Here is a 144179-nt window from a genome sequence, read left to right on the forward strand (position 1 = left end):
TAATGTGACCGACCAAGTTCGAACCTGGACGATGTTCTGAATCCTTTACCATCAACATTTTCCCCCTCTCAATGCAATCAGAGAGAGAGAGAAAGCCCAACTCTAAGAATAACTACTTTGCTAACACTCTTCCTTGTGTCTCTTTCTAAGACTTTTCAAAAATATTTGGGCATTACTTAAACCCTAAGCCACGTAAAAATATCCAATTTTACCGAAAACAAAACCTTGACCTCACGACCACGTAAATAACTACTTCCAGTCAAATTTCACAGTCGATGACGGCAACCTCCCGGCCATAGATCAATATGATGAAAGTTTAGGAACCCTCTTAATTACGCAGATTTGAGTCTTTATCCTCTTGCTAACTTTAGAAATTGAGAAAAGCGCAGGTCTTGATGGCACGTCTAACGTCTTTCTCAAGTGGCGTAAAAAGTAATAGAAACTTGTAAGCGGTGTGAAACAAATCACTATCAGCTGGCACCTTGCCCAACGAATGGATAAGAGCTAAAGAAATACCCGTACACAGATCAGGCAGTAAAACTGAGGCTTGCAATATCCGGCCCTGCTCGCTAACCGGCGCTGACTGCAAACTTCTCGAACATATAACCCTTAAGCACATAACGAGGTACCTTGAAAGGAAGCAAATTCTGTCACATTTCTAGTCTGAATTTCGAAAAAGACTTTCAACAGCCACTAAGTTACTTGAACTTAAACGCAGCAAATCCATCAGCACAGATAACCGGAAACAAATCAACCTCATATTCTTGACTTTGCGAAAGCCTTCGACAGGGTATCACACAACACTTATGCATGAGCTAAGGTTCACAGTAGGAAATAATGTCATAGTCGACTAGACAAAAGTCTTTTTGAGGAATCGATCGCAGTTTGCAGCCATTAACGTCGAGTTTTCGGCGCCAGTCCCAGTCACATCTGACGTTCCCTGGGTTGTGTTTTGGATCCTGCATTAGTTCCCATCTTCATTAATGGTTTGCTTTGGTTTATGGGGTTTAACGTCCCAAAGCGACTAAGGCTATGAGAGACGCCGTAGTGGAGGGCTCCGGAAATTTCGACAACCTGGGGTTCTTTAACGTGCACTGACATCGCACAGTACACGGACCTCTAGAATTTCTCCTCCAAAGAAATTCAACCGCCGCGGCCGGGATCGAACCCGCGTCTTTCGGTTCAGCAGCCGAGCACCACAACCACTGAGCCACCGCGGCGGCTTATCTTCATTAATGGTCTAGCCAGTACCATTGGCAATACATATGGCTTTTTTGCCGATTAATGTATATAATACCGTCAAATTAATACTTATGAACACCATTTAACAGTAACTCCTTGCAGACCGTATTACGATGGTGCACAGAATAGAAAATGTTACTCAACATTAAAAGTGAGCTATGTTAACAATAGCCGGAAAAAGACAACATTCAGATTTCCGATAAAGTATCGGTAATGTATTACTCACTGCTGTCCATGAAAATAAACACCTCGGCGCGATACTATTAAAAGACTTCATATGGAACTCCCATATTAACCGCATCACATCAAACGCTTTAAAACTTGTGATATTCATAAAAGACGCCTTTGACTAGCCACGGCTAATACAAACCACCAGCCTACAATACGGTCATCAGGTCTCTCCTAGAATACGCAAGCATCACGTGGTTTCTGTTTAGTAAAGAACACATATGCAAACTAGAGCGAGTGCGAAAGACTGCAGAGAGATTCATCTTTAATAAGTACAAATTAGCACACTCTACCGGTGAACTACTGAAGAACGCTAATATTCCGACTCTCGAAAGCAGAGTCTATGTAGCGCGCTGAAGGTTTATATACCAGCTAATTCAACATTCGGAACACATAGATTCTTGGAGATACGTTAGTTATGGTACAACATGGGGCAAAAAGCACAAGCACTCACAAACGCCAAACTAGTAAGCGTTTCACACTGATTGCTTCAAATTTCATGAGCCATAAGAAAGTGACCAGACTGGATTCCTCAATTCTTAGCAGCCCGTTTATTCATAACTTTTTTCATTGCTTATGAAGCACAGGAAACATCATCATAAAATGTCAGTGCAGCTGCTTGTGTTTCTTTCCCTTTAGTAGTTATTTCTGTGATCTAGTTTTTTATGAAATGTAGAACGAATATGAGCATTTATATTTGCAATCACATTGTTCCTTTTCGCTCGGCATTGTTCTGTTACTAAATCCTCTACAACCGGCTAAAGGCCGACCCACATGGAGCGAACAGACGCTGCGAATTTCATGCGGCGCGGCGGGACGCCGACGCGCGTTCGCCGTGCTGCACCACATCTATGACCACATACGGCGAAAAACAGGCGACCGCCGCCAGACAGCAGCCGTCTTGATACTGTAAACAAACCGACTCTCCTCGTAAGCCTAGAAGTGGGAAAACTCTCACTCTAAATAAAAAAATAAACCAAATTTATCGCTTATACGTTCTCTTACAGGCAAGCTGAGACGAAGCGAAAGACCGGTGCTCTATTTACGGCCAGTAAACGCACTGAAAAAGGCAGCAACAACGAGAATTCAGTCCGAAGCGAGGGGTCCGGCTTCGAAGGGCGCCGCCTTGTTTGTCGCCGCGCGGCGGAAATCGGGCGGAGCTAGATGCGGGAGCAGAGCGCCCTCATTGGTCCGCGCTGAGCTCGCATTCGCCGCTTCCGGTGAGCGGCTGACCGCCGGGCGAACGTATCTAGCACTGCTTGGTCGGCGGCGAACGGCCGCCGGCGGCCAAGCGGCCGCCGCCGGGCGGCCGTTCGCAGGTTTTTCGCGAGAAAATCGCTCCATGTGGGTCGGGCTTAATAACACTTAAATGTTGCCAAACCTGGCCTATTTTAGTGTGTTATATGTACGTGTGAAACAGACGTCCCTTTCTGCAATAATCCCAGATAGGATCAGAAGTATCTGCACATAAATAAATAGCGCATTCGTGCGGCCACAATGAATGTTCTTACGTCTGCGCACAGCCGCGTTTTCTGTAAAGTTGGTGTTTTCAATAAAGTTTCTGTAAAATGTAATTTGATACCTGGGTTAACGCTGACGTAAATGCTTGAAAGTAGCCCCAGCGTGTCGTCTTATCGCTATCTTCCTATCATGGTCGCTTCCTCAAAACAGTTAAGCACCGACCACTCGCATTTTGATAAAATCAAGGAATTTGCACAGGTGCCATTACTTTCAAGCTGTATGAAAAGAGTTATACCAGCCGTAAGCCTTCCTGAAATATGCGAATATGCCGACTGCACTTTACAATGTCAAGTGATAAACTGGGGCTTAATAAGTTCACTGCGTAGATTGAGCTCGCAAAGTGGCTGCAACGGTCGTTTCACAAAACGACGCTCCAAGATTTCGCCGCGCATATGACACTTGTTGAAAGAATGGAGTGTTGTACTGAAGCATGAGGGGAGAAAGGCTTTGTTCAAGTGGACCCTCCATAGCTTGGAGATTTTGGCTTGTCCAGGATTTTCTCTTTGAAAAGGCATTGCCTCGAAGGTTTCAAGCGTGAAACCCTATCGACGATTTCTAATTTATTTGCTTTATCTGTTTAATATACCTTGATGGTCTGCAGTCCTTAGAGAGGGGCACGGAGGGAAACAAACGCCAGAAAATAAAGATCACAAAATAAAACAAGAGCAGAAATTTAAAGCTAATTTTATTCCTAATTTACATCACTAGCCGAAGCTGAAATTCGATGGCAGCGGTTCGCGCACGATATTGACTGCGACGAAGAATTGAAGCGCAACGCATTTATTCCTTCCAACTGACGTTTATTCCTTATAATGAATGTCACTTGGAAGTCGGCGCTCGTGTGTCAATGTGTCTGTGCGTATTGTTGTTTCCCTGTTGAGCTGCAGTTCTTCGTCACGGATCACCAACTAACACTGCACCTTAACTCCAGTAATGTTGATTACACGTTGATACCCTCATCAAAAATGACTGACTCAGTAGCACATTTTGGGGCAAAAATGTCTTCTCATGACCAGCCAACCAATTCTTCCCGAATTCTCACTGATCAACAATCATTCAATCAAGATTAGACAAAATAGACGCGTATCTTTAGTAAGTTAACTGGCTCCGAAACGGTTATTCAAAATGAAATCAAGAACGCATGATGATATCATTTAACGCTTCCGCCACACTGTCATTGTATTTACACCACCGTACTTCCAGCTGGTCTTGGGCTCCTGAAGCGCACCCTTTTAGCTTTCACCATTAACACGCGACCGCCGACTCTTCGCATGATCAGCGCCCTGTGACGGAATGAATAGACAAACTCGGCGAGAGGTAGTAGCCACTCATCAGAATCCACCTGAACGCAGCAATACGGCTACAAAAAAAATCTGCAGAGCTACCTTAGTACTAAACGTTGAACTAAGCCTGGCTAGACTTGCCCAGTGCGCAAGAAGCACAGGCGAGGGCGACCGCCCTATACAGTGCTGTTCCCGGAGTAGGGAGCAGCCGCCGATTCTGTCCGTCGCTTGTCACACTGGTCGGCATATCCGCTGCCGACAACCGAGAGGGAGAGGAGGTGAAGCCGCCAGACAGCAGCAGGCGCTGCATTCTATGATCAATTCTCCTAATGTGCGCCTATAGCTTCACAGTGCAGTAGAACTACTACCCGCATTCTCGCAAAAGCCCGATGCCTGCGTTGTGGCAGGCTGCCCATCTGCCCGCCGTGTTGTGGGCAACCTGCCAGATGCGCATATACTCGTACCTATAATCACTCAAGCGTCAGCATAGACCTGAACTTTGCAGGTAATGTCCAAACAAATATCATTTTGTAAAGAGGCAAAACAAACAATTAATGTGGACGGCCAGTCTTTGTTGGAACGGCACTGCTGAGTAGACCAGCGTTCGTGAGCGCCAACCCGAGCTTCGCCAGCTTCATCTTTATCAGCTTCCTCGGCGCTGGCCGCTGGGGCAGCAAACCCCAACTCTCTGTCTTATAATACCCCTTTCATTATGCCTATAGTGGCAAACATCTCGAATAAAAAAAGAGGCGCCATCCTGGCGGCCCAAGGGCACGAGATGATAGTGGGGTCGTAGTAGAGCTTCAGCCGGTGCAAGTGGACAATTTCACGGCCGCGGTACTATGATCAGGCGGAGGCGTGAGGGGCTCGACGAGATATTTAGCTGGGGACGTTTGCTGAACCACGCGATAGGGGTCCTGGTATTTACTAAGCAGTTTCGTAGACTGGCCCGGCTGGAAGAGGGCACCCAAACCAAACCAAGGGTTCGGGGTGACAAGACGGCGGCAGACAGGTAGAAGCGGAGTGAGTGCTTTTCTGGCGTCGTTGGTCGTGAGATGTAAGGGAACGGGTGAGTTCACGGCATTGTTCGGCATGCGCAGCGGCTTGGAAGACAGTTGTAAATTCGGAGTAAACTGTGCGGTAAGGAAGCATGGTGTCCGTGATGGAGGAAGGCTCCAGGCCGTAGAGAAGAAAGCATCTTGGAAAACCAGTAGTTGCTTACATTGCAGAGTTGTAAGCGTAGGTAACGAACCCCAGCCCCTATCAAACCCAACATCCCCAACAAGGTGGAGAGTGGGACATCACACTCCAACTGTCTTTCTTACAATTGATATGAATCAGGAAAACAGTTGGGTTCCAGAAAGGGATTGTGGTACACTGGAGGACACACTGCCATAGTCTGAGTGACAAGCATTCATCAAAACACGCTGCATGCGGCCTTCAGGATGCGAATGAAGCCGTCAAGAACAGTGGGAAGAAGGCCACAACAGGGTAACATTCGCAGTATCCGTGTGCGAGGTTCAGTTTCAAGGTCGAGAAATATATGGTCTATTCATAAGCACGGTCAAATGAAGAATGCAGGTCGCCACTGGAAAGGGAGGGAAAGAGGGAAAGGGAAGTGCGTTTGCCCCGTCAGCCTCGTCGCTTGGAGCCACCGCATGGACGCCCGAAGCATGCCTAGTAGAGGCTTCGGACTGACATCTAGTGACTTGATTGCTGTGCTATGGATCGAATTTTTTAGCCGTTAAGATTCGTTTTCATTGATCTTTCGAGCGCTTTGTGGCTGTGTAGTTATCCAGCTAAGCACGCAGTTCATTTGAGATCCGAAGCATCCGAAGGCGCTTGACTCGAAGTGAGCTCAGCGCAGTGTCTAGTGCCTACTAGGCCAGAAGTGCGTTTTCCTTGTCAGCATGAATACGACCGTCACCTAAGGGCAGGACAGGTTCTCACACCCTAATTCATGTCCTTCTTCGCATAATCTGTAACCTCAGCGCAAGGACATGGCGACGCCGGCACTCAGCAAATAATTTTTCGTAGAAAAGTGACGATTCGGGCAAGTTTTTTGAGGCATGAACCATGGCCCATGCACGAATATGGGGCGCGAACGTGGAATAGCAGGCGGCACAGTTGAATCGTTTCTGTTCTTGATGTTTCTGCTCTTGACAATGCAAGAACGGAAGCTTCTGCAAGCGCTAAGAATTTTTTGAAATAATATTTGCTTAGAAAAGTGTGCCGGTTGAACGCATTTTTTTTTTGTTTTTCTGCTCATTTATTGTTATGTACAGTAAATCCGCAAAAGCTAGAGTAATTTACAGTGAGCATCCATAGCAGTAAATATCTGTAACGGCTTCACAGCTACCATAGTCTTCCATGAAGTCATTATAAAATTCCAATAAGGAAGTTTGTCAGGAAGGGCGACACGATCTCACTAATGCTATTTACTGCCTGTTTACAAGAGGTATTCAGAGGCCTAGGTTGGGAACAGTTGTGGATAGCAGTTAACGGAGAACAACTTTAGTAATCGGCGATTCACTGATGACATTGGCTTGCTGTGTCGCTCGGGGATCGGGAGGTGAGCTCCAAAGCATGATCAGTGAGCTAGACAGGCAGAGCAGAACGATAGGTCTTAAAATTAACAATACCAAGGTAATGTTCAACAGTCTCGCAAGAGAACAGCAGTTCATAATTGGTAGCGAGGCTTTGGAAGTGGTAAAGGAATACGTCTATGAATAGGGCACGTAGTGACCGCAGCTGATCCGGATCATGAGGGGGAAGTACTTCGAAGAATGAGAATGGGGTGGAGCGCATGTGACGTGTTTTCTCAGATCATGATTGCTACCAATACCACTCCAAAGAACAGTACGTAACAGCTTTATATTACCAGTACTCACCTGCGAGGCAGAAACGTGGAGGCTAACGAAAAGAGTTCAGCTTAAACTCAGGACAACACATCGAGATAGGGAACGGAACAGGATAGGTGTAACATTAAGGGACAGGGAGAGAGCAGAGTGTTCCAGGGAACAAACGCTGGTTAATGACTTTCTGGTCGAAATTTAGAGAAAAAATGGGCTTGCGCGGGGCATGTAATGCGAAGGCAAGATAACTGCGGGTCCTTAAGGGTAACGGAGTGGATTACAAGAGAAGGCAAGCGTAGCGAGGGGCAGCAGAATGTTTGGTAGGTGAACGAGATTAAGAAGTTTGCGGGGATACACTGGTTGCAGTTAGCAAAGGACAGGGTTAACTGGGGAGACATAGGCTGGACGCTTGCCCTGCAGCGGGCGCAGTCAGGCTGATTGTGGTGATGATGACAGTAAGCATATTTTATTCACTTCACTTTATTACCTTAAAGGCCCCCAGGATTGGGGGTATTACATAAGGAGTGGGTTACATTGAAAAATCAGATTGAATAAACAAAGAAAAAACGTAAGATACAAATATTATTCGCTGTTAAAGGTAGTAGCTAAACAGTGCGCAAATGTTGATGGGCAGGTGATTGCGGCGATGTTTTTGGAAGGCTGTTCCAGTCCTTGGCTGAGCGTGGAAAGAATGACGATGCAAATGTAGTTGTACGCCTACATGGCCGGGCTACTTGAAGGGGTTGACCAATGCGGAGGGAAATGCGTGACGGCGGATTTATGTAGGGTGGACGACGAAGTGAGCTGAAATAAAATTTGTGAAACAAGCACATACTAGTAATACGACGCCTACAAGCCAGGGATGTTAAGCCTGCCTCTGCTTTTAGTGATGATATACTGACATGATATGAATAGCACGAATGTATGAATCTTGTCGCTCGATTTTGTACTGATTCTAGGGAAATTATTAGATAATTTTGGTTACGGCTCCAAATAGCAGAGGCAAATTCTAATTTAGAACGGACAAGTGATTTGTAGGCAAGTAATTTTAGGTTTTGTGGCGCATGACGTAGATGTCGTTTTAAGAATCCAAGGCTTCTGTTAGCGGATGATATGATTTTAGTGACATGCGCGTTCCAGGTTAGATCATTGGACAATGTTACTCCTAGGTATTTGTAAGTCTGTGCTAATTCTACCGTGACGTGCGAGATTTTATAGAAGAGGACAGGATTACGTTTTCGGTGAAATGACACGAGTTTGCATTTATTAGGGTTTAGTTCCATGAGGCACTTGTTACGCCAGTCCTGTACGTTGATTAAGTCATTCTGAAGGGCGAACTGATCAGAGGCGTTGTTGATAGTGCGATAGATGACACAGTCATCGGCAAAAATACGGACGTTACAAGAGACATGCGTTAGAAGGTCATTAATGTATATTAAAAATAATAGCGGACCAAGGACCAATCCTTGCGGGACACCTGATGTTACCGGAACAGAACTAGAGGCTTGATTATTAACGTAAACAAACTGGGGGCGGTCAGCCAGGAATTCGCTTATCCACTGTAATATGTTAGGATGAAGGTTTAACCAGGAAAGTTTTAGTAGTAAGCGTTTGTGGGATGCTTTGTCAAATGCTTTCGCGAAGTCCAGGAATATTGCGTCAGTTGCAGGTTACAGTCAGGGTTCACATGCAGGGAATGAAAAATAACATTTCGTTGCAATATCTCTGGGGGCGGAAATTTGCATTTGTGCAGTGTGGATATTGTTTAGGGCTAATAATAGCCAAGCCAAGTCCCGCAGTTTCCCCAACATTGATGGAAATAAACAAGTTATTATTATTACTATTATTATACTTTACTTTTCGCTCGCCGATTTTGCCGGGCCTAGTCCTGCAAGCCTCCCTTGGCTTTGACAGGCCCGAGTTTGTATGTACCACCATGTGTTGTGGCAATAAAATTATTATTATTATTATTATTATTATTATTATTATTATTATTATTATTATTATTAAGTAAGATACCTCCGTCTTTCCCGCATTCGCACGGTCAAGTGCCCTTTTAAGTGACTGGCATAGACGGTGGCGCCAGCTTTCCCCCTAGGAAATATTTGGAAATTCTATGGTAACTGTGAATTATACTATTTATTTATTTATTTCGTTACTATCAGGGCCGTTGAGGCGTTACAGGTAGGAGTGGTAAGTATACTTATACAAATAAAATACAATAAGGAGAGTAGTTAACATAGGCGATGAAGAAGAGCAGATCTAAAAACTTCTGGTTCAGAGATGGAGACGATGCTGGCGGGCAGCTGGTTCCAGTCTGAGCTGGTCTTGGGCAGGAAAGAATAAAAATACTGGTTAGTTCTGCAACTTGGAACACTCACTTTGAGTCGGTGATCAATGCGAGATGATACATAACTTGGAACAGCGAAAAGACTTTGTTTTAGCGATTGATTTGTGTAATATATTTTTTTGGAAAGTGAAAAGTCTAGAAAGATGACGCCGGAGTGAAAGATCTGGAAGGTCTAGAGTTCTCTTCATGAGTGTGACGCTAGAAAAACGCGAGTAGTTAGACAAAATAAAACGGGCTGAACGATTCTGAATTGATTCTAAAGTGTTAATCAGTGACTTAATGTTAGGGTCCCATAGAGAAGACGCATATTCTATTTTAGATCGGACGACCGTTTTGTACAGTAGTAGTTTTAAACTAACCGGAGCAAGTGAAAAGTTACGGCGAAGAAACCAAGCATGCGATTAGCATTGTTAGTTATGTGTTCGATATGCGTTTTCCATAAGAGGTCATTGGTAATGTATACGCCAAGATACTTATATGCAGAAACAAAAGCTAAGGGGGAGTCATTTAGAATATATGGATGCGGGTTAGCTTTGTAAGGCATTCGTGTTACTTTCATTGCTTTACATTTAGATACATTAAGCTTCATCAGCCAAGTGTCGCACCAAGCAGAAATGTTATTAATGTCAGACTGAAGAACCAAGGTATCGGATGGGCTGGAAATTTCTCTGTATATTACACAGTCGTCAGCGAACAACCTGATAGATGATGTTATGAGATCAGGAAGGTCATTAATATAGATTAGGAAAAGCAGAGGTCCTAGAACAGATCCTTGAGGAACGCCCGATGTTACTGAAGAAAGATTAGAATCATGGTCATTAACTGTTACATACTGAGTACGAGCGGCCAAAAAACATTCAATCCATTTCAATACATCACAATCTATGTTTAGTTTACTGAGTTTGAGAAGTAGAAGAGGGTGAGACACGGTATCGAAGGCTTTAGCAAAGTCAATGAATATGCAATCAACAATCGAAGAACGATCCAAAGCTGCAAAAAGGTCGTTAGTAAATGCGATTAACTGTGTTTCACATGAATGATTTCTTCGAAAACCATGTTGATGGGGTGTGAAAAAAGAATTGGACTCAAGGTGACTCATGAGGGCAGAATAAATTACATGTTCAAGTAATTTGCATGGAATAGAAGTTAATGATATTGGTCTGTAGTTAAAAGGGCTGTGAACATCACCAGACTTGTGTACTGGAACCACCTTGCCCACCTTCCAGTCGTCAGGGAGCATGCCGGCCTGCAATGACTGAGTAAAAATTTCGGACAGCATGAGTGAAGAATAAGTAATAGTGCTTTTCAACATCTTGTTGCTGATACCATCAGCACCTGCAGAGGATGACATTTTAGCACTATCAATAAGTTTATGAATTCCCTCCCAGTCAATAGTGATGGAATCCATCAACTGGGAGTCAAAGGTAGGCATGTCGGGAAGAGTAACTGGCGTGGTTGTTACGAAAGACAGAGAAAAAGTACGATTTAATAATGTGCAACATTCGTTTAGTGGGATCAGGGCACCTTGGTTATCTTTCAGTATCATATCTTTTTTTGGTTTCACGTTAAGGATATTCCAGAACTTGCGTGGGTTAGTAATCAGTAGACTAGGCAAGGTATTTTGAAAAAAGTTGCGTTTCGCGTTGAAAACAGCCGTTTTGTATTGTGGTGCCACAGTACGATAAGCATTCCATCGCTCTGTACAGTTAGATGCTGTGCAGCGCCGAAAGATGCGTTTTTGTTTTGTTTAGCAGTCGCCTCAAGGAAACACTGAACCATGGTGAACGTTTAGTGCACGTTATTCTACGAAGTGGGATGTACTTATCAGTGAGGGCTTCCAGTTTGTCTTTGAAAAGAGACCAGTTATCGTGCAGTGAACGTTCCCAAAATCTGGGGGAAAAAATGTCAGCAAATTTTTCTAGTTCGGTGTTAATCACAGAATAATTTCCATTTTTGTAATCCCGAATTGCTTTATAATGTTTGACTGGGTGGGGTGCACGTGACGGTAGAGTGAAGTTGATAACTAAATGGTCGGTTAGTCCAGGCAGAAGTGTAAGAGATGAAACGGAGTCAGGGCAGGTTGCTAGAACAAGGTCCAGAGTGTTGGCAGTGGATGCTGTAATGCGAGTTGGCTCTTTCACAAGTTGACAGAGGTTAAATGTTGAACATAAGTCAAGGAAGGTTAGCGATTCTGAAGAAGAACAAAGAACAGGGTCTTCTTCCGTCCATGATATAGCAGGGAAATTAAAATCGCCTAAGAGAAAAATTGGTGCTTTTGGAAACCTAAGTACAGTTTTGTTAAGACAGTCATGGAGGTTATCACAAAAACTGCTCTCTGATTGGGGGGGTCGGTAACAGGCACAAAATATGGTTTCCTTACGGTTTATCTTAATACATGTGCAAAGAAATTCAAGCTCCGAGGATATAAGAACATCCTAAGAAAGCAAGTCATCCGCAACAGCGATCAAAATCCCGCCACCCGAACGCCCAGAGCGATCTTGTCTATAAACAGTGTAATGTCGTTCACAATCTGTTGTGTCCCCGTATTGCTTTTGTGTGTGTGCGCCCCTAACGACCACTCGCATCCTCCTCCTAACGACCACGACAGTTGCCCCTCGCCTAACGACCACGACAGTTGCCCCTCGTCGCACGCTGTCGCCGGATGCCCCCCCACGGTGCGCCCCCGCACCCTCCTCCTGTTCTGGGAAGCCACTCCCTCCCGTGGACGCTTCGGCGGCCAGTTCGGCTCCTGCCTCGGTCGACGCTGGTCGCACCCTCATCGGCTTTAAATAAACGAAGTCTTAAAGTACCGTGTGCGTCTTTCGCTGCATTCAACACAGCGACCGGACACGACAGTGGCGACGAGAAAGTGGATTCGACCCGCGCTACGCAACGCTATTGACAAGCCATGGCTACGCGAGGGTTTCCCAATCAGATACCAGAATTCAACGGCTCATCGTGGTCATCGTGGGTTGGACGCCTTCAGTTCTACTTTGAAGCTAACAACATCACAGACCCAGCCTTGAAGAGGGCCAACCTGCTGACGCTGTGCGGGGAGCAGACCTACGATACTGTCTGCGCCCTTATTCAGCCAAGCACACCAGCGGCAGTGTCTTACGACGACATCGTAAAAGCGCTGCAAAAGCACTACGACCCAAGGCCATCCGAGGTCTACAGCCGGGCTCGCTTCCAACGACGAGATCAACTGGGAGGAGAAACTGTGAGCGCCTACGTAGCCGCGCTCAAGAAGCTCGCTGCCGACTGCAATTTTGGAACGCTGTCGACAACAGCTACCGGGCAGGAGGGAGACGCAGCTTCTTCTGCTAACACCACCATGCTTCCCTTGGACGTGATGTTACGCGACAGATTTGTGTGCGGACTGAGTGACGAGTCACTGCAGCAGCGCCTGTTCGCTGAGAAGGACCTCACATTCAGCAAAGCTTACGTCATCGCCGTTCGAGCGGAGAGCGCCGGTCACCAGCAGAGAGGGATTCGCCGGAACACCGAGCCGGTACACCAGACAAGCAACCAGGTGCGCAAGCCTTCTGTTGTTGTAAAATCGGTCAAAAAGGCACAACGCTGCTGGCGGTGTGACGACCAACACAACCCCCAGGGATGTCGATTCCAGTCAGCCACGTGTAATTTTTGCCACAAGCGAGGGCATATCGAAAGAGCATGCATTACGAAACGGAGACTTGCCAAGATAAAGTCACCTTCCCAGCCTAATCACAGCGTCAACGCCTCAGAGAATACGCCGCTATCTGATCTCCATGGAACAACATCAGCAACACCATCTGTGTTGTACGACCTGAACACCATGAATCTCGGCACGCGACCGAAGATTTTTACAGAAGTAAGCGTACATCACCAGCTGATTAAGTTCGAGGTGGACTCCGGCGCAGCCTGTACTCTGATCAGTGAGGACACGTTCCGAACTTCATGGCCATCTGACGCACCCGCCCTGCAACAAGACGACACGCACCTGCGAACGTGGTCAGGACAGAATCTGCCACTATTGGGCTCTGCCAACGTGCAGGTTAACTACAACGGCCAGACCCATACGCTACCTCTGCTTGTTGTGAAGGGCACAGGATCAAGCCTTCTAGGGAGAAACTGGTTTTCTCCACTAGGCGTGATGATATGCGGCATACACCAGACGCCGAGCCAGAACATGGTTGAGCAACTGCAAGAGAAATACGAGAGAGTATTCTCGGAAGAGATTCCAGGAAACGAAGGGCCCCCGGTCACACTGGAGTTGTTGGACAACGCGCAACCCAAATTTCTGAAGGCCAGGCCGGTGCCGTTTGCTCTCCGAGACTCAGTTGAAAAAGAGTTGGACAAACTGGAGCAGCAAGGTGTCATCGAGCCGACGCAGCATTCCATCAAACTCTCAGCGTACGACTACGCTCTGGTCTACCGCAATGGGAGTAAACATCAAAATGCCGATGCGCTAAGCCGTCTGCCACTAGACGCAACTGTTGACGAACCATTTCCACCAGGAGACGTTCTGATGTTCGAAGCACTGCCAGAACCTCCGCTTACAGCAGGCACAGTTGCAGCATCTACGCAGAAGTGCGCAGCTCTCCGGCTAGTTTACACAGCTGTTCAACAAGGCAACGTGCATAAACTCAAAGGGGACAACTTCGACGCTTACCGCAGGCGAGCTACAGAGTTGAGCACCCATCGCGGCTGCATCATATTTGGGTCCCGAGTTGTGATGCCGAGAGAACTACGCGCACAAGCTATGTCTCTCATCCACGCCGGACATCGGGGCATCGTTGCAATGAAAAAGTGTGCCAGAAGCTACATGTGGTGGCCTGGCATTGACAACGACATCGAAACAGTGGTGCGAGAATGCAAGCCTTGCCAGAGCAGCCGGAGCGCCCCGCCGAAAGCTCCTGTCCCAGAATGGGAAAAGCCAGACACACCATGGCACACACTGCACATTGATTTTGCAGGACCAATTGAGGGCTGCACTTTCCTTGTGGTCGTAGATGCCTACACAAAGTGGCTTGAGATAAGGCAAATGGGACAGACGACTTCGGCAGCAGTCATTGACAACCTCCGATCACTATTTGCAACGTTCGGCCTGCCGCGCAAGGTAGTGTCGGACAACGGAACACCGTTTGTGTCTGCGGAGATCCTCAAGTTTTATCGCGACAACGGGATCTCATCAGTTACATCGGCCCCCTACCACCCAGCGACAAACGGACAAGCCGAGCGCTACGTAGCCGAGCTAAAACGCGCCCTTGAAAGAGATCAGACAGGCTCGCTGCAGCGCCGCCTTGCGCGCTTTCTCTTCAAGCAGCACACGACGGTTCAGAGCACAACAGGCGAGACCCCCTCGAAAATGATGTTCGAGCGTGAAATGCGAACCCAGCTCACAGCCATCCTCCCCGAGCCAAAGGCAGAGACGTTCCGGGAAGAAAAAGCAATTCCGCGCTGCGGCACGCTTAATGAGGGGCAGCGCGTCCTCGCCCGACAGTTTCTGAAAAAGCCACGCTGGGAGGAAGCTACAATTGTCAGACGCATAGGCCTGCGCTCTTGGCTCGTCAACATACATGGCACAGTAGCACGCCGACATCTCAACCAGCTGCGTAGATTTACGACGCCGTCTGAGAGCTGTCCGCCCGCGGAGAGAACACGTGCACCATTTTCCCACATAGCCTGGCACCTCTTCCCGGAAGAAGAGACTTCGCCCAGGACAGACCTAGGAGGCACAGCGAACAACAGCCAGCCTACAAGTGTTTCTCCCCCGAGCGCACAAAGCCAGCGCGCCTCCACGCGTGAGCGCCCACCCCCTGCACGATACCAGGCAACTTTCTAAGGGGGAAGGAAGTGTTGTGTCCCCGTATTGCTTTTGTGTGTGTGCGCCCCTAACGACCACTCGCATCCTCCTCCTAACGACCACGACAGTTGCCCCTCGCCTAACGACCACGACAGTTGCCCCTCGTCGCACGCTGTCGCCGGATGCCCCCCCACGGTGCGCCCCCGCACCCTCCTCCTGTTCTGGGAAGCCACTCCCTCCCGTGGACGCTTCGGCGGCCAGTTCGGCTCCTGCCTCGGTCGACGCTGGTCGCACCCTCATCGGCTTTAAATAAACGAAGTCTTAAAGTACCGTGTGCGTCTTTCGCTGCATTCAACACAGCGACCGGACACGACACAATCAAACAGCTCAGAATTATCAATTTTGCCAGACAACCATGTTTCAGTGATAATAATCACATCGGCACCGCACGTGTCTATCAGGGAGGATAGGGCGTCGCGTTTATTCATGAGGCTTCGAATATTTGTGAAAAGGAATCTGACATCACGAATACATTCTGCGTCAACGGTTGCTGATCCCTAATCACCGAGAACGGACGAGTTTGAAGAGCCTCCTGCTTCAGTGACAGGTGCAGATGTCAGGGCAGGCTCAATTTCGCACACACGATCAGTTTGTGGACAATAAACGTAGCATTTCTTGTTCACATGTAGCTTGTTGTAGCGCAGATTATAGAACGCTCCAGTGCTTTTACCGAACTCAACCAGCTTTTTCCGCGATTGTCTGGTCGCCTTACAGAAACCTTCTTGAACACTAACATGGGTCTTTTTTAACTTATCCTTTTGCGATAAGATGCAGTCTTTGGTCTTCGGAGAAAGGAATTTAACAATTATCGGCCGAGTTTTAGCTTGAACGAAAGGCCCCAATCTATGCGCGCGAGAGATGGCCTCATCACTTAGTTGCAGCGAGAGGGAGTCTGTTAAAAGGGTTCGTACTTTTTGCTCGGTTTGGGCCCAGGTCTCATTCGCTTCATCTTCAAGTCCATAGAAAATTAAGTTGTCTCGGCGTGATCTATCCTCATACTCATTGAGGCGAGCCTGGATCATGGAAGTCTCGTCTTTAACAGCATCTGTGATGACGCGACTAAGTTCAGCAGCATCATGGATTCCTTCAAGAGTATCTACTCTGGTCTCAACCGCTGCCAGTCTCACGGTTACATCAGACACACGTTCCTCGAGGATCTTTTGGCTAGCTTTCACCTCATTAAGGGTTGACATTACTTCTGCATGACGCGATTCCATTGTACTTGCGAGTGCTTTGATTGCCGCAAACATTTCGATGCTGGTGCCGTCAACATTTTCCCCAGGGCCGGGGTTGACCTCAACGTCACCCGACATGAATAGTAGCATCATAACATCTACGCAGTCAGAAGCCAATAATGACAGAACATGTGGGCATGGGATGAGCAGCAAGCACCGGTTGCTTGTGCGTTTAGAATAAAGGGAATAAGACTGACTAACCTGGGTAGCAAAAAAAAAAAAAACGGATGAAGCAGCGTCTGCATCGTTGCCGCTCTCCCATGCCCACTGGCGCGCGCACTTGAAAACAGGCAATTTATAGGTGACGGCACTGCTGGCGCTGGCAATGTTGTTGTCTTGTAGTGACAGAGCACCGGTGGCGTTCCAATGATGGGAGGTAGCGAAACCAGAACCGGCAAACCGCAAGTTGCTGCAGGAAGCTCACGGTATTCGTCGGCGAATACAGGCGTCGAAAGTTCCAAGGGCACTCTAGGGAGGACAGCATACCAGGGGTAGGCGAGAACCAGCAAATGGGTAGCAAAAAAAAAACGGATGAAGCAGCGTCTGCATCGTTGCCGCTCTCCCATGCCCACTGGCGCGCGCACTTGAGAACAGGCAATTTATAGGTGACGGCACTGCTGGCGCTGGCAATGTTGTTGTCTTGTAGTGACAGAGCACCGGTGGCGTTCCAATGATGGGAGGTAGCGAAACCAGAACCGGCAACCCGCAAGTTGCTGCAGGAAGCTCACGGTCTTCGTCGGCGAATACAGGCGTCGAAAGTTCCAAGGGCACTCTAGGGAGGACAGCATACCAGGGGTAGGCGAGGACCAGCAAATGGGTAGCAAAAAAAAACGGATGAAGCAGCGTCTGCATCGTTGCCGCTCTCCCATGCCCACTGGCTCGCGCACTTGAAAACAGGCAATTTATAGGTGACGGCACTGCTGGCGCTGGCAATGTTGTTGTCTTGTAGTGACAGAGCACCGGTGGCGTTCCAATGATGGGAGGTAGCGAAACCAGAACCGGCAAACCGCAAGTTGCTGCAGGAAGCTCACGGTCTTCGTCGGCGAATACAGGCGTCGAAAGTTCCAAGGGCACTCTAGGGAGGACAGCATACCAGGGGTAGGCGAGGACCAGCAAATGGGTAGCAAAAAAAAAAAACGGATGAAGCAGCGTCTGCATCGTTGCCGCTCTCCAATGCCCACTGGCGCGCGCACTTGAAAACAGCCAATTTATAGGTGACGGCACTGCTGGCGCTGGCAATGTTGTTGTCTTGTAGTGACAGAGCACCGGTGGCGTTCCAATGATGGGAGGTAGCGAAACCAGAACCGGCAAACCGCAAGTTGCTGCAGGAAGCTCACGGTCTTCGTCGGCGAATACAGGCGTCGAAAGTTCCAAGGGCACTCTAGGGAGGACAGCATACCAGGGGTAGGCGAGGACCAGCAAATGGGTAGCAAAAAAAACGGATGAAGCAGCGTCTGCATCGTTGCCGCTCTCCCATGCCCACTGGCTCGCGCACTTGAAAACAGGCAATTTATAGGTGACGGCACTGCTGGCGCTGGCAATGTTGTTGTCTTGTAGTGACAGAGCACCGGTGGCGTTCCAATGATAGGAGGTAGCGAAACCAGAACCGGCAAACCGCAAGTTGCTGCAGGAAGCTCACGGTCTTCGTCGGCGAATACAGGCGTCGAAAGTTCCAAGGGCACTCTAGGGAGGACAGCATACCAGGGGTAGGCGAGGACCAGCAAATGGGTAGCAAAAAAAAACGGATGAAGCAGCGTCTGCATCGTTGCCGCTCTCCAATGCCCACTGGCGCGCGCACTTGAAAACAGCCAATTTATAGGTGACGGCACTGCTGGCGCTGGCAATGTTGTTGTCTTGTAGTGACAGAGCACCGGTGGCGTTCCAATGATGGGAGGTAGCGAAACCAGAACCGGCAAACCGCAAGTTGCTGCAGGAAGCTCACGGTCTTCGTCGGCGAATACAGGCGTCGAAAGTTCCAAGGGCACTCTAGGGAGGACAGAATACCAGGGGTAGGCGAGGACCAGCAAATGGGTAGCAAAAAAAAAACGGATGAAGCATCGTTGCCGCTCTCCCATGCCCACTGGCGCGCGCACTTGAAAACAGGCAATTTATAGGTGACGGCACTGCTGGCGCTGGCAATGTTGTTGTCTTGTAGTGACAGAGCACCGGTGGCGTTCCAATGATAGGAGGTAGCGAAACCAGAACCGGCAAACCGCAAGTTGCTGCAGGAAGCTCACGGTCTTCGTCGGCGAATACAGGCGTCGAAAGTTCCAAGGGCACTCTAGGGAGGACAGCATACCAGGGGTAGGCGAGGACCAGCAAATGGGTAGCAAAAAAAAACGGATGAAGCAGCGTCTGCATCGTTGCCGCTCTCCAATGCCCACTGGCGCGCGCACTTGAAAACAGCCAATTTATAGGTGACGGCACTGCTGGCGCTGGCAATGTTGTTGTCTTGTAGTGACAGAGCACCGGTGGCGTTCCAATGATGGGAGGTAGCGAAACCAGAACCGGCAAACCGCAAGTTGCTGCAGGAAGCTCACGGTCTTCGTCGGCGAATACAGGCGTCGAAAGTTCCAAGGGCACTCTAGGGAGGACAGCATACCAGGGGTAGGCGAGGACCAGCAAATGGGTAGCAAAAAAAAAACGGATGAAGCAGCGTCTGCATCGTTGCCGCTCTCCCATGCCCACTGGCGCGCGCACTTGAGAACAGGCAATTTATAGGTGACGGCACTGCTGGCGCTGGCAATGTTGTTGTCTTGTAGTGAAAGACCACCGGTGGCGTTCCAATGATGGGAGGTAGCGAAACCAGAACCGGCAAACCGCAAGTTGCTGCAGGAAGCTCACGGTCTTCGTCGGCGAATACAGGCGTCGAAAGTTCCAAGGGCACTCTAGGGAGGACAGCATACCAGGGGTAGGCGAGGACCAGCAAATGGGTAGCAAAAAAAACGGATGAAGCAGCGTCTGCATCGTTGCCTCTCTCCCATGCCCACTGGCGCGCGCACTTGAGAACAGGCAATTTATAGGTGACGGCACTGCTGGCGCTGGCAATGTTGTTGTCTTGTAGTGACAGAGCACCGGTGGCGTTCCAATGATGGGAGGTAGCGAAACCAGAACCGGCAAACCGCAAGTTGCTGCAGGAAGCTCACGGTCTTCATCGGCGAATACAGGCGTGGAAAGTTCCAAGGGCACTCTAGGGAGGACAGCATACCAGGGGCAGGCGAGGACCAGCAAATGGGTAGCAAAAAAAAAACGGATGAAGCAGCGTCTGCATCGTTGCCGCTCTCCAATGCCCACTGGCGCGCGCACTTGAAAACAGGCAATTTATAGGTGACGGCACTGCTGGCGCTGGCAATGTTGTCTTGTAGTGACAGAGCACCTGTGGCGTTCCAATGATGGGAGGTAGCGAAACCAGAACCGGCAAACCGCAAGTTGCTGCGGGAAGCTCACGGTCTTCGTCGGCGAATACAGGCGTCGAAAGTTCCAAGGGCACTCTAGGGAGGACAGCATACCAGGGGTAGGCGAGGACCAGCAAATGGGTAGCAAAAAAAAAACGGATGAAGCAGCGTCTGCATCGTTGCCGCTCTCCAATGCCCACTGGCGCGCGCACTTGAAAACAGGCAATTTATAGGTGACGGCACTGCTGGCGCTGGCAATGTTGTTGTCTTGTGGTGACAGAGCACCGGTGGCGTTCCAATGATGGGAGGTAGCGAAACCAGAACCGGCAAACCGCAAGTTGCTGCAGGAAGCTCACGGTCTTCGTCGGCGAATGCAGGCGTCGAAAGTTCCAAGGGCACTCTAGGGAGGACAGCATACCAGGGGTAGGCGAGGACCAGCAAATGGGTAGCAAAAAACAACGGATGAACCAGCGTCTGCATCGTTGCCGCTCTCCAATGCCCACTGGCGCGCGCACTTGAAAACAGGCAATTTATAGGTGACGGCACTGCTGGCGCTGGCAATGTTGTTGTCTTGTGGTGACAGAGCACCGGTGGCGTTCCAATGATGGGAGGTAGCGAAACCAGAACCGGCAAACCGCAAGTTGCTGCAGGAAGCTCACGGTCTTCGTCGGCGAATACAGGCGTCGAAAGTTCCAAGGGCACTCTAGGGAGGACAGCATACCAGGGGTAGGCGAGGACCAGCAAATGGGTAGCAAAAAAAAACGGATGAAGCAGCGTCTGCATCGTTGCCGCTCTCCCATGCCCACTGGCGCGCGCACTTGAGAACAGGCAATTTATAGGTGACGGCACTGCTGGCGCTGGCAATGTTGTTGTCTTGTAGTGACAGACCACCGGTGGCGTTCCAATGATGGGAGGTAGCGAAACCAGAACCGGCAAACCGCAAGTTGCTGCAGGAAGCTCACGGTCTTCGTCGGCGAATACAGGCGTCGAAAGTTCCAAGGGCACTCTAGGGAGGACAGCATACCAGGGGTAGGCGAGGACCAGCAAATGGGTAGCAAAAAAAACGGATGAAGCAGCGTCTGCATCGTTGCCGCTCTCCCATGCCCACTGGCGCGCGCACTTGAGAACAGGCAATTTATAGGTGACGGCACTGCTGGCGCTGGCAATGTTGTTGTCTTGTAGTGACAGAGCACCGGTGGCGTTCCAATGATGGGAGGTAGCGAAACCAGAACCGGCAAACCGCAAGTTGCTGCAGGAAGCTCACGGTCTTCGTCGGCGAATACAGGCGTCGAAAGTTCCAAGGGCACTCTAGGGAGGACAGCATACCAGGGGTAGGCGAGGACCAGCAAATGGGTAGCAAAAAAAAACGGATGAAGCAGCGTCTGCATCGTTGCCGCTCTCCCATGCCCACTGGCGCGCGCACTTGAGAACAGGCAATTTATAGGTGACGGCACTGCTGGCGCTGGCAATGTTGTTGTCTTGTGGTGACAGAGCACCGGTGGCGTTCCAATGATGGGAGGTAGCGAAACCAGAACCGGCAAACCGCAAGTTGCTGCAGGAAGCTCACGGTCTTCGTCGGCGAATACAGGCGTCGAAAGTTCCAAGGGCACTCTAGGGAGGACAGCATACCAGGGGTAGGCGAGGACCAGCAAATGGGTAGCAAAAAACAACGGATGAACCAGCGTCTGCATCGTTGCCGCTCTCCAATGCCCACTGGCGCGCGCACTTGAAAACAGGCAATTTATAGGTGACGGCACTGCTGGCGCTGGCAATGTTGTTGTCTTGTGGTGACAGAGCACCGGTGGCGTTCCAATGATGGGAGGTAGCGAAACCAGAACCGGCAAACCGCAAGTTGCTGCAGGAAGCTCACGGTCTTCGTCGGCGAATACAGGCGTCGAAAGTTCCAAGGGCACTCTAGGGAGGACAGCATACCAGGGGTAGGCGAGGACCAGCAAATGGGTAGCAAAAAAAAAAAAAACGGATGAAGCAGCGTCTGCATCGTTGCCGCTCTCCCATGCCCACTGGCGCGCGCACTTGAGAACAGGCAATTTATAGGTGACGGCACTGCTGGCGCTGGCAATGTTGTTGTCTTGTAGTGACAGACCACCGGTGGCGTTCCAATGATGGGAGGTAGGGAAACCAGAACCGGCAAACCGCAAGTTGCTGCAGGAAGCTCACGGTCTTCGTCGGCGAATACAGGCGTGGAAAGTTCCAAGGGCACTCTAGGGAGGACAGCATACCAGGGGTAGGCGAGGACCAGCAAATGGGTAGCAAAAAACAACGGATGAACCAGCGTCTGCATCGTTGCCGCTCTCCAATGCCCACTGGCGCGCGCACTTGAGAACAGGCAATTTATAGGTGACGGCACTGCTGGCGCTGGCAATGTTGTTGTCTTGTAGTGACAGAGCACCGGTGGCGTTCCAATGATGGGAGGTAGCGTAACCAGAACCGGCAAACCGCAAGTTGCTGCAGGAAGCTCACGGTCTTCGTCGGCGAATACAGGCGTGGAAAGTTCCAAGGGCACTCTAGGGAGGACAGCATACCAGGGGTAGGCGAGGACCAGCAAATGGGTAGCAAAAAAAAAACGGATGAAGCAGCGTCTGCATCGTTGCCGCTCTCCAATGCCCACTGGCGCGCGCACTTGAAAACAGGCAATTTATAGGTGACGGCACTGCTGGCGCTGGCAATGTTGTTGTCTTGTAGTGACAGAGCACCGGTTGCGTTCCAATGATGGGAGGTAGCGAAACCAGAACCGGCAAACCGCAAGTTGCTGCAGGAAGCTCACGGTCTTCGTCGGCGAATACAGGCGTGGAAAGTTCCAAGGGCACTCTAGGGAGGACAGCATACCAGGGGTAGGCGAGGACCAGCAAATGGGTAGCAAAAAAAAAACGGATGAAACAGCGTCTGCATCGTTGCCGCTCTCCAATGCCCACTGGCGCGCGCACTTGAAAACAGGCAATTTATAGGTGACGGCACTGCTGGCGCTGGCAATGTTGTTGTCTTGTAGTGACAGAGCACCGGTGGCGTTCCAATGATGGGAGGTAGCGAAACCAGAACCGGCAAACCGCAAGTTGCTGCAGGAAGCTCACGGTCTTCGTCGGCGAATACAGGCGTCGAAAGTTCCAAGGGCACTCTAGGGAGGACAGCATACCAGGGGTAGGCGAGGACCAGCAAATGGGTAGCAAAAAAAAAACGGATGAAGCAGCGTCTGCATCGTTGCCGCTCTCCCATGCCCACTGGCGCGCGCACTTGAAAACAGGCAATTTATAGGTGACGGCACTGCTGGCGCTGGCAATGTTGTTGTCTTGTAGTGACAGAGCACCGGTGGCGTTCCAATGATGGGAGGTAGCGAAACCAGAACCGGTAAACCGCAAGCTGCTGCAGGAAGCTGCTGCTATGTTGTGCTATGTTGTGTGTGCAAGAACCATGCATGTTGTGTTGTGTGTGTTGTGTGTTGTTGTGTGTGTGTGTTGTGTGTGTGCAAGAGCCATGCAAGAACATTAGGGTCTGTATTAAGATTGCTTAATTTAAGAAAAAGAAGCTCATGCGAAACAGTGTCAAACGCTTTCGAGTAGTAAAAAATATGCAGTCTGCCTGGGAGCCGTGGTCAAGGATGCAATGAAGGTCATGTGTGAAACATATCAGCTTAGTTTCGCATGAAAAAGACTTACGAAAGTCATGCTGGGCAATGCTGAAAAACTAATATCGAATCGTCAACTTTTTAACTATTTCCGGTAGGCTCCTTAATCATTGAGATAAGTGTAGTCCACCGTAAGTAATATCCATATCAGTCTTTAAAATTTTGAAAACGCTGTTCGCCTCGGCGCTGTAGCCCAACACGTTTTGGCTATTTCGACGAGCTGCGTGCACTGGAGAGATCGATTTGCCTACGAGCTTCTCGGATGCGCACGGATCTTGGCGCGATGTTGGCAGATGTTGGGACACAACGGCGAGAGTAACCGCGCTTTCGAAATTCTGAAAACTGATGTGGATATTACTTACGGGAGGTTACACGGCTCTCAATCATTAGGAAGCCTAACAGTGATAGTTAAAAATTTAACTATTCATCATTGGTTAACCAGCCTGCTGTTAGCCCGTCTTGGCTGTACTCTCATGTACTACATCGCTGACAATGCTGTGCATAAAAATGCGCTCTTGTAACTTCTTACTGTCTTATTTGCGTTATTTGCAGAGCAAGAAATTGAGTAGCCTTTAATCGTCGCAGCGCGCGTTTGTGCCGTCAGCAGCGTCAGTAGTGCGGCGAGGCGTAGCGAAGTGGCGCTGTAAGCGCGGCGACCGCGCCTCCGTTGTAGCCGCTGAAAAGCTCGGGCGCTGTCGTGATGTTGCGTTAGTGGGAGCGCTGTATTTTGCGGGAGCCGTGGGACGGATGAATTTGTTTTCTTGCACATTTTAGTGTTTTGTTAGCCCGTAATAAATGGTGCTGTCTGTTGCTTCTGATGTATTACTCGACGGCCGATACCTTGGCTCTCGAACCCCCCAAGGAGTGGGGGTTCGCTCAATGTTGAAACATTTTGCAACACACATTTGTCAAATTAAGTGGTAGGTAATCAACGACAGAACATCTTGAACTGTTTTTTTTTATGAACTGAGGACTACATTAGCATTTATTCATTCATTAGGCAGTGGCTGCATTGAGATTATGTAAGCAGCCACGTGACAACAACGATGACGTTCCGAGAAGGTTACGTTCGATCTTATGACCCATGTTAAAAAAAAGTTGAAGCACAAAAAAAAAAACGGTCGAAGAAAAGATCTAATGAGGAGCTCCTACTTTCCGTGTTTACGATGTGTGCCGCAAGTCTGTTATTTCGTGCTTTATCGTTGGCGTCTTTTTCTGTTGCTGATATCAGTTGAATTCCTTCAGGACGTTGGTAAGTTTGCCAGGGAGCCCGCGCTCTTGAAACAACAGTCAACAATATTTCTCTTTTTTTCTTTCGTTGTGCAAGCTCCCGTAATGAATTCTGTGGCGTTCGTGACATGGATTTATATGACGCCCCTTTTATGTAAATATAATTTCCCTCAAGGACCACCACAATTATGCCATTTATCGGCTTTGGCGGAGCTCCGTCAAACAAAGCGAGGGGATGAAAGGCAGCCTACGGCGTTTACTAGAATAAAAAAAAATGCCATATTTTCCTCGTCGCCACTACGACGCGTGCTCGTGTTACGAGGTATAAAAGACCGCGCTACTCAGGCGGTGCTGGAGACAGGTACGCCTCATTATTGCGGTTGAACATGAAAGCATAGCTTGCATCAATCTAAATCTGGTGTTTGCCGAAGTTAAGTGCAGTGCGGGAAACAAGGACTTTCGAGGTAACGTGCGGATTTCTCTAATTTCTAAGTGAGTGCTAAAATCTGCAATTTATTTCTGTTCTTTTGCAATGTTTGCGGTACTAATATTCTTTTTTAAATTCGATTTTCTGCGCGATGAGAGCTTGCATATTATGCAGCCACGCATATTTTGACTGTTGAAAGTCCTGTCTCACACAAAGGCGAAACACCTGAAGTAATGAGACTTGCCTACTCCGCGGTATTGTTCGTCACGTTTACACGTCCCTGATATTTGATTTTCTTCATAGCGCAACAAGAACGGGTTTCTGCCACTTGTCAGCGCTTGTTTGTGTGACTCTTTCGTCTCCTGTCCCGTTCTTGGTGCGCTGTGAACAAAATCATGAATACTTACCAACTCGAACAAATTTCTACCTTCTTGATATTTGAAGCACGGGTTCAGTGAGCTGAAAAAGTCTTTTCGCACGCATGAATGCGGTAAACTAAAGCAGGTGTGAATGCATGCAACAACTTTGACATGAGCGGGTTCGGAGCACGAATCACGACAGTGCCACACGAAGGGATCAAGGCTACGCAGAAACTGAACGTCGCTGTCTTTCCACGCAGCTGCCGGATTCCGCGCTCAGGACTTCTTTACAAGCACAGGAAATTCGCACAAGATTGCAGTGACTCTGGTTTTCACAGCTGCTATTGCACGCGGCGTGCATGCACACTCAAAATTACAGCGGGAATTTGGGACGTTCGGCATACGCCTCATTTTCGTACGGAGATTGTCGGTTTGAGAGCAAGAAGCATTTTATAGATGAGATTTCGCAGCGAGGAGAACGTGTCAGCCACGATAACCGCGACGTTAGCGCAAAATTCCGCGGGACTGACTAGTTTTCTCGAAATTAAGCATTAAATTAACGCCACTGTGTTACGCGGTGCTGGCTACTGTCGGCCAACACGTGACGCTAGTTGGTGTTCACCAAGAAAGGTGGGTATTTTATTTATCTTCCATTCTCTGGCAGCATGCCCACCATGTGATGTAGAAACCGCAATGACGTCGCATTGATGGCTGCACAGCACTGTCGTAGAAAGGAGAGGACGAAGGCACACAGGGTGCACTCTGCACAATGACACGTTAAGTTGTGCCTGCATGGAGCATTACTTGAAAATGAATCACACAAGTGTTGGGTTTGTATATTTAAGGGGTTTAACATCCCAAAGGGACGCAGTAGTCGAGGGCGCCGGATAATTTCGATCACTTGGGGTCCATTAATGTGCACTGACATCGAACAGTACACAGGCTTTTGATATTTCGCCTCTATCGAAATGCGACCGCCTCGGTCGAGCTCGAACCCGCGTCTTTCGTCGACAGCTGAGCGCTATGAGCATACTCAGCCACCGCGATGGCTCACGCAAGGTACAGAGGGCAAAACACATACCTAGAACAACCAAACTCTGTGTTCCGGAGCTCCCAAAGCCGCTGCGACCAAGAAGGCAAAAAATGACGATAAAATTCTATGAGTTTAAAAGCACATGTTTACATCCAGACCCTTTTTAACCAAATCTTATCGCTAGTTATCGCGTGTTACGCCCGAAACCCACTCAGAGCGTGTTCTAGACATGCGTTTTGCCCTCTGTACTTGCACATTTTCGCTAGCATGGCGCGCAACGTAGAAATTACGGAAAAAATTCTCATGACTGACAACTACGTCATTGGCTGTGCCAGCTTGGTCTGTGGAAAATGTGTGCGTAAGAAAGAAAAACTACTCACAACGCAGCTTGAATTGCGCTTGTATATTTACAGGGCAAACTGTTGCGCTATGTGATTCTCGTAGAGATCCGAGCACCGTTATGTCAATTTTCTTAGATTAGCAACTAAACCAGTTTATGCGCGGTTGACCCTACTCGAGCGAGCACATGGAGGCCAAACATACCGTCACTGTACTTGCCCGCGCATAACCTAAGTCGCGAAAGCACCGTTCCGGCTTAGAAGCTGCGTTATATTGCCAGCCCACAATACCCTCACATTCTCCGAATCCCAATACACGTCGGCTACCTACCACGCAGTCAGGGACAAAGATAAGAACTGGAAGAACAGCTTCCTCCGGACCTTCACTTATAGGGCTCAAGTTCCACCATTGGAGCGAAAGGCGTCCAAGGTAGGAACACGTGACTAGCCTTTACGTCTGCAGCAGCGGATGCTCGGCAATTTCCGAATTTTAATTCAATATCAAAGTGGAAATATTCTTCATTTTTAAACCTACAATGCACTGCGTAAACAAATATTTGGACCGATAGTCGTGTGGCTACTAAGCAGTCCGGTGCATAATAATATACACCAGACAGCCGTAATGAGCAAAAAAACAAAGAAACAAGCAATAGCTGATAGATTTTGCATTATTCTGTTTATTTTCTCTTGATAGCGAGTGCCGGCGTCGCTCATTTTGATCGTTTGTCGTAGCGGTGAGGGCTCCAGGTTATTTATGTTTCTTCCGGTGCCTAAACGTCAAACGTGGTTGACGGAATATGCGAAATATCGGAAGCTGCAACAAGTACAGTCAGAATGGCCATGGAAGGGAGAGCACAGTGTCGTGCATGGAGAGGGCAGGACACAGACAATATATCGTTTATGGAGTTGCCGCTACATTGCTCGGCAAGTGGAGGCGGCATCGAAGGGGCTGGCTGAAACGCACCTCTGCAGAGTTCGAGCATTGAAGGATTGCAACGCGTAGTGCCCACCGTCCACTGCTCGCCTGTTCTAAAATAGCCTCGAATAAATGGACCAACCGAAGGGCGCAGCATCCGCCGAGAACAACCGAACCGACTTAGCCGCAATTGATTTATGAGAAAATGTAACAGATAAGTCCCGATCAAGTATTAATTATAGCTTACAAAGATTAGCATCACTAATGCCAGGAGTACCTAAAAAATACCCAAAAATTGCTGCAGAACAAAATTCCTCAATTACAATTTAAGCATCCAGTCAAGGAAGGAAGGGAAAACTTTATTTCTACTAATGCTTTTTCCTGCAGTTTGGAGGCATCTTCAGAGACGTCTTGGTTCTACCCCCAGGAGCCTTCTCTGTCGAAGTCGTCCGCCTCTAATCAGTGGTCGGTTGCCCTCAGTCCAGGGCTCCGCTGGCCACTGCCGCCCGTTGAGCTCGCTGTACCAGACCTTGTTGGTCTTCGCAGCGGTCGCTGGACAGCAGAGCCTCCCATTGCTACGCTCCCGGGTTTTGTATTTTGGGGACCACGTCTATGTTTTTGGCGGGCCCATGTGATGTGATATAGAGTAGGTTTTTCGTCGCACCAGGGAACAGCAGTAACGCGTAAACATGATCAATACGTATCGGCAAGAACAAGAATACTTAGATATTTGGCAATGGAACTGCAGAGGCTACCGCAAAAAGCAGGCCCTCTTAAAACAATATATAAACACACAACTCACACCTCCTGATGTATATGCGCTCCAAGAGACTGAAATCAAGCCGACCTTACAAGGGTACGAGGTTTACGAGAGTCAAAACGAAGGTAAAGCGGCCGTCCTAGTCAGCAAAACTATCACCGCCATCAGGCACGATACCATCGCCGACACCGACATAGAACACGCGCTTGTAGAAATTATTCCAGTCAATGCAATATATCTGTCAGAGTTTAGGGCTTAGAACGTACTGCCTGAGCTGAAACTCTGATGAAAGTCTGGCGCAATGTGTATCTCATCAATGTTCGTTTTTGGGAACAATGTACGTTTGACTGTACAAATAGTGAGACGTGTAATAAGTCTTGTTTTTCTGGTATATTTCACCGTTGCTCTCTTGTCTACCCTCCTGAAAATTAGACACTGTAAATATGCACTGATTTACGCAGCTGTCTTTATCTTCATGTATGTATTGTGTTTGAATGATCAGAGCCCATATATTCGAGATCGCGTTTTCAGCGAGTTCTGTCCTGGTGGCGAAGACATGTCAGGCTCTTTTTGGACCGTTGTCATGACTCTAGAGACAATTAAGCAATTGTCTCAAAGAAATAGAGAAAGGAAGGAAAGAAAGGAAAAGAGAAACACAGGAAGAAAGAAAGAAAGAAAGAAAAGAAGAAAGAAAGAAAGAAAGAAAGAAGGAAAGAAAGAAAGATAGAAAGAAAGAAAGGAAGAAAGAAAGAAAGAAAGGAGGAAAGAAAGGAATAAAGAAAGAAAGAAAGGAGGAAAGAAAGAAATAAAGAAAAAATGTAAGAAAGGAAGAAGGAAAGGAGAAAGAAAGAAAGCAAGAAAGGAAGAAAGAAAGTAAGGACGAGAGAAAGGAAGAAATAAAGAAAGAAATAAAGAGAGAAAGGAAGAAGGAAAAGAAGAAAGAAATTAAGGACGACAGAAAGAAGGAAACAAACAAAGAAGGAAAGAAAGAAGACAGAAATAAACAAAGAGAAAACGAAGGCAGAGAGGAAAAAGGAAGGAAAGAAAGATAAAGATGTTGATTCCATCGATGCGTGTTAGCGTTCTGCATAGCACGGCGCCTTCCAAGTAGAAATATCTTTTCGTCGGGATACAGTGCTCTCTAACCTATGGGTGGTGGCCTGGGAAAGGCAGTGTTTATCGCTGTGCTCTTCCACCCCTCCCCACGAGGTGAAAAGGACTCTGGGGACGGCACGCAGTTATTGTGCGTACGTACACAGTGTAGTTGTGATATCGGCCGGTGGTGATTTCGCTTCTTGTTTTCAAGTTTATAAAAGCTCAGTTTTCGCAGAGAGCCGTCTCTCTGGGATCAGGACGCAGTATCCTGTCGATACAGGTCGACTTCAATTTTTCCTCAAAATTCCTTTTAATCATGTTCCCTGGAGTAATTATAGCTTTTTTTACTCTTTTTTTAAGAGCCGAAAGATGCATCGCGGCGCGATCGGATATGTGCCGGTGTGGGCTGCACTCGGCACAAGGCGGGCCCTTCAACTTTTTCGCCCGCGGGCTGCGATGGCAGGGCATTTAAACGACCAACGATTGAAGGTTGTTGGACGTACCTACCTCAACCTCGGCCCTTTAATACGACACGCACGTGGAACCGATACAGTGTGTAGCCCGTAGTGGCAGGAATACACGCGCTGATAGAAGGCTGAGGAATGCTGGTCGCTGCACCGCTATAGCGCCGGCCTATACTGCCACAGCTTCCTCCCTCGATGAGATGCGTCGTTGCATAAGTCGATGTAATGCCTTAGAAGGAGCGTAAACAAGACCACAGAGCCAAAATATGAAAACTAAACGTTAGATAGGACATAGTAAAAGCGATATACAAGGGGGACGAAGGGAAAGAAGACAACTTCATCCCTGTCGTTTACGCTAGTGCTATATTGTCTCTATCTAAACGTCAACTAAGCCAGCAACACTTTTACATGCATCTTGCATCAGCAGAGCGACTAATGGTAATCTGGTTCGAGCTTCATGGCAGTTCCACCGAGAGATGGCACCACGGAAAAGACTATTTGACGACCCTCGGTGTAACCGAATTTTAAACACAGCTTTTAAGCGCCTGTTCGTGGGTTGAGCGGCGCCAATTCCATAACCGCAAGCACAGCGCTGCAAGAGCGCTAGTTGTCTCCGGTTTCTGCTGTGAAATGTGCTGCAGGAGACAGACAGCACGCCCCTGACACGTCGCTCTCAGCGTTCGCTTCCTAATATAAACCAGCCACCTGTATAATCATAACACAAAATAGACACGGTAGTTCTTTCGCAACAGTGAACAATGAGGGCTTCATCTCCCGCTGCTGCTCAGCACAGGCTCAGCGTTGCCGACACCAGAATCCAGAGGTGCGCACCGTCCAAGCAGAAACTCATCCCTGCCTTCGTGAAGACACTCTTGTTCGCGCTGCCGAAGCTTGACAAGCTCACAGCTCATGTCTCAGTATATTACATCAAAACACCTAAAGAGCAGCGCTGAAATTACGCATTAATAAATGCATCGTAATTGATTACGTATTTCTCTTCTTTTTTTGGCGGGCGTAGGAGGGTGGTTTCAGGGGGGAGGGGCGGCTGTGGGAAGAGAGCTGGCAATTTTCGTGACTCTATTCACTCCCCTTCTAACAGCAGGTGCTGCAGTTGCCTCGCACAACCAAGTGTCCAATATGGCAGGAACCTTCAACCTAATTTTAAAAATGTCCACATAGAGGTTATATAACCAACAGCAGCTTTGTAAAAGCTCTTGCCCGCCTTGCGAACATGGCTCCTTCGTCGGCAACACCACCAGCGTATTGTGCACTCGAACTTCCGCATAGCTGCTGTTTTGGTGTTCCTTGTCGCTGCCTGTCTATATAGCTTAAACACTGCAAATCAAACGTGGCGTCGCTTCAGCAAGCAGCGGCTGCAGCTCACTCTGCGGCAATGTCAGTTTCAGAGTACCGACCGAAGTCCTCCATGGAGTCCCAGCTGGGCTGCCAGCAGCGGGAGCATGGCGCACCGAGAGCTGTGTTGACCGAAGGAAACGATGACTCCCAGGTCGCTCGGTTTTATCAGGATCGAGTGGTATTCATCACAGGAGGAACGGGCTTCATTGGAAAGGTACGTGGGCATGTCTACTGCTCCCGTTTGAGCACCTCTGCTACTTGTGCGCGTAGTGCTATCAACAGCACGTGTCGCTTATATGGGAGAGTTCAGCTTTCGGCGCCTTTGCAGGCACTGGATTCATAATAACGGGGTTTCTTAATATGTACAGCCTTTGTCAAAAGTTTAGAGCCCAGGGGGTTTGCTTCAAAGCACTATTGTGGTGCTCCTGTAGCAGTCATGGAAGTCCTACGCATCGGAGGGAACAGGGCGAAAAATCTTCTTACCTTCAGGAGATTTGGGACACAAACGCGCCCGCATAAGTACCGTAAATTGATAAATTCTAACATGCCGCACAAAGCCCGCTTGGAAGCCAAGACCACGATGTACTTGCATATGTAGAATTTTCGAAACTTTTAGGTGGAATTCTTCTACAGGCCACCGATTAAACCGTACCTAAAAGAGCGGCCTCGTCCAAGTGTGGGTAAAGCTTGGCCAGTTAATTATGTTTGGCGCGCGAAAGTGTCGGCAGGGATTGACTTTTGATAGCGTACTTGGTGTTTTCACCATATTGTATTTTGAGTTGGCAGCCCCCGTAGTCCCAGTGTCAAAGAATGGCGACATTAGGCTGTGCGTAGACATCGCTTTGGGAGTACACCGCTCGTTTGAAGTCCGCTTACTCACTCACAAGCACCGCACAGTGTCGGTAAACCGTCAAGGGAAGCTCGCAGACAAAGGGGAGAGTGGCATCCAGCGCGCGCGCTCCGCTTTAATATTCCGCTTCTCAGCTCTACATGTTCTGACCCTCACCCACCTTTGTTCCTCACCCTCCACCTTCTAAGTTAGTGATCCGCCGGGTTGTTCCCATGGTAACCACCCTCAAGTTGCCCATTCGGCTGCCTGCATCAGAAACGCCTCCGTCTGCGGTGGCCACCCTCCGGGATCTTCCCGTGGCACCCCTCTTACGACCTCGCCCTCCATTCCCTTGAAGTGGAGAGGAGATTTCCCTCTATACAGTTTGCAGCCTGCCAACCGTGGCAGGTGGGGGCAGCAGACAACGCCCCCGATGGACATTGTTTTTTTACGAACTGAAGCCTCTAATGCTCACGCGTTATCGATGAAGCTAACTTTCAGAGTGTGAATGGAATACTGTGGGTTAAGGAACGGGCTTACTGACACCCAAGCTGAATCCAGGAAAGAGTTGGACATGGACATGGCATGTGAGGATAACTGATAATCGATGGTTCCTTGGGGTAAACTGGTTTTTGGTTTTCGAGGAAAGGATATGACGCAGTATCTGTCTCCCATATATCTCGGTGGAGACGTGAACCGCGCCGTAAGGGAAGGGAGGGAGGTAGGAGTGAAAGAAGAAAGAGAGAAAGAGGTGCCGTAGTGGCGGTCTCCGGAATAATTTCGACCACTGGGGGACCTTTAACGTCCACTGATATCGCACAGCACATGGGCGCCTTTTTCGTTCCGCCTCCATTGAAACCCGGCCGCCGCGGTCGGGTTCGAACACGGCTACACTGGCACGGTATACGAGCGCCTTAGCCACTGAGCCACCGCGGCGGGTGAAAGGAGCGGATCCCAAAGAAGGCAAGAGTATCAAGGGGGCGGCAGAGTGCCAGGTGGGCGATGAAATAATGAAGTTAGCAGGGATATGGCAGCCACAGTCTGCAGAGTTATTAGGAGATCAGTGTTAACGCCTTTGTTCTTGAGGCAACTGAACTGGTCTGGTGTTGATAACGATGATTTTAATGTCAGAAACCAGCTGGTATGTCTCTCTTAGTAGCGGAGGGTGCAGTCATTAAAATACAACGATTTCCGAACTGTCCGAGCAACATGGATCGTCAACGAACGTAGACGCCTTCCGCACGTCTCACTCGAGACGACGCTACCGTCTGGCTACGCCGCATTATCATAAAATGCATGTACTACGAAGCCCCCTCTTCGAAACGGCAGTGTCGATACCTAGAGAAGCCAGACTGAGTGGCAACAAATTACGGTCTGCAGAGAAACTCATACTTCATCGAGGTCAACCTTCATACGTATTGCCGGATACTAAATTTGAGCCATTAAACAGCGCGGACACACTCAGCGTAAAATGAAGGTGAAAAAAATCACAAGCGACCAATAAACTCATGCGGTGGTGTATGCATTACAATTAGTCCGCCTGGCGTTAGTGTCTCCTGTACTAAGCTTCAGCTGCTATAGGCGACGCTGCCTGTCGTCTTCACTCTCCGCTTGTCGCTTTGCCCGAGATACCTGTTGCGCTGAATGGCGTGATCCCCGCCAGGAGGCGTTCGGTCCCTTCTAAGCCGCTGAAGCTTCATCATCATCATCATCAGCTTGAATACACTCACTGCAGGGCAAAGGCCTCTCCCATGTCTCTCCAATTAACCTTGTCCTTTTTCAGTTGCCGCCACTGTATCCCCGCAAACTTCTTAATCTCATCCGCCCACCTAACTTTCTGCCGTCCCCTGCTACGTTTGCTTTCTCTTGGAATCCACTCCGTTACCCTTAAGGACCAGCGGTTATCTTGCCTTCGCATTACATGCCCTGCCCAAGCCCATTTCTTCCTCTGGATTTCAACTAAGATGTCATTATCCCGCGTTTGTTCCCTCACCCACTCCGCCCTCTCCCGATCTCTTAACGTTACACCTATCATTTTCCTTCCCATATCTCGCTGCGTTGTTCTTAACTTAAGCTGAACCCTCTTTGTTAGCCTCCACGTTTCTGCCCCATAGGTGAGTACCGGTAGGATGCAGCTGTTGTGTACTTTTCTCTTCAGGGATATCGGTAAGCTACCATTCATGATCTGAGAGAACCTGCCATATGCGCTCCACCCCATTCTTATTCTTCTAGTTATTTCCCTCTCATGATCCGGATCTGCGGTCACTACCTGCCCTAAGTAGACATATTCTCTTACTACTTCCAGCACCTCGCTACCAATTGCGAAATGCTGTTCCCTTGCTAGGCTGTTGAACATTACTTTGGTTTTCTGCATGCTAATTCTTAGCCCCACCGTTCTGCTCTGCCTGTCTAACTGATTGATCATGCTTTGCAGTTCTTGTCCTGAGTGGCTTAGCGAGGCAATGTCATCAGCGAATCGCAACTTATTCAGGTATTCTCCATTAACTAGTCCCCGGAATACCTCCTGTAAGCAGGCAGTGAAGAGCATTGGCGAGATCGTGTCTCCCTGCCTGACACCTTTCCGTATTGGAATTTTATTGCTGACTTTATGGAGAACTATAGTAGCAGTGCAATTGTTATAGATATCTTCCAATAGTTTCACATAACACTCTTCTACACCCTGATTCCGCGATGCCTGCATGACAGCTGAGGTTTCCACTGAGTCAAATGCTTTCTCGTAATCAATGAAGGCTATATATGCAATCAAACAAACCTTGAAACCTTGTACGGGGGCGCAGGCGCGCAATCAAGCTCCAGTGAGAGCTTTTTGTCTGCGCCCCTAACATCTGGATGATGTAAATAAAGATTTGATTGATTGATTGATTGATTGATTGATTGATTGATTGATTGATTGATTGATTGATTGATTGATTGATTGATTGATTGATTGATTGATTGATTGATTGATTGATTGATATAAAGGGGTTGGTTATATTCTGCGCATTTCTCTATCACCTGATTGATATTGTGAATGTGGTCTATTGTCGAGTATCCTTTACGAAAGCCTGCCTGATCATTTGGTTGACTAAAGTCCAAGGTTGTCCTGACTCTATTAGCGATTACCTTAGTAAATACCTTGTAGGCTGAAGCTTAGCACACTGTTTTCGACGGGCTTGTGCATCGTTGACCGAAGGGGCGAAATTCATCGCCGGTTCCCTTCCTGTCAGGGCCAGCTTAAATTGGCATCGTTCACCGAATGCAAGTACAATGGCTTTAGAGAGTGAAGAAAAACTCTCAGTATAGATCTGACCGCTTCAAAGTGAGACTAAACATCATCCCTGATGTTTAAATAAAGGTATTTGTATTTGTAAAATTAAGGGAGCGCCACACCTCCTCCTCTCCCTGTCACTCCACCCGTAGATTATAATTATCCAGTCACCGCCCCCCTGCTCTCAGCATTCCACTCTACGGCCTCGGCCTGACATTGCGGGACAGATTTTGCTAAGATGGCAGTGCAAATCGGTTTATTGGCCTTAAGGAACCAGGCACGTGAATGGCGTTCATCTGCCCGTCGGCGGTCGTTTAAGAGAGAGCCAGCAGCGTGCGCTCATGATAGCACTGCCGTCAGCGCGCTGGCACATCCTTGTCGTTATAATTGCCCCCCGGGGGAAAAGGAGCCAACCTGGCGACCGAAGCCGTAGTGCACATCACAAGGTCACGACAAGGCTTCAGGCGACTAAGGTAAACCATTTCAAGGCCATGAGGAGGAGGTGAGAGGAGGGTGTCAATGTTTCGAGGACAGCTCGCAGGGTAAGCTTGAGGCAAACATGTGAAGGTCCGTGATATGCGGCGAGGAATTCCAACGACAGGCCAGTATTGCTAGAAGCGTTCGAGAGCCAAAGAAGTAAGCCGGTAGGTAGAATTACAATGATTTGACCAGAATGACGCTCTTTCTGTCAATTCTTATCATCGGACGTGAGAGTACGGGCTGACTGGCGGCATTCCACGGCATACTTGGCAATTTCAGAACAAGGCGCGCAGTCTGATGCATCAGGATGGTAGGGGAGAATTGTATCGAGCATACTTGTAGTTTCGTGCCCGCAAAGAAGAAAGGAGGATGAATATCCGGTGCTTGACTGGAAAGCAGTATTGTGGTGTAGTTGAGCGGAATTTCGAGGGCTCTTAGAATGGTCAGGAGTTATGCACATGGACAGCACATTACTGAGCGTCCGGTTACACCGTTTGTGTGGCCGTTGGTCTGAGTATGGTGCGCCGTGCACGTTCTGTGAACAATGCATCATTCGACTAGGAGCGCCTGAACAACCTCTCATAAAAACACGTGCCGCGCCAGCTCAAAAGCTTACGAGGGGCGCCGTGGCGGGGAATGAAGAAAGCCATATCTCTGGTTGTAGCCGATGGAAGAGCCGCCGTTTCGGCATAGCGCATGGGGTGGTCAATGACGACGATAATCCAGCGGCTACCAAAAGGAGAAGACGCCAGGGGCCCGTAAAGGTCGATGCCCACGCGATCACAAGGACGGGCAGGACAAGGTAATGGCTGTGAAGGGCCAGAAGCCCGTTGCGGGGTGAGGTATTTGCAGCGTTGGCAGTCAAAGCATGTGTGAATGTACTTGCGTGAAAAGCTGTACAGTATACGCCAGTAGCATTGGTTCCGAATTCGAGTGCAGGTTTTCCAGACACCGGCATGAGCAGTCAGGGCGTCAGCAGGGAAGGACGCGCTGACTTCGGCTCTTAGGTGGCTAGAAATGACTAGGAGTCATTTTCGACCGTCGGGCATTTAATTACGACAATAAGGAGGCCGTCGCTCAGAGTGCAGTGGTGGGCTTGATGCCGATATGATCGAGAGGTTGCTGCGTAGGGCGGCCGGACAGACGTACGGTGCACGAGAGAAGTAATCCATGCGTCCTTACGCAGTTTCGCAATAACTGGATGCAATGAGGCCAGCACGGGGTCAATGCTGGAGATGGTCGCAGTGTTTGAAGGCAGCGTAAACCGGGAGAGGGAGTCAGCATCGGAGTGCTTGCGTCCGGAGTAGTAGACGACTCGAATGTCGTATCCCGAAGGCGCAAGGTCCAAGGGCCAAGGCGAACCGATGAATCCTACAAGGACGACAGTCAGCATAAAGCATGAGTATCGGTGGCTGCCTCGAATAGGTGACCGTAGAGGTATGGGCGAAATTTGGTTATTGCCCACAGAATGCCCAATCATTCTTTTTCTGTGACGGGGTAATTGACCTCGGACAGGGACAGCGTGCAAGCCGCACGCTGTCCCTGTACAAAGATGAAATTACGGTTGCAAAATTTCGTTTGAAGTGCCGAAAATAGAAACAAAGGTCAATTAAACTGCGCCGTTCTTTTTGAGCGTAGACGGCTTCGAAAAGTTGGCGACCATGCGGAGTTCTGCCGGAACCGCAAGAACGCCGGCTTTGAATAAGATGTCGCCGTGTATGGTCACTTGGCGAGCTCTAAAGTCGTACTTATTCAAATTTAATTCCAGTCATGCGATGTAGAGCAGATCAACATTTGACCCAGGTGAGTCAAATGTGTGAAGGACTCAGCTGAGAAGACCACGATGTCATCTAGGTACCAAGGATACGTGTTCCAGCGCACGCCACGCAAGACATTATCCATGATGCGTTCGAATGCGGCGGGGGCATTCGAAAGCCGAAACGTCATGACGTTCAATTCGCATGACGTTAAATTCGTATAATCCGTCAGGCATGGCGGCAGCTGTTTTCTTGACGGTCCCATTCCACCACGGGTATTTACCAATATACAGAACGCAGATCAAGTGACGATAAGAACTCCGCACCTTCTAGGCAATCGGGGGCGTCATCTATGCGTCGCAAGTGATAGACGTCTTTCCGGGTTATTGTGTGCAGGCTGCAATAATCCACGCATAATCTTATGGAACCACCTTTCATTCGAACCAGCGCGATTGGGGGTGACCGAGGGCTGTTCGACGGCTGTATAATCCCGCGTTCTAACATGTCATCCACTTGTTCGGCGATGACGCGACACTCCGTTGCTGACACTTGATATCGGCGCTGTCGCAGTTGTAGATGGGAGCCAGAGCCGATGCTATGCCTGACATCTGAAGAACGACCGACGGGAGGCTGGCACACGTCAAACGACGAAAGAAATTGGTACAAAAGGTCGAACAGCTGGTCAAGGAACTTTGAATTGAGACCTTGGTCGGTTGCGTGATGCAGGATGTCAGACGGAGGCCGAGATGACAGGAGCACAGGGGTAAGCTGGTCTAGCGGTAGAGGAAGAAAAGTTTAGTGTTCGTCGACTACTTGCAGAAGTTCAGCCGGTTCAGCGGTTGCCTATGAATCTAACTCATTCCCAGGAATGGGGTTCACCGGAGATGGCAGGGGTTGCTCACGAGCATGGCTGCGTTCCGCAGGTCATGGTGAGGACAGCGAAGGGAAACGGCAGGTTTTTGCGGCGAACAAATAACTCCGAGGGGGTGCACAGTGCAGGTGTGAACGGTCGGTAGCGTGGCGAGGCGCACGAGAGGGATACAAGCACGGAGGATCTTTCAGGGAGTTCGGCATCGTGAGAAAGATGTACTTGGTCCTGGTACTCAGGAGATGGTTCTGCCGAGGAGGCATTGGGCAGGGCAGATGGGGTAACTTCGGCTCAGATGCAATCGATGACGACGGAGTGCTCAGCCACGGCCGCTAGATAAAAAGCGCAAAGCGAGGTGCGGCCCGCCACGTCGCACAGAAACGGCGTCTTGGGCCTAGTTCTCCGTGCGCCCGCCGCGGCGCCACTGCTCGGGGACAACAGCTCGCAGGGAAACGCCGCGAGAGTTGCGCGGTACGCCCGTTGCTCACTGTTTGAGGGCGTAAACAGTGCGCTTCCTAGTGCCTCATTAAAGACTGCATTTTTCAGTCCCCATTGAAAGCGCCGATTATGCCACAAATCACCCCAGCAGGTGGGAATCCCCCTTCTAGTGTATGCCTGAACGCTGCCCATAACGGCCGCCTATACTATGCACGACCGGGCCAGCGGCTCTACCTCAGGATGTAGCGTTAATGCGCCTGAAGCTTTCATTCTATTTTTAAGGCGAAAAGCCTTTTATGGCTCATTACTCGCTAGCGTGTCCGTCCGTCCGATAATGATCGTTAATGGTGTAGTAGTAGATGTTCGAACAGTAATGATGATTAGTTAATGATACCTACTAAACGCGCACACTGCGCATGCGCAGTGCCCAATGCGCAATCCTCAGGTGGGTTAACAACGGCCCATGTGCACTGACGTCAAAAGTTTGCACAATGGTCCCAGAGCTCTCTCATGTGCTCTCTGAACGTTGACCGAGGAAGGATGCAGCCCGCGCGCGCTCCAATGTCGCCCGCTACGAAACGCGCTCGCGATGCCATACGGAAGCGTTCAAGAGTCGCCAAACGATCTTCAACAGTAGCCAAGCAGAGGGCAGCGACAAAGGCGGTTAAAGGCTTTCGCCTCTTTTCACTTTAGAAGTGCTCTCTGATTTTTATTCACTTCTCGCTACCCCATGTAGACGGTGAATGAGACGGGCACGAACAGCTGGTCACACGCTGTAAATTTTCGCTTCGTGTCACGTCGAATTTTGGCTCTTATATACACAAGCTATTGCAATTTATAAAAAAGAAGAAAAAACGATCATTATAGCTGAAGTTGTGGAACTGCATAAGCCCACCAGCAGCCGAGAAAACTACAGAGTACTTGACACTTTTATTGCCTGATCATACAAGAGGAAGGAGCCATTCACAGACGAAGAACCTTCCTTGACCTTACTTTTTGTAGTCATTCCCTGTAAAATGCAAAGAACATACCAGAGACCTGTCGCTTGGCACCCACTTGCTTCCTTTCCCTGACAGTCCTTGGCGAGCGATATTTTCAGCCACGCTTCTCGACGCTGTAGTTCGGAGAGAAACTCGTGATTTCTCACAGTTGGCTGTTTTCTGGAGTTTGTGACGGACAGTGGCACACAGCAGATGCGCGGCATCGCGCCCCATACACGTCACTGACCTCCACACACGCATGCACGAAAAGCCCAAAGCGTGCACGGCAGACACGAGGCAAACATTCATTCACGCGCACACGAAAAGTCCAAATCCACACCGCAGACGCGAGGAAAACGTGCTCACTCACGCGCACAGCAGAAAATCCAAAGAAAGCACTGCAGACATGAGGAACATGAGTAGTAGTAGTAGTGGTTTTTATTTTTGCATTGTTAATGGAAGGCAAACGCGGTTTTACACGACGAAGCAAGGAGCGCTTCGGGAGTCCACTCCCGGGAAACCGGGCGACCTGGATGGATGGATGGATGGATGGATGGATGGATGGATAGGAGCGCCCCCTTTGAAACGGGGTGGAGGCAATTGCCACCATGCTCAGCTTTTCTTTATTTATTATTTTTTTTTTGTTTACTGTGTTGGCAATTCTCATTAAGATTCTCCATCAACTTTGCCTACGGTTTCCTACTATTCTAACCTTATGCCACATCTCTGCTTTTCAGCCACCAATCCTCCAATCGCTTTTTGCTGACTTCCACTGCAGATTTATTTACATGACCATTGTTATCTTTAAACCCTAGGGCCTCAGAAAGAGTGACTGTGCCTGCATCGACATCCGGACGGATACCATCACATTTGATTATGAGGTGTTCAATTGTTTCCACAGATCTACCACACACTGCACATGTGTCATCTTCGTTAAATTTCTTTTTGTAGCTGCGCGTTCTAAGACACCCTGATCTAGCTTCAAAAAGTAGGGCACTGCCTCTTGAGTTATCATAGAAAAATTCTTTCCTTATCTGCCTTTTCCAGAATCGATATAGTTCTACACTATGTTTCTTTTCCATTGAATTCATCCAATTTTTAACTTCCGCGTTTTTAACCTGTCGTTTAATGCTCTTTCTTTCTCCGTCCTCATGACCGGCATACTTACTGGTTAGTTTTCTAGTTCTTTTCCGCCACTGTGAGTCAACGTTCTTTCTGTATAAATATTTAAATACCTTAGCTGCCCATCTGTTATCGTCCAATTTCCTCAGGCGTTCTTCATATAGTATTTTACTCTTAGCTTCCCGTGCCTCGAACGATGCCCAGCCCATATCCCCTTGTACTGCCTCGTTTGTGGTTTTGCCGTGGGCACCTAGTGCTAATCTTCCAACAGCTCTCTGATTTACGTCTAATCTCGACTGAACTTCTGCCCTTAAGCACAGAACCGCATTGCCGAAAGTAAGTCCCGGCACCATTATTCCTTTCCAAATACCTCTTAGTACTTCATATTTGTTGTACCCCCATAATGCCCTATGTTTCATTATGCCGGCGTCTCTTCGTCCTTTTGCCCTAAGAGCCTGTTCATGCTTTTCCGTGTATATCTGCCCTTCGTTTAGCCATATCCCGAGGTATTTGTATTCGGCCACTTTGGGTATTTCGTGGCCTTGTATTGTAAGCACCTGATCAGTTGTATCGTTAAAAATCATCACACCTGATTTAGTTGCGCTAAAACTGAATCCTAGAGCGTCTCCTTCGTCTCCACAGCAATTAACCAAAGTTTGTAAATCTTCCTGGCTATCTGCTAACAGTACAATATCGTCCGCATACATTAAACCCGGGAGTCGCTGCTCAACTACATTTCCGCCTAATCTGTACGATAGATTATAACCCAGATTACTTTCTTCTAGCCTTCTTTCCATATTTATCACGTAAAGCATGAACAGCAGCGGTGATAGAGGGCAACCTTGCCTTAATCCTTTGTGCACCTGTCCCCGAACAGTGGCGCCCCCATCGAAAACAGCGGCCGCGACTGTAAACTCCGCCAGGACATGCTCACCCATTGTCGGCGGCGCGACGCGGCTGGCCGCACCTCGCTTTGCGCTTTGCATCAAGCGGCCGTGGCTCAGCCAGGAAGTCCCTTCCTAGAATGATGATAGGATCAGGAAAGGATAGGATCAGAGGGTAGGATCAGGAAATGGATTGTATACAGCACGTCTTGTAGAACGAGTCACGTTGTGCTTGCTAAGAACGGCTCGACTTATTAGGCATTAGCAGTGCGAACAGCAACTCCAGAAAATGGCGTCATAACTTCCTTGAACCGTCGGCGGAACTTCGCGTCCATATCTGACACAGCAGCCCAGGTGTCCACGAGAGCACACGTTGCAATGCCTTCACAAAAGCATCAATTACGTTTGTTGGTGATATCCGAGGCCTTGTACTAGATTTCGCAAAGGGCGCAGCTCTTGCCTCGGGTACTGCGCTCACTAGTTTTCTGTGTCGGAAGGGCCGGCGTGACGGCTCATAGGTGTGATGGAATCGTACCTCGGAGAAGGGGAGCGGCGAGAGGTCGGTTGAGAAGGCAGGAAGCAGTGGGTCAGCTTATATGCGGCGTTGCTCTGCGTAGGATCCGTGCGCAGATAGCGGGAAGGCGTCAGCAGACGAAGAAGACCGACTGCGACAGTGGCGGTCTACATATCCGGCGAAGCCACAGAAAAAGCGAATTGGCCTGTTGTCCCATGTGCGCCCCGGACGACCGTAATGAGGGGCCGCCGGCGCGAAGCGAGGAGACGGTTGTGCCACGGGAGCCCGATACCAAAAAACAGGCCCTCGCGCCGAATGCGGAGGAGCTTGAACGCATATTGGAAAGAACCCAAGGGATGGAACGGTGGTCTCGCCAGAACGGCGGCCTACGTAAGAGGTGCAGCCACAGGGGTGGTAGGGCCTCCGGGATCTGAGCTTGCATCTTCTGCTGAAGGGTCGAAGACAGGGGTGGTGGTGAACCCTAACTCCATGGACGACGGCCAGTTGACTTGCGACCTCGTCTTGAATGAATTGCTTCATATATTGCATCAGTTGCTGCAATCTTGCAACCACAGCGTCAGCGGACAGGTTGTGGGCCTGCCGTACGGTGCGGTGAGTGAGGATGCGTTGCTAGCGGAGCTCCTCAATAGCTCTGTCACAAGATGACGACGGAGGCCGATGTTTGGGGCTGCTCGACCGAAAGCATTTGGAAGGCATCCCCATTGATCCCTTTCATGCTTCAGGACAGGATCAGAACTCAGATGCAGTCTCCATCACTTGCAAAGAGGTTTATTGGGCGTAAAAAAACCAGGCATTGAACGCTGTTTGTCGGTCCCTCGGAAGTCGTTTAAGGGACAACCAGCTGCGCGCGTTCAGCGAGAGTACTGCCGCTACCGCATCGACACATATTCGTTACTGCACTAGTAATGCTAACGCATTAAAATTGACAGACCATTCACTGCCACAGCTTGCTTCGACAGGCAAAATTCAACGACGTCAGTTGCCTTTTTTAGCTGCTGATTTATGAGGCTGTTTTACGTCCTCACGCGCTAAACTCAGCAAGAACTGTCGCCGTGCACCCGGGGTACACAAGCACTTCGTGTCAACCTGGGTCCCCACAAGGACCGCAGTGGGCACGTGGTTGCCTGCCGGGCTGGCACTGGTCTTGTGATGGCAAGTTCCCGGATGATGGTGGTGTACAATGTTTGTGATCTACACTTTAAATCTGCCGGTGAGAGCTCCTCGAAACTGCTTTCGCTGTAAAAGTACCTCGCAGTGCAAATCCATCTGCCGCATCGGTAGCCATGCAACTCCAATAGGGCACGCGTAGGGTGCCTCAGTGGTAGCGTCCCTCACTGTGGTCGACGACACATTTCGCCTTCTGCTGAGAGATGTTGTGAGTCTTAAAAATAAGGCTACAACGAGTATTTGATTACACGGCAGCAGTCAAAGCAACGCGAGAAATTTGGAGGCGAAGCGATCAGAATCATAACCAGTCTGACGAAGCACGCGCCCCTTAAAGAGTGTACGTGTAGCGAATGAGCCTGAATTTAAAAAAAAATTGGCAGAGGCTCAGCTTGGTTAAGCCCGGAAATTACGAAAGCAACTTCATCCGTTTCTTCAGCCCGCATCCGCCGTGTCTTCCGCCGCTCTGCGCCGACGGCTGTTGTTGTTGTTGTGACTGGGAGAAGGGTGAAAAGGATATTGCATGGGCCTGCCTTTCTGGCCCGAGCCGAGCCACCACCGCTGCCACGTGCAGATAGAGGAGAATCAAGAGGTCAGAAGAAAGAGAAAAAGGAAAGAAAAGACGCGCGTCACAGCAACAACCGCGTCCGCCGAAGCGGACGCTGCTGAAAAAACAGATAAGCGGCCGAAGCCGCGATCGCTGCACCTGTACGAGCGGGAGCACTGTTTATACAACTCGTATGACGACACTCCGACCGCAGCTCCTCTAGTGGGAGAAGGGAGAGGCTCACCACCCGCCGTGTCTACCGCCGCTCTACACTGAAGAGCCGAGCTGGGGCCCTGGTTTTTCGCAGCTAGAATGACGTCACGTCTAAGGTCACGCTAAAGGTCAAACGTGTCCACCGCAGCGCTGCGCTGAAGGGCTCGAACTGTAAGCAGTATTGCTTTCGCAATAAAATGAATTGGAAATCACAAAGGTATCCATGGCAGGGCAGGGTTGGGTCCTTTGTTCAGGACTCCACTGGCTCGCAACATTCTGGACCGCTTCGGTAAGCTTAAGACGTTCGTTGAGATGAGAACTGGCTAGCAGCAGCTTGCACTACTCTTGAGAAGTGCATGTGCGCTTTCTTAGACCCGCCCTGCCCTCACACTCCTGCGTTAAGTGCTCACTGTTCGATGTCATCCAAGACGTGCAGAGTAAGTGCTTTTTAAAATTGTGCGTCCGCTTATTAAGCTCCGGCAACAGGCTCATATATTTCGCATGCCTCGCTACGAGTAATGTGCTGGGCATATATGCACTATACATGTCCAAGAAAGTAATATAAGTGGGACGACAGATTTACACATTTATCTTTTTCGTTTCATGCACCCCTTTTGCAGGTCCTCCTGGAGAAGCTGCTGCGCTCCTGTCCCGGCTTAAAGCGGGTCTACCTTCTCATACGCACCAAACGCGGGGAGGAGCCGCAGGCAAGGCTAGCAACGATTCTTGGCTCGCAGGTGATATTCGCTCACCTCACTCTTCTGGACTCTCTCTAAACGCAGAGGTAATACTGTCGCGAGTGAGAGCACCAACTCCAGAAATTATTCCAGCCGAAGCATCTCTTGACGATGCAGTTGAAGTCTCCAATGGTGATGACTATATTTGGAGTATAGTCCGTGCTACGCCTAGACTGCACAAATGCATGCGTACAGCGCCGTGTTGTGTCCGGGAATCGTCAGAAAAAAATTGGAGGGGCGCTAGAGCGCCGCCTTAAGGGTACGGCGCGATAGCGTTGATATGTTAAGGCCCACGTATACGCTGAATTGGTCATTCTCTTTATTACGTTTATAGATTCCCGGGAATCTTCATGCCAATGCTGGCGCAGTGGTGCTTCGGTTAGGCAATGTGCCAGTGCCTTACAATGGCCGCTGCTGGTTGCTTTTCCGAAGCAATCTCTCGCGATGAATCGGTAATTTAACTGGTGGGCAATTTGCTCTCAATCCGGTGGCAGGTGACCCACCGGCCGTCTAGGCATCTTCTGTGGTAATTTTTCGTGGATATTTCGCTCATGGCCAACGATATCGACGCCGGCTTTTATGCCACACGCAACGCAATCACCTTTACGCACGTTTAACAGACCAGTTTTAATGCGTATGTCTTTTGTGTCATCGCCCAGGACGGCGACGAAGTGAACGCCAAACACAACCACCACTTCGCGCACTGATAAACCTTCCACCATCGCCGAGTTTGCCTGGCCGTGGTGTAGTTCTGGCTGCACTGCATGATGGAGGAGCCAATATCTAAGACGTTCTTCACTTCTCCTTCGGCCGCTGCTTGGGAAATCGAGAATGCTTTCGGTTCGCCGTGTTTGTGTCTGAGCTACATTTGTCGTTTCTGAGCACTGCTTTTCGGCCATGAAGGCATTGTTGCATAATCCAGGAGTTCATGGTGCTCCGGCTCTCCCCGCACCCTCGAAGCAGCCTACATTATTTGGCGACGCGTGTGCGGCATTCCTCTTCGACTCAGCCGCCGTCGTCGCGATATTGGCTTATTTGGCGACAATGGCGACAGCCTACAGGTACTGCAGGCGCATGCACTTTCGTATTCTTATTTCGGGCTGCAACATATTACTGTCTGCGCGGCGCACAGTGTGTCTCACATTTCACTTTTCACTCTGTCATGCGACCCAAATGCAAACAACGTAGAGACACGCGCAAGAAATGCACGAACGCTTGCTAAAAACTCGGTTACACAGCGTTCGGGTTTTTCCTCTATTTTGTTCGCGTTATTTAAGCCGCGGCGGTCGAATTTCAGTGGAGGCGAAATTCTAGAGGCCCGTGTACTGTGCGTTGTCAGTGCATGGTACAGAGCCACAGGTGGTCGAAATTTCCGGAGCCCTTCACTGCGGCGTCCCTTGTAGCCTGAGTCGCTTTAGGACGTCAAAACTCAATAAACCAACCATAAACCAGTTCGCATTATTTATTTGATGGCGCCGCAGTAAACATATCAGGAAAAAGAACAGCCGAAAAATGCGAACTAGTAATAATAATAACAAATTGGTTTTTGAGGGAAGGAAATAGCGCAGTATCTGTCTCACATATCTCGGCGGACACATGAAGCACGCCGTAAGGGAAGGGAGGATGGTGGGAGTGAAAGAAGAAAATGAGAAACAGGTGCCGTAGTGGAGGGCACTACGGCACCTGTTCTCTCTTTCTTCGTTCCAGAAAGCCTGACGCTCACTTGTACTCAGTGCAAAGAAGCGCAGCATATGGTGAAACAAGAGGCATGCCGTTAAACACGGGTCATGCAATGAATACGAATTTTCCTGATCTTTCTTTCTTCGCGTCTACCGCTTTCTTTTTTTCAGCTATTCTTGCGTTTATTTTCGTAAGCAGCACAAGCTTTGTTCAACATTGCTTTGCTCAAAAGCTGTAGTCGCAAGGTGGCTGTCCGCGGGCATCTAAGCTGCGAGCCAGAAGGACGAACTGTATAGGCGACAGAGGGAGTTTGCGGCGTGCGGCTACGCGGGAAAGAGATAATATCGGCGCAGTCTCGCAGCGAATCTCATGAAATACACGGATGCATAAGGAGACGGCCCCTCGAGGGTGTCGATTAGACGTGAATGACCCGTGAAGCATCGCTACAAACCGTTCCTGAGCGCATGCGTCCCGTAAGCTTCCTCTGGCAAGCGTACATGTACCCGCACGTACGGTTGCAAAGTGTACAATTTCTTCGAACGTTCATTTCGAATGCATGCAGAGACAGAGAATCATGCAGACCTGCAATTCGTTCTTGGTTTTGCAGCCGATGCCTGCTATCAGGCAAGGCCCGCCGAGAACATCCAGACAGGATACATTTCATCCTTCAGTTCTAGAAGGCTCGGAGCATGGTTTAGGTTACTACAGCCTAGTCATCAGAGCCGCGTCCCTTCTACTCTTTTTGTCGCAGGTTTTCGAACGGCTCAAGCGAGAGCAGCCCAGCGCACTTGAGAAGGTGAGAGCAGTGCCTGGGGACCTCACACTTCCGAGCCTGGGACTCAGTGAGTCTGACACGGCCGCCTTAGTCCAGGAGGTATCCGTCGTCTTCCACTCGGCTGCTACGGTCAGGTTCGACGAGTCTCTCAAGTGAGTGTACCCGCAGAAACTTCTCGTCTCGCTCTATTTGTGTGAAAGACGCAGTGATAGAAACGAGGCTCACAGCGGTATACGAAGTTCAGGATGGAGATAAAATGACGGTACAGTTCTGCGAAAGCAGTTGGATTTGCCCTGTAATATTTGTTTACTGTTTGTAATGCGAAAACATTTCTTGCCTCATGAGTGGCGTGGACAGGATGTCACCACGAGCTTTGGACGGAGCGTGTCTTCATGAACTGTGGATCATCCAGCAAGAGTGTAATTATGATTTGTAATGGTTAATAATGACTGAATGGAAAGTTTAAATTCCTGAATAAAATTTTTATGTAAGTAATGAAGCTATTAGTTTCGCTAATTACTCTGAGTAATTCGCGAAATTGGTGAGTTACTAGTAATTTCTCCAGAATTGAAAGAACATTAATAACGGGAATGAAATTATTTGATTAATATTGAATAAAACTAATTAATTAATAACTGATTCATTATTAAGAGTACGTAATTAATTAGTAATAAATTGTCAATTAAATAATTCGTAATTACTTAGCTGGGCCCTTTCATTGATCAAATAATTAACCGATTACATAATTATTGCCAATGAATAATTACATTGCTAAGCAACAGAGAAGGCAACGGAACTCTAAATGCTGTCGGATGTCCGCACGTAAGGAGACTTACGTGCACCTTTATTGTTTTACTCTGCACTCGACAGAATTTTCCCGAGGAGTGAAGGCGGCTGGAGGCTGGTGGGTGGCGCCTCTGCAGGGAGGTCAAAGGTGGCTGTGGGTGGTTGGGCTGCTCCATAGCTAGGGAATCTGGGTGGGGCAGTGGCCAGTGGGCGGTGGTTCCGGAGGTCAGCTGGCTCTCCCGCTGTGTCTTTAAATTCGATTTACCCATTGCTTTTCGTTCGCTTGCAGTTAGAGGGTGGAGGTAAGTGGACTGGAGTGTACGAGGTCTGTTAGAAAAGTATCCGACCTTTGGCCGAAGAAAAAAAAAAGGCATAACTGGAGCGTTGGAAACCTAATTACCTTCAAAGTAGTCTCCTTGGGACTCCACGCACTTCTCCCAGATGTGCTGCCACTGTTGGAAGTATTCCGCCAAGGCCTTTTTCGGAATGCAGTTTAGCTCAGCTGTCGTTGCAGCCATAATGTCCTCTCTTGTCTGAAATCGCGCTCCTTTCAATGGCCTCTTGATTTTCGGAAACAACCAGAAGTCGCAGGGGGCCATATCAAGAGAGTAAGGAGTCTGCCGAACTACAAGAGTCTGGTTTTTCGCCAAAAAATCTGAATCAAATGCGAGGAATGTGCAGGAGCATTGTCATGATGGATGCGCCAATTTCCTGTTGACCTCAACTCCGGTCTCTTGCGCCGCACAGCATCGCCTAGGCGACGGAGGACACCCCTGTAGTACTGTTTGGTCATTGTTTGACCCTGGGGGGTGCGTACTCGTGGTGTGCCACACAGCGAGAGTCCAATAAAGCAGTCAGCATCACTTTGACGTTGCTGAGCATTTGGCAGGCCTTCTTTGGTCTTGGGGACGTGGAATGCTTCTACTGTGACGACTGGGATTTGGTTTCCGGGTCGTACCCGTACACCCAAGACTCGTCACCAGTGATTGTGGTGTTGATGAAGTCGGGGTCACTGTTTGTGGAGTCCAGCGTGTCCTGTGAGACTTCAACACGAAGCTGCTTTTGCTCCACCGTGAGCAGCTTCGGCGCGAGTTTCGCCGCAACTCTCTTCATGGCCAAATCGTCGGTGATAATGGGATGTGCAGAAAAACTACTGATGTTCACCTCTTCCGCAATTTCTCAGATAGTCACTCAACGGTCCCGCATCACCAGAGCGTCGGCAATGACCTGGTCATTTCGGCCTGTTGATGGCCGACTGGAGCGTGGCTCGCTCTCCACCGATGTGCGGCCATCTTTAAACCAGTTGTACTATTGCTTAATTTGTGTGCTGCTCACAGCATCACCACCGAAAACCGTCTGAATATTCCGAATGGTTTCCACTTGGCTGTCGCCCCGTTTCTGGCAAAATTTGATGCATTAGCGCTGCTCCTGTCGCACCGCCATTTTGCTTGCACTAAAAAACCGACGAAAGCACTGCGCACTACCTCACTCAAACGCTGCCTCCCAGCGACTGACGCTATCGGCAGGCGGGAAAAAATTCGTGCATGCGCACGACGGTTCAAGGTCTGCTGGTGCAAGCGCACTTGTTTCATATCCATCAGGTGTTCGCAAAAAAAAAAAAAATAAGGTCGGATACTTTTCTAACAGACCTCGTATAGCTGGAGGGACAGATGTGAATGGCACAAACAGTGGCGAAATGGTCAAGTCCGGACTTAGCTGCTTACGCGCTGAAACGATGCCGGTGCTGTTTCAGGCTTGAGAAGGTAATTCGTCGACTTGGTGAACTGGACTGCGAGTCGCTCCCGATGAAGCAACATCATCACAGCCACGCCGGGCAGACCTAGGAGCAGTGCATGCAGTGGGGCTGAAAGCCGTTTACGATCGTTAATGGAAGGTAGTGCTGGCATTTTCTACCGTTACCCCGCACCGGCTCGATGCTTCTTTAAGAAGCGGCAATGCCGCAAAGCTTCGAAAGTTTGGTCATGCTCACAGCCTCTGACAAGTGGATTTATCACTTTGTTATGAGATATATGCGACCAGAGTTACCTAGAAAGTTTGTAGCCGCGCCGGTCTGCTTCTGAGTTGTTCGATATTGTCGTGGATGATTTATACGCCTAATCAAGAAAGTTCTTTATCAGCTTTAAATAGTGTCCGGCAGTTTGTTGTGTACGTAAGTCAGGCCTAAAAAAAGTTAGGGAAAATTTAACCATGCTTATACCCAAAGATCTAGCAACAGCATTTTGTCGATGATCTGGGCCAAATTTAGAGGTCGCCATGGCACGGCACGGTCAATTATCTTTTGATATCGATATTGGTCCAAATCGGCCAAAGTAAAATTTTAGCAATGGCCCGGGCCAAATTTCAAGGTCGCCATCATGACGGCCACGCTCAGTTATGGTTGGACATCAATTTTGGTCCAATTTGGGCAAGGTCTTATTTCGAAGGTGGTCTTTGCCAAATTTCTTTTAAATTACTCCGGTCAAATTTGGAGGTCGCCATCGTGTCGGGCGCGGTCAATTGTGGTTGAACATCGATTTCGTACCAGATTGGCCGAGGTCATTCTGTCAAAGTAAATCTCTTGCTATGCTGTGCTTATTAAGGTTAAACCAATTTCAAATCAGGCACATAATGGTGAGCGATATTTGCTTTGATTAGAGCCACCGCTATAAAACAGTTTGAAAATTACGAGTCTACTCTTGGTCTCTCCGGTCAACACAGCCACGTGAAGATACCACTAATTAGAAATATCCTTTCGGAACGGTCAGACTGGTAAGTGGATCTATCATGGCAAACTATATCAGAGAGCATTGAAGGCAAATTTGTGCAATCCGAAAGGAGATTCAAAGAAAGCACACAGTTGAATTGCAGGATTCGTTTCACCTAGCTTTCCATGGCGATAGTACTTGGCTGCCTGTTAGGATAGAATCGAGGGGTAATATTCTCTTATGTCTTTAAGCGGAACCATGTTTATCGCAGACCATTGCGGTGCGGACGCAGTGAGATACAGGAAAAGCCGTACGCTTCATTCATATTCTACATTTACGATGTGTAGCGAGCAAGTCAAAGAACAATTGTCGGGAAGCGAAGGGCCCCGCTTCGACGAGATCTGCCATGTGCCGCCAGTGCGAAATTTTACTAGGCTAGCGGAAAACGGGGCACTTTTTGTCATTTTACTGAATGAAATTATCCCTAGGGTAAACCGCTCGTGCAACCGGCCCCGTGGCTCTCTCGAACAATGATGATCATGAGCAGAAGTTTCCAGGTTGCTCAGGATAGTTGCCATCATTCTTATGCGCCTTTATCTCGAAACTGTGATGTCGTTTTTTGAACACGGTGAGGCCGAGAGCGATTGATATTTTGGCCTTCGACGCCGCCAAGTGTAATTGCAAGCATTGTCGTCGACATCGAATCGCTCAGTTATTTTGGGGCATGTTCGCCAAATAAAGTCTTTCTTTGAGTGCTACGCCATTCTATCTTCCTTTTACCCAGGCATCATCCGAGAGCATCCATCCGTGAAAACATTACGCCGCCGATGCAACTAACCATGCCGTGAATGCATCTGTCCATGCAAAATAGTCTGCTCGCAGAATGGACCCCAGAATCGCTTCCGATCGACGATGCGCTTTTAGTCATGCCTATATGGCACCGTCCAACAGCAGCACGCACTTTTTGCTGAAGGGCATAAATAATTCCAAGCGCTTGAGACTGTTATAACTTGTCGGAAACAAGCTGATAATGATTTTACCCCCCAACCTATCCCGCAGCGGATGAGCTGTTAAGGTGTTTCCGCTCCTTGCTGATCTTTTTGTTTTTGGGATAATGCAGCCATTCTCAGCCCTCATCTATTGCTAACAGGACGTTATTAAAAAAGTCCTCTATATCCTGCTCCAATCCAAACCAAAGTTCTTGCTGGATCTGATGATGACAGTGATGATTATGAATTTTTATGGCGCAAGGGCACATGCGGCCAAAGAGAGCCAAGGAAGAAGGTTTTCTTCGTTTGCTTAAGGTGGGGGCAAAGAGTTTAATTTTTTAAATTACATCCAGCCTGTGTTACGCTTATGAAGAACACACTGAATCTTCCTGACCTTTCCTTATGCCGTCGTATTTCTCGTTTGTCTTTTTCAGAAAATATATTTCACCAATGAATGCTTAAAACAATCGATTTTATAGTCCCAACGTCCTTTTCATCCCGCATAGACCACCGTTTCAATGATTGGGTTCCAAGCTGCCGGATTCATTGTGATTCACAATAATTTGTTCTGAAGACTAGCCCGGACTGGAACCACCTACCCGCCTCCGTCCTGTCCATCACTCCACGCGACGCCTTCAAGTCTACTGTGTATAGTCATCCTAATTAATCTGCCTACTACACATGTATTTTTGTTAGTCACCCACTCCTCTCTGTAACGCCGATCTGCCCTGAGAGTAAATAAATGAAATAAAATACCTCGGGGAGCTCCACCACTTTATGGTGACAGTGAAACCTTCATTAAAGATCAGAATTAAAGTTCAGACTTCTGACTACTTTGGTCATGCGTTGTAATCGTGATTGTGTAATCCTGCGCATCAGGTCCTTCATTCAAAAATTCACCTTTCTCCGTATTTCATTTGAATCTCTACAAACATTAGAGAGAAAAAAAGCCATGGCAACTGCAAAAGCGCCTTAAATGTCTGCAGCCTTTGGTCAGCAGTTTACGCTGTACATTTAACATCATTATTCATCTATACTTGATTAATACCTGCTCTATACTTCTAGCAGGGCGTTGCACTGGCCGACCTCTCCTCCTTGACTCTCATTAAAATTCCTTTCTCTCTCTAAAATTATAACCGCATTGTTTTGCAGAGTGGCAGTCGAGCTAAACCTCCTGGGCACGCGCCGTGTTTTGGACCTCTGTAAACGAATTCCGAATCTTTGCGTAAGTTAAGCTTGGCTTCAAATTAAAATTTCCTGTCAAATGCATTGTAATGGAAATTTTCAGTGCAAATGCTGTTTTTAGCTCTGATATCAAGATTCGTTGCATATTTGCTCAGTCCTTATACGTAGTTAAGTTCGTGACTGTTTCTTCTAGGCTTTTGTTCATGTGTCAACAGCGTACTGCAACTGTGATAACAAGACAGATGTGCACGAGGTGATATACCAGCCATGCGTGGATACAGAAAAAGTTATTCTGGCCGCTCAGTGAGTACATCTTGCTTCACTTATGCTGTCAAGGATTATCTCTAATTAGTTGTGACATGCGCTTATCTTGTGGCTTCTTAGTTTACTAGTTTTATTTCAGAAAAACGAGTTTCACTGTGGTCTCGTTCTTCGTCCTGCCTTTTCTTCTTAGTGTCCCGTCTTGTTGCGCGTTTTATTACATTATGACTCGTCAGCTATCCCTACGTTCTGCGCTGTTGAGCTTCACTGTGGCGCCTGACGAATGACTTGCTGATGCTTTTTGTGATAACGGATCTGTTAGAAGGACAAGTTTGAAGAGCGTACTCTAATCTGAGGAAGTATTCCCCTGACATCGTGAAATAAAAGGGCAGAGAGGTTAACCAGAAGAGTGTTTCGTTTGACTGCCTTCCCCGGGGGGTAAAGGATTAGACAATGTAGAAAGAGAGAGATTGAATACCAGCTGAGGTGGCCAGTTGAAGGCGTATGTGTTGCAAACTGACAACCTCTCACGCGAGATGGCGCCCTAGAGACTGTCAAGCGATTCGGCAACAATGCTTGCAATGAAAGTGCCAAAGTGTACGGCAAGCCAGAAAGCAGCTTAGAGGTTATTAAACATAGTAAGATACCGTGAGTATGTAGAAATAAAAAAGAAAGACGGTAATCTCATCAGAATTTCGGATAAACCGCTATACTAGCGGTGAGATACACGGCAATTCTCTAAATGGACAGTGTGATCACGCCACTAATGCTGCGAGAAAAAGCACTGTCAATTTAAGAGGTGAGGTTACGATGATTCCTGGGATAAGGTGGATATAGCTCAGAAGGAAAAAATTATTTCCGTGAAGCTTTCCGGAGCTTTTCTACGTTTTATTGCTTCTTTTATTTTACATATCCTAATGACCCAAGCATCATGAAGTGGGTTAAAACAGTTGGTCGACAAACAGGTAGTCAATCCAACAGTTATGCAATTCTAGCGAGCTGAGATTGATTAAACAGAACGATAGTTAACGGCGCTGTCATGGTGTCTCGAGAACAACCGACACAGAAAATGAAGTAACGTGCCCAGCTGGTAAAGCCCCTTTTATATGATGACCGCCGGAAGACGATACGTACGCTGGCGACGAGATCAACTATTGTGATAATGTGGGAAGACCGAAAATTTTATCTGACACAGAGGCAAAAGGCTGTCCTTTGGGCGCCTAGGTTAGGCAAATTTAGTTCAGATGTTTATAGTTGTGCTGGCAGTGCAGCTTTAGATAGAAAGAATGAAATGTGCGACATTTTTTCTAAAGATTTTAAGTAAAATTCAGTTGTTATTTTGTGCATTTTATAAGCGTGTGTCAAGCGGCGATGACCAGCAGTGTCAAGAACCAGAGCACGAGCGACGCTGCTAAAAGCACTTTTACTCTGGAAAAATCATGATCTTGTGCAGAGGCTTCCAGGATATTCGAGATAATTCTCGGTTTAGGCACCTTGTCTCGACAGTTCGTCGCCATCTTTCGACTGAGGGTGACATATTACGGCGGTCGTTTTTCACTCAACGTCCGGTGAGCGCACTTGATGCAATCACTGCCGCGCAGTTATTTTCAACTTGTGGGCGCGAGTTCGCCTAATAAGCCGCTTGCATTCATCGTCAGCTTGACTGTCCGTTGCCCATCGTTGTGCCTGTCGTGACAGTCACGTGACATTACCCAGGCAGCTAAAGATGCGCACTCATAATTCGCGCACTCGGCTGACCACCTCCGAAACCATGGGGCAATTTTCTTCTCCAGGAGCACAGATGACAATTCCTTGGGCAGCACGGATGAATTACTGTCTGGCCTCCCGAACACTTACACCCTGACCAAGCGTCTGGCAGAATCCTTGCTACAGGACGAACGCGGAGCCACTCCGGTCGTTATAGTACGGCCTTCCATTGTCACCGCCTCGTGGAGAGAGCCCTTTCCGGTAAGGCAACCCGACATTGACTGACTATTGCGCTCCAACGCGGTAAATCTGCACCCTAGCCGTAAGGCAAGCTGCTATGAATACCTCGGATTGACTTGAGCAACTCGCGATTCTCACCGTGCACCGCGGAGGAGAAAGAATCTTTGATGATAATATGGTCTGGTATGCGTTGGCGGAATAAATGGTGCGGTTCTCACGGACACGCACGTTGCATCCTGGCGAGGAAACGACTTCGCAGAACATGTCCCAGAGGGACCTCACCGGGTGACATGAGTCGGTCCGGAATGACGATGTCGTCCACACATATAGGGAAGCGACACAAAAGCAACTGTGTATCGTGGCTAGGGACGATAGTATTGTCGGCAGTGGTCCTACCTCTCAGGTTCAACAAACCACTGGTTCGTGAGAGGCGCACCATGTTCTCGTGAATGGATTTTGCAATGGATACGGAAAGGCGGCGCGCCTCCTAATCCCGTAGGGTGCGGGTTAGCCTGATGCTGCAATGCAAACACCTAGCCAGGCTGCGCTTCCAGATCTCTCCCTGTGTCCATCTGAAAAAAAACCTCGCTGTCCCCATTCCCAACCTTTGTCCCAACCCATTCCCTACAACCATTCTTCCCATCCACTTGTCCCTCCCTTCCGCTACTTCCCAGGGAAGATCAGGGGAGTCTCCCTGGGCCCGCTCCCCCGGCTGTGGGTCGCTATAGTAGCTTTTCCCTTTTATTTTACTTTTCCACCTACGGGTGGTTAAATTACAACTTGCCCACGGGCCTATTCTTTTATTTTAGAATTAGGTTAAGCCTGTTGTACGTATGTGGTGCAGGCAGGGACTTATTATTTTTATTTCCTTTTCGTTGCCCCAACCTATTCTTTGTCCTTGCTTATGGTCCTCTCCAACTCTGGCTTTTTTTTGTGAATAAACTAGTCGGCAGAGACTGGTCCAAGCATCCCAACCCAACCAAGCCCTCCTTAGCGGCCGGCCGGCCAAGAACAAAATTAAACGAATAACCTTTAGTCAAGGCCCCATAGCAAAAGATTGCAACGTTCTAATCAAACAGCCATGATTTGGGTTCAGTCACGCAGAGGCTGTCTTCAAGCTGCGGCGCAGTGCATCGCATCCCGCTAAATAAAAGCATATGCACAGTGATTTAAAAGGAAACCCAGCTTTCTGATGGTGGTAGTGACCCCGAAGGGCTTCCGGCTCACAAATGTCTGTGCAGGAAGGCTTTCTCGTGAAAAACCCGCCCCAAAGCCCTCTACATTTTGTACAAGAGGGCGCACCAATGGCAATGGCTGCGTTTAACTTGACACTGGGAGTAGTTTGGGGCACGGTTGCAGTGTTGCCAGAGCAAAAGCTGTTCAAAACGAAGAGTATTTAGGATTCGGCTCCAGAGTTTCCAGAGGAAAAAATTCGCAGACCACCAATGCGATCCATGGGGCAGAGTATGCGTTAGCATTACTGTTCCCCCCAGGCGGAGCAGCGGCTGCTGCTGAAGGGTTCACACCGGGCGAGCGGGTGGCATGATACAGTCCGCCAACCACCACGTGACACCACAGCTCCTCTCTCCTGTTCGCGGTCGCCCTCTCAGCACCCGCCACCTCTCACGAGCGGGAGTGCACGCCTCACGCTTCCCGCTTCGCGCGGCTGGCGCCCGGTATGACTTTGCAACAACACTGCGGCGCGCGCGGCAGAACCCCTTCGCGCATTGCCGCCATTGTCGGCGCAGGCAAACACTCGCTGCCGATGTCGCGCCCTTACCCATCCAGGTAACTCGGAAGTAATTCCTACGTAGCCTTCTCCTTTCGTGGATTCCCTCGTTGATATGTCGCAACTGGCTGTCCCCATGTGCATTTGTCACATGCGCCACAAATGACGTCGTGGTGTACACATGTTGTCGTTGCCGCTTTGTGGCCCTGAGCACAGACGATACCGCGGTTAGCGAGCCATTACGCCGCTTCCGCGGAGTGGGAAAAAGAAGACGCTGCCGCCCCCCCCCCCCCCCCTAGCATATCATCTTTAATCGGGCTGATGGCTAGCACCCTTTTGCATGATAAAGTTAATCCTTTAGTGGCCTTGTTATGAAGCCGTCAAAGAAAAAACAAATCATTACCTCCAAATTATGCTAACCGATGTACCAACGTCCGCAGGCCGATATCAAAATTTGTTATCGCCGCTAAAAATTCATAAATTGCTTTGTCGCGAATATGCCTCCTATTGGACTTCGTCCATTCTTCACAGCTAGTGCAAACTGCAAGCAAGACCGACTCGAATACCTCGAACCACCTAATGAACTGCTGCTTGGGCCGGAATGATGGCGTCCAGCACCCAGTGCATTTCGCGTAGTTGGCATGTACAAGCTAGAAAGCAGCCTACGCATGGTGTTCACAAGCGTCTTCAATGGGGCAAAAAACGTTAGAAATCACTGCGGCAACCCGCATTGGAAGGATGCGAACGCATTTATGCCTCGTTAACACACGTCGCCTCTCTTTGCTTCACTTTAGACTGTTTACATCTGTTTTCGCCTCTTTTTCGCTCTTCTGACTGCTTGCCTCTTTGGTTACTTCTTCCAATTTTCACGTCTACCGCTATTTTCATGCCCTCTCATTACAGGCACGTCCGGGACTATTTTGACGTTTAAATGACCTTTTGACCTATAATTATTTAACTTATTAATCCAGGTCAATCAAATCTCGTTTACAACGACATTCGATCGCCCTCTGTCACGTGATTGCCTTTTTGTCTAGCAATTTTGAGGTCTAGTTTCGTTTTCACGTCCTCGCACTATATAGACGTCCGATACTGTTTTGACATCTATGTGGTGTGTTTGGCTCTAATTAATTATCTAGTTACTCCACATCGACCAAACTGTGACTTTCATCAGCCTCACATCATTCTCTATCACGTGCAATTGTTATTTTTTTGCTTAGCTCTCACACGAACGGGGAAATCGCTGCCGACACGTTTTGCGGACACGAAATCGTTGACATAGCCAACTAATGATTTGCCGCCGCGGTGGCTCAGTGGCTATGGTGCTCGGCTGCTGTCCCGAAAGACGCGGGTTCGATCCCGGCCGCGGCGGTTGAATTTCTTTGGAGGAGAAATTCGAGGCCCGTGTACTGTGCGATGTCAGTGCACGTTAAAGAACCCCAGGTGGTCGAAATTTCCGGAGCCCTCCACTACGGCGTCTCTCATAGCCTTAGTCGCTTTGGGACGTTAAACCCCATAAACCAAGCCAAACCAAACCAACTAATGATTTCCCATTATTAACTTGCTCGATTCGACGTGCACCGGTTCCTGGTCCGGTGCCCGACCATCAGTAGGGTCAGGACAGTGGGTGCGCGGAGCCTCCTCCGTCGCAGGAGGCCGCCGCGGTGGCTCATTTGCTACGCTGCTCGACTGCTGACCCGAAAGACGCGGGTTCGATCCTGGCCGCGGCTGTCGAATTTCCATGGAGGCGAAATTCTAGACGCCCGTGTGCTGTGCGATGTCACAACACGTTAAACAACCCCAAGTGGTCGAAATTTCCGCAGCCCTTTACTGCGGCGTCATTTCGCTTTGGAACGTTACTCCCATGAATCGAACCAAACCGCCATTGAGAGATTGCAGTGCACTGCTTCATCAGCATCGAGCTTTCACCAGAAATTGTCACTTCAGCGCAAGCTTACTGACTGCGCTTACTGACTTCATTTTCCTGTTACTCCCTTTTCTCCTTCGTCTTTGTATCCCTCCCCTCCCCTCCCCTCCCTCTCCCTCCAGGACAGGGTAGCTAACTGGTTTCTTCCAGTTAAACTCCCTGCCTTTTCTTCTCCTCCTCCTCTCTCTGACACCTTAAAAGCCTTCTGGATCTGAGAGCAGCTATTCTGAACTGTTCTTTTTTTTATTTCAAGGGCTGGATCGAAAATTTTTCGGCCTGCACTGGCATCGTAGCAGCGGTAAGTATGTTCACATTTCCTTAGAACATTTTAAACGCGCATTATTAATGCCATATGGAAAATGACGCTTGAAAATAAAGAACTTATAAAAAGCACGGGAGAGAAAATAAGAGGCGTGTGCGAACAACTATTTTTGTTTTGTTTTTTTCGCTTTTGGTATCGTTTTTCTTCTGTTTATTTTTTGGCTTGCAATAAATTAAGCAGCTACGCACTTCGTAGGCTGTAGTAACCTTTTATTTCACGATGCGGCTCTTGAGTATAGCACAGCTTCGGGTGGCTACTTGCGAAATGCACCGTTATTCATGACAGCAAAGCTTGTTTATGCTGTGATTCGTTTTTCAGATAGGCTCTGGATGGCTACCATCAATGGTGGCGAAAAAGGAGTGCACAGCAGACTTGATTCCTGTGGACATAGTCGCCAACATGCTCATATGCGTCGCCTGGCACACCGCCACTACCAGGTTTGCGCCCTGCTTAACTGCTGGACGATTTGCTGTCACCGCGGCTCGGTGGGTTTTACCGCTAGATATGCTTCTGAGCCAGAGCACGCAAGGACGAAAAGAGGCGAAATGCTGAGGCGCCCGTGGGCTGCGCGCTGTCTTCGCACACTGAAGAACCATTGATACTGTAATCACAAAGTCAACAACGGAGGGAGAACCTCATGGCGTTTGCCAACGCTTCGACAAGAGGACTTGTCGAAACACTGGTAAGCACCCTGAGATTTTCCCCTCCTTTGTTCACTTTCTGATTATCAAGTACCATCTGACCAATATCTCTCTATCATGGACTCTTTGATATATAGTATATGCGGGTTATGCGGGTACTCCACTACGGAGTCTCCCATCCATATAGAATATGCTGTCATAACCTGATGTGCGTTGGCTTCTCCAGGGAAGCCAAACAACATTATGTTAAACGCGAAATTTGTGCCATTTGTACAAGGTAACCCTTTGTAGGTTGTAGAGCGGAAATCGTACCCGACGTAAAGCAAGAACATGTTCTCTCCTCGCTTGTGACGCTTTTGTTTCGCTGCTTATCGTGGGTCTACAAGCCATACGCGTTTTCCTGGGATGTTTCGCAGCACATATCTTGACTATCGGTCGTGAATAGGTCGACTACTCGTTCTCTTGAGTGTGGGATGGCAACAGTGTACTGTGAATCTTCGTCATCCTTTCATTTGCACCTATCGCAAATCAACATCTGGACAGCGCTGTCTCAGACAGACCTTTCTGAAGTAAAACTCGACACTGGTCTTGTGGGCCCAACACACTTTTCGGAGTCAAATGTCATGAACGCGACTAACCAAAGGAGCCAACCCATCTCACCGTCAGTGCTCCGTTTCTCAATTTCTCTGCAATACTGTCCCTCAGCCGCTCTGTCTGCGGAACCTGGGGAGAGTGCAGGTGATCGACGAGCAATCTGCGAGATGTTCTTTTCGCGCAGGCCCGAGCACGTGAGAGTGTACCACTGCACGAGTGGCGCCTTCCAGCGACAAACGTGGGCCGACGTGATCAGTGCGATGCAGAGTGCCGTCCTTCGATTTCCTTTGCCATACGTGACCCGCTTCCCCAAGGTGACGGTGACCAGCAGCCGGCTCTGGCACAGGGCCAACCTCTGGTGCCTGAATTTCCTACCCGCGCTAGTTGCAGATCTGGCCGTGCAGATGATGGGACAGAAGCCAAGGTCAGTGGAACACCAGTGTGCGCGCATGGCAAGCATGAACTCACTGCTCGGTTGGGTGCTGGTGACTGCACTAGAAACATGGCGGCAAGAAAAATGGGTTAATTTGAAATTCGTTACAGCCACAAATAATGACCTACGGAGAGCATGCAGTGACTATGAACGTGAACTGCTAATAGTAATGTGGCCTAAATGGAATGAAGCGCTGGCTTGAGGAATGCGGCTTTGGGTTTCTGATGCGCGACTTGCATCAAGACGTTGCGGACCACGGCGCCAAATTTCGTCTCGCTGGCTGCGAAGATATCGCAGCAGAATTCTTGTTTTGGAGCCTCATTGTGGAAGTCGTATGGCGGACTAGTTGAAAACAGCACCACTTTATTAATAGGAAGTCAGAAAAACAATGGATACCCCACCAGGCAGCCTGCCCGCGTTGTAGAAGCTTTACGAGGCTGATACCAGCCTTCCGTTCGTTTCTTCCCGTGTCATTAAGTGCTAATGTTGGCGTGGTTTCACGTATGGTGAGCGTGCTGTTGACAGCAAGAAAGCGTTCGGTTGATAGTAGTACTTGTGTGTCGCGTGGTTCGGCATGATACTTCATGCAAGTATCTTCGAGACAGATACCCGATCATAAAAAAATTTCATTTCCGATATCAACGCAAGGCACAGAAACAAAATTAATTTTCGATAGAGATACTCGACACAGTATCGTCGATACTTGCACGATATCGTCGATCTCTCCTTGGTTACTGGAATCTTGAGTGTATTGGTATATAGCACTGTTTTAGAACGGGTTTAAACGGAATTGAAGTTTCAATGTTTAAAGGATTAAACGAATCTGGCCGCACAGTTTTTGTTTAAGCTTCAGTTTCAATTTCTTTAAACTCTGCTGTCGGCGCAGCTGTTTTCTTTACAGCTTTACCTTCGGATCGAAACCATGATGACATTGAAACGACCAATTCCGTTGACAATACAGCGAAATGTTCATTTTAACTTAATCATCCTTTTACAAACTGTTCTGCTGGCAGTTGACCAGATACGAACAAACGTGAAGCATTTTCTGATTGTTTTCATTTGTTACTGCTATATTTACCAGGTAACTTTTGCCTTATGCTAAAAGGTGCCAGCTCCATGTGCTTGAGAAAGCCGAACACTGTGTTTTCACTGTGTTTATCAGACGTTTCAAGTTGGACATTTGATTTTAAAAGCTAGAAGAAAAACGACAGAAAATAAAATGGCTGAAAAGTTCTATTGGACAAAAAATATCTTGCTAATGTATGTTATTTAGATGTTACATTTACTTAATTAAATTAAGTAATAGCATTTGGTCAAATCGCCGGTCCAAAAGAGCCCCTTGACGCGGCCGTGCTACAAGCGAAGCAAATGAAAAAATATTGAAATGAATTCAAGCGCACAGGAACACGCACACAAGAGGAGGAACACACAGGACAGGCGCTAACTTCATCTGATTTATTTGCAGGTAAGAGAGCGAAAATATATACATAAAACGAGACATGCGCAGTAAAGAAACAGATCGTCATATCACAATGCGTGCTCAAGGTACCTGTATTCTGCCTGCAAAAGATTAACTGACGTGTCACTCACACAGTCACGCCCCCTCTTCCTGATGTGAAAGGCTTCTAATAATTCACGTGCCGTCTTATCACCACCTCTGCCAAGGATCTTTATCTCCTTCAGCCGCGGCTCGCACGCTCTGCAGTTCGCACAATGGTCTGCCAAATGTGTCCATGGGCGTCCGGAAGGGGGGGCAAGGGGGGGCGGTTGCCCCCCCTTGGAATTATGGATATTATTTATGCCCTAGTAGAAAACAACTAGAAACCTACCGCCTCCCCCATCCCCAGACATCGGGTGCACCCCCCTGGAAAAAGTTCTGCGGACGCCCTTGAATGTGTCCCTCCACCCCTTAATGCCCGCAAATGTTCCCCCGCCCGGACATTGACACACCGCCCAGTCTGGCCTATGTAAGCCCTACCGCAGGTCAACGGTATCTCGTAAACGGCACCGGAACAGCAGTCGACATACTTCTTTGAGTGCTTCTTCCTGCAGCCACTCTTCTTTTCCGCACACGAAATGCGTGAACAAAGTTGGGCAAGTTTCTTCGGAGCGGAGAACACCACAGGAACGCCGTGTCGGCTTGCCACTTTCTTCACATGATGAGCAACCTTGTGGATATACGGAACCACTACTGGTTTGAACGGGTTCCTCTCCAGTACCTTCGCTTTGGCGAACATGACCTGCTTGGTTTTCCGAAGTAGGGCCTCGGCCACGGAAACAATGACCGCGCAGGGGAACCCAGCCATAAGTAGCCGGTGTACTTGCTTATTAAAGCTACACTGCATAGCATGCGGGCACGACTTCGAGAGAGCAGACCCCAGGCATAGGCCGGCAATAGACCTCTTGACAGTTTTCGAGTGAGCAGAATCAAAAGGTAAAAGCTCTTTCTGTGCCCTCGGAGCGTACTCCCAACATACATGATCAACTCCTATAGTAAAATTGACATCTAAAAACTGCAACGAACCTTGTAAAGGAAGTTCGTGCGTAAATCGCAAGCCGACACGGCGTTCCTGTGGTGTTCTCCGCACCGAAGAAACTTGCCCAACTTTGTTCACGCATTTCGTGTGCGGAAAAGAAGAGTGGCTGCAGGAAGAAGCACTCAAAGAAGTATGTCGACTGCTGTTCCGGTGCCGTTTACGAGATACCGTTGACCTGCGGTAGGGCTTACATAGGCCAGACTGGGCAGTGTGTCAATGACCGGGCGGGGGAACATTTGCGGGCATTAAGGGGTGGTGGGACACATTTGGCAGACCATTGTGCGAACTGCAGAGCGTGCGAGCCGCGGCTGAAGGAGATAAAGATTCTTGGCAGAGGTGGTGATAAGACGGCACGTGAATTATTAGAAGCCTTTCACATCAGGAAGAGGGGGCGTGACTGTGTGAGTGACACGTCAGTTAATCTTTTGCAGGCAGAATACAGATACCTTGAGCACGCATTGTGATATGACGATCTGTTTCTTTACTGCGCATGTCTCGTTTTATGTATATATTTTCGCTCTCTTACCTGCAAATAAATCAGATGAAGTTAGCGCCTGTCCTGTGTGTTCCTCCTCTTGTGTGCGTGTTGTTGTGCGCTTGAATTCATTTCAATATAAGCTATGCACCATCTAGCCCAAACAGAAGTTTTGTCAAATGAAAAAAGCCTCTGTATACAGGAGCAGCCGATCGCGTTAGCATGCCATATTTTGCGAAGGTGCCTTTTATCCGCGGATTAGAGTGAAGCATTGCTACATCGAATCGAGAATCCTGGAGTGATACTCAAGATACTGAAGTTTCCTTAGTGGCTCTCGAGAATCGTTCGGCCTATGAATTTCGCGCAGCCGGCGCTGATGACACCATTGACCAGAGTGTGTAAGAGTGCGTGGTCTTTATCGTGCTGAAAATGTCAATAACGGATGTTTTGCAAACACCTGAGCATGAAGCGAATGTCTTAGCTATCTGCTGACAACCACCGCAACTGAAAATAGGTTTGTTGTTTCTTCCACAATAGTGAGCCTGTCTGCTTGTCCTTTCTCTCAGCGAGTGTGCAGAAGCGGTTGCATATGCGTCGTTTATCTGTCAAATAACCAATGTAGAGAGACAGAGGACTGCCGGGGCCACCTCCACTGGCATCGTCTGTTGCAAGTTCTACTTCAGTACTTTTTTCAGTGAATTACCGCCTGAGCAGCGGCACCGGCCCAAATCTGACTCACAGCAACCCCAAAATATACGGCACACTTTTTTGGGTACGGAGTATCGTTAAGAAACGTGACACACAGGAAATGTATTTTTGATACGGGTATCCGGATACTTTCATTTTTCCCGTGTGGTACCTGACACTGATACACAAAACGTATCGAAAGGTAGCGTGAAGATACAATCATCTTCCATACTGCCCATGCCTGGTGTTTCTGTCTCCCAACTTCTGTTTTGGCGCCATTTAGTGCGATCTGGGACCCTAGGTATGTGCTCCTGCCGGAATCTCAGACGTTGGGATGTTGGGGTGCTGGATGACAACTAGCTCACCTAGACGTGCAACTATTGCAAGAAATTTCCTTGCCTGGCACTTTATATTAAACTAAAATATATATTGTGGCACATATTTGCGTCCGTCGTGTGATATGCAAGCACTGAGGTGTGGGACCATCTGCAAAGACTTCGGAGTTCACAGCAGGACACTGGTGCTGCCTTGCTAACGCCATGTTACCAACATTAAACGGCAGCATAACGTGGAGTGGTGCTGTTATCTGCCTCCTTTCATTCCCTTAATGCTGTGGTGGCTCTCACACCTGAGTTTAATCCACTCTCCTCGGGTGCCTGCTTCTCGAGCGCGAACTTCGCACACCCACTTTTGAGGGCGCCCTTCGAAACTGCTGAATTTACGCTGCAAACAGTGCGCCACACTCGACAAAAAAAATATCCCTCGTCTTTAAGAACGCACTATGGGTGCATGACGGTGCAGGTAAAAAACAGGTTATTCGAGTTAGTCGGGCGAACTCGGAAGAATAGGTGGATGAAAAATACTTGGAGGCTTATCAAGGTTAAGCCCAGTGGATGCGAAGCATGTCCTTAGCGTTTGGAGGCATCTTGACCGCATACACGCCCGGCGCAAAGACGCTGGCGTGGTTGCGGGCACAGAGACTGACGCGACGGCGGGCGCGCGCCGCCTCATCCCTGGCGTGACGTCACATATCACGTGATGCAGCGATGGTGGCGCCGCCGCCGCGTCGCGCGCGACGGCGCGAACCGAAGCGTGGAGGCCTCCGCCGGGCGACGTCCGACGGCGCGATATGAGGCCTATTGGGATCGGGGTAGCGTGGTCGGGCCGGAGAAGGGACGAGGAAGGTGGGAGACGGGGTTACGAAGGTAAAACAAAGAAAACTTTATACAGGCTATTTACATGATTTACAGAAGAGCAACTGAGAGGGACTCTCAGTGGATGAGGACTGCTTCGCTAGCGGGAGTGCACACTGGAGTCCTCAAAACAACACCTCGTTAAATAGCGCACAGATTCCCCAGATCCCTGTCTGGGGAAATAGTTCGAAGAATGACGTCCAATCAGATGGACAGTTGCGGCCACTGTTGATACCGCCCACGGCAGGGGCGGCGCTGGGCCGTGGTGCTCTGCCGCAGCTCGGTTGATGGGAGAGGGTAGAGGCTCAGTAATTAAACACTGCTGTCTTTCACTAAGCGCACCACCACTCTGTTCGTTGACCCGAGGGTCGACTCGGCCACGGAACGCCGCCATCGTCGCCGCATCTTCGGCCTTCGGCGATCTTTGACCTTCGCCGCTGCGACCATGGTCCCACGGTCCTGGAAGGTCGCTGCCTAATCCACTTAGGCAGCAGGGGAACCACGAGCTGCCCAAATCCACAAGGCAGGGGGGGGGGGGGGGGGGGGGGGCATCCCAAACCCAACAGCACCCCCGCCACCAGACAATGCGTCCGGAAGATGAGCCGCTCCTACGCAGCTCGGATGACAGGACGTGCAAGAGGGGGCTCTCGTTCCACTCTTCTCCGGGCCTCTCTTCATCGGCTGTCGATGTCCAGCTCTCAGAATTTCCTGGAAGGCGAGCCAAACGGAACCACAAACGCCACGCCGCACACAACAAAAGCAAGTGTCGTCTGTAGCCCACTCGCCCCTCCAGACCAAAACCAAAGCAAAACTGCTTATGCCTAGCCATCCCTCTAAGTAAAATCTGAAATGAAACAAAATTTTCCTGAACGAACACGAAGTGCGTAGCCGATGCACGGTTCAGGTGTTGGACCTCTTTAAAGTGTTGTCATAATGCATGACACTTCAAGAAACAGAGGGAAAATTAGAATGGGTTTAGAATCGGTCGGACAAATTGAAACGATTCTCGATGTCACCCGGACAGGGAGGAATCAACCGAGAGGGAAGACAGAGGCTTTAATTTTGCCCCAAGCTACTTGCTATTCTTAAGTGCGACAATTTCCCATGTCGTCTTCCTTTCGTTCTGCATGGCGGCAGACACGACATAAATGTGCGAAACTTGCACAACAAACTTGCAGAAGTGGCATACTGCACAACTTCATACGGCTACACAAAGTAGTACCTCTAAGAGCTCACACGAGCTACGCTACAATGTCCAAGAGCGGCTTCGCTCGCGCCTCTGCGTCAGCGGACACTAGCGTGTAACAAATACTGCAGATAACCCTACTGCAAAGCTAAATTCGGCTGAAAGGGTAGCCTCTCTGGGAGCTCATGCCATCTGCCTAAGCTACAATGGCCAAGAATGGCCTCGTTCGTGCTTCTATGTCAGCGGACACTAGCACACAACAAATACTGTGGGTAAACTTTACGTGCGAGACCCACAACACAAACCTAAAAAGGTTGAATCTCGAAGCAATCTCGTAGCGCCTACGCGAGGGACTACGCCACATTCGCCTATGAGTTACTTCGATAGACACCCTAACTTCGGTGTACATCCGCGCCTCAGCGGGCGCTCTCACAAATTCGCAGCGTAGCTAAACCTATATACAAATGCCTGCTGCACGGCCATTCGCATCAAATCTCAACGAAGTGATGCCGTCAAATAACAAAACATAGATAATAGCGCGGGTGAGATTACAGCTCACAAAGGAAATCGTTCGCGCTACAGTGAACTGCGCTATACAAAGGTTACGTAAAACAAGAGTATTCAAGGTAACATTACAACAATGAAAGCTAACGAAAAGTACAAAAGTCACTCAGGCAAAGCTAAAAGTTGGTTTGCTTTCATTTTTCTTTTTACAGTTCATTAATTGAATACAAGGAAAAGCAAACAGTAAACACAAAATGTGCTTAGTGAAATGCGCCTGGAAAGAGTCTTGTGATTCATTCAAAGAATCCAGCGCTTCCTGTTCTTCAGACGCGCCCTGCGCGGTCGCGGTCGGACGGCCGGGCTACCAGTTAAGGTTTCCAAAAATTTGCGGGGCTGATTAGTTTCGCCTGTGCTAGAGCGGCGCTTCCCCTTCTCTTGGTTCCCCGCATGCTGTGTCCCCCTCCGACTCGCGGGTCCTCTGTGGCGTTCTTTTGTGCGGCGACCGTGCACCCTTCTCTCTAGCACGCCGCCCGCGTCACATGCCTTATCCCTATTGCTGTCTCTCGATGGAGCAGGTCGTTTACGCCCTGCATGCGCACGCGTAGTCTGCTGGGCTATATTGCAAAGCTTGCGAACCCTTGAGCGCCGCGGTGGCAATTTCGACAAATTACGCCGGGTCCTCAAATGCAGAAGCCTGACCCGCGCTTTTTGCGTTCTTGCACAGGTGTTCGGACCAGCTGTCTTCACGCGTGGCCGTCTTCCGGAAACCTCGCCGGTTGAATTTCGCTGCCCGTCAAAAGTTCGCGCGTGGTCAACAGGTGCTAAGCCGCCGGCCCTCGCCTTAGTCGAGCCATCAATTTTCAAAGGCTCATCGTTTTTGCCATTTTTGTCGCGCAGCAAAGCCGCTGGTTCTTTGCTCAGAGTGCCAGGCGACGGCTCACCTGCAGAATCACTCGCTCCCGTGACCTCTGCTGTTTCCTCTGAGCGCAACAGCTCTCTGTCCTGAATTAGGCGTTTTGGGGCGGCGTCATCAACATTCCAGACTCCAGCGACAATCTGACTGGAATCGCTCTTCATATCTAACGCTGCGCTCTTACTTGGCGCTTCAACGTTGATATCTGGTAACTCTCCGTGGCGCTCTTTCCCGGAAAGCTGTCTTTCAGTGCGGCGGCATACAAGCTCAGTACCGTATTTCTTCCGCCGAACCTCCGCCTCATTTGCCATAGCGGCCACTGTCTCAGGGCTAGAACCAGCCATGTCACTGCTCTCTTGAGCGACTCTTTCGTGCGCAGCGGACCAACCGGGGTTCGTTGGCTGGTCGCTGACGCACTGATGGGAGCGCTGCCCGCTGCCATCACTTTGACCTTTGGAGTCGACTTCTACCTTTATGCCGAAGAAGCGAAATAGGGCCCTTTTCGCTACTGCATAGCTGTCGACCTCCTCGTCGGACAGGCGCGCTAATACGCCGCCGACGTCACCAGGGAGAATGGCCACCAACATCATCGACCATTCACCCAGGTCAAGCTCCTCCTCGCTACAAATTCGCTCGAAGTTTTCGAGGAAAGATCTAAAGCTCTCGCCTCTGCGGTAACTCCTCAGACGATCTCGAGCCCTTTTCCATTTTAGAAACTGCATCTTACGCATGAGCTCCTGCTGCTCTCGTTCCCGCAGTTCCTCAAGCTCAGCGCGTCTCCTACGACACTGCTCCTGCCATTCTCTCTCTTGCTCCTCTCGGAGCCTTCGTCTTTCCTGCTGCTGAAGCAGTTCTCTCTCTTCTTTCTCCTCGCGGAGTTTTCGCTTATCCTGCGCCTCTCGCTTCTCTCTCTCCTGGAGAAGCCTTCGCGTTTCTTGCTCCGCTTTTCGTTCAAAAATTGTCTCCCACGTCTCGTCTGCCTCCTCGACTGTCACCTCCTCCGCCCGTATCACATCCAAAATCGCCTCTCTCGTTTTAGTGGGGTCTACTGATATGCCCAGTTCTTCCAAAATTTCAAGGAGGTCCTCTACCTGGAACTTCTCCATCGCGGAACGCACCTCGTGCCGCTGATCCCCGCTAAAACACAAAAGCCTCAGCTTGAAGCGAATAAAACACAAAACTGCCAAATTTTCATTCCCCAGAAATCCAAAATCCCACTACTAACATCTGCCTGTGCTAGTGCGGTCTGGCGAAACGAATGGCAAACATCGGGCACTCACCCTGCCGAGATACAGCTGACGCCGTCAGTCCCGTAGCTGCCGGGGTCCGTTGGAGCCGGTGACTTGACGCGTCCATCTCTCGGTCTTCAGAAGCGTAGCTGATGCCGTCAATCACGAAGCTGCCGGGGTCCGTTGGAGCCGGTGACTTGACTTGGGCATCTCATCGAGCGATCGAGTTGTTGGGTGCAGATTCTATCTCACCGCTGGCAACCAGTTATTGGGATCGGGGTAGCGTGGTCGGGCCGGAGAAGGGACGAGGAAGGTGGGAGACGGGGTTACGAAGGTAAAACAAAGAAAACTTTATACAGGCTATTTACATGATTTACAGAAGAGCAACTGAGAGGGACTCTCAGTGGATGAGGACTGCTTCGCTAGCGGGAGTGCACACTGGAGTCCTCAAAACAACACCTCGTTAAATAGCGCACAGATTCCCCAGATCCCTGTCTGGGGAAATAGTTCGAAGAATGACGTCCAATCAGATGGACAGTTGCGGCCACTGTTGATACCGCCCACGGCAGGGGCGGCGCTGGGCCGTGGTGCTCTGCCGCAGCTCGGTTGATGGGAGAGGGTAGAGGCTCAGTAATTAAACACTGCTGTCTTTCACTAAGCGCACCACCACTCTGTTCGTTGACCCGAGGGTCGACTCGGCCACGGAACGCCGCCATCGTCGCCGCATCTTCGGCCTTCGGCGATCTTTGACCTTCGCCGCTGCGACCATGGTCCCACGGTCCTGGAAGGTCGCTGCCTAATCCACTTAGGCAGCAGGGGAACCACGAGCTGCCCAAATCCACAAGGCAGGGGGGGGGGGGCATCCCAAACCCAACAGGCCCCATCTGCAGCCGGTGTGACGTCATCACGTGACGTCCTGTCACGTGACCTACTTGAAGGTCACTTGAAGGTCAATGGTGGCCACCGCCGGGCGTCGCGCGAACGCCCGAAACCTACGTTAATATGGTTCGCATAAAATAGGAAAACTGGCACACGAATATAAAGGAGCCAGCTTCTATAGAATACAGTTCCTTCTGTCGATCATCGCCGGGAATGCTTCATCAGACGCAACAGAGACGAGATATGAAGCGAGAAGACAATCACAGATGCTTTCGACTGTCGCGTCTCGCTCTGTCGCGCTTAGGTCTGATTCATCACGCAACGCCAACTAGCCAAGCAGCATACTTGCGTAAGTCAACTTACTTTTTCTAACGTCGTCACCACCTTACAGGTTCGTGCAACGCTGCCAGAAGGTTCGCAGAACAATGGATGTCGCACAGTACTTCACAACTCACGGCTGGCTGTTCAGATCAGACAATGTCGTGGGGCTCGTGGGAGACCTTTCAGCTGCTGACAGGAAGGCAAGTACAAAGCGGGCTCCTTGATCGCAAGGGCAAGTGAAATAAGTGAAAATAAGCGTGATGGGGTAATTTCAGAAAGAAGCTGTCACTATCGGACCTAAGTGTGGTGTCTCCTCTAGCATTTCTTGGGTTTTCAACTTTTTTTGTGATGTCACGGATGTACTGATTACACTGACGGTTATCCCGGATTATGTCCGTTACACGAACTGTTTCTGTAAAACAAAAATACATCTTCATGTCCGGGGCTCACCTGCAAAACGGAAATCGCTCTGGTTGTTTTCAACGGGAACTCATTGCCTCCACAATTCGTGCTCTCTGTGCATTGTTAATAACGACTAAAAGCTGCTACAAAATGACAAAAACGTCTTCAACCCTGGGCTTTGCGGGCAGGCCATTTCAAAGCAGATTTAAATATCAAATGTTCTTTCTGGCCCCCCTGAATACCAGCAAGCCCTTGTTAGATGGAAATACTGAAAGGTAAATCATCATCACCGTCATCAGCCACACTACACCTACTCTAGGACAAAGCCCTCTAGCAGATCCCTTCGATTAGCCACGGCCACCAATAAAGCTATCTTCTACCGTCACAAATATATGTAACCTTACATTGATATTCACGTCAGCAAACGCATTGAAGAAGACTGGAGTCTCTTCGTAAAATTAAATTAGTCATTCTTATTTTACAGGTGTTTAGTCTTGACATACAAAACATCGAATGGATGCCGTACTGGGAGCAGTACGTTCTGGGAATTCGGAAGTACTTGTTCAAGGTCGAGGACGTCAAACTTTTTGACGCACGGAGACAACTGAAACGGTAAGGACGCCCGCAAGAAGTGCTCTATGAGGTGCAGCTTACGCGCAAAAACCTCTGACACCTGTTGTAATGGAAGGAAGAAAATGCTTTCAAGTGGGCCACAAATACGCGCACATTTGCGGCAAGCGTACTTCAGTCAGTCATAAAACATGCAGGAGGCGGTCTTGCCAAAAAATCCGCTGACATAATAAAACCGCAAGGCAGGGAACGAGTATGCTGCATCAGCAATGCCCAACTTTCTGCACTCATGATAGTGAGCATCTAGTTCGCAGAACAAATGGCCAAAGGTTAATAATCAACTTAAAACAGACGGTGTAGTTGTCTAAGGGCCCCTCACGCAGAGGCAGCGGCGGTTTTCATAACACATTCGCTGCGGTGTGTTCATACTAACCACTCACCATTTAAACTTTGATCGCTCGAGGACTGTAAGTTATTGAGGCGAAAGCCTTTAATGCCTCATACTGTCGTTAGACGCGTCGGCAGCCGTGTCGACAGACGCGTCGGCAGGAGTGTCGATAGTGCGTCGGCAGCCGTGTCGACAGATGCGTCGGCAGCCGTGTCGACAGACGCGTCGGCAGGAGTGTCGACAGAGGCGTCGGCAGCCGTGTCGACAGACGCGTCGGCAGAATCGTCCGCCTTTCGGCGTCACTGCTTAAAAGGCTCAAGGTTCCAGCATGAATAAAGGCGCATCTAGTGAATGCATGGCCTTCACAAATAAAATAAAAGGAGTAAAGTCAAGAAAAGGAAAATAAAAAATTAGAAATAAGAAAATAAACAAAAATAAAAACAAAATAAAAATAAGGTGAAAATAAAATAGAAAACAATAAAATTAAGAAAAGGAGCAAAAAAATAAAAACCAAAATATCAAAAACAAAAAAGTAAATAAGAACAAACAGTGGCCAGGAAACGCTTTCGCCTTGCAGCACTTTACAGAGCCAAAGTGCCCCCTGAATTTTTCACATGTAATGCCGGTGAGTTCGCCGAGCACATAAGTTGTACAAACGTTTGTTCTGTGTCATCCCTGAAAAGATGTGGTGGTACGGGCATATGACACTTACCAGGTATTTTTCAGCATTTCTGAAAGCACATTCGCCTTGTCACTGCGCAAAACCACGCGCACGCCTCCTTTTGGCAGCGAAATAAGCGAACGCCGGAATGGCTCCGACTGAAGGCCGTTTCACATGCATGCGATTCTCGCCTGCGGCGCTGCGAATTCTGTCGGTCTTCGACTGGGGAGGGCCGTTGGTCTAGCCGCAGACGGCCTGCGACCAAGTTCCGTCCGGTTGGAATTCAGTCGCAGCATCGGTGTGTTCGCTCTGTGACTGACCAATGGGCAGCGCCGAGACGGCGCATGACGTGGAGTCACGTGGGAGCTCTTGCCGCGGAGTAAGCAAAACTGTTCATTCTAATCAAAACATACGAAATATTGCCTTGCATCTAAAAACACGCTGGTCATAACATCATCAACACATTCCGTGCAGCGTTTCTGTCGCGTTTAATCGTAGGTTGCCTACGCGAACATCGAGCAACCTTGCGTGCCCTCCGACCGAATTCGCTGGGTACGTGTTGCATGTGAACGCACTGTGCGAAAATCGCACTGCGGCATCACCGACTAGGCCGATTATTTTCGTTATAGTCGCAGCATGTGAAACGGCCCTGAGAGTTCGCGCTACCTTCGGCCGAACGAAGACACAAAATCCGACACCAAGGCCATTTGAGACCGTTTCTGCCGCATTAATTTTGAGCCTCTTCTCTGCGCCGTTTGCCGTCCGTAGCAATACTGCTGCTTGCCTCGAGTACATTTGTTTATTATTGCGTTAGAATTAGAACGCGCATGAGTGCTGAAAGTGTCCGCCGTTGGCGGCGTGTGAATCCTCTTGGTAGAGGCTACAAAGGGGGGAGAGGTAAGGAGAGAGCAGGGAGGGAGACTGCAGAGAGAACGTGGAGAGAGGGCGAATCGGTGGGAAGTGAGGGGTGGCGAGAACGACACCGCGGTCGCGAATCAGAGTCAAGGAGTGAGGAAAGTGGCGAGGCGTGCTACAGTGCAATTGGTGGAGCAGATCGGGCGAGTAGAAAGAAAGTACGGTGTGTCACGCTGTTATAGATGGCCAGTCACCACCGCCATGGGGCGCACTAATAGACACCTTGAGCATACCGTGTACCGTTACCGGTACCGGAGTACCGGGATCCTGCGCGCAGCCAATGCGCATGCGCAAATCATCTTTAGGGCACCAGATGGCGCCACATACCCGGCAGCTGTGCTCGCGCCCGCAGCATCGGAACCAATCAGCGCTTACCCACCGCCGGTGGGCAGGCTCCCGGTACTCCGGTAACGGTAGCGGTAACACGGTACACGGTATGCTAAAGGTGTCTATTGTTAGAGCGAATTCTAGTCGGGCTGAAAGACGAGCGGCAAAAGCGGGCCCATCTAGAAGAATAGATGGAGGCTTTCAAATCGCGGCCGGCAGGTAACCCCGGTTCGGGGAAGCGTCAGGCTGAATATGAGGACGACGTGGTACACCTAAATACCATTGCCCCTCAGGCAGAAGGTAGCAGTAACGTGGAGGTTCCTCGACTTTACAGTGCAGCAGCGCAGCAGGTTATGAGTGGGGATGACGGAAAGGTAGCAACGGGCAGAGCGACTCGCGATAGCCGCATCGGCGCCAGGAGGGCCAGCTGGCGTGATCCGGGGGGCAAAGTCGCAGCCAGGAAGTGAACGGTTAGAGCGCAGAAGTGAGCTGGTCGAGGGTGTCTCGAAAGTAGCGAGGGTTGAGGAGGGCGTTTTAACGAAAGTGAAGGCGGACAGGGGGATGCAGGTGGAGCCCAAGTCAGGGAAATGCATGGTCGATACAATGGCCAGAGCTCAGGGGGTGGTAGGGTACAACATGGACAATGAAATTAACCTTTTCATTATCCATGCTGGTTTCAACGATGTGCTGAAGGGGAGGAGCCAGAACCTCCAGAGACAGCAATGACAGTGCGTAGGCTTAGAGAGGCCTTTGAGAGGGAGCATGTAACCGTATGCACTAGCTGTCCCGGATGTCAAGGAGCAGTCTAGGGGGATGAAAAGTAGGGTCGTTGAGGCTAACCATGTCGGTAGGGTAATGAGCCGACGACTTCGTTACGGCGTAATGGACGCTAAGAGGGACGTGTATGAGGCCGGCTCCCACCCTTTTGCCCAAAATAGCATTCACTACAGTGGTGCCACTGGAGGGAGGGTAGGGGTAGGATAGGTCGTCAGGGAACAGTTTTTTTAGGGGGACCCAGAGCCTTGAGGGCACCAGTGTTGACAAGGAGAAACCGAGGGAAGATCCAAGATAAAAGATGCATAGGAGCCATAAGAGAATAATTAGACATAAGCGCCAGTGTCTAATTAATTCAGACATACAGCACATTAACATGCAAGGTGGCAGGAATAGACTGAAATGGGAGGAACTAGAACAGCTAAAGCAAGAGGAATTTGTGGTATATGGGTTTGTCGAAACACATCTTAGGGACATGGATTAACCACTCTGTAATCCTGACAACACATGGTAATATTGCAATACAACTGAGGGCAGGAGAGAGGGAATGGAATGTGGACTTTCAGTGATAAAAAATGAATTCTCTAAGGGTCAAACAGGAATGCAAGGAACATTTGTGGTTAAAAGCAAAAATGGCAGGCAAGCAAACACTCCTTGGCTTTGAATACCTGTAGAAAAGAGGTAATGTCAAAGAACAAAATAGAAAAATGGTATAATGTATCAAAAGCGACACTGAAGAGCTCGAAGAAGAAGGCCAGGTAATAAGACTTGACGACATAAATGCACACAAAGAAGACCTGGATGGGTGCACAGATTCCACAGCAAGCCTGCTGCTGGATATGTGTGACAGGCATCATTGAATTGTATGCAACAGTACCGAGAAGTGTGAAGGACTTATAACATGGGAGGCAGGGGGTCTGTACAAGGCACTAGATTATGCACTTACGACACGTAGGATGTAAAATAGGTTAGGGAGCATCGATGAACATGGCTCCAGAAGTCTAAGTAGTGACCACAAACGTTTAAAGCTGAATTTCAGAAGAGATACCAATGTAGTGCCGAGGACTACAAAATGGGTTCGGGAAACAAAGGAGGCTAGAGGACAATCTATTTTCATTGAAGCAGTGTATAGAGATTGCAGAAAAGGAACAGGCTCCTATGGCTAGCATTCCTGGATATCAAGGCAACCTACGACAGCGTTATTCAAGAGCATTTATAGGACATACGGGGCACATTGAATATGGAAGATGGAGTAAGCAATCTCTTAAGTGTGATGTATGAAAGTAACAAAGCGTTCGTAAAATTGAAAAAAAAAAATGTGTCAGATCCTATAGAGATGCAGTGGGGGCTTAGGCAAGAATGTTATCTGTCACCTTTGTGGCTCATGTTGTACCTGCAAGGGTTGGAGACCAAGCTAAACAGGAGCGCACCAGGCTTTAATTTATCTTTCTTGAAGCTAGGAGAATGGATTGAACAGTCATTACCGGGACTAATGTAAGCGGATGATATAGTGCTAATGGCGGACGACAAGGAACATATTGCAGAAGTCCGTCCGTCCATCTATTCATCTATCCATCCATAGTATACTCTGTCGCATAAATCGGATTGCTCGTCGGTGGCTTTTTTTTTCTTTTCTTTTCTATTTCAGTGACATGCCTGGACATCGGAGATGCTCTTTATAACCGAACACAGGGCATGACATGTTTTATTTATTTATTTATTCCATACTGCAGACCTTGTTCAGGTCCTAGCAGGATGGTAAAAAGAATAATACAATAAACAATGCATCCGTCAACGGATATCCGAAACAATGAATCATTCCAGCCTGCTATAGTTCGACGAAAAAATGAAAACCTGAATACATCTGCCCGTGCAAAATAAGCGGTTAGTGAATTCGGATGATGGTGTCGAGTAAGCCTGGAGGTTGAAAGAGACAGATAGGATGAAGGGCTTATTGCTAAATCTCCATTGCAAAGCATGAAAACGATCCGCAATCGAAGATTTTTCCTTCGCTGCCAAGCAATTCAATGCCATTATAACTCATTATTTGTGAAGGAGAGTCATAGCGAGAAAATTTTCCGTACATATATCGCACAGCTTTCCTTTCTACCCTTTGAAGACATTTTATATTTTGTTTTGTAATCGGGTTCCAAACAACGCATGTATATTAAAGTTTAGGTCTAATTAGTCAACAATAAGCAAGCAATTTTACGTCAGGTGGACAGTTTTCAAGTTCATGTCGCAAAAAATATAATTTACGCAAGGCCGATGAACAAATATTGTTAATGTTAAATTTCGTGATAAACTTATCGATTGTGACACCCATATACTTATATTTGGCTTCTTTCTGCGAAGGCGACGAAATTAACATGTAAGTAAAGATGGTGGAGCTCTTCGACGACAGAAGGGAAGCAAGACCATCTTTTCAGTGTTAAGCCGCATTCCCCAGATTTTGCACCAATCAAATATGTCAGCAAGAGAAGCATACAAATCGATTCGATCGTTTGTTGAAGTGATTTCACGGAAAAGGACACAATTGCCCGCAAACTACCTGATTTGCACAGTATAATTAATTGCAGTAATAATGTCATTTATGTAAAGTAAAAAAAAAAAACGATGGTCCTAGTGCGCTTCCTTGAGGGACTCCTGAGTTGACCGGAAGACAGCCAGATTGTTGCTCATTAATTGCTATGGACTGGCGGCGGTTTGCTAGATAGTTTGTTATCCATGCGATCAGAATTTCTGGAAGCTCAAGAAGTGTAAGTTTGTTTTGCAGTGACACTTGTACATGCCTTTGCGTTTAGGGTGGCGTATGTTTTGGATAGAAACGTTGCCAGTGTCGGAAAAGCCTAGTTATCGGGTAACTGTCTTAAGCGGGTGATAACGGCCTTGTGAGAAAGCGGTGCTACGCCAGTTAGTTGACGCTTGGCGAGGAAGTAGAAGCTCCCGGTCATCATCAGGATGGGCTTTAGTTAACGGAGTAGTGCCTCAAAACGCACAACTACTGATATTAACTCTATTTACCTCTGCAAAAATAGTTACAGAGGAGTTGCAGAGAAAGCTGCCATGGATAGCTTAACTAGGGCGCAGCCCTTATATGCCAAACAGCCGCGACAGGCAATCAAAAGGGAAATGTTAGACGCATAACGGCTTCATTTTCCTAGTGAATAGGTAAAAAATAGCACAATTACTAGTAAACCAAGAATAATAAGACCGAATAAAATCTCTTTGGTAGTTTTGGACACGCAGCGCATATTTCATGCTCGTGAAAGCAGAATTTCACACGTTCAAGGCCTGGAATGAACTACAGGCTAGTGCACGCGCGATGGTGGCAGCGCACACCTGGCCAAATTATCAGCTGGCGTGCATGACGGCCGCTTTTTCCGCGCTCCTGCGCTTTTCCACGAAGCAAACTTGCGGAAAGCTCAATATTACGCACGGGTTTAGTGAGTCTGTGCTTAGATTTGATATTTTCGCAAGTTTGCTCCGTCATAAGCAGCAGGAGCACGGAAAACGCGGCCACAAGCATGGCGAAGTGGCACCTGGCACCGCGGTTCTAATCCATGCACGCGAAAGTTAGAAGTGAGGGTATACAGAGAATGCGAGGAACGAAAGAACGCCGTGAGGCGGCACAGACGTGTATTTTTGCCGATTCTAGTTTTCAATCTTTTGCCACGCACTCGCAAGTTGCGCAAAGATTTTGGTGGCTACTGAGAAACTTCCTTTTCTAGTTTGAGAAATGGCGAGTAATGAGTACTTTCGGCGTTTTAAAAGAGAAAAAATAGTTAAAGAAAAACAAAGCAACAACTAAATATACTGTGAAGCGTTAGGGCGGCAAGCGAATCATTAGGGCATGCTGGGCTTCAAATAAGCACGAAATAACAAGCAACCGCGCATTTCATCTATCTCTTTCAGGCTCTATGCAGTGAACAAGTCCATGCAGTTCATCCTGCTCGTTCTGGCTTCAAGGCTGCTGATGACGGAGACAGTATGGGAGCTTGGATACTTCATGCAGACGGGGATCTCAAGACTGTACGGAACTCTGCTCGAGCTGTCGCCTCTGTGAACACCATCCTGGATAGAAGAGGCGTCGGACGTTGTCATATAACTGTAGAAAGTGAGAGAGAGCGTCATGTTTCAAAACGTGCATCTCGGCGATAAATACAACTTTGATAATCAGCGTTGTGATATGTAGCTACATCACGCTGTAGAACGGTGGTGTAGTTCTTGGTCATCTGCTTTCCTTACTTTTTCTGCACGGTGATTCGTAGTGTACATAAACTCGTGTACTGCGCTGCTCTCACTGTGTCAGCCTATGTCAAGTGCAATGGGGCCGTGTACCTCTGCAAGTCGTTTGTGTGGGTTTTAGTCTGCGCAGATAGTGTATTTTCAACATTATTCGAAACGCATCCAACACATCCTCAAATTTTCGGATATTTTTCGAATAATTGGCGCGAAGTTCGAGTAAGGCGCACCTTTGGAAAGGGAGGAAGTTGGGCAAACACAACCTGTACGATACGAATGTACACACCTTATGTGCCAAATAGTTTCAAATGCATTTTGTACCAAAAAATAAGTAGAAGTCGACAGAGAGAGAGAACAACTTTTATTTAGAAAGCCTGCAGAGTCGGTTAGGCTCCCTCCAATCAGGGAGGACAAGCTTTTACCGCGACGCGGCCACTACGTCAATCTCGTGCGTTGTGCTCCTTGAGGTCATGCTTGAGGTCTTCCTCGCTACTTCCGCGGGTTCGAGAGGGCCGCCGCCCCCTTCCTGGGGGTGCCGCCCCCCTCTCCTCGGTTTCGCTCGGTCGCTGCCTCTCGAGAGCTGCCGAGACCTGCTGGACGGCCTTGAGTTGTGTCTTATGGTCACAGCTCCTCGTTGCAGCCTCTAGCTGCGGCGGGATCGTCGTCTTCTCGCTGGCTTCGCGCGGATTTACGCTACAGTCCCAAAGGATGTGAGCCGCGGTGGCTCTCTCCTTCGCGCACAGTCTGCATATGTCACTCGCGTACACACTCGGACACACGTGCTTAGCTAGCACCGGGGTGAGCAGGGACCCCGTCTGTAACTGTCTATATAACACTGCCTCCTTCCGGGTAAGCCCCGGGTGAGGTGGCGGCATAGTCTGTCTGTTCAGTCTGTACCATTTCACTATTTCGTTGAAGGTGGTCATCTTGTCCTTGGCACTGCGTCGCGACCAGGACTCCGAGTCGGCCGTACTTTCAGCCGCGCGGTTGGTTAGTCCTCGCGCGGCCGAGTTGGCCGTCTCGTTGTGGTTCACGTTTCCGCGTACCGACACGTCACTGCCCATGTGGGCCGGAAACCACTTGATCACCACAGGACTGTTGCGTCCGATGTCTTCGGCCTTGCGCAGTATGCGCGCGGCCTCACTACATACCCTACCCTTGGCATTGGCAATTTTTCTTTTCTCTTCACTGCAAGCGCAAGAATAACTTTGTGTCAATTTGTTATATCCTTGCAGTGTCTCGTTTTGTTACGTTCCATCCCGTGTAGGTATTAAAGCTCGATGGTTTGGAATGAACAAAGACGCGTCTAGTGAATACGGTGTCTTCGTTCACTCCCATCTTCCTCCCTTCACGTTACCGCGAGGTATAGGTGTCCACCGAGATATGAGAGACAGATACATTTCCTTTCCTCAAAAACCTATTTACCGACGAGCGAGGCGTAGAACCGAACGGGCGATGGCGTTCTGCGGACTCCCTGGCAGCGTTTCACTCTTAGAGGCGAAGCCTACCATCTAAACGCATCAGTGACACAAGCAGCAACACTTTAATGGCTCTCGTGCCGGACCAAATCCTGTATGCCATGCCTGTGTGTGGGGCCCCAGACACACTAAAGCTCCTGAATTGCGGCTTTTCATTTGTGGTCGGTTTTCCTTGTATTAAGAAGGGAATAAAGATTCGCTTTAATGATTTATTTATTTATTTATTTATTTATTTATTTATTTATTTATTTATTTATTTATTTATTTATTTATTTATTTATTTATTTATTTATTTATTCATTTATTTATTTATATGCAGCGATGGCACAGAGACAGAGAACCGTGCCTCGCGTGCGAGAGGTCTGGAGTTCGAATCTTAGTGCGGTGCAATTCTCCGCCGGTTTAAAAAAAAACAAACTCCTGGTGTCGATAGAATTCCATACCTAAGCCTCAGGTGCGGCCTGATTTCGGTGAATAAAACCGATAACGCACTGCCTCACTAGAATCGAATTTGACCACTCTGGTGTAGTACTTGGCCACAGCCTCCTATATGACTAAACCAGCGCTATTTCACCCTCGGTCCTCAGTCCCCACCGGCTGCGAAGAAAGTGACCAAAATGGCGATGGTCAGACCTGTGGCGCAGCGTAGGTTGCCAAGAATCTCTGGCTTCTGATAGGAAGCTATTCAAAACGGAGCGTTGCGACGTGCAACGCTAGAAACTTATCAGGTGAGGGTTTATCATAGGAGTGCTGTTCGAGGAACTAGTGGGTATTAAATGGAACGTCATAGGGCTTAGTCTGGTTAGGAGGACAGATGAGGCCTAAACAATGCTAAGGGATGGGCACGGACTATGCTATGATTCACTGGCGGACAGAGGAGAACTAGGTATGCGAATCCTCATCAATCGAGTTATAGCTGGCAGCGTGTAGGAATTCTATACCATTTTTTTTATTTAAAGACATACTGCGGACCATGTTTAGGTCGAAGCAGGAAGGGCACTTTTAGCGACAATGAAAAAAGCAAACAAAATTACACAAAATATAGAACAATTCTAAAGATAAATGACACAACATAGAGTGTTTTCAGCGCAATAAACCTTGAAAGTTACTAGAGACTTTGAGGGCAGCTGTCAACAAAGACACTTGAAACAACCGAGGAGAGTGCAGCTCAATTAAAATTTCCGACGAGCTACTAGACGTGGCACACAATTCAGGAACTCAAGCGCTAGTCCATGGAGGTATAATTAGATCTTTGGCAAACAGTTCCAGTCAGCGACGATGCGAGAGAAAAAAGAAAAGTTATCCATGTTTGTTCCTGCGAGATATGGCGATATTAATCTAGTATGGTATTATGGACTGTTTTCATCAGCTGTGGATTTAAATATCCGGACGGATCAAACCCTAGCTTGTTGCTTAGTCATAAGGAAATAAAGTTGAAATAAACGTTTTTTCGCCGATATTCTAGGTGTTGTACATCAGGCGTTTGCATTATTCGGAAGGAGAAAAGGATTTTAAATTTTTTTAATATACAAACCTGCCAGTTCTCCTTTGCACTTTTTCAACCTTCAGTATATATTCAATGTAGTGTACGGATCACAAACTATGTACCCATATTCAAACTTTGACGTTACTGAGGAAAGGTAACCAAGAAGTTTTACATTAAATGGAGAGTTTCGAAGCTTATGCCACACGAAACGCACTGTTGGCTCTGTACAAATATTGTCAATATCTCAGTTCTGGGAGCGCGGAGGTTATCGTAAATAAGCTTAGCAAAAGGTACAAACTGAAGGTAGTACAGGTTTGCGTGCCTACCTCCACCCATGATAAAAATCGGAGAAAGCGTTTATGAAGATGTGAAATCGACAATGAGCAAAGTAAAAACACAGTACACTGTACTGATGGGTGACTTCAGTTCCAAGGTAGGCAATAAGCTGGCTGGAGACGAGGCAGTAGGCGACTACGGCGTAGGCCCTAGGAACAGCAGGGAGGGGTTTTCAGTAGAGTTCGCGGGTATAAATGATTTGCGTGTCACGAATACATTCCTTCTTAAAACAGTGCAAAAGACACGGACGCAGACAGAAGCGACACACACAGCGTGTCTTCTGCGCCGTTCTAAGAAGCATGAACCAACAACAGCCCGCACTTATACCCTTGTATGAATACCTTCTTCATCAAACCTGATAACATGAAGTGGACGTCGAAAAGCCCCAACGGTGAGACTAAAAATGAATCAGACTTTCGACTACATGTTCACCCTGGCATTGCGCAAGATGTGGAAGTCATAGGAAAGCTGCGTTGTAGCGACCCCAGGATGGTAGGGTCGCGAATAAGCCTAGATTTGAAGATGGAACGAACAAAACGAAGGAAGCGAAAGTTCATTAACTAGTTAGCGGTAAGAGGTCAAGTAAAGGAATTCAGGATACAGCTTCAGAACAGATATTAAGCTTTAACTGAGGACGACAACCTTAGTCTTCAAGCTATGAACGATAATCTCACAGCTATCATTACTGAGTGCGCAGCAGAGGTAGGCGGTAGGATGATTCGCCAGGATACCGGTAAGCTCTCTCAGGAGACGAAAGATCTGATTAAGAAACGCGAAAGCATGAGGGCTTCTAACCCTTCAAACAGAATAGTACTGGCAGAGCTTTATTGGCTTATTGCGGTTCAACGTCCCAAAGCAACTCAGGCTATGAGGGACGCCGCAGTGACGGGCTCCGGAAATTTTAACCCCTTGGGGTTCTTAATATGCACTGACATCGCACACTACACGCACAGTGCACGGGCCTCTAGAATTCTGCCTCCATCGAAACTCGACCGCCGGCGTCCGGGATCGAACCCGCGTCTTTCGGGTCAGCAGCCGAGCGCCATAACCACTGAGCCACCGCGGCGGCCAGAACTGGCAGGGCTATGAAAGTCAATAAATACGCGAAAGGTAGCTGGCATCCGGAAGTTTAATATGGAGAAAATCGAGCATGCTCGAAAGAACCCAGGCAGACTAAAAGGAGTGAAAAGAAAACTAGGCATAGGTAAATACCACATGTATGCGTTCAGAGGCAAAGAGGCAAATCTCTTTAGCAATATGGACAAGACAGTTAAAGTAGCCGAAGAGTTCTACACAAATGATACAGTAGCCATTGTAACCAGAACGTTAATGAGAGAGACAGTAGCGCACAGAAATGGGACATTCCGGTAGTAGCGAAAGAGGACGTAAAGAAAGGTTTAGTAGCAATGCAGAGGAGGGAAAGCAGCTCGTGAGGAAGCAGCAGGTTTGTTGAAGGAGGGAGGGGAGATTCTGCCAGAAAAACCAGTCACCTTGTGTACGCAATGCCTTATGACCTCGAGCGTACCAAAAGTTTTGCAAGAACGCTAACATCATCACAATCCATAAGAAAGGAGACATCAAGGACTTCAAAAATTAAAAACCGATCAGCTTACTGTCCAGTGCCTATAAGGTGTTTACTAAGGTAATCGCTAATAGAGTAAGGACAACCTTACACTTTAGTCAACGAAATGATTAGGCAGGCTTTCGTAAAAGTTACTGGACAATAGACCATATTCACAATATCATTCAGGTGATTCCGAAATTTGCAGGATATAACTATCACCCATAAATAGCCTTCATAGATTACGAAAAAGTATTTGACTCAGTCGGCACCTCATCGGTCATGCATAGCCTGGTGTAGAAAAACCTTGTATAAAATACTGAAATATATCTACAATGGCTGCACAGCTGCCATACTCTTCCGTAAAGCCAGCAATAAAATTCCATAAATGAAGGGTGTATGCCAGGGAGACGCGATCTCGCCAACCTATTCACATCCCGTTTACAGGAGGTTTTAAGAGGTATGGATTGGGGACAGTTCAGAATATAGAGTTAATGGAGAATACCTTAGTAATCTGCGATTCGCTGATGGCATTGCCTTGCTAAGTCACTCAGGAGATTAACTGCAAAGCGTGATCAATGAGTCATACAGGCGCAGTAGAACGGTCGGTCAAAAATTTAATATGCAGAAATTAAACTATTGTTCAGCAGTCTTAGAAGGCAACAGCGGTTTACAACTATAGCGAGGTGATGGTAGTGGTAAAGGAATATGTCTACTTGGGGCAGGTAGTGGCCGCTGATCCGAATCATGAGACAGAAATAACTAGAAGAATAAAAATGGGATGTAGCGTAAATGGCAGGTACTCTCAGATCATGTACGGCCGCTTATCAATATCCCTCAAGAGGAAAGTATACAACAGCTGCATCTTACCGGTACTCACCTATGAGGCAGAAACGTGTAGGATAACGAAAAGGGCTCAACTTAAATTGAGAACAACGCAACAGCTATGGAAAGAAAAATTATCGATATAACGGTAAGAGAGAGGAAGAGGGCACAGTGGGCGAGGGAACAATCACGGGTTAATGATATCCTAGTCGAAACGAAGAGGAAAAAATGGGCTTAGGCAGGGCATAGGATGCGAAGGTAAAGCAACCTGTTGTTCCTTAAGACTAACGCACTGGATTCCAAGAGAAGGCAAGCGTAGCAGGGGGCGGCAGAAAGTTAGTTGGGCTGATGAGATTAAGAAGTCTGCGGGGATACGGTGGCCTCAGCTTGAACAGGAAAGGGTTAATTGGAGAGTTATGGGAGAAGCCTTTGCCCTGCAGTGGGCGTGGTCAGGCTGGTGATGATGATGAATGTTGGGCAATTTGGTTATAATTAATTGTCGAAAGAGCTTGTAAAAAAACAAATGGGTGATGAAAGAACACAAGGAGAAGCGCTATTTTTATTCGACGATTATTTCAAAAATTGGGTCCAGTGCTAAGCCGCACAGCATGCTGCAGTGATCCCTCTGCTGGGAGCGCCCCAACGCGCTCCATCAGTGTGGCGGAATTCGTTATACGAACGCAAGTCCTCCAAGGCTGGGGAGGACGCGGTAGGGCTGAGGCAGGTTTAGCGAACCCGCCTCGGATGCCCATTGTGGCCATGGTTCATGCAGCGCTCTAACCCCCGTCATCTACTGAGATGTGGCAATGATTGATTCGCTGTCATTATCGGTCGCAAATTTATATTTATTTACACGTATTTCTTTGTGGTGATAAACTAACACAGCGACTTCCTGCTGCATGCCCCCAGTGGAGGTCAATGTTAAGTCTTTTGACAGCTGCTGCTAACTATATAAGCTTTAACGCTGGGACCGCAGCTCCACCGTCACAGCTTAGCTGCTCCGCACTACTGATCATTTTGTACGAACATTCGCTACTTCTGTGAATGCTCTTAAATTATTCGATTCGTATTTGATTGTATTAGATTCGGTTTCTAGCCAGGCTATTCCCAATGGATTCCATTATAAAGAACTGCTATTCTTATATCCCTATTGTAACACCGGTGACGCTGCAAGCGTTCAGGCTGTCGGCCTGAACTTAGATAGAACAAAAAGAAGCCGGTTCCACCTCGCGTATTCTTTCGTCCTTGCGCTGGTCACAAACGCATTGCTGCCTCCAGTGACGCATATTTCTCACGTACGGCGCCGCTGCATTGGTGATAATCGGAACTCCATGGCGGTCACGTTGATCGCAAGTCGGTGGCACAGAGCTTCCGCGGAGCGGCCTCCCACTGCCCGATATTAGCGGCTGTACGAGGGATTGATTGATTGGTTGATTGATTGATTGATTGATTGATTAATTGATTGATTGATTGATTGATTGATTGATTGATTGATTGATTGATTGATTGATTGATTGATTGATTGATTGCTCACGGTCAACGGCGCCGGATTTTCTGCGACACGAGCTCATTAACGCTGTCGCCTTAAAAACAACCACATGCCGCCGATGGCATCCGAACACACGACCTCCGAATTTCGTGTCCGGTGCCCTATCAACTGAGCTACGGCGACGACTAATGGTGTGGCAGTACTAAGAATAATTGAAAAAAAAGTGTTCCGGCCCGCACCTTTAAGTATAACTGGCTTAATGCAAAACAAAATCCAATAAAAAATAATAAAAAAATTTGCACATCATAAAATAAAAATAAAAAATAACTTGTACCATTACAGCCGAAGGCATTGGACCGGCTGTTAAGAAGATGGCTTAGCCAATGAAAATTAGTAGTTATAGTAATCATGATGAGAATTTTGGACTTGGGTATATTCGGTCATGGTGGGCAGGTGAGTAAGAATGTCAAAAAGATGGCGGGAAAATGATAGTTGACTATCTTGGGTGTTGCTTCGGTCTCTTGTGGCATTGTGGATATATGACTGGAGGCTTATCTGAAAAAGTAAAGGCTGTCCAGTCTTCTCCTTTCGGGGGTATTTATGTGAAGTGCAATTGAACTTCCAGATTGTTCACCAGCGCCACCCTCGTATATAGCGGCGGAGGTAGTACGTCCTGTTTTACAATCGAGTACCACATGAAACGCGATCGAACGGTGAGGGCGGAAGCCGTGCGAGAGCCCTCTTCTGCTACCCATGGCATCAAGATTGTCAGAATCGAGGCCTTCGTTATGCTATTGAGGAAACTAAGGAAAGAGAAAAAAGGGGCCCATTATGACATACATGACGGAAGCCAACAGTCACCAAAACCAAGGAGCATAGAGGATGTCTTTTTTTTTTTTTTTGAAGCGAAAAGCTTCATTACGCAAGTCAACACCGTCCTTCGCGTGTGCCGGCGGCCAGATTTGCCACTTTCGCGCATGCGCGAAACCGAGCGACGTCACGCAAGGCGCAGGTGGCCGTCGTCGTCGCCGCCGCCGCTCACTCTATCGCCTGACCTTTCGCCGCCGCCGCTTCTCCTCCTCGCCACCGTTTGACCTTTCGCCACAGCCATGAGCAGTGCGCATTCGAAAGGAGGGGTACATAAGGCGCGAAGCAACAGCCGGACGGCGCAGAAACACCAATCCAGAAGTGGTAGCTTGAGAGTTGGCTGAAAAGCAGCGAGAGCTTTTCGCTTCCAGATATCCAGGCTTAGCCTTAGCTAAGCCACAGCCAATTTTTTTTTTAATTTGTGGTGTTCCATAATGGGAGAACAATAAGGTAATAGGGTAGGGGGTAATTTCTAGCTCCTCTTTTCCCCATCCTTTGTTTCTTCAGTAGCAAACGAGGGTCTTCATTATGGCAGTCTTGATGCCATGGGCACCATAAGAAGGTTCTCGCACAGCTTCCACCCTCACCGTTCGATCACGTTTAACGTGGCACTCGCGGCAATACAAGACGTACTACGTCAGCAGCGATATACGAGGGGGGCGTTGGTGAACGCCAAAGGAAGCCATTCAAGGAAAATTCCTTTATAATGAGTCGTCACTCCCCTGCAATGCTAATCACAGGCACAGCGATCGCACCGCTGCTATTCGAAGAGCGTTTGCAGCTTCATTGCTACCCGAAACTCCAAACAAGCCGTCTCAGCGAGCTTGACTCAACTTCAAGCAATAGATTTACGTGCAATGCGCACTGCAGCAATGAAATTAAAGCACACTAGAGATAAAACGGAACTGCGTGATCTATACCACATGCCATCATGGCGACGGTGTCCAAGACTATAGGCGGCGCTGCGTATGCAAGATGGCAGCACCCAGCTAAAGTGATGCATAGGTCGATTTGATCGAGGTTGACAGTTTTTAATGGAACCCGGAAGTACTGCCTCTGGGCTCCCCACACATTTTGCTTCTTCGCGGATTCGGAGAGCCGCTCCCGATCGCCGACTTGAATACGCCATAAGGTTTTGCCTGATGGGCTCCAATATATTTAATACGTTGATTGCAAGAGGTATCCTTCTGCAGAATAATATTCCCTTTCTAAAGCGGTGTATTCATGTGCGGCGGGTGCCATCACTGATGCTGCAGCAGTAGACTGAAAAGGAAGGGGCTGCATGATGCATGCTTAGAAAAGCGCTTGATCGACCCAGGTTCATCGCTGAAATGCAGTCCATGGTGAATAATATGACGGCGTTAGCTCAGAAGCTGAGTGTGGGCTGTACAGTCGCGGCCATGATAATACCGCGCACGCTTCAGCGATTAAACTTCCCTGTGACATGAACTAGCAAAAATTAAGAGCAACCTGATATATGTACCAGAAAAGCGCCAGCTATATGTGGCCGCTTTTAGCAGTAGCATGTTTATTTGGCCATATTATGTACAATATGCCCTCGAGATGAGGCTAAAGAAGGATGACCAAGCATGCCTACCCCCGATTAACACATCATGGAAACGGTGGCCGAATGGACAAAAGAAAAAGAACAATGAGCAACATTATCACAATAGAAAATAGTTAATGACCGACAATAATAAATATCAATTAACAATAAACAAAACATTTCATAATATGCACATTCAGGTAAAAAAAAGGAAGACAGACTCTCAAAAACTAAGTATACAGAGGTAGCTGAAAGTTAGCGGGGGGGGGGGGGGGGGAAGAATCTTTAGTTTTTTTCTTAAATACAGACACACTATAACTGTCTAAAGAAATCTGAATAAGAGACTGGTAGGCATTACACAATGTTATAATTTGATAATCTGTTCTTTGTTTACCATAATTTGTTCTGGGTCTTGCAGTAGACAGGACAACGGAACGTAGACTATAAGCAACGTTCTTTGAATTGCAACTATTGCAAAATGAATCGAAGTCATGCTTGAGGTTATGAAAAATGTGAAGAGCCAAACTCAAATTGTATGAATGAAAGAAATTGCGAATATGAAATGTTTCAAAAAGATTTGCTTCAACGGATGGACTTGAACTTAACATAGAGCTCTTTTCTGGAGTGAAAGCAATTTGTATGAATCAGTTTTGTTGCATGTACCCCACACTAGGCTGCAATACACCAGGTGAGAATGAGCAAGGGTAAAATATTGTTTTTTAACTTGTAGTGGGAGGAGATGTCTAACACGATAAATAACACAAATAGGTCTGGACATTTTTAGTCTAATGTAGTTTATATGATCAGTCCAACCAAAATCGCTGCGAAAAAACACACCAAGGAACCGGCAACTATGGACTTGCTCGATGTTAGTCATTAAAAGATAGTTTGATATGATGATCTAATCGTTTGTTTTTTGGATGGAAGAGCAGAAACTTTGTTTTGTTTACGTTTAATTGAAGTTGATTAACACAGACACAGACCACTAACTCAAGCCAGGCATTACATTGGTGTTCAAGTACTTAGAGACTGGAGCCGGGAAAAAGACATTAGAACAGATATACAGAACAAAACTTCATATTTTCTACCTTCAAAGCGTGGAGAACGGTAAGTGCGGAAGCGTGCTCCGTATTATTTTCGCCTCCCCTATACAAGCTGACAGAGGCGACCACCGTCGGCAACGTCAGCAGCTGTGTTATCTTCTACTGGAGCTTGTGGAAACTATAGAAGAGCAGTGGCGGAATCGCATCACCACGGTATGGTACTGTATCAAAGGGCCATGCGCCAGTGGGAAAGGAGATATTGCACACTTTTATTTAAGTACAATTCCCTATTCCGTCGCTTCACGAAGCAAGACCTATTTAACACCTTTTATAGTTCCAAGGCAGAAGGAACCAGGGAAACACCCAGGGCAATGGCACCCCAGGTGTGTTTCAAGTAAAAAATAAACACGCCATTATTCCTTCGGTTTCTGTTCGAGCTCGTGCGAACATTTGACCCGTACGATGGCGCTATTGTGACAACTGTAACATCTTCAGATATTTAACTGTTGATCCAAGTTCAGGAAAGACATAGGGTGTGCGCAATCAGGCTAACACAGTCGCCGGTACAACCTAATTGTTCACGTGATGAGGCCTGCCAACAGCTACCTTTCCACTTCAGCTAACATTGAGATTACATCGTTCCATACTGTCAAGAACGGAGGAAATGCTGCCTCGTCTGAGAGGCAGCATTTCAGAGGCAGAATTTTGAGACCATGTAAAACGTGACATGCACTAAACACTGATAATCACTAGGCATCCGAGGGACACTCTACGAGGAACACTCCGGGTTTCCAAACCGATCTCGTGTCGGCCTCCGTCGGTCGGGCGGGTCTGACGAGCACGAACGCCATAGGCACTCCGAGGAGGGCATCCGCGCTCGCGAGAAGGGCATGCTCACGCATGAGCGTATGGCCCGCTCCCTCACGCTCGACCTCAGCGTGCTCCCTTCTTCGCCGGGAGCCGTAGACGAATGAGCCATAGCTGACCGCTCGGCGCCAGTCACGGACGGCCGCGAATCCAGCACCGAGAACGACGTCGATGACTCCGGCTGCTCGCGGGGTGGTGCGCTTGACGAAGACATCTCAACGCCGAAGCGATCGATTCTGGCCCGCGTCCCGTTGGTGGAGGGCAGCACGTCTACATCACCACCTACTCGCCTGTTGGTGCGATGGTCATGGCCACCAGCGTCCGCGGCACCCATGGTGGTGAATAGCGCTGAAAGCCGCTGCCTCCTCTTTTCCGCTGTGCGGCTGGACAGAGAAGCTGTCTCGATGGACGCCGAGCGTCGTCCCAAAAAAGTTCGCTGAGTACACTGCCGAGAGGTGGTTTTCGTAATCGGCGACTCTGAGGAAGACCGGAGTGACCGTGAAGCGGCGCTAGCGGTCACGGCGCCTGCGTCGCGGAAGCCGGAGGATAGCGAGTCGCGGCTCGCTGAGCTGGGGGCTGCGTTAGACACCGTGAATGTCGTGCTTGGAGCTGCCGCAGTCAACGCAGACGGGACACAGGGCTGAGAAGCAAGTGCGCCCTGCAAGATATGTGATGAGAAACGCCGCTTCTCTTCGACCGCGCGGGACCGGTCGTTGGTAGCGCCAACGTCGGTTTGAATGCGCTGTTTCCCGCTCTCATCACTGTGCGGCTGCACCGATACAAAACTGGATGGGACTGCCTCCGCCGCATCAAACAGTCTCGAAACGCCCGCCCAATTTAAGAGCGAGTCCCGGTTAGAACTTGCACTCAGAATCCCTCGTGAAGCACCTGAATTAGACTGGCCATCCCCTAGGACGCATGTGGGGTTGACAACGTTCTTGAGCATACGTGGAGCGGGTGAAGGTGGGTGTACTGGGTCGCGACGTGGTACCACCTGCAGGCGATGCGGCCGCCGGCACTCATTCGCCTCTTCCCAGCTGCCGCCGTCAAGGCTTACTCCAGAGGCAGCGGCGCACCTGGCCACTTCCGTGTGGCTTCCTCCAACTACGCACAAGCTCGCATGGTGGTCCGCGGCTTCGTGCGCTCTCACCACAGAAGTTTCGTTCGCGGGGATGCCTCGCGTCTCAAAAGTGCGGCTCGGGTCCTCGCTCAGTGAGACCACGAACGCTGGGGAGGACCACGTGAGTCGAGCGTCACCCTTGGAGACGTCCTCATCTCGTGCGGACGCCGATGAAGTGGGTACCGATGATTCGCAAGACGTGTCGCAGGTTTCGGGGTTCAGTTCGCGAATGACGGGCAGCCGCTGACCTGGGAAAGGTTCAGAGAATTGCCGCCGGGTAAAACATTCTTGCTGCGCCTTCGCGCGCTTAAACCTGAACCCGCACGGAGTCATCATGAGTGATGAAATGCTTGCGGATGAGGACCCATCTGTTTCAACGGCGTCACTAGGTGATGTTGACGAGTCACGGTCGCAAGCCGCGGGGTCCTCCACTAATGGGGCCTGTGAATCTAGAAGCGCTTCTTGAGTAGACGCTTTCACGGTGGTGTCTCGTCGCAAACGTACCGAACTTGACTTCGCGTCTGAAGGGCCCATCTTGCCCCTGCCGAAAGCATCGACTGCGTCAGTCACCAGAGGGCTCCCGAGTGAGCACTGGCCCGCGCCATTGAAAGACGCTCGCAAAGACAAAGGCGGCAGCTCTTCGTCATTGCGGAAGGCATCGGTGACCTCCTGGAGCTCGCTGGAGCCTGTTCTGCGAAACCGCACAGACCGTTTCAAGGGCATAGGTTGGACACCGGCAGCAGTCGGTGAAGGTGTACCGCATGGTGGTGGTGCCAGGTCAGAGTGGTCTTTCGCTGGCGGAGCTGCACCTCTTTCTGTGAAAATATTATCGTTGCTTGGGACATTCTTCTGTGACAAGGCTGACCAGTCTGCGACATCTTCGACACTAACCACACCCGTGAAAGGCAGCTGTAAGGACAGAGGTTTTGTATCAGGCTCATAGCGGTTCAAGCGGCGAGGTCAATCGCAGCAACTTAACGAGAACGTGCGGTCTTACTTATAATAGTTGCCTTTGAGTAAAAATTAGTCTGTTGTAGTCCCACCACCCTGCCAGTGGTTTCTATGCCAACCACCCACAGTTTGCGCCGACTGTTTCTACTATACTGCTACTACTACATCGACGCGAAATATTGCAACGGGCGCTTAAAACCTATCGCGATAAATTAAATTACAGCGCCACGCTCCATTCCCAATATCGTGCATAATACGCAACAATCAGCGGTGAAGAATCTCAACTAGAGCACTGCACGGGCCACAACCGGAGGACCAAGGCCGGCCCGGACCTGAGACCTGAAGCCCGAGCCCGCCCCAGGCCCGCGGCTTCAAGCCCGGCCCGGCCCATGAATCCCGGAGTGAAGCCCAGCACGGGCACGGCCAGGCCCGTTTCACAGTAACGCTTGAGGTATACTGCTCAGCCTGAGCAAGTAGACCGCTACTGGACGGATAAGAAACGGGTCGGCAAAGGTTCTGAAACCACAGTTTGGCTTGCAGAAAGTTGGTTCTTTCTAACCCAGAAGTAAGTGATTAAGAGTAGTGCTCGCCAGGCCCGTCTTTTGCATAGTGATCTCATGTAGGTGCGCAAAGATAAACTCGGAAGTTCCGAAAGACGAATAAAAAAGGCTGCATACGCGCGCAGTAGACTACTTTGCATTCCCCCATGATTTTAATCAGTTATATTTTGCCGCCCGGAAGTATAAACATTAAAGCTGCCTAGCAAGCAGTGGGATGACATTTGTTTAGTGAACGCGATCTTACAGGTTGAACTCATAGCCGAACTGGTCGCCTTTGAGCAGAAACGAAAAGCTAAAGGCTTGAGTATTTTACGTTGTGGGTTTTGAAGACTATAAGCGTCCTAAACTAATATGTTCTTCCTGAATGCATTACTAATAGTGCACAGGTGTGTTTTGGGATGACGAACGATCTATGGCCAATTAAGATCGGTTGAATTTTACTCTTACTGGTGGAACAGAAGATAACGCGCGAACCACGTGATAACTTACAGGGCAAAACACTTGGCATGACAACCAGGCTGAAGAAGCGAGGAGGGATAGATGGGGTTATGCGATGAGATTTACAAACTATTTCATTTACGAGACGTTCCGGTCAGCTGATCAAAAAGAAAACCAAACGCGCTTTAGTTTGTGAATTTTCTCACATGAGAAAAATATAGCTATAAAATAAAAGCTATATTTTTGGCGCTTAAGGGCCCAAGGGGAGTCAGGCTGCGAGAGACACCGAAGCAGAGGGCTCCGTATCATTCAGACCACCTTAGTTTCTTCAACGAGCAATGATACTACAAAGTACATGGCTGTCATGCTTGCCGCCTAAATTGAAATGCGACCGCCGAGGCTAGGAGCAAATCCGGGTTCCCGGCTCAGTAATCAAGCGCCTTGACCACTAAGCCACCGCGGCGTGGAAATAAGGAAATAAATAAGTCAATGAATAAAGCGTAGTTTTTTTCTCAGCGCATACTATAACCCATAGCTCATCCGTGTCGCTGCTCCAATGCCGCAGTTGTGTATTTCACTCTGCAATAGTGAATGAATAGTCGGACACCATCCGTTTCTGTACGGACCCAAGCCGGACTCGGGCCCGCAGCTTCAAGCCCGAGCCCGGCCCGGGCCCGCAACTTCAAGCCCGGGCCCGGCCCAGGCCTTTCAAAACAGATCATGTCCCGGCCCGGCACGGCCCGCGGGCCGGGCCAGGCCCGGGCTTTCGGGCCGGCCCGAGCCCGTGCAGTGCACTAATCGCAACCGTAGGATCGTGAGACAGAGTACTGGCAATGATAAATCTACAGAAAGGAGCAGGTAAAGCAAAAAGGTGCAATGTGGATGCGGTACAGTTCAGGTATCTTACGTGACAATATATTTTTATGTTTCACATAAGAAAAAGGTAGCGCAGACGCAGGAAATGACAACCAGGCGATAACACTCGCGGAGTAAGCACTTGAAATAGTAATGCCAATGCTATGAATGCTGACAGACTCTTTTTAGGAACGAAGAACGCAAGAAAGAAAGTGTGAGAACACCTTGAATCTCTGGGGTGAGCTAAAGAAACAAAATGTCAAAATAATATATCTGTGCGAAGCGAAGCCCATCATTAAGTGCCAGGGAGAGGATTTATGAGGCAGTAAATGAAAGTACAACCAAAGATCTGGTAGAAACCAGATATACCTGATCAAAGAAAAATATGGTACTGCCATTATAAATCATGACATGGAAATTACTGTGGCATGTGAGTCTCTACTTAACTGTGCGAACGCCAGACCGAATAGGAAGCCGTCCTCTGAAATAGTACTGGAGACGCAGTAAGAGAAACTGCGGAAGGAGCTATCAAGATATGCCCGAAATTAAAACGTAAATCTAAAAATGAAAGGGATGCAAGCCCCCTCTACAGACGGTAAAAGAGCCGGGCTAAGACGTTTTAAAACCTTTTATTTTATAGCGAAGCTTGAGAAAGCGCTCATACTCATTTTCCTGTGTTTCTTTCATCATAAGGTGTGGTAGTTGTGGTCTACAGCTCAGCCTGCCTTTTATCGCAACGAGTGAGCTCGGTGCCCTTCTTTCCATAAGAGGTGTTTCCTTCGTCTTGACTGACATGCATTGCTTCAAGCAAACAAGAGAAGGGGATTGAGGGGCTCGTTATAAATATGAGAGAAGCCAAAAGCCACAGAAACCAAGGGACACAGAGGATTTTTTTTTAATTTATTTATTTTGTGCTGTTCAATTTAGAATATTACTGTATATGCTATCGTTTAAAGCTAATTGATTAGAAAAACAGAAGAAAAAACAACCACATGCCGCCGGTGGGATCCGAACCCACGACCTCCGAATTACGCGTCCGGTGCTCTACCGCTGAGCTACGGCGACGGCTGTCAAATCTGCTGCTTTCTGGGGTATTTTGTGATCCGTTAAGCGCCTTGTATTCTTTACTAGACTTTAAAAGGGATGCTGGTATTTCTAATGTTATTACTTGCCCGGAAAAGGTAATTACGGCAGTCGAGGAAATCTACATGCATTCTAACCTCAAAGAAACTGCGCTTAGAAATGGTGTCTGCTGCTGGAAAAAGAGCGACAAACTAATAAGGAAGGCTTTTCAAACCACTTTTTTTTAGCCCCGCACGGCTTTTCCACTGCTTTCCAAACTGCCGCTGGTAGTCTGCTCGCGCACTAAAAGATCAGCAGCGAGGGTTGTGGAGTGTCAGCAGAACAATCGCGGATACGACGCTGCAACTGGCTGCGCATGCCCGCGATCTTGTGCGTTGGCCACAGAGTTTCTTAGTTACGTAGAGGGAAGAGTGGTGCCAGCGTGTATGCGAGTTTCTTAAACAGCACTTCATATTCCGCTGGAGTCCCGGGAAGCTTCGTATTCGGCTTGGTTAATGCTGGGCCGAAAACATGGATTCTGCTTCGAAATCAGCAGCTGCGCCGCGGCAGTTCCTCTGTAAGCAGGTTACAATATTTTATAATACTGTGTTTTCACTTCTTTAAAAAATTTAATGCAAGTGAAAGTTAAGTGCTGGGCTGGTATTGAAACTTTCAGAGCATTTTATCGAGGTTTGCCGCGAGAAGAGTCGCATATTGTTATGGCTGAATCTACACTCCATGGCCAACAATAGTCGGACCAAACACGAAACCTCATCTTCCCGGCTTATCGGCGCCTTTCCATGGTGGATGAACTATAGGAGCGCCACTTTTCACCGTGGGTAATATTAACAAACTATATGGTTCCGCCACTGCGGTCCTTCGCGTGGCGGAACCATGCGGTCATTCCTGCCTCGCGATGGCTCAGTGGTAATGACACTCAGCTGCTGATCCGAAAGACGCGGGTTCGATCCCGGCCGCGGCGGTCGAATTTCGATGCAGGCGAAATTATAGAGGCCCGTGTACAGACGATGTCAGTGTACCTTAAAGAACCACAGGTGGTCGAAATTTCCAGACCGCTACACTACGGCGTCTGTAAGGGTTCGGTAGCGTTCGCGGGGGTCATCGGAACGCGGCTGGGGGTGCTCACAGCGAAGCGTCTCCTTTCTTGGAACGCGGCCGCTCGCGAACGCGCCGGCAGGTATACGGGTGTCCCCCCACCCGCGGTACTGATTCGCACACGTGCTGGCACGAATGTCTATTTGTTTGTTTTTATTTTGTGGTAGAGAGAGTGCTCTACCTTACGGAAGCTGGAGGGCTGGCCATGCCCTGGATGAACCAATGATGTTAAGGCCGCAACATGATTGGAAGTTACCGAATGTGGGCTGGGCCTTTAGGGCTTTAAAACCGGGCCCCGGAGCTGGACTCGGGGTTCTGGGCTAAGGTGAGATGCAACGCATCTTCGGCAACGCCGAGAGGGGCCTCCCCTAGTGTTAGCCAGATCCACCTTTTTTTTGTTGTTTTGTATATTTGTGCCGTTTAATTTGTCTCGAGTGCCTGAACTTGTATCTATTGTAAATTGCTGTACATAAACTGTACATAAGTTTTCCCTTTATCCCTGCGTCTCTATTCATCGAGAGACCGTCTCTGACGGGGCACCGCTGGTGCGAAGAGCTTCAGTCTTCGAGTTAGATAAACCGTCTCTGGCGGGGCACCGCTGGTGCAATAAGGAAGACGAAAGAACCTGTGTGAAAATTTACTGGCGCAGTCGACAGGATCCTGCGGCCATCGGAAGACGGCGCAGGAAGAAGACAAGGCAGGGAGAAAGGTGACGACAAGGCGACAGGTCAGCGTTCGTGAACGGACCTGCGGAGACACGGCGGCAAGGACGCAAGGACCACGGCAGTAGTCCAGCGACGCGGGACTGCGTCCGGTCAAGGAAGCAACGCGTCGGGAACTCGACGATCACCGGCGGCGGACCAGCGGCGTGCGACAGCTCATCGCAGCGTCCGGGGAAAGTGGCGGTGGACCCCGACGCCAAGGAGCTGGCAATGCGGATCGACGCATCGAAACCGTGAGTTTCCTTGGTCGCATTGTTCACGTCCCTGTGTTCGAGCCGATAGGACATCTGAGGGGTACGGAAGGCGGTATGGAGAGCTATCCAAGCCTGCCCTCACTTGATGTGAAGTACCGAGTTGAATTAGCAAAGGCGCGTTTAGCTTATTATCAGGCTGAGCTTGCAAAAGTGACTGGAGGAAAGGCGCCGCTATGCGAGGAAAAACCTCCGGATTTGCAGGCGTTAGAAGCAAGGCGCCAGCAGCTAGAGCTCGAGCTGGCTAAGCTCAAAGAGTCTCGGAGAGCTAGTCAACTAGCCGGGGAGAACTGCTCCGAGTTCCGAGAGGTGAGGCCGCCTGTGCTGGAAGAGAAAGCATTATGCTTGTCATGCACAGGTCAGGGAAACAGCAGCGAGGACGCTGAAAGCAATCAGCCGGTATGCGGCAACGCATCTTTGTTGGGAAACGCCGCAAAAGGTTCAGGAAGTGAAAACAGGATTCCTGAAATGCGCGGAAATATCACAGCTTTTCCGCCACCGCGGGCGGCTAGCAAAGAACAGGAGCAGCCCAATTCTGATGATCCAGGCCCAATTGAGACCAAGGTGTCCAATAACAAACAGGACAACGGTCAAATTCCTGCAGGCTCGGTGACGGAGGTAGTGACCTCCGACACGTCAAAAGAGCGAACGAAAAATAGCCAGGAAGAAGTAAAAAGAGAGCCAGCTTTCCGCGAAACTGGAATCTCTGGTGGAAAAAGTATCGGGATGGAACGCAGCGCTGTCCAGTTGTCGAACGCGCCCGATGTGCGTCCGATCAGGTCATCTGCTGACAGGGAAATTCGTGGCGACTTGCCACAAGGCAAATTAGGATTAAGTGGCTGCGAAAGAGCGCAGGTAGCCTCGGAGTTATATGATGCCACGAAATCGGCAAGCGCCTATAATGCAGGGAGCGGAAATTTCAAAGTTTGCTCGTGCAGTAAAGGTGCAGATGGCCCCGGGCGAGGTGGAGTGGCAGGAGGCAGGTGCGTGGCTTTCACCTTGAAAGTCGGCGCGTGGAACAGTTCGTTCCGTACTGCAGTACGCCAGATCAAGTGTAATAAAACCGGCCTCACTGGTACGGCTAGATTGAGGAGAGGATATGCCCCTTGCGCAGGGCGCGGCCCGTGCTGGCGCGCCGGAGAGAGCGTGCCCTTAGGTGCGTTGTGTGGTCAGGGGTTTAGACCCATCGAGAACCGGGATGTTTTTGATCCTGGAGGGCACCGGCTTTCGAGTTCTTGCCCCGCTGTGGCACCAGCCTAATGAGCCGAGTGGCAGTTAGGCGTTAATTGTGTTACTGACAACACGTGGTGGCTCGAATGTACACAGGGACGCTCGGTGCGACTAAGGAGGCTCACGTGGGCATTGTGCGAGTGCTGTGAACGCTCCAGTCGCGAGTGCCTGTGTCTGTGTGCTCATTCGCGAGCAGGACGACGGCGTGCATGCAGGCGAACTGGGTGCAACGCACCAACTTGGACGCTGTGTTACGGCGCACGGCAGGCATGCCACTGTGTGTATTTAAGTGTGCATTTTGCGTGATGTTGTGTTGGTGCCCGTGTGCATTTTGTTGTTTTTGGTTTTGTTCGTGCCAGTGTTTGTGTAGCTGCGGTATGTCACCCACAGGGTGGTTTTGTGACCCGTACCGATCCCTTTGTTAGAATTCTAAAAGTGGCATTTGAGCCCTTTGTAGAATCTTGGGAAGGGCGTGTAAGGGTTCGGTAGCGTTCGCGGGGGTCATCGGAACGCGGCTGGGGGTGCTCACAGCGAAGCGTCTCCTTTCTTGGAACGCGGCCGCTCGCGAACGCGCCGGCAGGTATACGGGTGTCCCCCCACCCGCGGTACTGATTCGCACACGTGCTGGCACGAATGTCTATTTGTTTGTTTTTATTTTGTGGTAGAGAGAGTGCTCTACCTTACGGAAGCTGGAGGGCTGGCCATGCCCTGGATGAACCAATGATGTTAAGGCCGCAACATGATTGGAAGTTACCGAATGTGGGCTGGGCCTTTAGGGCTTTAAAACCGGGCCCCGGAGCTGGACTCGGGGTTCTGGGCTAAGGTGAGATGCAACGCATCTTCGGCAACGCCGAGAGGGGCCTCCCCTAGTGTTAGCCAGATCCACCTTTTTTTTGTTGTTTTGTATATTTGTGCCGTTTAATTTGTCTCGAGTGCCTGAACTTGTATCTATTGTAAATTGCTGTACATAAACTGTACATAAGTTTTCCCTTTATCCCTGCGTCTCTATTCATCGAGAGACCGTCTCTGACGGGGCACCGCTGGTGCGAAGAGCTTCAGTCTTCGAGTTAGATAAACCGTCTCTGGCGGGGCACCGCTGGTGCAATAAGGAAGACGAAAGAACCTGTGTGAAAATTTACTGCGTCCCTCATAGCCTTGAGTAGCTTGGGGCGCTAAACCCTGATATGCTTAAACTGTGGTCCTTCGTGGGACGCTGGACGATCGGCTGGTCAACGCTTTCTTGATAATGATGAGGAGCTGTACGTGACACGGGGCCATGTATACATATACTGGGCGGTGGTAAAGGCATGGGTGCTCTACAAAGTGCACCACTTGAAGCTGGGCCTGCATGGCTGTCCACATGATCCTTCAGTGCGCGTGCGCAATTCGCCCGCAAAAATCTAACGCACAAACAATGGAACGCCTTTCTGCGTCAAAAGCGTTCCATAACGGCAGAGAAGCGTGTGGAGTGCTCAGACAAGGAAATTCCCGAGCTCGGTATCTGGCTATCCAACCAAGAGATAGCTGTATTACAACCAATGTCTTCTGATATTGCTTTACTAGTGACGAAACTTCAGCTGAATGCACTCGAAATAACCTGGCATTCAGCCTGCAATAGCCGCTCCACGTTGACCGAAGGGTCAAATCTGCGCAGAGTTCGGCCGCATTCCGACGTGTGTAAAGCAGCGCGTGATGGTGCACCGGCGGGGTCAATCACCCAGGCAATGGTGGGCTGCTTCGACTGAAGACGAACTTGGAAGGACGCGTTCGAAAGCAGATTAGATGAGCACACACGGCAAACTCGTGATGAGCAGACCGCGCCGAGCAGCGATCACCAGACTGCATGACCCAGAGCTGCGCACACTACTGAACCGACTTGCTCATTTTTCACTACTTCACTAGCAATATTGAAAAAGGCGATGTCTGACTGAGTGCAACACACGCAGAAGAGGTTGCGGTTGCTCTCGCGGCCTCCCATTCCGATTCAAAATACATAATCACCGACTCGCGAGGGGCCTGTCGGAACGTGGAACAAGGCTGCACTCCCTTCCTAGCCTATCGAATATACCAAAAGTGCATAGGGGATACGGACCCCGCACACCGTTGCCTTGCATGGGCCCGTGCTCATCAGGGGTTGGGAGGAAACGAGGCAGCAAACGCAGCCGCCCGCGCGCTCTCTCACCGGGTGTTTTCTCCTCCCTACCCGATTAGGAACCCGATTTTAATCCGGTCTATACGTTCAAAGGTATTACAAGCTACTAACAGGATAGTCATCGGCTTTACCCTAGCTCATGTAAAGGCCTGAAGAAGGCGGATGAGCGGCTTCTTCTCCGCCTTCTCATCAATACATTTCTGTGCCCGGCAGCACTAAAATATTTTGACCCCTCCTTTAACGACAGCTGCCCGCACTGTAGAGCGGTGTTTTCGGACACCAATCACATGGTGTGGGCCTGCCCCTACAATCCGGCTTATCCCCTCATCCCCAACTCAACCCAGAAGGACAGGGAGACGCTCCTGCTCGGCTGCCATGACTTACAGGTCCAACAATCCTTCGCCGGGCGCACCCGAGCGGCGGTGGTGGTGAAAACATTTATTTAGAAGGGACAGGAGGTATGTTCAGACCAGCCCTTATGGGACCGATCCTTACAAGTACTAGGTGGAGGTCCCTAGTGTGGGACCCCAGTGGCGGTGGCCGCCGCTCGAACGCGCCCGACTAAGGCTTGTTGGGCCTGTAAGTCGTGGCAGCCGAGCAGGGTCGCCTCCCAGTCCTCCCGGGTTGCGTTGGGGATGGGGGGAATGGCCGGGTTGGAGGGGCAGGCCCACACCATGTGATAGGTGTCCGAAGACACCGCTCTACAGTGCGGGCAGCTGCCGTTAAAGAAACACGGGGGACACAGAAACACGGGAGAGGTCGTTGCCCTGCAGTCGTAGCAGTGAGGCTGATCACGATGATAAATCATGATAGCTTCTCTAGGACAAGCAATTACTCAGGCATTATACCTAACTCAGCCGCTGGGAAACAACAGAGAATCTTTTGCATGTAGTGTCCATCTATTCCCAGCCGCAGCGGCCGCATTTTGGTGGTGGCGAAATGCAAAAAAAAACTCATGTGTTGTGCGATATCCCTGCACGGTAAAAACACCTAAACACCTACGTGAGCGAAATTATTCCGCAGCTTGTCATGATGGCGCTTCTCATCCCATATGTGCAGCTCTAAGAAATTAAACTGCAGATACTATAGCACCTTTTTCGGCCACTTTTCGGTCAGCAAAAGGGTCACAATTCTCGTGCGTCTTTTCACTTTTCCAGTCTCCATTATGAAATATCTCACCTCCGTGACGGATCCCCATGTTGTTCCAGACACCGCAGGTGGCCACCCCAGGGTCCCTACGCAGCTTTTAGAGGAGGCCGCTTCTGCCGCAGCAAACGTGGTCGAGCCCACGCCGTGGCCGGATACTTTGTCTCCCCGCGCAGCGAGGCACTCCGAAGACGTGGACGGCCGCCGGCAGCCCTGCCTTTCGTTGAGCAGTCGAGAACCGTTCGGTGAAATCGACCCGGGCGACCACTGTTCACTGCCATCTGGCCACATGCCCTGAAAGCGGACAGGGTAAAAGCGGAACCATGCCCAACGTCACGTTTACGACGACGCAGCCTGCCTCTGCGCATGTTTTCTGTCGTAAAGTGGATGCTTCCTAAAGAGAACCTTTATTTCACCTGGTTTCCTGTACACAAATAATATCCGTCGCTACAGCCTCCGAAAGCACGTAGGGGCAGTATGCGCACTCTATCCGAAAGTTTATATTTTGTAGTCTTCCTCCTTGTCTGCTAGCAGCTGTGTTACACATGCCGGCTTTAACTGATTGGCCGTGGCTTTCCAAGTTCAGCAACAGCCCAGGAGAAACGTTAGAGCATCAGAGTGCTTAATTTTAACTCATTAAAGATACCCATGTGGTCGAAATAAATTTACAAATCTGCATTACGCCCAGCCCCATTTAACTTTTGTTTTCGTTGAAAAAGCGGCCGTTCAATTCACCACTCGTTTGGAATTTGAAAAATGCGGGCCGCACTGCCATGCTTCGACGCAGAACAATTTCAGCGCCGCGAATCTTAGACGTCACAAGTCATGACAGCACGTGGTACTAGAAAAGGACCTTTGCGTGTGCTTACCGTCGTTTCGCAGCTCATATTATAAGCGCCTGCAACTCCAGGAAGAGAACCACTGACATGTGGCGACAGTTCCACGCTGTAGCTCTGTGCCTTCACCATTGTCAGCTGCGTATGGTCGTCGGTCTCGGTGTTCACTTCTGGCAGGGTCACGATCTTTGCGAGTCGCTCTTCGCACTTTCCAGCCACGTGAGGAAGGCTTCCCATAGCTTCAGCCTCTGGTGAAGAATTGGCGGCTTCGGGGACGGCGGTCACCCATAAAGAGGGATTACCCGTCAAGTCATATCGTCGCCGGATGAGCGGAACTGGAGGGGGAGGTTTGCACCTCGGGTGGTCCGCAACGGCCGCGGTTACATTGGCAGGTTTCAGGTGGTCACCAGTGCATGAATCTTCTAGGAAGTCAGCATCCGCTGCGACAGCAAAAATAGGGCTCTCACTCAACTCGGGTAGTATATCTGCCCCGCAATATGTTGTGGAGGGCATAATCGGGGCCTCTGAAGTACCTTCTTGGTCAACGCATGAAACTTTCACACCGCAGTTTTCTTCCGAACTTTGGCGGCTAGCAGAAGCAAAAACGTCAGCGATGAGAGCTTCCTCTGTGTCGCCTCCTTCCTGAGTTCCCTGGGGCGTTTCGCCTTGTACTCCACAATCAGCTTCGTCGAGAGCACGGACACTTTGAGAAAGCCAGCGCGTTTCGACCGTGGTCGAGCGTTGTTCCTCGCCTTCATAGCGTGTTACTTTGGCCCCTGAACTCGATTCGTCGCTTTCGGGCTGAACGTCCACGAACGCCACAGTTCTGCGTCGGCGGGACGACGTCACCGTTGCCAGCCCCGAGGGCGCCAGGCTGTCATCCTCTTCGGGCGCTCCCGTCTTTGCCTGAGCCAAGGCCGATTTGAAGGGCTTCCGGTGAGCTGCGCCACCGTGATTTCTCGAGGATGCTTTCGACTCCTCGGTGCTCCATTTGAAGTTTAGCCAATGCGTACTCACGTTTGCTTTTAGTGGACGCCGTCCAACAGCAGCTGTTGATAGCGATGCTGATGAGGAAGACGCTAAGTCCTTTGTCGTATGCTCGCAGGGGTTAGTGAGGTCTTCGCTAGAATAATGCGCTGCTTCGCCACTGGGGCTTGGACTGGAACTTCTCGGCTCCTCGAGCTTGCTCCCATCAGTGGGCGTGGTCAAAGCCGAAGCCTGGCTTGCATCCTCCGAAACGGTGCTAGGAGCGGCGGCTGGGGTCTGTCCTGGTGTTGAACAAAGGGTCGCAGTTACTCAACGACAGCGAGCAATGTGGTGGAACCTCAAAGCTAACTCAATCCTTGACCACACAGCCCCTCAAGAGTGTGTCAATGGTTTATAGATATGCGCGCACTATCTGTAGCTTAACTTCCCATTCCAAAGTACCCATGACCAAAGCGGTACAGGAGGCCTTGCCGAGGTGCGGTGATAGCTGTCACTGGCTAGATTTGTGATTTAGAAAAGACAGAAAACTCGTTATTACTGTAGATTCCTCTAAAGTAATTAAAACAACTGTTCCGCTATAAGACGTGTTAAAGCATGTTTCCATCACAGGAATGATGCCTACCAGTTATTGCTACGCACTCCTTAGGCAACGTGACTTTCTGCAAAACACGTTAGTAGTAGCCAAAATGAGTGCCAGCGCTATCTAGTGGTACATCCTTGTTTACCAGAGCCGCACAACACGCACGCTTGTCGTGTAGTAACGCGCGTCTACATTTTTAAGCCGGCGTGCAACAGACAACACAAATAAGTGGATAACGGAGCACCGTGTTGTATACTTATCTCTCAAGCGTATTTCGACCCAGATTTCCCTTATTAGGCGAACAGGTGCACCTCTCACCAAGATGAGGCAAGCATGTGTTAACAAAACAATGCGAAGCGTCTCTTCGACAGCCGTTGATGCCCATTCGCGAGCTGTCACAAAAGGGCATACGTGCTCAGAGGGCGTGGTCCACCTATCTGACTCCACCTTATAAACCATTTCTGCCAGGCACTCACTCACGCGCGGAAACGCAACTTCAATTTCGTTCGCGTCCTTTTTTCTTTCTCGTTACCCTACTGCGAACGTCTTATAACTTTCCTGATCAGGATATATCCAAAGCAGCTACCGCCGGTGACTGCGTCTGCTGTGTTATCAGAAGCGCAGGATAAAGCATCGTGGCTTGTAAGGAGTGCGAAGATGCTGGCCATCTTATAAGCTAAACGTACCCCTTTGCCAAAAGTAACCGAGCAACAGGTTTTTTATTCTCAACAATATAACGGAGTCTTTGCGGCACCCCTAAAGACCGAAAGATATCTTAAACTTGAGGACAGGGGTTCACCTTACATTACAGAGATTCAGAGCTTAAGTGCTGGCAAAAGTACTTCACTATGCGGCTAAGCAACAAACCACGGTTGCCCGGTTACTTTTGGCAAAGACTGCGTGCCCATTGTGCATCCGTGCGCAACAGGAGCGTGCCACCAGATAGCGCTGCCATGCTGTTTCGCCTAAAGTCACTGGAACGGGAATTTAGTTCGGCTAGCTCTGGTGTGGTCGGCAGACTTTTGATAGCAAGGCACACAGGAAAAAAAAAAAACAAGGGGCCCATGGATGTGTCTCTGGGTTACGTAAATATAGGCCATTTTTCGTTCCCACATTCTAGACACTATGTGGTTCAGTGCAAAGCTGAATTCCTTCAACAATCACAGGACACTGATTTCACTAAGATAGCAATCGAACAGCATCATTTTTTGTTGTCACGTTCTCTCACGAAGGGTTCTGTTCTCTGGCATACGCGAGCGGCTTCAAAACGCGTACAAAAATTGCTACGAAAATTACCCAGTTTTCTGTTCTCCTCTTTGGTCCGATAGAAATCGGGCTTAACAAAGCAGTCCTCTGAAAACATTTTTAGTCGGGAGGACGATTCCGAACGCCGGGTTTTGAAACTCTAGTACATATAATCTTTTACCTCCCTTCAAGCACCATTGATAGGATGTATACTCTATAGCGACCAGCATGCACCGAACATCACATTTAGAGGTACCTGGCATCTGCTTGGCCCTCGAGTAGAGAATAGGTGCACAGCCCAATTACCGGCTAGTCGCATCCGGGGAACTCATACTGCGGCGTGGGCCTTCAATAAACAACCGACTGCAGAGCAGCGCTGGTACCGTACCCGTCTGCCCTCCCGGCCCTGTGTCCAGGATGTATCTCCCAACAAGAACGCGCGCGCAAGCACGCAATGCTACAATCGCAAACTATGTTTTCGCGTCCCAGCGTGCATCGCGCAGGTTACCCTATCACTGTGAGCCGTTCCCTCTTCCTGCAAAAGAATCGTGGTAAAGTGGCCCTGTTTATTTTTGGCCATGACGGGAAACAGCTGCCGAGTGGCACCGACATACCTCGCAAAGCAGCGGATACGAGCTGACATCCACCATTTGCCCTCGACAGCCAGCAGCCGCCAACGCGCAAAAAGGTCTAGCACGTGCTCAAACGTATTTGCTGTCGTCACGCGGGCAGCGTAGTGCACGCGTAGATAAGCAACATGTTAAGGAGTCCGTGGCAAGAGGAACGATCGTGCGCCTGCGGCACTCCCCGTCTTCTTACCCTGCCCTCTATTTAAAGGGGCACTGAAGACAAATTGAAGTAGGTTTTTATCGATAGGGTGCAGTGTTCTAAACCTAAAGAGACCACCCTCGCCGAAAACTGTCTATAAAAGCCAGAAACGACCAGGAAACGAAACACACGTGTCGCTATCCCCGACCGGTTCCGCAAGTAAAATGTGTGCGTCAACATCCATTTTTGGGCGCATATGCTAGAAGCTTGTCTTCACCGCCATTCACTTGTAAAAAAACTGCAACTCGTTGCTTTGAGCTGTTGAAATTGTTACTGCTCTAAATATTGAAGCCACGACACGTCCTGCTTGCTACGGGGCGGGCAGCGACCATTAGAGCAGCAGCAAGCGCGCTATCGGCCGCGTTGCAACGGTCTTGCACGTGTCCCTTGATATCGCTTCCGCCTGTACGTGAGCCCCTTGCTTCGACCAGTCTCCCTTTACTCAAATTCCGCTCAGTCGCTACATATCGTAGGGATAATACGAGTTTGATTTATCGGGATTCGATTAATTATACAGAGGTGTGTGCGACGATAGAGTCACTTATCAAAGCGTCATAGAGCTTAACGTATGGTGGGACTTGAGAAAATGGCATCCAAATATTCCCTTAGAGTAGCTGCTATAAAACCTATGGCTATGAAATTTGTTATAAATCTACTAAATCGATGCTTCTTGCATTTGTGTAGTATTGATTATTCTTGTTCGTTTTTTCACTTTCTTGCATTTTTCCTAATCTACAGAATGCGCAGCCCAGAAAGTTTTTATTCGAAGCAGAAACACTCGTACACAACTGGAACTTAAACTACGCGCTTTGGCTAAAATTAACTTTTTATGCTTTTTATTTCTTGGTGGCGTGAAATTGCCCCGCATGAATGGTTGATTTTTAGACATACAAATAAAAAATGCCAGACTGTCGATTCTAGATCCACTGGTGTAAAAGACATTGATAAATATTTATTGAAAATTTCGTTTGCCTACGCCATGTAGCTCCTGAGTGAAGCTACATAAACCCTCAGAAATTAAGTTTTGAGAAGAATGCAAATAAAGCCTACGAAATCTTAAATTCAAAAACTCCAATGCTAACTCTCTCGACGAAAAGGAATTTTAAAATTTTCTAGGGACGAATACGATACTCCCTAATGAGGAAAAAAATGACCCGCATCTCTGTAGGTGTTCTGATTTGGCCATATTTTGAGGAAAACAGTTTGAGGTACGCGTATGTATGCACATTTACAAAGCGCTCTTTATTTTCCACACGCACTCTCTCTTGAAGTAGCACTCCTCTCCCAGTCTTTGATTATCACGAAGGTGGCTTTGTGGTCGGAGAAATGAATACAGGTACGTTCAATCTGCTGCAGCAATTCCTGGTTCATAAGCAGACGGTTCAGCGCTGTGACTGGCTTGGCAAACGCGGACAGTCTAGTCTATCGCGTGCAGCACATTTCATAGCAACGCCTGGCAACGGAGTGGAGCGCGGCGCGACAGCGAAGAGGAAGGCGTCGCTATGAAGTGTGCTGCACGTGATAGGCTGTCCGCGTTGGCCACGCCAGGCCGGCCACGCCTCCCGTATCCACCCTAGCTCCGCATATGGAGTGGTGGCGGACAACGGCGCACTATTCTGGCGCTGGTTACAGCGGACCACTGTAACCAGTGCTGTAACCACGCCGTTGTCCGCTGTAACCACTGCTGGTTACAGCGGACAACGGCGACGCCACGAAACGCAGAAACGGGCGCCTAAGAGCTGCGCTCTAAAACAATTTTAGAACGGAGCTCTTACGCGCCCGTTCCTAGGTTCAGCCGCGCCACCGTCGCCGTCGGTGTAACCGAGCGTGATGGGGCGAAGGGAGGAGAGTGAGGGTAGTGCGAGCGCGCTCTCCTCGAGACGGACCGTGCCGAACGAACGAAATTACCGCCGTCCGCTCATAAATTGGTAAATTGGTAAATGTGGTTTTTGAGGTATGAAAATGGCGCAGTATCTGTCTCACATTTGTCCGCCGAGATATGTGAGACAGATACTGCGCCATTTCCTTTCCTCAAAAACCACATTTCCATTATCTATTTCTGCGACCACAAAGCCTCCGTCATAACAATCAAGAACTTTTACTGGATTGTTTCTTGAAGAATGAATATGTGGGAAAAATAACAAGTTGCCTGTAATTGCACATACATGTCTTGCTGCAATTCTTCGCCTCAATCTATCGAGAGCTGAAACAGCTCATGAGCTGAGCTCAAATTTCGCATTACGAAATAACGTAACCGTCGGCAATTTTTTGAAGCCACGAATATCCGAGTGTAATATATTTTCGGAAACCTGAAGAAATATTCCATCAGAAGGGTGCAAAGTCTAAAAATTGTTTTTTTTTTCTCCGAAACAAAGTGTCACCCCACCCTAATATGACGTATCTACCAGTGAACCAGCCATCTTCAGATGGCCAAGTAATGTGAAACGCAACTGCCAACTGGCCCAAGACGCTGCCTTTCGTTACGTCACCTGGTTCCTTGTTGGGAGGCATGCGAATGAGACGGATGGGCAGGGCTCTGGGTGGCAACTTGCGGCGCGCCGATGCGCCCATCGCGGCTGATGGGCGCTTCCGGTGGGGTCTCGCCTGTGCCGAGCAGAGCTCATAGTCGGCAGTGGAACTGTCGCCGTCTGACCCGGGGCACGGGAGCATCCTGGGAAGCCGAGTTGACAAAGCCGCGTGTACAAAATCGGTAGAAATGAAGGCGACACGCGGAGGTGATCACTTACGACGGATCGACAACAATCTCCTGACAGAGAGTTCATCATCATAGTCATCAGCCAGACTACGTCCATCCCAGGGAAAAGGCACCTACCATGTCTCTCCAATTAATGCTGTCTTTTGCAACTACAACCACTGTATCCCCGCCAACTTCTTAATCTCAAGGGCCAACAAAACTTTCTGCCGGCCCCTGCCACGCTTGCCTTCTCCTGGAATCCACTCCGTTACCCTTAAGGACCAGCGGTTGTCTTGCCTTCACCTTACATGCCCTGCGCAAACCCATTTCTTCCTCTTGATATTGACTAAAATGTCATTAACCCGCGTTTGCTCCCTCACCCACTCTGCCTGCTTCCGATCTCTTGACGTTACGCCTACCATTCTTCTTTCCATAGCTCGCTGCGTTTTCCATAACTTAATCTGGGGTCATTCAATTCACCGAGATGAGTGTATAAATAATGGCATATTCTGGTAGTTGGCACCCTATAACATCAATAACGAGGGGTCTGCGCCTGGTTTAGGCAGGAATTTATATTTTATTTCGGCGTTAAAAGTCGCGTAAAAAAGCATGGTGGCGACCCCAAACGTTCATTTTGTTCAAGAAAGTGGTAGTCTTTTTTTGTAGAAGCATAAGTGAATATATACTATGTACCATTTGTATGCCCCAATGTCAGAGAAACGCACGTTTTGTTCTAGTAAACTGTAGAAGGCGTACCGCTCGCTTTTTCTGTAAATCACATGAATATTTATAGTTACACGTACGCAAAACGCAGGCACATTCCCACTTTTAGTTCAGCGTATGCTAGCAGAGACGCAAAAATAAACTCAGCCTATAGTGGCGCCATCTGGTCGTCAGGACGGGAACCATTGCTGTAAACAAACCGACTCTCCACTTAAGCCTAGGAGCGGCAGAATCGTCACTCTAATTATTAAAATAAAGCAAATTCATCTCTTATAAGTTTTCTTATAGGCGAGATGAGACGAAGCGAAATACAGGCGCCCCATTTATGGCCAGTGAACGCACTGAAAAAGGCAGCAACAACGAGAATTCAGTCCGAAGCGAGAGGTCCGGCTTCGACGGGCGCCGCCATGTTTGTCGCCGCGCGGCGGAAATCCAGATGGTTGCCAGATGAGACTACCATCTCATACAGATGTGTTCCCACATTAATAAATTCTATTTTAAAATGTTCTACCGCACTCCTTGGCACCACAGCTGGCTAAACGGTAATTTGAGTAAAGAGCTATCGGTTGCCGCAAAGAAAATATGGTCGATAAAATTCAGTAGACTGACCGTTTAAGCTGAACCCTTTTCGTTAGCCTCCACGTTTCTGCCCCATAGCTGAGCACCGGTCAGATACAGCTGTTGTATACTTTTCTCTTGAGGGATATTGGTAAACTGCCATTCATGATATGAGAGAACCTGCCATATGCGCTCCACCCCATTTTTATTCTTCTAGTTATTTCCATCTCATGATCTGGATCAGCTCTCACTACCCCCCTAAATAGACATATTCTCTTAGTACTTCCAGCACCTCGCCACCAGTTGCGAACTGCTGTTCTCTAGTTAGAGTGTTTAACATTACTTTGGTTTTCTGCATGTTAATTTTTAGCCCCACCGTTTTGCTCTGCCTGTCTAACTAATTGATCATGCTTTGTAGTTCTTGTCCTGAGTGGCTTAGCAAGGCAATGTAATCAGCGAATCACAAATTACTCAGGTATTCTCCATTAACTCTTGTCCCCAACTGTTCCCATTTCAGGCCCCGGAATACCTCCTGCAAACAGGCGGTGAATAGCACTGCCGAGATCGTGTCTCCCTTTTGTCAACAGGTCTGCTTCAACCTGATCCTCAGCAGCTGCTTTCCCAGTTTGCATTGCTCCTAAGGCTTTCTTTACTTCCTCTTTCGCTAGTGGCGGGATGTCCCGTTGCTGTGCGCTACTTGCTCCCATATTAACTTCCTGGCTGTATTCGCTGCTTATAGATTTGTGTAGAACTCTTCGGCTAACCTGTCCTATCTATATTGCTACTGATATTGCCCTCTTTGTCTCCTAACGCATACATCTGGTTCTTACGAATTCCTACAATTTCCTCTTTATCGCTTTTAAGCTACCTCCGTCCTTCAGAGCATGCTCAGTTCTCTTCATATTAAACTCCCTTATCTTGGCTGTCTTGCTTTTATTTATTAACGTTCATACATCTGCCAGTTTTAATCTGTCTGTAGGGTTACACGCTTCCACGCTTTGGCTTTTCTTAAGCAGATCTTTCGCCTCCTAAGATAGCTTGCCGCTTCCTGTCTAACCATACTACAGCCTACATCTACTGCGCACTCCATAATGATAGCTGCCAGATTACCGTTCATTCTTTGAACATTTAAGATCGTCCTCTTCAGTTAAAGCTGAATATCTGTTCTGCAGCGATATCCTGAATTGATCTTCTTTCGCTCTTAGCGCTAACTTGTCAATGGGCTTCCGCTTCACAAATTTCTTCCGTTCCTTTCTCAGGCCTAAGCTCATTTGGGACCTCACCATTATGTGCTCGCTACAACGCACCTTTCCCAGGATCTCCACATCCTGCAGTATGACAGGGTGAGCGCACGGTATGAAGTCTGTTTCATTTTCAGTCTCACCATTAGGGCTCTTCCGCGTCCAATTCCTGATTTTCGTTTGCGGAGGAAGGTACTCATAATCCGGGAATTATTTATCTGCGAACTATACTAATAACTGCCACCTGCTATTTCTAAAGCCTATGCCATAGTCGGCCCCTGCCTGGTATCTGGCCTGCTTCTTGCATACCTTCGCATTTAAGTCGCCCATCGGTACAGTGTACTGTGAGTTTACTTTATTCATTCCCGATCCCACGTCTTCACAGAAGCTTTCCACGATCTCCTCATCATGGCTAGATGAAGGCGCGTAGGTCTGCACCACCTTCAGCTTGTACTTCTTATTAAGCCTAATTACGATAGCTGCCACCTTCTTTATTTATTATTTATTTACAAATACTGCTGTCTCTGAGGAGAGACATAGCAGGAGTGGGTAAATACATTAGTAAAAACAAATAACATGGGTAGCAGAGAGACATATAATACAGAAGTATTAAAAACAGATTAACAGGTCAAATTGTCAGGCAACTGAACAACAAACTCTTCAATTGGCAATAAACGAATTGAGCCGTCCAATCCATTCCAAATTTCAACAGTTAGAGGAAAAAAAGAAAATTTAAAACAATCTATATGTGGTTTGAAGGGAGCAATGTTTAATGGGTGGTTCCGTCGGGTTGCACGTGCGCTTGAGGACACAAATGTGAAGGGTGCCTGAATGCCAGATGACGTGTGAACGATCTTGTGCAGCATAATGATGCGTTCACGTGTGCGCCTATGTTCTAAAGTTTGTAAAGATAAGCTGTGCATATGGGAAGAAGGTGCAAACTTACGATCGTAGCGGCCGTTAAACAATAGAATTCCTCGAAGTTGCCAGTTTCATCGTGATTGATGAGGACAACCACACCTAGTTCTCGTATGTCCGCTACTTCACGATAACACAGCACATGCCCGCCTCTTAGTACTATATATTCATTATCTGTCCTCCTAACTTTACTAAGCCCTATGACATCCCACTTAATACCCGCTAGTTCCTCGAACAGCACTGCTAGGCTAGCCTCACTGATAAGGTCCTAGCGTTAAACGTTGCCAGGGTCAGTTTCGAATGGCGGCCTGTCCATAGCTAGAAGTTCTTGCCACAACCGTGTTTTCATTTAACTCGAAAATTTAACATTTGGCTTGAAACGTTTCATCGAAAACTTTCCAAGCCACTTTCAGACCTTTCTTGCTACCGAGGTAATACGACTGATGGGGAAATTTATATCTTCGAAGCTCACTATGTATAGCTAAGATGTTTCATTATTTCTTAAAAGCGATTAGATGCTCTGTATTGCGAGGGGACATACGTTTTCAGAACATTGATTTGTGCTTCATCACCTTAACAGGCGCCAGCATAACCCAAGGCTTACAGAGTTTGGCTTTGTATTCCGCTTTGTACAGCTTTTTATATCGGCGGAAACACTATTGCAGATTTTCTTCAACATATTCAAAAACAGCTCATAGAAATAATCAATAGAAGAACATGCAAGATCTTGAAATTTGAAATGGTTCAAGATAACGCGGAATTTCATCTCGCACAGCCACGATAGCTTACTGGGCCAGAATAAGAAAGGGCTTCTACTCCAGATCAGAACATAATCCTTCTCATCAGGCTAACTTCACAGACAGCTGTCTCTATCACTTCTAACTAATCCTGTCCTGTTCTAGCTGCGGTCACCTTATCTCCTCAGACTTCTTATTCTCATCCGCCCACTTCAATCTCTGCCGCCCCGTTCTAAGTTCGCCTCTTCTTGGACATCCTTGCGCTGCCCTAAGGAATCATCAGTTACCTTATCGTCGCATTACAACATTCCCACGCCCATTTCGTCTTCTAGATTCCGACTTTCAATATCGTTAAGTCGCGTTTGTGGCCTGACCCATTCTGCCCTCTTCCTGTCTCTTAACGCTGCACCTATCATTTTTCTTACCTAAACCTCTGCAATTTCTTCTATTTAATTTAAACCATTTTCGTGAGCCTCCGAAGTCCTGCCCCATTGGTTCTGATCAGACAACAGCAGAAAAATGAGAATTTGTTAAGATATACGTATGTAAGAACCCTAGAAAAGTAGAAAATACGAGATATATAGCCTTGGCTCAGCTAGTAGAGCATTGCATGCGACATGCAAAGGTCGTGGGATCGGATCCTACTGGCTCCATGTTTTTCTTTTCTTGTACATTCTAGTAAATTTTCTTCCATAATGAGGAAACACTACATCACTAATTTTCTAGTTTCATAAACACTAACATATTAAAAAATTTCCTGTCCCCTATGTTTTCGATGACCTCTGTATTAATGCCCCGTAGGCGAGTACAGGCAGTATACAACTACGAAATATTTTCCTCTTCAGGGATATTCGTAAATGGCCCCTCCTTTTTACTTCCGGCATTTTTGTAGGCCTCCAACTTCCCTCACCATATTTCAGTACTCGCAGGATCCAACTGTAAAATACTTTCCTCATGAGGGACACTGGTAAGCTCAGAGTATTTGCCACGCCTTGCACACATTCTTGATCTAGCTCTTTCACTCTCATGGTCCAGTTCGCCGGCCAGTACTTGCCCTATGCAGAAGCATTACCCGACATCTTCTAATCCTCAGAAGCCTATGCCGTTGCGGTGGCTCAGTGGTTATGGCACTTGGCTACTGTCCCGAAAGACGCAGGTTCGACCCCAGCGGCGGCGGTCGAATTTTGGTGGAGGTGAAATTCTAGAGGCCCGTGTACTGTGCGATGTCAGTGCACGTTAAAGAACCCCCGGTGCTCGAAATTTCAAGAGCCCTTCACTACGGCGTTCCTCATAGCCCGAGTAGCTTTGTGACGTTAAAACCCAATAAACAAACAAACAAACAAACGATGTTGCTTATGTTCTGGGCATTTGTGCATCAGTTCATCAATTGCGCAAATCTGTATACATCGTGATCATTTATTCCAAATATGTTCTATTAGCCAAGATCTGCATGTAGGAACGGCCGAGGGTCTTAGAACAGGTCGGTCGGTCGGTTTATGGGGTTTAACGTCCCAAAGCGACTCAGGCTATGAGAGGCGCCGTAGTGGAGGTCTCCGGAAATTTCGACCACCTGGGGTTCTTTAACGTGCACTGACATTGCACAGTACACGGGCCTCTAGAATTTCGCCTCCATAGAAATTCAAACACCACGGCCAGGATCGAACCCGCGTCTTTCGAGTCAGCCGCCGAGCACCATAACCACTGAGCCACCGCGGCGGCCATAGAACAGATGAAATCAATAGAATTGCAATATTACACCTGCTCTTGTCAGATGAGGCAGTGAGAGGCTGTTCTAATCAGGCTGTCTTACGGGGTTCATTCACCGCATTTGTAAGAATATTTCCCAAACAATGAGTAGATACAATCGTATGGGTGACACAACGGGCCTCAACCAGCACGCTCACAAGAAATGCAGCACAGACATGGGCATTGCTACTGGTCCTGGTTGCGCCGTGCTCTATTCTATAGCCACGCCAGAGGTCCATTCAACTCTTATGAATCCGTTCATCCTCTAATCCGAAGTACGCAGGTATGCTCCCTCGATGACTATATTTGAAGCTTCAATGTCTTCTCCCTTTCCCGGATTATCAAAGGGAATGCTGCGTGCCGAGCACCCTGCAGTCACCTGACGAGGAGGAAAGCGGCGAAGACAGAGGCCACGAAGACCACGGCCATCACAAACGGAGTCGCTGCGTCCGCCAGTCTGGTCACGAGGGAGGGACTCGCTGCCGAGAGGAAGAGTGCGAGGGCGCGAGTGAAATGTTGGTGACAACGCAAAATGTGGGAGCTGCGTGTGTAAAATGCTTTGATCACTAAGGGCGATTGCATCATTAGAAAAGGAAGCAAGGAACAGCAAAACTAATGTGATCATTGTGTTGTAACAATTCTCTCAAACAGTAATTACAATGAAGTTATTCAAAAAACTCGTCATAGCACATCCCACGTGAAAGAATCCCAGGCAGTCGATTTCAATTGAAGCCCTAAACAATGGCGCCCCTTTCTCCCTTTCTTCTTTCACTTCCTCTTCCACCCTTTTCACACGGCGCGCTTCAGCGGTCCACTGAGAGTGCGACGGTTACTGCGTCTTCCATTTCATCAAAACTTTCAGTTCAAGGGCTCAAAATATAATGTTTTGAATTTGCCAGTTTCGTTTAATTTTAGTCTTTTTCAATTAGCCTTCCTTGTCCCAGTATTGCGCCTTTACAAATTTATTCTGCTGTAAACTTTACTGCTTTGTGCTGCCAGTTTTTCTTTTATGATTTGCTGCGCTTTGTGCAAGCCGTTCTTTCGCCAAAGTGTTGTTGCTAATAAAGAGACGATATTTCTCGCCATTTGAACGACCTTCGCGTCGTACCTGGAATATTGTCCGGGAAATCTCCCACGCTGTTTATTTCATATGGATGCGCCGTCACTGCGCCCTACGTGCGTCAAAGGCCCTACCACCATCGCGTGTTTCTGCGTCTCTTAAATGGGCGTGGGTTCGCCTTACAAACAGTGCGCTCTCAGTACGTCTGCGTCCTGAAGTGTTGGACTCCCATCGCTAAATTTCGACAATGTAAAGGCGTCAAGCTTGGCATTCATTACGGTTGCCGCTTTTAAAGACACTGCCCGCTTTGCCAGCTAGGCCTCGAGCCGGCAAATTCTTCATGCGGTTCGCCAAGTTATCGCGCAATCAGCCGCGCTTCGAACAGTGCTCATGCATGGGTCTTCGCTGAGGAACTGGGTGTCCCACTTCGGAAGAGACGAAGTACTCACGCTCGATGCAAGCCCCAGCCCTGTTGAGCTCGAAGGGCGCCGGGCAGAGGCAGAGCCGCTCGACGCAGCGCATCAGGCCGCCGGTGTAGTTGCACTCCTGGTGGAAGCGGCACGGCTGGTAGAGGGAGCGCGCTGCACGAGGCACGAGACACCCGCTCAGCGTCGCCGCCTGCTCTGCACTCGCATCCACAACGTCTTTCTATGCCTGAAGCGGTGCGTAATCGCAGAAGTTCACTCAAGTAACAGCTGCCCGAATTTCCGAGCTCCTCGTTGTGCCAGTATAGTATAGTATGTGCGTGGGCAGATTATTATGATCATCAATCTAACTACATCTACTGCAGGACAAAAGCGGCTCTCCCATAGTCCTCTTATTAACCGTTTCCTTTGCCTGCTGCGGTCACCGTATCCGTGAAAAGTTCCCAATCATCCGTTATCCCCAAAAACATCCTAGAGGCATAGTAAAAGATCAATATCCCCGTATATATTACGCCCTCGTTATTAGTGCATGGCAGCCGATGTGCAATCAACTTTCACAAAGCTGTACACTTTTTAAGCTGGTATTCTGCATGGATTAAATAAACACACTTAGCCCTCACTCTAAGAAAAAAGGGTGTAAGAAGGGTGCATCTTCAGGACTTATGCTATCTGAAGGCGCATGGACTAAAGATGCACTTTGCAGAGTGCATCGTTACACCCGTGTGGAGGTGGTGGAGGCCGTTAGTCTCTTTCAGAAAACTTACCCCCTTTTTTACTCTTCAAACCAGCTGTGTTCCCTCTGCGCGAAGACGCTGTACAGCAAAGTATGCAGCCCTCACCGCCTCCCCTCCCTCTCGAAGATGGCCCTCTCCCGAAAGCGGGGTGGCGGGGTTATTTTGAGGACTATAGTTAAAAGCTACGCTGGCTCACGCTCCCCCACTGCATTGATCCTTTCACCCACGCTGGCGACACTGACCGCGCCTCCTCGCTTCTTCAAGGGACCAGAAGCTATTTCTTCGAAGAACACGTACAGCGATCTTCTGCCCATCTCCGCCTGACATGGTCGGCAATAATGGCGGATGAAGCGGCTTGGCGGATGCACAGAACGTTACTGAAAAAAGGTGCATTGGCCGCGATCGGCCACGACAACCATCACGCATGCAAACATGCTCTTGGTTGCTAACGACCAAAATAATCACTAATATTCGGTGCATGTGCTTTCATACTCATGATTGGATATCATTTTAAAAAAGAAGTAAGTCAGCAAAGACAGACGGCATGATCGGTGCTGTGTTACTCCTCTGACCAATCGCAGCTCTGAACGAAATCAACAGTTTAGCGCTTCAACACACCAGAGGCATGAAAATTATTGCGCTTATAATATCGGCTTGTGGCTAAGCTTTTATTAAAGAGGTAATAAAAGCTTTAAAAGGAACAGTTTTGCTTCACAGCCAGCGTAAGCTCTATTAGTCAGCGCTGTTCTTCATTTTCTAATAGCGTACGATAAGTACCAGGGCGGTTAATTCCCTCCGTACAATTTCGAATAACGTGCACTGCTTTTCGAATAACCCCTCGTTGTGGCACATGTTCCTAAGCAAATAACAGAAAGGGTTCAGGTTAACATGCATACAAGTTAATAAATCAAAATCAGACGAACGAGCGAGATTGTTGACGCTGTAATTTTATGTTAGCTGAAGATGCAATGTAACGCAAATCCCGAATAAATTGCACTCTCATATTTCTGCTCCATTTCAACAACGAAAAAGAGCCCTACTCGCTGATAAACGCGTGATCTTCACCACTAATACTGACAACGCTGAAAAACAAAAATGCAAGAAACTATGGAAGGAATAATTCTGCATCTGAACTGAGTTGTGAACGTGGCCTGACCATTCCATATATATAGGTACATTTTTGTTTAGAGCACTTTTACCAAGACACGAGCCAGGCCTCAGAGTCGCACTTTTGCTGGTCTACTATGAGATCACCAGCATTTGTACATCTGCTCGGAAACTCCTCAACGCAGCGTAAAAGACATTTCTACGTTTCCTTTCCAACAAGTGTACAGATCCTTTCTCTCGGCACAAGATAGCGAAGCCCATAGTAATCAGTTTTCGAGATAGCTGCATTTCCTGATCATGTTTTGGCGCGTACGAGGGGGTACCCAAAAGAAACCGGAGTTATTTTTTTTAAACCGATTTATTCACATTTTAAGTACAGGGCTTCAATCTCCCTCAAAGTACTCTCCACTTGCACTAATATACTTGTCTAATCTTTCATTCCACTTTTCAAAACATTTTTTAAATTCATCTTTTGGGATGCTTGACAGCGCCTCTGTCGTTTTTTTCTTTACCTCTGCAACATCAGCAAAACGCTTTCCTTTCATGTGTTTTTTCATTCTGCGGAACAAAAAAAAAATCACACGGGGCAAGGTCCGGTGAGTATGGGGGGTGAGGAACAGGGGTCATACCATTTTTGGTCAAATATTGTCGTACAGACAAGGCTGAGTGAGCAGGGGCATTGTCATGGTGGAGAAACCAGTCACCCGACTGCCACAAATCAGGCTGCTTCCGCCGCACACTGTTGCGCAATCTTTTCAAAACTTCCAAGTAGAACGCCTGGTTAACTGTCTGACCCTGCGGAACAAACTCTGAATGCACGACTCCTCTCACGTCGAAAAAACAAACCAGCATTGTTTTGAGGTTTGATTTCACCTGACGAGCTTTCTTGAGGCGAGGCGAACTGGGAGTTTTCCACTGGCTTGATTGTTGCTTTGATTCAGGATCGTAAGCAAAGCACCAAGTTTCGTCACCTGTGATAATTTTTGAAAAAAAGTTTGGATCATTTCGGGACTCTTCTTTCAAAGCACAACATGCTTCCAGACGACCTTGTTTTTGTTCAGGAGTCAGCAGTCGTAGCACGAATTTGGCAGCCACCTTTTTCATTCTCAAATCTTCTGTCAAAATTCGCTGCACTGAACTCCAAGTCACTCCCGACAGCTCCACAATTTCTTCAATCGTCCGTCGTCGATCTTCGTTGATGATTGCACGAATTTTTTCAACATTTTCTTGTGTTCGGGCCGTGGAAGGACGACCAGAACGAGGTTGATCATCAATTGACATTTCGCCATTTTTGAAACGGGAAAACCACTCAAACACTTGACTTTTCCCCATAGAATCATCCTTGTACGCTGTTTTTAACATTTCAAAAGTTTCTGTTCCATTTTTTCCGAGCAGGAAGCAGAATTTCACCGCCGCACGCTGTTCACAAAAACCAGCCATTGAAAAAACGACACTCACAGAAAACAGTTATCACAGTAAACGCAGACGACACTACTACGTCTGACCTTCAGCGGTGCCACTCGGCTGGCTGACTCTGGAATGTTCACTCTCTGCGCTCCTAGCGGCAAAACACGGTACTACGAAAGCGCTGCCCACCAAAAAATTAGTCCGGTTTCTTTTGGGTACCCCCTCGTACAAGTGTTTCACATAGAAGCAATTCAATTTCAGCTTATTTTAAATTGATAAACAGGGAGCGAGGTGACCAACGCGATTTAAGTCTATTCGAACTTCTCTTGCATATGACATTGTGCTGCACGCCTACAAGAGCAGAAATTAGCTTAAACTCAGTGTACGTGTACGTAACTTTTAGCTTTTAGGTTGTTCCGCGCAGCTTTAATGCACTCAAGTATAGTATTGATATTCAGAAATGAAGTTGACTGCCTCCAATTTTTTTTTTTTTCGAACTGTAGCGCTATGGAAGCATCGAATTCCGCAACAAACCGGGTGCCAGAGGAAACAGTAATCAAGGCGCTTATATTGCGGCAGTGCATTGTGAATTCTTATGGAATGGTTCATGCGTCAGGAAATAACTCTTTCTTTTAGAGGCTAATGAGAAGCACTAAACAGTACATTGCACTAGATAGACGCAGCCCGAAGACCCAAGCTCGAAAATAAATGAAACTACGGCGTATAAACCGGCAGGTTTTCCTTCATCATCGTAAGTTGCTTCGGATGACTGAGACTTTTGTCTTGTATGCACAAATAAAACTGAGCTAAAGGACACATTGTATCGCACTGACGAACCAAACTTTAACAAAAGCATAAATTCAGCGGTGGCAACTGCCTATATTGAATAAAATGAAAGCGCGTATAATAGACGGAATCGCCCGAATAACCAGTCGGTTGAAGCGTCTTAACGGATGCTTGCTGGCATAGCGCTGGCAGTGCTCCATTTCTGCTCTGTTGACCCATTTTGAAAATATTTTGAGAACTTCGCGAACACTGGAACGATGAGAGGTGAGAACTGCTGCATCAGCAGTTGTCGACTGTCGTTTGAAGCCCTCTTCTGCGCCATCTTCCTCAAATGTTGTGAATCCCCTTTGTTTGCCTGACGCTTCTGATCACTCGATGCGGCTTTATTAAATCAATATTTCTACAGCTGTGTCTATTTCGATTGAGTTAAACTATTTTTGAACAGAGCGGTTTTTTTCTTCGGATTCTCCTCACACGTGCGGCCCCATAAGCACAAAAGAAAGTTGAAATTTCTCGCAGCAATATCACGCGGCAATATCAGTATTTAAAACTGTTACTGTGCCTGACATTGAATCAATAATGCTGCAGCATTCACATCGCTTTCTTAGCCGGTTCTATGACTGATTTAGAAGTACAGGAAGGGCAGTTTATTGATATATATTTCGCAGTGCCTTCTGTACGCGGTAGTAAATGAGAGCTGACGAGAACTTCCGAATGATGCTCGTAACTTTTAAGCTGCAGCTGCTCTGAAAACTATTCTGTTGCATACGCCACACATTTACGGCAGCATCTGCGTAATTCATACTGCGTAATAGCTGGCTGCATTAAAAGCTTCAAAGAGATACTGCAAGGACTGATAAGACGAGTCTCGCCGCGCTCGTTGTCTCCGATAACGGAAGAGTTGTGCGCACGCCGAAAGCGCGGAAAAATACGTGCCACAAGGGCAGAGAGGCGCATGCAAAAATAATAAGCTACCAGCACATTGCAAGGACCAAAGGTTGTCGCCCGCACGCGGGCGGCTTGACCTTGGGACACTACTGGGAACGCAGACGTTCTTTCAGTCAGCGGAGAAAAGGAAAAGAGGGGAAGCGCGGGGTCCGGCGGAACGAAAGAAAGGCACGAAGCATGGAGGAAGGAAAACCTCCTCTGTAATTCCTCTATGGCGCGAAGCAAGCTTTGGAAGCGATGGCTGGCGATGGGTTGTAGTTTCTCCTGGTTTCTTCCTTCTCTCTCTTCAGATCACGTGCCTGTCTATTTGGATTGGCCGCTCGCGTAGAGTCGAAGACGAAGCCGCTGTTTACCGCGCCTGGGTGCCGTGCGTGCAAGTCGCGACGCGCATTCCTCATTTCATCTTGCAGTACGGGCCTGTGTGCGTTTAGGTTCTGTTCAGCGATTACTTCATCGTGCAAGCTTCATCGATGTGTGACGCTGCAGTGGGCGACATCTTCGCGAAAGAGTCAACGTCTGAAAGAAACAGCGCACGCCGATCGTCGCGGCGCCCTCATCGTACGGATTCTTTGCGCCCAATTTCAACCGTACAAGTAAGTGACATTTTCGTTTGGTCATACGGGTTGTTTCCTGCCATCAAGTTATGGTGTGTTCAGTACAGATTTTTTATCATGGATTGTGTGCGCGAGCCGCTGCTTGTTGCTATTTCTTGTTTTGAGCCGGTCGCGTGCGGCCGGAGGGAGCCTATCGTGTACAACACACGATCGCAGCGGCGCAATCTGCCGGCGTCTTTCTCATGCTTTCTTTCGCTGCAGGCTCTGATCCTTCGTCTGCCGTGCGAAAGAACATTGCCGGTCGTCTCTTCAACGCCAAGTATTTGTCCCTGCTCACGACCATTCAGTAAGGTAAGTCCAAACCGCAGTCTCCGTTCAGAAAGGGGCGAGTAAATTAGTGTGCGCGCTTCTGTGGCACGTACTGCGCGCAGTGCTCACATCTACTGCAGCACTGTATGTGATTCCTATTGGACCATAATCCCTTTATAATTTTAGCGCTGCAAGGCAACTCCTTCTGCCAGGCCGCTTTTTTTTTTTTTGCGAATGGACGGCGTCAATTTTTTTTCTTTACCACGGAGTAGCAAGCAAACGATAAAACAGTAAACGTGAAATTTATTTATTCATAGGCACGAAATTAGCAGCTCATTTGTGCTCTGCGCTTCCTGGCATGCGGCCGTTTTCGCTTACACCTTGCAATATTTTTGCTAACCCAGAATGTGACTTATCATGCCAGCAGTTTTACTGCATTCGAATGGCAAGATGCGCTTGCTAATGGTGTTAAGTTGATATGTAACTGGCTCTTCACTCAGGCTGAGAACTAATAGAGAAAAGTGAACTTGTTTAGTTCTTTTTACTAGTGAAAAGGTCGGGGCTAGTTGGTGGCCAAACATTAGCTCACATAAGCGTACAGTCTATGTCACCTCTTTTTGTGCTCTTGTATTCTCTTGTGAAAGAGTGAGACTTTAGGTTTGATGTCGCTCTAAGAGGTTGAATAGAAGAATACGCTAGTATCTAAGCTTTTCTGTTTAGAACAATAAGGATTTTGGTTGCACTGCGGTAATCTGTCAACGAAAAAAAAATTCTGTAATGAATACTGTCAATCTCGTAAGCAGTAACAGTATAGTTCTTTCTTTTTTCTGCAGTGGCTGTTAGAAAATGTGTTAATTATGTTAGGCACTTAGTGACAATTCACTGGTAATAGGCCATTGTGCTGTAGAAGTTTGTCTAGGCTTATTGTGCCAGTGCACTGCATCAGTTATGCCTGTTATAAATATGTGGCAAGTGCTGTAATGGATAAAAATTTGGAATCAAAAGTTGTTTCTCGTTTTCAAACTATTCCTGTCGTTTTTTGAGCATGTGTGCTGCCATTACGTGGTTTAATGAACATATAAGTTATCACTAACCATTACACTAATGCTATAAATGACGCCTCTATTGCAGTGCACCTGGGAGAAGGAGGGATGCAAAGGTGCACAACCATTGTCACTCCTAGCACCGAAGTTCAGCCTGGATTCCGTACAAGTGGCCGGGACTAGATGTGTGTGGTATGTATGTTTTTATGTAATTGGGACATTGTTGCAAGTTCATCATCACTTGATGTCCATCCGTGAACACAGTATGCTATGTTGCACAGCTGCAGCCATTCTATTACAGAGATTTTAGAGCTTTTCAATGTTTTTGAGGACTTAGTTCTGAAAGAATTTCTGAATAATGGTTTGATTAATTGTGACCACTTTTTATGACATGAAGTATAAATGCAGTTTTTTTTCTGCAAAAGTAGGCTGGACTTCAGCAAAGATTTCATACTGAATTAGTTTGAGAGGCGCTGCCTACAATCCATGTTGCTGACGTCAGAAAAAAATGACACAGTTATGGTAATGCTTGGCAGGGTGGCATGCTACCAAGCTAATATGACTAGCACCGTTTATGCATGTGAAGCTTAATGTGATATGCAGCTACGTGAGGCTGTTAATCTTCTTTGCACTGTTCACACTTTCTTTTTGAGTAGGAAGGTGCTGTTCGCTGATGTGAATAATTTCCAATAACTCACATGAATCCATATTAGTTTCATTTCACATCGGAGTGAACTTAAAATTTAATTAAGGTCACGTGCACTGCATGTGACAGCAGATATGGAAGGCAACTGTTTTAATAGCCATTCTTGAATGCTGTCAGTCAGTGTTTACAATTTCATTATGCTAAGCATCTGAAAAGATGTGTAAAGGTAACATTCTATTGTGCCAGCAAAATGTAATTCATGAGAATTACTGCTGCTGCATATGCTGCAAGCATTGGAAGAAGCAGCACTGTCTAAATAAGAAGACGAGATTTGTAATTTCCTCAAGCAAAAATAGTGCTTTAGAAGGAGACTGTTCTGTGCTGCTTGTGTAGTTAATGTAGTCTGTCAGTGAAGGCCAGTCCATAACCAAAGCTTTTTGCACAGGCATAATGTAGAGGTGTAGTATGAAACAGGCTATGAACGTGAATAAAAAGTATCTGTATTATAATGTGGTCCAAATAATTTTTTGGGTATGACGTTACCTCATGCATGGAGACAATTCTTTAGATGTGTAAGTTGCCCTTGCTATTATTTCACATTTAGCCGAAAGCTTTTCTTTGTTTTCCAGGAGTGGTACACTAAGATTTATAGTGCATAGCCTTTGTGCATAGGCCTTTCACCAGGTATTTAAACTGTATCGAAAGGCTGTGACAATGGAATGCACCCAAAAATGCCATCACAGGGACAAGCTTCCTGCTGTTTGCTAATTGGAAATGAATTCACAGGTAATATATGCAGGGAAAATTACAGTTGGAAGTATCACTGATTGATGCTCAGATAATCACCTACACTTCCCTTTTAGGAAGAAAATTCACTGTATGGGCAACAAATCATATAATGGCATCAGAGACCTGAGACATATTGTTAGCAAGGGCTGCATGAAACCTTAACCACTCTAGATACGGAGAAATAAAAACACGAGAATGGAGGGAAGGGTTTGTTAAACGGCATTTCATTTTATCACCTTTTAGTAGCTTCCATTTCATGCACATGTTTTTCTGTTTCTTGATATGACCCTCTTCTTAGTCTGGCATCCGGGATGCCTACAGCCTGACCGTGCAGCTGGGCACAATATTCTGGATTTTTCCTGAGAAGCCACTGTGCTTGTGATAATGTCAGCATATGTGAGTGATTAAGTAGCTGCCATTTAGGACATGTTTTGTTTTTCCTGCATATCTTTTCTGATTTTGGTTCTCAATAATAAACAGAAGCCTGCACTTGTGGCATTGTTTTCATGCATTTCCATTTATCCCTGCCTTTTGTGTGGTTTACACTTTTAGACCTGAATTAACTAAGCCCATGGTCACGTCGTCTGAGCTTTGTGGTTGCAAAATTCATTATATGTTTTCTTCTCTGTGCAGGTCAAATACATGGTACATACTGCCTCCACCTGTATAAAGAAGACTGCCAGGGTCATTGCTGTAATATGGTGTAGCATGTGACAAAATAAATATGACGGTATGTTTCTTTCTCCGATTCGTTTATGAATTCTTTGTGTACATTCTGCAGTAGTACCTGCACCTGAACACACAATGACACAGACCATCTCACATGAAAGATTCGTCGCAACATTTTGACACTGCCTGCACTTCCAGAAAGACTCGGGCTTCTACCATATGGGTCAACTTTAGTTCTGCATTCAGTGGGCAGGTTTACGCTACAGAAGGGTAATAATGCTCTCGTGTGGACAGTATAAATACACCACCGAGTAGTGTATAGATACCCCTTGCAGTGGGGCATTACTTTGTACCACTAGAAGGGTAACTTTATCCATCATGTAAGGGTATAAGCTTGCACCACAGGGGTGCAAACTTTGCTCTGTTTATGACGGTATAAGTTTAGTCTTTGACAAAGTAACTTTGCACTTCTATACATAGCATAAATTTACCTGCTAAAGGTGCAAACTTGCACCTTGCATGCTAGGATATGTTTATGCTTTCCTCAGGCTAACATTTACCCCTTTTAGAAAGGTGTAATGTTATACCTAACTGGTTTAAAGTTACTCTTCTTATGTCAGTGCAAGTTTAGGCTATTAGAGCGTAACATTACTCTATGTGCGAGAGCATAAATACTTAGTCTCCAAGAAACAGCGTAACCTTACCCCCAAAAAGGTGTCAGCTCAGCGACAAGTGTTTTACCCCCCAAAAAGACTAAGATCACACCTTTTTTTCTTAGAGTGAGCTCAACGTCTTAAAGCGCGGGTTTCAGAATTTTTAAGCGTACGTATTCTAACAATCACAGTGAAGAACTAGCCATATAGAGCGCTGCAGCCAACTCAAGTTCTACACTGAACGCTTTCATTATTTACCCCTTATTACTCCGCAGGATTAGACAGCAGTTCTCTATAAATATATTACATGCCTTGGCTCCGTAGTTTCTTCAGCGTCATCCACTGCAGCTAGCCGTCCCTCCCCCGAAACGTTGTGGTCGTCGTCCCCACGAAATGACATCACACGGAAACGTCAGACACATTGTCGTCGATTATACGGGTAGCGTGACACCATACTCCTCTCGCACCTCGATGTCCCCCATGAACCACTTAACATGGCCCCCTTAACGGACGACGTTGAAACCCATGTCGCATTTCACGAACGCACCTTTCGCTTTTTTCGTGAGAAGGCTTAACCTTGCTGGATGCTCAACCGGCTGGGGCGTTCCTCTGGCTCCCAGTGTACGGCAAAAAAATAGATACAGTGTTCGATTACTAAGCATAGATACGCGGGCAGCACTGAGCGCCTGCACATGATCAGGCTTCTACAAAGAGTTAAGGAAACGCATTTTTGTTCCTCATTACTTGAGAGACATTAGCCCTACGTGGCCTCGGGCCGTGCCCTCAGAGGAGGAGCATTCCAGTCGCACAGATCTAACGTATATTGTAACCCCGCTTATTAATGCCAGTGCGCGCGACGCGTGGTCGCGTCAGCCGCACACGTTAAGCATGCGCAGCCACCGAGGGCAGAGTAAACAAATATCTCACCGCGCACGCATCTGGGCACACCCAGCACCTCAACCTTGACGGGCCTGAGTGGGCCGCACGAGCACACCCACTCCTGACAGGAGAGACCCTGCGCGGCCATGCACTGGTCGTCGTCGCTGCACGGCAGACCCAGGCCACGTGGTTCGCTGGTGGGAGCAGCCGCTGCACGAGCGAACGGCCCAATCGGTGGAAGGGAAAAAAGACTGCGCTGCAAGTGTAAACGTTGCCAATTTATTGCGCAGTTATTCTGAACCTCATCCGTATACCATAAACGAAACGCGGTTATCCCTTCCAGTTGCCATTTCTTGTTTCCATCGAATACAAATATTTTTCAGCCTGAATTGCAATTTTCGGGCTTTAAGAAAGACAATTTATTGGTTTTTAAGTTCTAATAGGAGAAGAATTTCATAGGAGAAGAAATTAAATTGCAAAAACCGGAGTTTAAGAAATATGTCAAATCGTATTTGTTCAAAAAACCCATTTCTTTCCTTCAATAAGACATTGTTTGCATTTATTATTTTTCGGTGTAATCAAGGTGTATATATATTATCAGAGTACGGTGTGCTATGTGTCTGGAATCTATGTGTGTGCGTGTTTTCAATTGCATGAGTTTTGCAGAGTGCCGAGATGTGCATTTAGCGTTTCTTTTTTCCCTTAAATTCTACTAAGTGTTGTCTAATTCCATATTTATATGTTCACTTTTATATGCTCAAATATTTATATGTTCAAATGTGTTTATGTAATTGAGACCTGTTTCCCTGTCTATCTTTTCTTTTTATTAAGTATGCACTGAAATGCCGAATTGTGCTACCTGGGGCAGGAACCTCTGTCAGGCTATGAGCCTTTAGCTCGTGCTCCTTTTTTCTCTGTTGTGAGAAAATGAAATGAAATAAAAAAGAAAGGAAGAAAGAAAGAAGGGAAGAAAGAAAGAAGGAAAGAAAGGAAGAAAGAAAGACAGAGAGAGAGAAAGAAAGAAAGAAAGAAGCAAAGAAAGAAAGAAAGGAAGAAAGAAAGAAAGAAAGAAGGAAAGAAAGAAAGGAAGAGAGTAAGAAAGAAAGAAAGAAGGAAAGAAAGAAAGAAAGGAAGAAAGAAAGAAAGTAAGAAAGAAAGAAAGAAGGAAAGAAAGAAAGAAAGGAAGAAAGAAAGAAAGTAAGAAAGAAAGAAAGAAAGAAAGAGAGAAAGAAAGAAAGAAAGAAAGAAGGAAAGAAAGAAAGAAAGAAAGAAAGAAAGAAAGAAAGAAAGAAAGAAAGAAAGAAAGAAAGAAAGAAGGAAAGAAAGAAAGTTCCAGCGAAAAATTTTACATTTGCATGAAAATTTTCGTTCAAACTGCCATAGTTTTTTAAAAAAGTAACATCGAAAAGCCGGGATTTTTCAAGTAAGTATTCGAGGTAAGTATCAATCAACTAGCTTAGATTGTTCTTTTATTTTCTGCTTTTGCACCACGGAGCCCCTCGTGTACTTCTCAGCGGCAGTGGCCAGGCTTTTCTCTCCGCCGTCTTGGAGCAAGTTCTTCATGCCTCGAATATACCACCCACAAGACAACGTACGCACAGAACGCTCCCATCGGACCTTTTTGGACGTGCTTGCCACCTACATCCAACTAAAGCATACCATCTGGGACTCCCTGTTTCCATTTGCAACTTTTGCCTAAAACACTGCGCTACCACGAACAAATCGTTACTCTCTTTTTTCGTGTCTATGGCCGGACCCCTACCTTCGTCATGGAAGCACCTTTCTTTTCTGTCTCCGTACCCTCTCAGCACCCTCCCACCAACAGTTTACTTCCCGCCTCGCCCACTGCCGTAAACTTGCGCAATTGAACAAAGAAGCTTCCCAGGCCTCCCGGTAACGAAGTTATGACCTCATCCACCGTGCAGTTTCTTTCTCTCCTGGCTATGATGATGGGAGATGGTGATAAAGACAAAAAGGTGAGATTCACGCACAATGCCTACAGTATGGACTTTCACTGCTGAACATTTCGTATTTTCTCACATTTGATTACGTCACACCGTTTCTACCAACGACCAATTGCCAGTTTCGTAGGTAATGCCGCCACTTTTTTGGCGATGCCGGATTTTCGTTTCACATTAAATATTACGTGATATTAAAACCTAAGGTGTATTGGTGAATGACACATCTTGTTCCAAAGTTACGCGCACTACGCAATAATTACAGCGAAAAACGTGGGACCCGCGAGCCTGACGTCTCTACTGCTTTAACCTACACCAAAATCATCGCCATCAGTCCATGCAGCTGCGTCCGCTGTAAGGCGATGGCCTTTCGCACAGCTCTTGAAATGATGCTGTCTTGCGGCCGGGGTGGCCACCTTGTCTCAGCAAATCTCCTAATCCCTCCTCCCTGCATGAATTTCTCCCGCGCCATGTTGCATTTCAATTGCCGCGGAACCCCCCCTGTCACCCTAATGAAGCACCGGTTCTATTACGTTTTTCGCAATACATGCCGTGGTCAATTGTCGCTGCTCTCTTTCAATCTCTCCACTTCCCCTAATAAAACTTTGTCTAGCCCACTAGGCTGCCTGCAGTGTGTATCTAGGTCTTTTAACTACCGTGGAAAAATCCCCGCGCCGCCGATCTAGCACCTTATAACAGCGTGCGCCAATCATTAACGCAGGGATGTCACAGCTGGAAACGTGCTTCTTTATCCCATTAGCGCGTCGCAGCCATCACTGCGCCCGCTGCAATAGAAACCGAAACACAAGTAAACATAGCGTGTAATCTAAAATTCTGTATTATATGCTTAGCCATGACATTCTCATTAATTCTAGCGAAAGCGAAAAGAATTTGTGATATATTTTTTCATTGGCACAGGGGAACGTTAGGCAAAGCGTGTCATGGCACAAAATATTTTCGTTTGCACAAAGAGGGTTCAAAGATATGATTTTCAAAGAATTTTACCTCAGAGAAGCCGAGCACCAGGCCAGATGAAAGCTTCTACCAATTGGAAATCGGCGAGTATCCGGCGGCACTTGGGATCGAACCACACATATCCCGCATGCAAGGCGGATGCTCAGATCAGTAAAAAACCGCTGTCGTTTTGCGAGAGTTTTAGCTCCCGCGTTACTGTTCCTTTGATATGAATAGCTCTGCATAGGTCGCGCCAGCCTGCGCTATAATTGCTATCCCCTATAGTCGGATACAACTTAGGAACGCAGAGGCAGATGCCGCTCAAAAGTTGCCCTCCAACCAATGGAGTCAACAGATTGTCACGACATGCCAGTTTTTCCCTTTATACCTGCTAGCGTGGCAACCCAGGTGGCTGGTAGCTGCAACGGGATTAACCACAGTGTGATGACAATCTGTCTAAGCTGTTAGCTGGAGAGGTATTAGCAGCTGTGTTCTTTAGTTGTAATCGGCTATAGTGTAGTGTGAGCACTGGCATTGATGTTCGGGAACAAGATACGGATGCGAAGCATATGTCAAGCTTGTAAGAATAACGCACAAACAAGTCCTGATTCAAATCCTTTTCTAAGAGTTTTTTGCTGTGCCAGCGTAACAGAAAAAAGGCCTTGCTTCTTACGAGAGCTGGACACACTGGCGTTAACGATGACAGTGGTGTCGGTCGTTGTTGGCTCTCTTTCAGCCAGCTCCGCTGAAAGCGACGACCTGCACCCAGATGCGAAGTGGTTAGCGCACCATTCGGCAGACTTTTCTCGTGGAGAGAACAAACGCTGGTAAGTGTAAGCGCTGATTATGTAAATCTGTTGACAAATGCAAAAATAACGTCCATCCTATGGGCTGGTTAAACGCACAAAAGAAAACAGGTGACTAAGTTTAAGCCATTTACGTAATTGTCTTCACAGTTTGCCGCCGACGGGCACGCCTGTCTGGTACGCCAATCTTGGCATGCATATCCTTTTGTGAAGATGCAGTGCACTGAGGCCCACAAACATGTCTGGTGCAACGTTTTTACCAAACAAACGAAATTAAAGGCCAATGCCACGCCATTTGACGATAACGCACTACCTCTTGTTCAACCCATGTAAAGACGCCCACGATGTGACGGACGTCACCAGTTTATGTCTGTCAAGCGACGGTCTGAAGAAGTGTTCAAATGCTACACTGCTAAAGTGATACTGAAGAAATGAACAAACTAGTTTCATTTATTCCTTTAATATCTGTGGGGACGCCTTCGTCCCCTGCGTTAGCTTCCCCGCAAGACACTCTACTCAGTTGTATTACTTTAACTAACAGGGGAGGGCGCTCGCGTCGCAGCGACACCAGCGCCACGGATGGCGCATTTGCTGCTCGCGCGCGGGGGAGTGGTGGCTGTCTTCTCCTTGGGACGGGGAAAGCACGCGGACGTTTCGCGTGCCGCTCCGCTCTTCGTCGACGGGCGTCTCGTGGTCGGAACATGCTCCCGCCACCCCGTCCCGTCCGTCCTCGGAGTCTTCCTTTGCCCTAGCGTGGGCGAACGTTCGCTCGTAACCGTGCGGGTGAGTCGGACATCCTCGATTCCTTAGTGTGTTTTGTTGCTAGCTGGCGTTATTGTTGTTATAGCAATAAATGCCTTGTTTGTGTCAGCTAGTGCGTCGTTCCTTTGTTCCCGCAGAGCAAGGACCGCCGTGGTCGGCGAGGGCTCGGTAGCGTACGCGACCACTTGGTGGGGTCCGCGCGGCTTCGAACTGTGTCAGCCGCGGTTAAACGGGCAGAACGTGTTTATCTCCCCATTTTTAAACCCCACATATCAGACAACACAAAACTTGGAGTCCGAAAATTTTAGAAACACACGAGGCTAAAAAACTTAACTTACGTTTTGCAAATACCCAGAAGTGTGCGCAATACAAAAGCTAGCAACGTAGCAGTAGCCATTTTTTATTACTTTGTAGCGTGTCGGTAAACTGGCTGTAAAGAACAATAATTGTATGCGCACGTTGTATCCGTTTAGTTTCTCGTAAACATGAATTAAAAAACGTTGGGTACGCGGCAACGAATTCTTTTCATGCCACCAAGTAGTTCACGTCTTCTGAGTTTCTAAAATTCTTCTTGCCGTTAAATGGGACACTGGTCACAATAAGCCTCCGTAAATCTTGTTACTCTACGACGTACCGGTTAAAACGATGATGGCTACTTACAAGGAAAAAAGAAAACCTTTTTTTGGCTCAAAAACTCACTTTGCACACTCCTCTTAATCTTGAACAATCTTTAGCACCTTCTGTTGCCGGATATCAAACTGCTCAACGTCCGCTCATTACGGCCACAACCACGCGAACTGACCACTTGGCTTTGACAGGTGATTTGACTTATCGCTTGCATGCTCGCTAATCAGCACCGATCGCCTTGGACGGATCATGACCGCACGCTACAGCTTCTAAGCTATTCGCAACCGTTCGGGGCGCTGAAGGCAGCTTATCTAAAAACCTCCCAGTAATCTCAGAATATACAGTACTTTAGAGCGACGACCTCACTGATCAGGGCGACCTTCGAGTTCGAGTACATGAGTTGCGGTAACCGCTGCCGACGCTTTCCCTTCCTTTTGGTCCAAGCCCTGGCAATACAGGCTGGCAGTTCTATTTGTGTCATTCTGCCTGTCTGTCGTCTACTCCTACGTGCATGTCTGTCGCCATCGCCATTTGACAATACTGCCTGCCTGTCACGGCCTAGGCTAGTGTTATTGGAACGACGCACGTACCCTCCGAGAGCCCCTTCCGGAAATAACCCAAGTCGTGGGCGTAAGTCTCAGAATTGTGCGACGTTTGACGGTGCTATTTTCATGAAAATGTAGTCCAATTCCCGTAGGTTTCAGGCCTTCGATCTTATCGAATCAATTCTCTGACTAGCGCGACATGACAGTTGACAGAAGTGTTCGGCAATTCATATTATTGTAGTTAAACCGCCCACTCAAATGGTGAGGTATTAGAGTTTGGTATGGTATGGTATGGTATGGTATGGTATGGTATGGTATGGTATGGTATGGTATGGTATGGTATGGTATGGTATGGTATGGTATGGTACTGCATGGTATGGCATGATACAGTTTAGTATGGTATTTGACGGTGCGGTACGGTATATTAAGGTATGTGGGGCTGAGCTTCGTAAAGCTGTACGTTCGCTATGGAGGCTTCGCAGTGGAGCGCTCTGGATTAGTCTGGTTCAACTTAGGTTCTTCAACATGCACTAACATCGCCCAGCACACAAGCTTTAGACTCAACTGTGCTTCAAGCAAAGCTTCCAATCACTTCATGTATCTTGTCCTTAGAACATGTACAGGGACCAAGAGGCAACTTTCTGCGACGTATAAGGGACTAGCTTGGCCAGTTTCCCGAGAACCGTTGTACCATAATCGTTGTGACGATAATTTATTCTACCTTAATTAGGATATCTTATTTCGAGCTGCAGCGTGGGAGTAGATGTAGAGCACACACCTGGTGTGCAAGAGGACCAGGGTTTGATTCCCAGTGCCACGCAATACTCCACCAGATAAGTGAGTGGATGGAATTGTGTGTAACCAGGCCTGAGGTGCGGCCTGATCCCGGTGACCAAAACTGACTGCGAACTGGCTCACCAGGACAGCGTTTGGCCTCTCTGGTATAGTACCTGGCCACAAGCACCTAAATGACTACGCCATTGATCTCCACTACGTGGCTGGATGCCGCACTGCTGCTTTTCGAGGCGTGTGCGCGTGAAGCCACTCGTAGTTGGACGTCGTCTTGTCCCGAATGTCCGGTGTCTGCTTAGTAGTTCAATGCAAAAAGTCGTTTTTTGTCCACAATTTCGTGCGTTGTTCTTGTGTAATACCTGCTGGTGTATCCAAAGAGCATTGTTTGGAAAAGCCTGTAATGTCAGAGAAACCAAGGAAGACAGGCACGCAGGTTTCACCCTGCCGCGGTAAAGGGGTACGTACATAATACACTGCACTCATGTCTGATTCCTGCCTTCATAGAGCAAAACAGAAATAGCGGAATCATGATATAACCGTTCTAACAGCGAATTCTCGAGTAGCAAAGAAAAGGCGAACGATGACGGAAGTCCGGACACTCGTCCCTCGTACGTGGTTTCGGTTTCGAGTCGCACGCAGTCGATGTCTCGTCTCGTCGATTGTGGGTGAAGAAGTTTATTGCTTTGTGCTATCATTTACATACCGGACGTGCTTGTAACCTATCTCTATTTCACAAGCCCGTTCATACAGCTGCACCAAAAAGAAACACGCGAAATAATGTTTTGGCTAGTCACTAGCATATATAGAAATGCACAGCGCGAGAAAAACAACTGACGGGAACGACGAATGCTGTAGCGCGTGCTTTTTTCGATGAGCATAAAACGAGAGATATGGTCGACGAAAAAGAAGAACGGAGGACAAGCACTGCTAGAAGTCAACTGCACCAAGAATTAAGACTAAAGCCCATTCGAGCATAATTTGGTACAATACGAAACAGCACTTTGGTACACTGCGTTGGAAAAACAGTACTATACATTTTTGAGGCACTCATGTGAACAGGAACACTGTCGGCACCCCGAGTTCGATCCCGGCCGCGACGGCCGAATTTCGATGTAGGTAAAATTCTAGAGGCCCGCATACAGTGCGATGTCAGTGAACGCTAAGGAACCCCAGGTGATCGAAATTTCCGGAGCCGTTCACTACGGCGTCCCTCATAGCCTTAGTTGGTTTGGGGCGTTAAACCGCAATAAACTAAATACTCAGCACACGGGCACCTTTTGCGTGTTTCGCGGCCGCCACAGCCGGCATTCAACCCTAGTTCTCCGGCTATGTAGTCGAGCTTCCTGGTCTTTAAGGTATCCTCGGGCTTAAAATTCTAGAAGTCATGAGGTAAGCGAATGAAATAATTGAAGCTATACTGATCGCGGTCTGACCTCTCTGTTTCCATGTGGAGGAAGCCACTTTTTGAACAAGCATCTACAAAGACACACTAGATGCGAAATGCTGTGGCAGCGGAGCATTTAACTTCCTTCGGTGATCTCGTGGCCAGTTCCCACCCGCTGTAGAATTTGGTGCCGCAAAACATGGTGGTATGAAAGGCAGAAGACACGCCGGTAATATTTAGAACAAATATGCAGCTGCATAATTTGCAGTACCCTAGAACGCTCGATGCAGATTTTCGTGGCCATATAGTATTGAGGCCAACAAGTCGTTGGAATTATTCTCAACTGACACCCGTCTATCCCAGTTTAGGGTCGCGTAAATATTTTACCCAGGCAGGGACACAACACAGCGCTGTGTTGTGTCCCTGAATGTGTCCTTCTTCTTGTCCCGTTCGTTGCGCTGTAGGCATGGAACATCGGAACCAACTCGCCCAGCAACTTGCCTTGTAAATATTTTACCTCTGCGCGTGCACGCCCGTCTTCCCTTGGGGGAGAGTAAAGTCCCTAAAGACAGACGAGAACTATGTGTGGGATTTCTCATCAATCAGGATACGGCTGGCAACACCGATGAATTCTATTGTGCTAACGAGAGGGTGGCAGCTATTGTAAATACGCTTATTAAGAGATAAAACCGAAGGCGGTATGGGCCTACACACTTACATCTATCCATGATGACCAGATTGTCGAAAACGTCTCTGAAGGCGTATAATAGGCAAGAAACAAAGCAAAAACGCCGTAAATTGTAATGATGGGTGACTTCAATGCGAAGGTAGGCAAGAAGCAGGCTGGAGACCAGGCGGTAGGTGTCTATGACATAGAGGCTCTAGGAATAGCAGGGGGCGGCTATTAGTAGAGTTCGCAAGAAGAAATAATTTACGGATCAAGAATACCTTCCTGAGCAAACGGGAGATCAGGAAGTCGAGGTGGAAGAGCCCCAATGGTGAGACTAAAAATGAAATAGACTGCATACTGCGCGCTCACCCTGACATCACAGGACGCGGAGGTCATCGGAAAGGTTCTTTGTAGCGAATATAGGATGGTAAGGTCTCGAGTTAGCCTAGATTTAAGAGGGAACGTAGGAAACTAGTGAGGCAGAAGCCCATCTGCGAGTTAGCGGTATGAGGAAAAAGTAGATGAATTCAGGATCTGAGAACGACAACCTTAATGTTCAAGCAATGAACCATACTCTCCCGGCTATCCTTACGGAATGCGCAGCAGAAGTAAGCGGTAGGATTGCTCGACAAGATACCGGAAAGCCCTCTCAGGAGACGAAAGATCTGATTAAGAAACGCCAAAGCATGAAAGCCTTTAAGGACACAGACTGAATTGAACTCGCAAAGCTATCAAAGCTAATCAATAAGGGCAAGGTAACCGATATAAGGAAGTTTAATATTAATAGAATAGAGCAGGCTCTAAATACCGGGGGTAGCCTAAATCGGTGAAGAGGAAAATAGGCATAGGCAGAAATCAGATGTATGAGTTAAGAGACAGACGGTGATGTATTTTAGCAAAATGGATGACCTAGTCAAGGTAGTCGAAGAGTTCTACGAAAACCTATACAGTAGCAAACGTAATGAGAAAGTTAACGAGTGGCAGTAGCGGACAGCAAAGGGACATACCGCCAGTAACGAAAGAGGCAGTAAAGAAAGCCTTAGGGGCAATGCAAAGGGGAAAAGTAGCTGGTGAGGATCAGGTAAGAGCATATCTTTTAAAGAACGGAGGAGAGATTGGGCTAGAAAAACTAGCCAGCCTATATACATCATGCCTTATGACCTCGAGAGTACCAAAAGTTTGGGAGAACGCTAATATAATCTTAATCCATAAGAAAGGAGATGTCGAGGTTTTGAAAAATTACATATCCATCCGCTTTCTGCCCGTCGCCTGTAAGATTTTTACCAAGGTAATCGCTAACAGATTCAGGACAACCTTAGACTAGCGCAACCAAATGATCAGGCAGGTTTTAAAGGCTACTTGACGTAAAGGCTACTTGACAATAAGCCATATTCACACTGTCTATCAGGTGTGGGTGTTGTCATGCTGATGAAGATGATTTAGAGCGCTCTAAGCCAAATAAAAAGAAATCAGGTGACACTTTCAAGTTAGAACATTTTCAGATCACACATAAAAGTCTGACAAGAAAGTTTTGTATCGTTATGGCTTAATAGCTACGTTAACTTATCTTTTGCATGTCTAATCAGCAATCAGAGAATTAAAGAAGGCGTACAGTCAAAAGTTCTGCTGTCACTACACGCATTCATCGGAGCCGACAAAGAGAACGGAACCGGAATCACAAAAACACTTCGCATACAAGGGCGCCTCGCGATTTGGAACGTTCAGCTCGGCTCCAAATCGGGAAGTGATGTTTCGCTCAAAAAGACTTGGAAGGAAGCCCCCTTTTTACCCCCAGCAAGACGCATCGTGTACCAGCCACAAGAACACAACTGCTGCGGCAGCCTTCTTCAGCGCGCATATATACTCACAGGATGTCGCGGAAGTTCCTCTGGGCGCTGGCGAAGCGGCCAAGGGAGAGGAAGATCACGAGCGCAGCTTGCATCCCGACTTGAAAGCAGCTGAGCGATGAGCATGCGAACAAAAAGGAAGCTGCCAGTTGCTGCATCTGGAACAGGGCATAAATAACTGGTTAGTTCACAGCTAACAATACTGCGTTTATTAGTGTCACATACAACATACTGAAGAGCAGCAGTACAATCTGTCACCAATACGAGCTTAACAGAGCCGCATGCCCCCGTACACTAAACAGCGTCACAGCGACATTGTTTATCAAAAAAAAAGCATACAATACACAGTCACAAATGGGTGGTTTATTGAGGTTTAACGTCCCGAAGCAACTCAGGCTATGAGGGACGCCGCAGTGAAATGTTCCGGAAATCTCGACCACCTGTGGTTTTTTAACATGCACTGGAAACGCACAGCACACGGGCCTCTTGAATTTCGCCTCCACCGAAATTCGACCGCCGCGACCAGGATCGAACCCGCGTCTTTCGGGTCAGCAGCTGAGCGCCGTAACCACGGAGCCATCGAGGCGGGGGTCAGTTACTAATGGACTTTCACGCGCCGATAGCAATGTAGATTGCAGAATTTTTGTACAAATTCACTCATCCAGGAGAAATAACAAATGCGTATACAGCGATGGTATACGAATGCTTCAGGCATGCTTCATCAGGAAAAATAATGGCAAAGTGCAATGTCAGGATTCCCTCAACGGACAAATGATTAGATCAGAAACTGCCTGTAGGTATCAAGGTGTTATTTTTTTCTTAAGTCGGCACATGGTCGGCGCATGTTAATAATGTAACTGGAAAAATAGATTTCTTCAGCTTAATTTAAAGCATGTGCATACAGAGGTTACACAGGCAACGTACGTCAGGTCTATTTTTGGAATATGCCGGTCCTGTGTGGGATCTGGTTTATAATATTCCTCCGAACATGGTTGAACGTACACAATCCATGAAGGAACGGAATTCACGGCCAAGTGATGCGGTGAGACGAAGCACTGTGGATTTGTTTTATAAAGCTTTGTATCCCACACAATAATGTCATATAGATGCTGCGAGTTTCCTTTGAATAAATAATGAATAAAACACCCATTGTCACTAGAATCAAGGTAAGACGAAACTAATTAACAAGACACAAAATTACGAATAACTGGATAGAGAAACAATTGAATGGAGGAAAAGAAATTGCCCCATAATTTTTTGCAATGCTCCCAAAGTTATTTTAATGAGAGTGGTGACGAGACATTCAACTTGCACTACAATCCCGCAGTATCGCAAAAAATAACTCCTTTCAAAAAAGGTGCCCTTAGGTTGCTCCAGTGCCTTATGGCGCAAAAAGAGGGTATTACACAACAGTGCCCATAGAAGTCACTTAAGAGCGTACTATTTATTTATGTATGCATTTCTTCAAATATCTCATGCTGGGACGTCACAATGGGACACATAGTGCATATATGCTTTTTTAAATGACTTCTTTGAATTGAAAGACGAAGAAGTCAGGGAGCTGTCGGGCTGTGCCCGCTCGTCTCTGCTAATGTTTGCGGATGTTTTGTGATCGGTGTTGAACATTTCTGTTCAAGTAACCTGCACTGCAACATCGTGGTATGATTCCGACGGTGGGTGCGGCTCCGCCGGTGCCGCACCCGGTCTCAACACCTGAATGTTCTCCTGGCATTCCGTCAGGCCCAGCTCAGCTGGTCATACCTGCTGTGCAAGCCCTGCCTGCTACCTTACACCTGGTGCCCTGCAGCTACCCTTCTGCTCCAGCTGCGTCAGGACCAGCATATCCAGACCCCCATGGACATCGCATCCCTGAGGCTTCCAATTTAAGCCGTGATCTGCCGCTACCTTCAGGTCAGGATGATTTTTCTGATTCGTCAGATTCGTCTACCATCATCTACATGGACACCACTGCGAAGTCCGGAGAAGGGTCTGAGAAATTTTTTCAGGTGCCTTCAAAGCGTCGTCGCAGCTCAAAGCGGTCACTTTTGAGTGTAGACACTCCAAATGTAACTCAAACGCCTAGGCACAACCTTACAGTTGTCATCAAGCCAGTGGATTCTGGACACCGCATTACCCGCTTTAATCCACTGACATTGAGACAAGGATTTGAATCTGTGGCTCCAGACGGTGTTCTTCAAGTTCGTCCCAACGAGCGTCTAAACCTTCTGGCAGTTGACACCCGTACAGCGAACGCTACAGAACGCCTTCTGCAATTAACAAGCATAGCTGGAGTTGCCGTTCAAGCTTATGAGCCTCATCCCAGCAACTGCGGTGTTGGTGTCATCAAGGGTGTCCCCCTGGATCTTTCTCAATCAGAGATTTACTCTGCGCTGCTACAGAGAGCTCCAATCAAATCTGTCCGCCGGCTTGGCAATTCAGAAAACATCCGGATTGTATTTGCGACAGACTCTGCGCCGCAATACGTCATTCTCGGCTACACAAGATACCGTGTGTACGAGTATATTCAAAAACCGCGCCAATGCACCAAATGTCAGCGCTTCGGCCATGTGGCTAGCGCTTGTCGACTTGCCTTGCGCTGCTCCCGTTGCGGTGGGAGCCATGGCCGAAATGAATGTGCAAGTGATGACCCCCTTTGTCCAAATTAGCATGACGTGACCTTTATTCATTGCACTGCCTATCAAAAGGAGAAGATCATCTACAAATACAAGAACTCCAAAAATACAGATTATAAGACAGCAAAATCTGCTTTAATTGAGCAAAATAAAATTCGGGGCAGTCGCAGCAGAAAAAAATCATCGCCGGGGAAGAAAGCTCCTCAACAATCGGATAAAGATAAAACGAGTCACCTACGCATTGAGGACGTAGTTGAGTTCCCTCCTCTTCCAGAGAGCCAAAACGTTCAGCCACCTCCGATAGCGAGTACAAGTCTGAATACTCCACGGCAGCCGCAGTATACAGCCTGGAACCATTCGCGCGAAGGATCTATTCGCTAAAACTCCGACGGTACCAGTTCCCTACTGTGCTCACTTGTTGAGGCCATCCGCGCTTTTCTTACACCACTCTCCTCGCCGGTGGCACACGCCATCCTTACAATCCTTGATTTCATCTCACCTCTACTTGCACAATGGCTGTAGCAGTCAATAGACCAGCTACTCTCCCTAGCGTGCAAAGCATCCGTAACACGGCCACCATCTTTCAATGGAATGCCTGTAGCCTTCGTCCACGATTGTCTGATTTCCGACAGTTTGTCTCAAAACACCGTTTCCGATTGTTGCCATAGCAGAATCTCGTCTGCCTACTACCATTCGTCTTTCAGGCTATACCGTTCAGAACTCGATGACCGGCACTGACATCAGCACAGTTCTTTTAGCTGTTGGGAAAAACGTCACCTCCATCCTACATCCGATACCTGCCGACTCACGGAATGAATATGTTGCAGCCACCGTCAAGATCATGAATATGTCATTCACAGTGATCGTTGGATACATACCCCCGCGTGTCACATTTGACGTTGACCGCCTTCAGGATATAGTACGTAGTACTCCTGCACCACACATCATAACGGGCGACTTCAATGCACACCATCCTGCTTGGGGAGGCACCAGATCAACAGCCAGAGGACAACAGTTATTTGATTTTGCACAGTCCAACAATTTAACTTTCCTCAACAACGGCCTGGCAACGTTTTATCAAGGTGCAAGGTCCAGTGCCCTTGACATTTCTATGATTTCTGCGCATCTGTCGTCTTCAGCAACTTGGAATGTAGACATAGAAACTCATGGCAGCGATCATCTACCTACGTATATTAAGGTTGGTGGTGCTTTTTTAATCAAGGCGGAAAGCTGGGCTAGTTGGTTTGACATAGTTAATTAAAAGACTAGCGCATAAAACTAGGACAAAGACAGAGAAGGAGACAGGACGAGCGCTCGTCCTGTCTCCTTCTCTGTCTTTGTCCTAGTTTTATGCGCTAGTCTTTTAATTAACTATGCTTTTTTAAGTTCCGAGCGGCGTAAGGTACGCTACACGAATTGGGATGTTTTCTCTGACACAGTAGAGAAATTGCAGCTCTTCCACCTTGATTATGAAAACTTTATTGATGCTGTAGCACGTGCTAAAACGACCAGCACTAAAGTTGTAACCTTACCAACAGTGTACTCAAGTGTAGATGCTAAATATGAGCGACTTCGAGCAATTCGCCGCAGAGCAGAGAGACGAGCACGCAGGACCAATAACAGAGAAGACATCAGCGTTGCTAGGCGTGCACAGAAAAACGTTCAGCGCCATTTGGACAAACTCGCAAGACGGGAATGGCGATCTTTCTGCGCAAAGCTCGATCCCAGAAAGCCCCTTTCGAAGATTTGGAGCATTGTGCGCAGCCTCAGTAGTCAGCTGGCACCATTAAATCCTTTTGAGTGCATAGCTCTGAATGCGAATATTTCTCGTCTCGACGCAGCGGAGGCTTTCTGTTCTAAGATAATTGCTCGTTCATCAGCCGTATCGGTGCCACTATCTCCCCAAAGATTTATCTCTTCACCTAACACCGCCCTCCTTGACGAACCGTTCACTATGTATGAACTTCATGTGGCTCTGGCAACTACCAATAAAAGATCCTGCCCTGGACCAGATGGCATAAGCTACACTACCCTCTCTCACCTGACTAGCGCCAAGGTTCAACTCCTTGCAGTTTATAACACCTCCTGGGAGTTCGGCCGCCTTGAAACGTGTTGGAAGCGTGCGCCTGTCATACCCATCCTCAAGCCTGGAAAACCATCAACTGACTTAAACGCCTATCGTCCTATAGCCCTTCTATGTTGCGTCGGGAAGTTGATGGAGAAAATGGTTCACTCCCGTTTAACCTGGGACCTGACGAACAGGGGAATTTATCCTCCGACCATGTCTGGTTTTCGAAAAGGACGCAGCAGCATGGACAATGTTATTGCCTTTGCCAATTGTGTCAAACGCAGCAAAGCAGTGCGGGCTATGACCATTGCAGTGTTTCTTGACGTGAAGGGAGCATTTGACAACGTCACACATGAGGCAATTCACTCAGCTTTACAATCAATTGGCATTACCGGACGAATGTATAACTGGCTGCGTGACTATCTTCATGAGAGATCGATTTTTATGTCAACATGTGAAGGTGACAAAGCTCCGCATCAAATATCTCGCGGAGTACCTCAGGGGGGTATACTAAGTCCCACCCTTTTCAATCTCTCGCTTGTTGGCTTGGAAAAATGCTTGCCACCGACAGTTGAAATCTCCCTTTATGCAGATGACATCTGTATATGGTGTTCCGGACGCAATAGGCGCATTGTGCATGCCCGTCTACAGAGGGCAATAGGCTCCATTGAATCATTCTTAACCAAGCGCGGTCTCGCCATCTCGTCCGATAAAATCTCAGCAATTGCATTTTCAAGGCGTGATCTTTCGCGCTACGGGCTGAAAGTTGCTGGTACTCCAATACCGTACGTCACAACCCATAAATTTCTGGGGGTAACGTTTGACAGGTCACTGTCACCCCACATGTGCAACAGATGAAAGTCAAGCTCTGCTCTTACGCCTCTCTATTTCGTATGCTCTCCACCAGCAGAACAGGCTGTTCTACACCATCATTACTTCGACTGTATGGAGCCCTCTGTGAAGGCCTTCTGCGCTACAGTCTCCCAGCTCTGGAGGGTATTTCGGAAACTAATATTAAAATCCTTGAAGCCATGCGAGCTAAAGCCTTGCGAATCTGTCTCGGCCTTCCCAAAAACACCTCCACAATGGGTACTCTAGCTGAGAGCAGACGTCTATCGGCATCAGTGCTTTTAACCCAGGAGCTCCTTCATGCCCAGGTGCGGTTTGTGGCTCGTGTACCAAACCACCCACTCGCTGAGTACTGCATGGAGGAAATTTCTAACATTCTCCCATCACAGTACCAACGTCCTGTCACAACCTCCACCGCACCTTCGAGGTATGCAGCATGGCAAATTAAGATCACGATCCCTGGCATTAAAAGAAAAACAAACACCCCCAATCCTGCACTTAAA

The 144179-nt window shown here is 48.2% G+C and overlaps 1 protein-coding gene, 2 long non-coding RNA genes and 2 pseudogenes across 4 annotated transcripts; 4 read left to right on the forward strand and 1 right to left on the reverse strand.

Moving 5' to 3' along the window:
- Positions 1 to 5838: 5838 nt before the first annotated feature.
- LOC149369448 (uncharacterized) lies at positions 5839 to 19717 on the reverse strand (annotated as a pseudogene).
- An 11895-nt stretch (positions 19718 to 31612) lies between these two features.
- Positions 31613 to 71519, forward strand: LOC149369449 (putative fatty acyl-CoA reductase CG5065). Its single transcript, XM_089575631.1, has 10 exons — positions 31613 to 31789; positions 45281 to 45397; positions 47829 to 48004; positions 53485 to 53557; positions 53711 to 53820; positions 55572 to 55746; positions 59635 to 59679; positions 60022 to 60140; positions 61123 to 61362; positions 71366 to 71519. Exons 1-10 carry the CDS (start codon positions 31613 to 31615, stop codon positions 71517 to 71519), a joined length of 1386 nt encoding a protein of 461 aa, XP_089431757.1.
- A 667-nt stretch (positions 71520 to 72186) lies between these two features.
- LOC149369450 (uncharacterized) lies at positions 72187 to 79398 on the forward strand. Its single transcript, XR_016289326.1, has 2 exons — positions 72187 to 72309; positions 79248 to 79398. It is a non-coding gene; the product is annotated as an uncharacterized LOC149369450 (long non-coding RNA).
- On the forward strand, positions 72336 to 75658 carry LOC149369451 (uncharacterized; annotated as a pseudogene).
- A 42754-nt stretch (positions 79399 to 122152) lies between the features above and the next one.
- LOC149369452 (uncharacterized) lies at positions 122153 to 126523 on the forward strand. 2 transcript variants are annotated; one of them, XR_016285293.1, is made up of 4 exons: positions 122153 to 122832; positions 123055 to 123144; positions 124234 to 124337; positions 126214 to 126523. It is a non-coding gene; the product is annotated as an uncharacterized LOC149369452 (long non-coding RNA). The 2 variants fall into 2 exon arrangements; XR_016285291.1 differs by lacking the exon at positions 126214 to 126523 and having other exon boundaries at positions 124234 to 124425.
- Positions 126524 to 144179: the final 17656 nt, after the last annotated feature.

Source organism: Amblyomma mixtum, chromosome 1, assembly GCF_055824585.1.
Source record: "Amblyomma mixtum isolate Tamu chromosome 1, ASM5582458v1, whole genome shotgun sequence".
Lineage (NCBI taxonomy): Eukaryota > Metazoa > Arthropoda > Arachnida > Ixodida > Ixodidae > Amblyomma > Amblyomma mixtum.

Coding starts and splice junctions, on each gene's coding strand:
- LOC149369449 (XM_089575631.1), top strand. CDS start 31,613: ATGTCAGTTTCAGAGTACCGACCGAAGTCCTCCATGGAGTCCCAGCTG. Junction 53,821..55,571: donor AAAGTTATTCTGGCCGCTCA/GTGAGTACATCT, acceptor TTTCTTCTCCAG/GAGCACAGATGACAATTCCT. Junction 60,141..61,122: donor TGGCACACCGCCACTACCAG/GTTTGCGCCCTG, acceptor CTTTTCGCGCAG/GCCCGAGCACGTGAGAGTGT.